The following is a 111526-nucleotide window of genomic DNA, read 5'->3' on the forward strand; positions in this document are numbered from 1 at the left end:
TACTTGCAAAAATAGGAGAGACTGATTCTAATTTTAAATTTGCTAATTTTCAGTGCATTATTCACCAAGAAGTATTCTGTGCACAGCAACTAAAGTTCCATCATGTCATAAGACCGGTGTCAGTCGCTGTCCATTTTATTCCTGCCTCTGGTTTAAATCCTCGCCAATTTTCAATGTTTCTGGGTGACATTGGAGACGAATTTCCCTACTACACAGAAGTCCGCTGGCTCTCATGTCCTAAATTATTGAAGGGATTTTTGCACTGCGTGAGGAAATTGTATTGTTTCTGAACATGAAAGGTAAACCTGTTAAACATGCCCAATCACGAATGGGTTCGGGATTGGGCATTTGCAGTTGATCTCACTAGTCACCTGCAAGACTTGAATTTGAAACTTAAAAGTATAGACAAAATTGTCACAACTGTGTGTAATCATGTGAAGTGCTACAACATATGGTAAATATTTCGTACACTTGGAATTGTTAGTAGATGCTTTCAATGACCATTTTCGTGACTTGGTTTCACACGATCAAGAAGTTTTGTTGTTTGTATCTCCACTTTCATTTGCTCTTGAAAATGCTGCTGATAATGTGTAATTAGAGCTGATGGAATTGTAGTCAGATACTGTGTTGAAAGCAACCTATGCGGTCACAGTGGGCCCCGCACTTTCATAGGCCCCGCGCGAATTCTAGGTGTATATTAATATTAAATTAAACCATTTTAACCTATTACTTAAAGGGTACTTAAAGGGTACCTAAATTTTCCTAAAATTGCAAAATGTACGAAAAAGTCATGAAAATCTTTTGAAATTATAAAATCTTCTGAAAACTCATGCAAATCTCCTTAAAAACAGACAACTATGTCATTTCGGGGTGATTTTGTACTTAGTAAAGAATAATAAAATGCAAAGACGAATTTATTTTCTATTATTTCACGTATTATCCTTATCCCTACCCAGACTGGGCCCGTTCAATCAGTTTCGCATAGGGCTTCGCATTCTGTATGACCGACCATGACCTAAGGGCAGGTAACAGTATAGGGAAAATACGAAGCAGGACGTTTTGGCGCCGCCGTTTTGGCGATACATTATGTACGTTTATTGTATTATTTCTTTTAAAAGAATTATTCATATCTATGTTTTGCATGAGTGTTTGTGTTAAGACATATTTTTCATGTACTAAATGTAAATGTGTGTTTGTGTTTCACATCATTTTCTTTAATAAACATTTTGGCTTGTGTATGTGTGTTTATTTAGAGGCACACTTTTATTTTCAAAAAGTTTTTTAAGATATTACTTTAAAATTTAAAAAAAAAAGAAATAAAAAACAAAATGAAACGATGATAAATAAATCAATCTATATATTTTACATTTAAAAATAGCTCATCACGATCTTTCCTTACAAAAGTACTGACCTACAAAGACAGCTTTTGAGAGAAATGTTGGTTCTCTGAGAAGTCGAAGCTGAGTTTCTGTGTGCTTCTCAACCTGCATATAACCCATACTTGTAGCATCCAAGGAGTTTCTACAGCTGATTGACAGAATTGATATCAAATTAAATTGATATAAATCATCAAATAACATTATAAATAAATTTAGACTAAACTGATTTCATCTATCTAAGCTCAGAAAAAAAAATAGAACAAAAATGCTTCCACTGTTTGAAGAAGTTCTTTCTCTAACATTAAGAAAATCTTTATTTAAAATTAGTTGAGTCCAAAGAGAAAAGTAAAAAACTTTTCAAACATAAAAATATTTCAAAGTGTTTTAGTTCTTCAGCCTTAAATTTTATCTAATTAAATATTCTTTAATACATTAAAATTCAACGAAATAGATCATGAAGTTTGTATAACTGCATACTTCAATATGTCCATGTCAGGTATAGATTTTTTTCCTTAATCTGATGCAATTATTTGTTTACATTAACATTGGATTATTTAATGACTGTATGGTATCTCCAGCTATACATACCAAACACTTGCTAATAATAAGTAAAAATATAATACATGTACCATGTTTCTCAAAATACTTTAAGTTAAGTATACATAGACACTATGGTTATTTGCCTAAGTCGCTGGAATTCAAGGGTTCATTAAAAAGTTGTGTGCAAGTCCCTTGAGGTATTCAATGATGTTCCTCTGTTGATAAGTTTGTACAATTACATTGATTCTCTTGTCTGTGTCAATATACTTTTTTTCGTTTAGAAGGCGGCTGGTCTCCCCGGATATATTGTTCATATATAAGGTCACGGCCTTTCTAGACAGCTCGTATTCCATCAATGAATTTCCATATGGATGGGTGGCTCATTCCAAACTCGGCTTGTAGTCGCCGATGTGCTGCTTCCGCAAAATTGTTTGTTCGATTATCCCCATTGAGTGTTCTCTGATAGACCACATAGGAGCACATCGTCGAGTTGTACTGCGGTTTAGACGTCCAATAGAAGTGTCCTCAAACCAGTTGATCATCGGAGTAAGATGTACTGGCAGCTCATTTGCCAGAGTTTCAACAGACATATCCAAGTCCTCGATGGGAACAATCATTCTAGCTGCCAAAGCAAATTCTGGATCATTGTTGTACATTGAAAACTTACCGAAAACGTAGAGATATCCTTCATGCGAAATTTTGTCTTTTCCTCGCTTCGACTGGACTTTTTCCATTGTTTATATAGACTGCCACAAGGTTTTCAGTTAGAAATATAATAGAATGAAATGGCGAAAGTTTTTCTAGTCTGTCTGCGTGCTGGATAAAATGATTAGTGAATGGTCCAAACTACGCGAGCTTATAAAGACGTAGGGGCGAAGAGATTGAGAGAGAGGGTAGACTTTGGGCCGCTCTCGGAATAAAAGATTAAGGATTATAAATTCGCACCTAGGGATGTCAAGTGGAGTGCTGGAAACAGATTATCGTCTTACGCGTGAGAGAGGGGAGGGGTGGAGGAAAGAGTATATACAAGGAGTGAAATGTGAGCAGAAGAGAGGGGGCGGGATAGGTGTCACATGTAATGACCATTCCCAAGGGTTAGGGTTAGGGTGCTGGTTTTGTCTTCATTTGTTTAACTCTACCTGCGTCAATGCGAGAGGTGTCACCCAAATCACACCTAACCAATTTCTCAAAATATATCTTTTCAAAGTTTCTTAGTGTCGTGAATTTGTTTCTATCTATTGTCGCCCCTAGTGTTTGTTTATATTTGTGGATTCACGTTAGAGTTTGTACTGACCACATTCCGAGTCTTGATCTTTACTATGTGTGGAGTTATTGTCGTCATTCAGCGTAATAGAGCTTAAGATGTTAACATGGTTTTTGTTATATTACAGTGTGACAATGTGACACTTAGCTAATTCGTATGTTACACTAATGTCAAATAAAAAACAAAATCTTTTGGAAAGAAATCCAAAAATATCATCCAGTGCGATTAGCAGAACTCACATATAGCATGTCAGTACCATTACCAATCTGACCTATTATAGGCATATATTCATGAAATAAGCAAAACCTTTATAATAAAAAAAAAAACAATTCCCTGAACGATGTTAGAATTCATATTATACATGCAATATTATGGTAGAGTGAAATAAACATTATTATAAAAGTTACGTGCTTATTAAATTATCGTCAAATGATATCTCACGCCAAAACGTCCCGTCGCCAAAACGGCGGCGCCAAAACGTCACGTACCGGGGAAAATAGGAGACAACACGTTGGGGGGGGGGGGACAGTACGCGAAGGGGAGGGGAACGATAAAAAATAGTTTCAGATACGCCCATGGGTTTAAATGTACACGCAAGCAATACGACATTTTCAAAGTCAAAGATTTTCCTGTGTCCATAAAGTGTCAAGTTCCAAACTGTATGCACGCACCAGTCATTTTATCTATCACAATATCAGGTGACCGAGCCTCGCTCGGATGAATAATTTGTTATGGAAGGATATATACCCGAAGTCATTTTGAGAATATTTTTGTACCAGGTGGCCGAACCTCGCTCGGTTAAATAATTTCGGAAGGTTATATACCCGAAGTCATTTTGGGAATATTCTTGTATTTACGAAAATGAACGATCGGATAAAGACTACTAATCTGAAGAGTTGTTTTAGTGTTCTGTTAGTTCTAATTGTAGGCCTAATTGAACATGTCGATTAAATTTAAAGTCTTTTAAGTCCTCCTACAGTCTAGACAAACTACAGCTCAAGTCCGTATTAAAGTTTTGCAATCCATCTTTTGCGTAAAACTATTGTAGGCTTACTATTATTGGCTTGGAAGAAGTCTTTGCAGTGTAACTTCTCTACGTTATAGGGTAAAACATGAACTTAGTGACAAAGTAAAATGGCTCATTTTTTCTTATTAGACTTAAATCATTGCATTAGTTTTTTAAAGAAACGTTTCCGTAGGGCATCTCTGTTACGCCGAATAATATGCTCGTTACCCATACGGGATACGTGCCCTGCACAGCCTGACTGTCGGACTATAAGAAGTTCATACCGGCTTTTGCCATCCATCCATCCCAGTGGTGCTATGACCTGCTTTTACACATCCCTCCATTCAGATCTCTCCTGGGCTTTCCGTCAACACGCCCTAACTCCAAGCTTTTTACCGAGGTTTATAGTTAAATCAAAAGAGGCTGCAGCGTAAGCAAACTCGTTGACCGCTCGCTAGATATCATGTTTAGTGTGAGCTAGTTAGGCGTAGAGAAGCTGTGTTATGACCATTTCCTTTGTTTTGGTACAGGACAGTAGACACCGAAGCATGAACACATGGTAATAATTCACCAGCAAAATAATAATAATAATAAGGCTTGTCTTAGAGTCCGAAAATTAATGAGGATTGCAGCTGTGACCTACATATCTTGCCACATCCAAGGCAAGCATAACCATTGTCCGCGGTGCTCGATTAAGATTTTCTTTTAGCGTCTGCGTCTGTCCACGGCAGCAAATTTTCTTTTGGTCTCAAATGTGTATCCGCGGCCTTTGTATAGAGGGAATTCTTTAAGTCCGAAAGTTACGCTGGACAGAGCAGTATCCTGTATGGGAGACGAATCTCAGACGAACGCATGCCAAAGGCAGTCTTTTTTGGTGAGCTAAAAAGTGGGCGACGTAACACCGAGACGCTTAAAACACCAGCTTATGGCGCAAACTTGACTTAGCTGACATAGAAGAGAGCACATGGTTGCATGCAACCTCAGAACGAGACAGCTGGAGGTCAGCAGCAAAATAAACAACAAAGTAAAAGGTATCTACACCGCTCTACACAATTAAAGTGTAAACAACTTATTAAGCACTTAAAACACAATAACTAATCATACATCGGCACATTTATTTCATTACTTTTCTTTCATAGTTCTATAATAAATCAATCTACAGTAACATGGTGCGCAAATGTTTAATAAGGTCTATTGATTCTTTAAAACTTGTTCTTGTTTGCAAAGAAATATTTTAGTGTACTGCGGTAAGCCTAGTGACGTAAGCAGCGTTTTTCCCGTTTACGTCATGGAAAATTTTCATTCATAAAACATTCTAGCCAAACTTAATTTTTCGATAATGAGGCATTTTCAAACCGATATAACGGTCGATCTCGAGTTTTCCCAATGTGGCCAATGAGTTGAGAATTTTTTTCTCCTTATTATGCACATACCGTGAAATTTTAAAGAAAATCGTTAGAGCCGTTTTCGAAATAAAATTTATATATATATATATATATATATATAAATATATATACATACATACAAGAATTGCTCGCTTAAGAGTATAGGATTAGTCTCTCTTTTGACATTGTATGACCTTGAAGTGTAAACCAACCCTCATAAAATATAAAAAAAGACCTACAGTACTATAAGGTTGCGTGTTTGGGATTTTAGCACTGATAGTTTGGCAGACAATTTTGAGTAGTTTTATACATAAAACATACTTGCTTTGGGTTAGTGTTATATATCAGCCTACAGCCGCAAAAGTAGACCACAGCTTATAACATTCTTGCTTCTAAGGAATGTTATGCAACTATTTACAGCACCAACAGAGTAATAGAGAAAAAAATGGTCACACAAAGAAAAAATTAAAAAATCGGAAAGAGGAATAATTTAGCAGAAGGAAAAAGAAGATTACAAAGAGAGTTTGTGTTATCACACAAACTCAGAGGCGGCCCCGTCGGATCCCTGTCGGATCTAACCATTCGCAAGGAATATTCGAGAAGTCATTTTATTTTGATTGTCAAAAATAATAATTTTTCAAAGATTCATTTGCCGTTGTTTAAAAAAAAATGTTTTTTTTTTCTGTTTTACATGTTTCGGATGTTCCTTCAAAGTTAAAGATAATTTATTTCCTTGTCCAAACCTCCCGCTGAACGACGGGGGATAGCGAGCAGAGCTAGAGCCCGGGACCGTCGAGATAATCCGTCCAGCACGCTAACCGCACGACCAGGCATTGCTGTTAACTTAATAACAAAGTGGTAACAAACTAATAGCTTTTTATTGATAAAGAGATACATTACACATTACGGCATGACATCTATCGGGTATGTACAATATGTCAGACGATCGATTATAAAATGGAACTAGAATGAGGTTGTAGATCTACCTAAATTAAACTTCTGATTTAGCACTCTTAAGATCTATATCTACTAGATCTAGATCTAAAATAAAAATTTGGATTAATTAAGATGTAATTAGATTTATGGAAATAAAAAGCCTAGATAATCTATCCATAGACTAAATGCAACATTGAATTTAAAAATAGTAGATTAATTTAGTATTTTATAACATTGCAATATTGATCTAGACCAGTGATGCCCAACTTTATTTGGTCTGCGGTCCATTTTAATTTTCGGCATTCGTGTCGCGGGCCAAATCAACAAAAAAAAATACAATAAGCTATTTTTAATAGTTTTATTTGTGGACCTACTTACATAAATTAATGTAATGCATGAAGTTTAACCAAAACCATCTTCTGAATATCTGGCTGCATAGACGAAACAACAAGAAAAAGTTTGGCAACACAAATAAGTGCTTGTAAACATTGTCATCATCCTTAGCGCTTTTTTTTTCGAAGATTTGGAAAAGTTTCTGCAGGTAACATGGAGTAAAAGTCAATAGTTTGCATCACTTGAAATATGTGAGCAGGGATGTCTGGCTTTGTAAGTCTATCAGTTCCAGTTGCAGATCTATCGGGGCAAAAAGATTTTCCAAAAAACGCATTTCATTTTTTAAATTATGAAAATCTACAAATCTTTCACTGCAAGTATCCATCAAGAGCCTCAGAAGTTGGATCATTCTTTCTTTTGGTAAAGACATATTTAGCTGCTTATCATTTCGTAGAGTGGCACAGGTTGGATAGTGGACAAGATGCAGCCGTTCCGCCTGTTAAATGTTGAATTTTGTTTGGACATCGCTTATGCCTGTATACACATGCGAAATCAATGTGTCTTTCCCTTGTACTTTGGTGTTGAATTCATTTAGATGTGATGTCGAATAAAAAAAAGCCAAATCTCAGAACCATGAAGGGTCGTCCAGTTGCGGCAATTGTTTTGACTTTTCCGTCATAAACATTTCAAGTACGTGTCTCAAATTAAAAAAAAAACGTTTTAAAACCTCGCCCCCCATCCCGGCACTTGACTGTGAAATAGAACGTCATTCATGTTCAGACTGTATTTCTGTCAGAAAATCTTTGAAAGTTCTGTGATTTAATGCTCTTGTGAGTTGATGAAATGTACAGCTCTGAGTACAATCATCATCACATGGTCCAGATTCAAAACCTTTCCACAGAGATTTTGTTGGTGAATGATGCAGTGAAGCCGCAAGTGTTCAGTTCCATTTGACTCAACCACTTTTAAATAACTCTTACTGTCAGTCCGCTGTGACATCCAACCATATTTCTAGCGCCATCAATAGTCACTCCGACTAATTTATTCCAAGGAAGAGCAAGGTCCTTTATAATGGTTGACACTTCTTTGAACAGGTCTTCTCCAAATGTAGTGCCATGTATGCTCCGCATAGCTGCTAACTCTTCTGTTATATCAAAATTGCAGTTTGTACCGGGAATAAATACTGTTATAACCCCATTGGCGGCGCGATAGGGATAACTGTAGGTTCAGCTTACAATTACTCAGGTCAACGGCTGTCGATGGACAGGGGACAGTACTGCTAGTACACGAAAGTATGACTCGTGTTAGGGTCATGTGATCGAAAGCCTTCACAGACGAGAGACTGTGTGTTAGAAAGGACAGTTCAGTCCAGGACAGCAGGGCAGTAAGAACGGTGCGGTACAAAGTGAGTCCTTGAAAATGTAGCTGTACGAGTCTAGAAGTAGACAGAGAGAGACTTGTAGTGTTTTGTAGGCAGTTCTGTTGTGTTAAAGAATTTGAAGTTAGTTTAGCCAATAGTGTATTATTGGCTGTTGATGTAGTTGTCATTAAACCGCCACATTGTTACTGGAAACTCGTGTTGTCAAGTTCTTGTGTTAGATGTGCTGTATGTTAGCAGTGTTTACAGAAGGCCTAATAGAGAAAAACGTAACAAAACCAAGAGTTGCGCGGTATCAGTAATGTCAGTGGACTCGTCAGCTACAATAGAAAACATTTCGAAATCTGCTGCTGTCTTTTAATTGTGAATGGAGATTTTCACCCATATCTTTCACTTGCCTTGTAATTGTCATGCGAGAAAGGCTGACAGCTTCTACTGCATTATTTTTTTCAGGACACATTTCTTCCATCACTGCTTGTAAGCACTTTTTTACACATTTGCCATCGGAAAAAAAAGGCTTCATTGCTCTACCTAAAACGTGAGCAACTCTGTAGCGAGCCCTTATCGCCGACTCATTTTCTGGTCTCTTTTTGTTAAATATTCTTGTCGATCCTCCAATCTCTAGTCATATCTTGGCAATCTGTCTTCGCGGCTCCAACCAAGAATGCCACCATATGTGTTTAGCTTCATAATGACTTTTAATGTTATGTTCTTTAAAAACAGCCACACTTTCTTTACAAATCAAACAGGCTTACTATCCTAATCCACAGAAAAGTAAAGATCTGTCCACTTTTCGTTTCTTAGGCTCTCCCATTTCATGAAATCACAAACGTTAAACACTACGGTACCAATCGCTTTGATATCAAAAGAACACGGCCCAAAATGATGCTCTAAAGATGCTATGTGTTGCACACACAAGGTGTCAAGGACACGGCTAGCTCAAGACAGTAGCGGAATTTTCCAAGAATTAAAAATAGCTGTCAAGTCTTATCGCTATTGAAAAAAAAAACGCACTTGTGTTCTTACAACAAAACAAATATTGACTATGAATGTTAGAATCGCTAATCTAGACCATAGACTTATATATTATATCTAGACTAGAAATCGGAAATACATTCTTATCCGCGATTGACAGATTGACAGACCTATACATATATAGATTTTTATGTACGTAATTTCTTTTTTCAGGCTCTAAGGGAAGTCGCCCCAATCAATCTTTCTGTCTTAGAAAAGTAATGATCTTTAGTTTTCAAAGTTTAGAAATAATGCAAAATCATTTCTCGGATAATCACGCAAATATATGAAACAAAGGCCATTTCCTGTTTGTTTCCATTGAGATAATGTTTCAAAAATTCTAGATGGAAATAATTCATGTTGATTTAAATCATCTTATGTACGTTTAATAGATTGATTACCCAGATCTTTCTAGATTATGTATCTAAAAATTGCAAAATAATAATTATGAGACGAGAGTACTCTTATCTTTGATGTTCAATTAATAGATCTAGATCTAAAAATTAAATTATATGTTACATAGATTATGGTTGAAAAGAAAACTACTTCTTTTAACTACTTTACAAAACAACGCCTTGATCCAACTTTCTTAAACATTTTCACGACATTTTTTGTAGTGTTAAAAAATCTCCATGTCCAGTCTAGATATAGTATATATAAGTCTATGATCTAGATTATTCTAGATTATGATTTGGAAAAAAAAATCTACACATCAAGTCAAGAAATTGAAATTATAGATCGTGATCTAGTATATATCTTTCTAAACCAGACCTAGAAATTCTAGTTCTAGAATCCACAATGATTTTTATTAGAATATAAATATAAATCTAGTTTAAAAACTCTAGGTATACTGTAAAAAAATCTAGATCTAGTTTTAAAAATCTAGATAAGATCTAAATCTAGCTATTATGCCTTTTATAAATACGAATCAGATAACGAGGTTTAATAAACATTACTATACCGAGTTTTTTAGCATTTCACTCAAAGATTTCATTTCATATGACTTCAAAGGAAAAAATATCCACTACTTCACACGGCCTAGTTAGACTAAAAAATATCTTCAGTACGAGCAAGTTGTCGATTGTTCATAGACATCAGTGCACCGAATGAGTTCGTTTAGCATTTCATTTAAAGAATTAATTCCATATGACGTTAAAGGAAAAAAAATCCACTACGTCAAATGGCCTACATAGACTAAAAATGTCTTCATCAATACGAGAAAGTTTTCGAGGGTTCATAGACATTGGTGCATCGAGTTTTTTTAAACATTACATTTAAAGAATTCATTCATATGACGTTAAAGGAAAAAAAATCATTACGACACAATGAGCTAGTACCAAAAAATGTCTTTATTAACACGAGAGATTTAACGAGGGTTCATATAATAATAATAATAATAATAATAATAATAATAATAATAATCTTTATTATCCGTAAGGAAATTTGTCTTACAATTTGTGCATTACACCAAACAAAAAACATTATAACTATAAGAAACCAGAGTGTACATTCACACCAGACTCACTCATAATTTACATGTGACAAAGTTTATACCAGGTTGTTCTTATTTAATGATTTGATTGCCAGGGGAACAAAAGAGTGTTTGTGTCTGTTTGTCTTTGCTATCGGTGTCTTGTATCTCTTTTGTGATGGTAAAATCACAAAATCCTGACACAAAGGGTGATTCTTTATTTCGAGGATCTTGTTAGCTTTTTTATAGATGTTTGTCTCAAACAACTGCCCAAATGGGGTTTGTTTTTTGCCAATGATTTTGCCAGCAGCATTTAGGATTCTATTAAGTTTATTTTTATTTTTAATGCTCAGATTGCCATACCAGGCAGTGATATTGAAACTTAAAATATTGCATATGTGAGCGTGATAAAACATAGCCAAGGCTTTTTCGCTAACATTAAACGAGGACAGTTTTCTTAGTAGTCGTAATCTTTGCTGCCCTTTTTTGCTGATATAATCAGTATATTCATAGACATTGCTGCACTTTCTAATAGAATTTATTTAAAGAGGATTAAGGCCGCGTTTTTTTTTTGTTCGTTTTGTCTGTCAGTCTATCTGTCCGTCATGTTAATATAAAAAAAAACAATTAAAAGCTGTCACCACCTCAAAGTTGGTGCCATAGAGTAGAAACCCTAATTCTGTATTGTGTATGTTAATTCCATATTGTGAATCTTATTCACAACCCATGTGGCACTAAGGTGAACACTTTTGACCTTAGGTGAACCAGAGAGTTAAAGGCAGGCAGTCCACATAGAGATCTGGTAGCAAGCACTTGTATTGAGTCACTTAAGATATAAGCAGTAGAGTTAGATGTTTAAAGTAGTTGGTTATAGAATAGTACTAAGTTGTGATATTCGTATATTACTGTTGGATTAATACTGACCATTCCTGGGTCGAATTGTATGGTGTATTCACTATGTGGTGTTATATTAAAATTATTGTGTCTGCTACACCCAGCGTCATTTCATTATTCAGTGATTTGTAACAAGAACCCAATGTCACCACCACGCCTACATTGATAACCACAGCCACATTCATAACATATAAAATAACACGGTGACAAAAGCTTTGAAAATTTGATTAACCTTTAATTTTCCTTCCGAAACACCGCAATAGCTATAAGTATGTATAATGGATTGTTCCGGATGTTTGTAATATATAGTGAGAGAAAAAAAGAATTCCAGATAAATCTAATACCGTTAATTAAATTTTTAGGATGGTCTCGTATGAAAATTAGATGTACTATAGCGCTGTGGAGAGATTTTCATACCATACTTTGTTGTTAATAAGTATTTTTCTTAAAAATCGGAACATAATATTAACGATAATTAGATTTTGTAACGTTTTAGCAAGAAAATTAAATGTAGTGTAAGAGAGAAGTAAGATTTCATATAAAATGAGTTAAAATATTTTATTAAAAAATCCGGAACAACCTATTTTCGTAAATGAGAAGTAGATTATTTGTTTTATTTATTAGAAGAGGGATTTCAAACAGTTATTTGGCGTTAGATATCTTTAAATAAACTATAGTGATGTATTGTCAAAGAATGTAAGTCTAATATTAGTTAATTATGCGATTTCAAACAATCATTTGACATAATTCACTTTTTATAAAACAATATCCTGAACAACTTTATAGTTAATGATATATAAGTCAGTATAGAGATTTTCATTTAGCATTTAAATTCTATTTACATTGAAAAACCTGAGCTGCATATTATTGGTTATGTGTTTTTGCAACGTTTAAGCATAGAAATAAAATGTAATATACATTAGAAGAGGAAACAAACATTCGTTGGCATTGATTTGTTTTTCACACAAACATCCGAAACTAAAATTTAACAAGATACAGAGATTCATTAATGTTATTATTATTACATTGTTAATATTGTTATAAACCTGGTGGTGGCACAGAGAGGGGTAGTGGTGTGAGTGTAGTCAGCCGACGCAAATCGCCCCAGGCCAGCGCTAGACGAGCGGTCAACCGTGACGAGTTACGACGATCGGCCGAGACGAGTTAACAACATGAAGGTTCGAGTAGGATCGGCGTCGTGAACAGAGCTCAGGAGCGTCCCAGAATGGTCGAGCGACGTTCTGTCCGGTTCTAGAAGGCCAGTAGGGACCCTATATAAAGAGCGGAGGTGTCGCAGTCAAGACGGTTCAGAAAGCGGGTTCACGACAGGAGTTCAGAACACGGTCGACTACAGCACAGTTCAACGGTGTGGTTCTGTACGGAGCATTACGACGGTTCAGTGCGGAGTACTGTCAAGTACAGTTGAGACGAACGGCGTCTTGATCTTGGTCTGTGATCGAGTCCGACACAACGAGCCCAAGTGTGTGAAGTCAGTCCCGAACTGTTGAACCCAGTGCAAGCCCGGAACGAGACGGAGAGGCCAGTGCAAGACTTGATACGGCGGAACGGTGTTATCGGAGAGATATTTGTTATCGCAGAGCTATTTGTACTGTTCTACGTGCTGCCAATTGTACAGTATTGGCTGTTATTTATGGACATTAAACCTTTACGTTATTTTGGAGCCCTGACTTGTCAAGTTCTTTAAGTTGGTGGTGTATGGTGCAGTTTGCAGAGAGCCTGGATAGTGAGATTCGTAACAATATTCATATGTATTAAATGAACTGATAGTTATGAAGATATAGTTAAATCCGAAGTGTCACTTACAAAGACCGCATCACGAATGATGAGAATAGAACTAGGATTAATACTGCAATGGGACCCCCATGATGACCTTTTAACCACTTTCAAAAAAAAGTAAACTCAAACTCTATGGACACATCACAAGGTGCTCAGAGCTCGCAAAGACATTGTTTCATGGAACAGTACCAGGAAGAAGATGAAGAGGAAGACAGAAAGCGATGTAAAGACAACATCAAATAATGGACAGGACAGTAAGTGAAAGAAACTCTACCAAACGCAAAGGACAGAGAGAAATGGAGAAAGACTGTTGACAGATCTTATTTGACGCCCCAACAGTCCAACGGACTAAGGGATAGGAGAAGGTGAGTTAAATATGAACCTGGTTTAATTGATGTTATTGAATTGAATGTTTTGTAAAGAGCAAATCTCTCATTGAAAGACTCAACAAATAAAACTTTACCCTTTAGATATTTGTTCTGCTTCAGCTAAACACAGCTGCAGTGCACATGTATATAAAACAATACTAATTGATTGTATTTTTTAAATATATTCCACTTATTTGAATACTAAATAGATTTTTTCTCTTTAAAGGTAATTTTTTTTTTTGCTAAATGTAGTTAAATATTATTACAGTAATTACTTATTTTAGTTATACAATTTTTTAATAAAAAAATCTAAAAACCGTTTCAATCAATGTGTTAAAATATGTTACATATCGTTGTTGAGTACTAAATATTTTCATGTACTCATGATTTACGTTTAACAATGCATTGTTGTAGAAATGGTGCATTTTTCATAAATAAAAATCTTCAATAGTTTTTTTTTTTTTTTATTAAATTTTAAGCTAACAATAAAAAATTTGCCGTTGCATCACAACTTTGCAAGGTCTTAAATATTATGATGTCGAATTTTCACTCTCTTATCTAGTTAACTAAATTTCAACAGGATGGACCAACGACAGACCACACAAAACTAATAGCAGCTATTTCCCTTTCGCAGGCTGCTAAAAAAAGACAGCTAATATTATTTCAAAAAAACTCTTAAAGGGATGACATAGTATTTATGCCAAAGCGAAAAATTATAGTAGCCTATTTAAAAACAAACATTGAAAACATAAATTACTGAAGAACTAATGTTATATTATGTTACTGCACTGTCTTGTATGGCGGGGTTATAACAATATATACACTATTTGTGACTAGATTAGGAAGGATGTTGACATTAGAGAAGAGAGAACGATTTCCGACCAAGTCTAGAGCCGAGATAAAGATGCTGTGCTCAAGGCAGATGTCATAATAAACACCTATATCTCGTTGAGTTGCCTCCCTTCAGTTAGTACATTGGTGTCGAAGTGGGATTATAGGCGACTCAACGAGAGGAGGTAGGATTCGATCACAATTGCATCTTTCAAACAACTAGACCAACTCTTAGTTAAAGAACCAAGGCAGGAACTTTGTAACAGACGCTTGAAGCTTGTGTGTAGCAAGGAGGTGCTTACAGCTCGTCTCCAGCAAGCCCTAATTGATGAAGAAGAATATCCGGAGACCTACCTATTTGAAATTGAGCCGGAGATTGTTGAACTCATTGGCAAGATACAGGAAGATATTGATGCAATGCGTGAACAAATTAACAGGATGGGAAACAAGGTAGTAGAAAGTGTATTGCAAGTGGAAAGACAAATAGATCAATTTGATAAAATGGTGTCTCAAGAACGAAATGACTCGTTGGTGAAGGAGCAGTTGCCTGTAGACTCGCTGGTGAAGAAGTTGCATGGTAAGGACTGTGTCTGCACAAACAGTGGTGACGGAGACGCTGGGGATTGGAGCGCCTCTGTGTCTGTGGGCAAGTCTTGTGGGCGTGACTTTCAAGACGTGAAGCCTGACAATGACTGCTGCGACGATCTCAACGGGATGTACCGAATCGAAAGGAAAGGGACAAATAAAGAAACTGAAATTTGTTATGTGCCTAAAGCGTTTTTTCTGTTGCACCTGTTACGAGCACCTCAGTGAGCCGGACAGATCAAGACAACGTTGGGTCTGCGTCTCTATGGCTATGGACCTTAAAGACCTCTACCTATCTGCCGGTGCTTACGAGGGAAATTCGAGGCTCGACAATTGCATACATAACTTTAGCATGAACTGTACGTGAGGCACTTCACACAGGGAATGTGGATGCCAAGAAAACTACAAACAAGGTATGTGTACTTCTGCCATCATCGTCGACATTGGCATAGATGAATGTCAGTCAACCGACTCTAAGTCTGAGCTGTCAAGAGGAAGACATCTTCCACTTGAACTTGAAGAGACCTATCTCCTGGACTTAAGACTGTTCGCTGAGGATGACTGCCGCGCATTGGACTTTGTTTAAACGTGGCTGCATGTGAACCTGATGCTCACATGAGAGGCGTCTGTGGGAGGGTCTGCTGAAACAGCATGCTCGAGCAACGGTTGGGTTGAAGAAAACAGCTCGAAACTATCTCTTTGTGTGTTGAACGGCTACGTCATCGTCTCAAAAACAGCCTGGCCAACAGGAAGAAGAGGAAGCGACGGCTGCATAGAACAGTGCAGATGACTTCGTAGGGAACACGCTCCCTGCCGCATGTGGATCTCAACGATCGACCTCCACCTGAACTGCTAAATCTCTACTGCAGTGTTTCTTTTCGGGACGAAAAGTGCTAAGAAGGGGGCTATGTTATAACCCCGCCATGAGCACCGCCATCCAAGATAGTTCAGAAGGTGCGCACTATTAGTGACGAGACTAGGAAGGATGTTGACATTAGAGAAGAGAGCTTGGGGGAGCTACCACCTTCTACCAAGCGCGTCCCCAAGTGGCGGATAGGGGAAAGACCCTTAGATATAAGGGTTAGCTTTGAATAGCAAAAAAAAACAGCCTCAGACCAACTGGTTTGCAGTCATGGATGAGGTGAAGTATTCCAGTGGTTAGAATATTTACTAAAAACATCTCAGAAATCCAGGGAAATGATTGCCCAAAAAAAGAATATAGGGCGCTCTAACTCTAAACCCGGGTAGATGAAACTCGTTAGCTCGTTCATCTAGAAGAGAAAACTCCGAAAATAAACACCTGCTGCCTTGCAGATGATCTTGGAGGATCAAAGGCTATGGGAGCACACGCAGAAAGAAAATCAGGCTGAAGTCGGAGTCAATGGGCCTCATTGACACGCAACCTCCTCTAATGAGAACGAAGAAGAAGAAGAAGAGAAGAGGGAATGATTTCCGCCCATGTCTAGAGCCGAGATGAAGATACTGTGCTCAAGGCAGATGTCCCTTTTGTTTGTCATGTCTCCGTGTAAATAAACATCTATGTCTCGTTGAGTTGTCTCCCTTCAGTTAGTACAAAATAGATATATAATCACTGAATAATCTAATACCGTTAATTACATTTTTGTGGAGAGATTTGTTTTCTACCATACTTTGGTGTTTGGATGTTGTTTTCCTAAAAAAAATCCGGAACAAATTATTAACGATATTTAGATTTTTGAACGTTTTCACTAGAAAATTAAATGTAGTGTAAGATAGAATTTCGATTTTAAACAATTATAAAAAGTTCAAATGTTTTTTTTTTTTTTTTTTTATTAAAATCTGGAACAACCGATTTTGGATTTCAAATAGTTAATAAAAATTCAGAACAATTAAATTTTGAGGACGATTAATAAAAAAATTAAAGTAATATTGGTCAATTTCTTTTTCAAAACAAAATTCGTAACATTCTTTACCTATAACTTTCAAGAATGATTTTAAAAAATCGTTTGTTGTAACTACTTTCTTATTTTAAATCATCAATAACATGTTGTCGATATATTTGTAAAAATACGTCATTTGACACAAATCTGAACTAAACTTATTGTAAGTTAAAGTTTGATATCTATAATTAAACAATTGTTATGTATTGTCTAACAATATTATGTGTAATACAAGACAATTATGCGATTTCAAACATTTAATGGTTACATCAGACTTTTAATAGCAATTAATCTTTTTTTAATCTAACCGTGACGGACAGACAGACGAACAGATAAAAACGCACAAAATTTACCAGCATTTATCCTGATGGGGCACTAAACAAAAAAATTATAAAATCGGATTATTTTAAACTTTTTTTAAGGGAACTAGTTTGATATCTTAGATCCACTCTGTCTGTCTGTTAAAAAGCTTAGATCCACTCTGTCTGTCTGAAACAAAGCTTAGATTCACTCTGTCTGTCTGACACAAAGCTTAGATCCACTCTGTCTGTCTGTCACAAAGCTTAGATCCACTCTGTCACAAAGCAAAGATCAACTCTGTCTGTCTGTCACAAAGCTTAGATCCACTCTGTCTGTCTGTCACAAAGCTTAGATCCACTCTGTCTGTTACAAAGCTTAGATCGACTCTGTCTGTCACAAAGATTAGATCCACTATGTCTTTAACAAAGCATAGATCCACTCTCTCTGTCTGTTACAAAGCTTAAATCAACTCTGTCTGTCTGTCAATAATCTGAGATTCACTCTGTCTGTATGTCACAAAGCTTAGATCCACTCTGTCTGTCTGTCGCAAAGCTTAGATCCATCCTGTCTGTTACAAAGCTTAGATTCACTTTGTCTGTCACAAAGCTTAGATCCACTTTGTCTGTCTGTCACAAAGCTTAGATCCACTCTGTTTGTATGTCACAAAGCTTAGATCCACTCTGTCTGTCTGTACAAAGCTTAGATCCAGTCTGTCTGTCTGTTACAAAGCTTAGATCCACTCTGTTTGTCACAAAGCTTAGATCCACTCTGTCTGTCACAAAGCTTAGATCCACTCTGTCTGTTACAAAGCTTAGATTCACTTTGTCTGTCTGTCACAAAGCTTAGATCCACTTTGTCTGTCTGTCACAATGCTTAGATCCACTCTGTTTGTGTGTCACAAAGCTTAGATCCACTCTGTCTGTCTGTTACAAAGGTTAGATCCAGTCTGTCTGTCTGTTACAAAGCTTAGATCCACTCTGTCTGTCACAAAGCTTAGTTCCACTCTGACTCTCACAAGCTTAGATCCACTCTGTCTGTCTGTCACAAAGCTTAGAACCACTCTGTCTGTCTGTCACAAAGTTTAGATCCACTCTGTCTGTCGAAAAGCTTAGACCCCCTCTGTCTGTCACAAAGCCCAGATCCACTCTGTCTGTCTGTCACAAAGCTTAGATCCACTCTGTCACAAAGCTTAGATCAACTTTGTCTGTCTGACACAAGACTTAGATCCACTCTGTCTGTATGTCACAAAGCTTAGATCCACTCTGTATGTCTGTTACAAAGCTTAGATCCAGTCTGTCTGTCTGTTACAAAGCTTAGATCCACTCTGTCTGTCACAAAGCTTAGATCCACTCTGTCTGTCACAAAGCTTAGATCCACTCTGTCTTTCTGTCACAAAGCTTAGATCCAATCTGTCTATCACAAAGCTTAGATCCACTCTGTCTGTCTGACACAAAGCTTATATCCACTGTCTGTCACAAAGCTTAGATCCACTCTGTCTGTCTGTCACAAAGCTTAGATCCACTCTGTCTGTATGATACAAAGCTTAGATCCACTCTGTCTGTCACAAAGCTTAGACCCCCTCTGTCTGTCTCAAAGCCCAGATCCACTCTTTCTGTCTGTCACAAAGCTTAGATCCACTCTGTCACAAAGCTTAGATCAACTTTGTCTGTCTGTCACAAGACTTAGATCCACTCTGTCTGTATGTCACAAAGCTTAGATCCACTCTGTCTGTCTGTTACAAAGCTTAGATCCAGTCTGTCTGTCTGTTACAAAGCTTAGATCCACTCTGTCTGTCACAAAGCTTAGATCCACTCTGTCTGTCACAAAGCTTAGATCCACTCTGTCTTTCTGTCACAAAGCTTAGATCCAATCTGTCTATCACAAAGCTTAGATCCACTCTGTCTGTCTGACACAAAGCTTATATCCACTGTCTGTCACAAAGCTAAGATCCACTCTGTCTGTCTGTCACAAAGCTTAGATCCACTCTGTCTGTATGTTACAAAGCTTAGATCCACTCTGTCTGACACAAAGCTTAGATCCACTCTGTCTGTCACAAAGCTTAGATCCACTCTGTCTGTATGTTACAAAGCTTAGATCCACTCTGTCTGTCACAAAGCATAGATCCACTCTGTCTGTCTGTCACAAAGCTTAGATCCACTCTGTCTGTCTGTCACAAAGCTTAGATCCACTCTGTCTGTCACAAAGCTTAGATCCACTCTGTCTGTATGTTACAAAGCTTAGATCCACTCTGTCTGTCACAAAGCTTAAATTCACTCTGTCTGTCTGTTACAAAGCTTAGATCCAGTCTGTCTGTTACAAAGCTTAGATCCACTCTGTCTGTCTACTACAAAGCTTAGATCCAGTCTGTCTGTCTGTTACATAGCTTAGATCCAGTCTGTCTGTCACAAAGCTTAGATCCACTCTGTCTGTCACAAAGCTTAAATCCACTCTGTCTGTCTGTCACAAAGCTTAGATCCACTCTGTCTTTCTGTCACAAAGCTTAGATCCACTCTGTCTGTCACAAAGCTTAGATCCACTCTGTCTGTATGTTACAAAGCTTAGATCCACTCTGTCTGTCACAAAGCTTAGATCCACTCTGTCTGTCTGTTACAAAGCTTAGATCCACTCTGTCTGTCACAAAGCTTTGATCCACTCTGTCTGTCACAAAGCTTAGATCCACTCTGTCTGTATGTTACAAAGCTTAGATCCACTCTGTCTGTCACAAAGCTTAAATCCACTCTGTCTGTCTGTTACAAAGCTTAGATCCAGTCCGTCTGTCTGTTAAAAAGCTTAGATCCACTCTGTCTGTCTGCTACAAAGCTTAGATCCAGTCTGTCTGTCTGTTACATAGCTTAGATCCAGTCTGTCTGTCACAAAGCTTAGATCCACTCTGTCTGTCACAAAGCTTAAATCCACTCTGTCTGTCTGTCACAAAGCTTAGATCCACTCTGTCTGTCACAAAGCTTAGATCCACTCTGTCTGTCACAAAGCTTAGAACCACTCTTTCCGTCACTAAGCTTAGAGCCACTCTGCTTGTCTTTTACAAAGCTTAGATCCTCTCTGTCTGTATGTCACAAAGCTTAGATCCACTCTGTCTGTCGGTTACAAAGCTTAGATCCAGTCTGTCTGTCTGTTACAAAGCTTAGATCCACTCTGTCTGTCACAAAGCTTAGATCCACTCTTTCTTTCTGTCACTAAGCTTAGAGCCACTCTGCTTGTCTTTTACAAAGCTTAGATCCTCTCTGTCTGTCTGTCACAAAGCTTAGATCCACTCTGTGTGTCTGTCACAAAGCTTAGATCCATTCTGTCTGTCTATCACAAAGCTTAGATCCACTCTGTCTGTCACAAAGCTTAGATTTACTCTGTCCGTCACAAAGCTTAGATCCACTCTGTCTGTCTGTCACAAAGCTTAGATCCATTCTGTCTGTCTATCACAAAGCTTAGATCCACTCTTCTGTCACAAAGCTTGGATCCACTCTGTCTGTCTGTCACAAAGTTTAAATCCACTCTGTCTGTCTGTTGCAAAGCTTAGATCCACTTTGTCTGTTACAAAGCTTAGATTCACTTTTTCTGTCTGTCACAAAGCTTAGATCCACTTTGTCTGTCTGTTACAAAGCTTAGATCCACTCTGTCTTTCCGTTACAAAGCTTAGATCCACTCTGTCTGTATGTCACAAAACTTAGATCCACTCTGTCTGTCACAAAGCATAGATCCACTCTGTCTTTCACAAAGCTTAGATCCACTCTGTCTGTCACAAAGCTTAGATCCACTCTGTCTCTCACAAAGCTTAGATCCACTCTGTCTGTCTGTCACAAAGCTTAGATTCACTCTGTCTGTCTGTCACAAAGTTTGAACACGTTATGTTCCCACACCTTTTCTCGGATAGAGTTGAAATTTTTATTTTAAAAACTATCCAATTGCGAAGATAATACGTGAATTAATAAAATAAAATATGCAGTTAGTTTATTAATTATTGGTAATTAATTAATTTGTTTGATACCAACTAGGGGAATTAATCTTTCTGTATTCACAGATATGGCTATGTATGTAGGGTTTGTTCAATTTGATAATGGTATAAGTTATTTCTCCTAGACTCATTCTCGGATAAAGTGGAAATCATAGACATATATACTATATCTAGGAGACTTTTTAACACTACAAAAAATGTTGTGAAAAAAAAAATGAGTACTCTCGTCTCATAATTATTATTTTGCAATTTTTAGATACATAATCTTCTTTATCAAAAGACTGAATGCAACACTAAATTGTGTATTTTTGTGTATTTTTGATAATCAATTACTAGATCTCGATCTAAAAAATAAAATTTTATGTTACATTGGTTAGGGTTGAAAAAAACAACAACTTTACTTCTTTTAACTACTTTACAAAACAACGCCTTGATCCAACTTTCTATAGTATAGTTATTTAATTTTTAAAAATATCAAACAAATTAATTAATTACTTATGAATAGTTGAATAAATGGTTAATTTTTTAAAATGGTTCATGTATTTTTAAATAACTTTAAAGTTTCAACCATAGACTTATATCAGAGACTTATATATACTACTAGACTGGCAACTGGAAATAAATTGGTATCCGCAACTGATCGATCGTGAATATTTTGTTACTATGGTATACTATAATATTATAGGATCATTTTTCACAGTTAAAATGTTTGCTACCCATATTGCTTATCCTTTTTATTTTTTTTTTTTGTGTATTCCAGTATTTTTAATTATTTTTAATAGTTGCTAACATTAACATTTTATGATGCAATAAACTATTAATTTCAACTAATAAATTGTTTATGTAATTATTTATTTCATTTTATGCTATTTCAGCTAGAACTCAGTGTCATTTCTTACTGGCCCCATGAGGCATGGCTTCAACTGGGCCCCCTAACTGAACCCAGACTCAGCCCTAAGGGTGCCCGTTTGGGCCAACATTCATCCCCCTAATGGGTCACATGTGGTTAGCCGTTTCAGGCCCCTCAATGTTTGCCCCATACTGGTCCCATGAGGGATCCATCTGGGCCCCTCAACTGAGCCCAGAATCAGCCCTAAGGGTGCTTGTTTGGGCCAACATTCATCCCCCAAATGGGGCCCATGTGTTTAGCCCTTTCTGGCCCCTCAATGTTTGAACCATAATGGCCCCATGAGGGTTCCATGAGGGCTTCATCTGGGCCCCCTAACTGAGCCCAGACTCAGCCCTAAGGGCCCCCGTTTGGGCCAACGTTCAACCCACAAATGGGGCCCATGTGTTTAGCCCTTTTTGGCCCCTCAATATTTGACCCATACCGGCCCCATGAGGGTTCCGTCAGGGTTTCATCTGGGCCCCCTAACTGAGCCCAGACTTGACCCTTAAAGGCCCTAATTGGGCTTTCATTAATTGTCCCCAAAGGGCCAAGTATCTCTTGCCCTGTTGGGGCCCACAAGTCCTTCCCCTTACTGGCCCCACAAGGGTTTAACACTGGGATTTTCTGAACCCCCTGACTGAGCCCAGACTCAGCCCCAAGGGCACCCGTTTGGGCCAATGTTCATCTCCCACTTGGGACCCATATGGTTAGCATGGGCTTGCCCAGCTAGGGCCCTTACTGGGTCCAAAATCTTTGCTATCAGGGACGTCAGTTCTTTCTTTTTCCGGTGTTGACCGTTGGTCTGTGTGAACATGTAGTGAGTTAGTAGTTAGTAATTGTAGTGTAAATTTCAGCTGGGACCGCCTGTAAGTTGGAAAATGTTTTTATTATTACTTCTTTAGTTTGTATTTGTATTAGTTATTCCTACATCTACTGTTATAGTCTAGATGTAGAGTGATTAGTGTAGTGGCATCACTGGCTAGTTAATTAGCCATGATTACCTCTGATAAAACCGGAAGTTCCGTAGACTTGGGTAGCGTCACCCCCTTGCGCCATCCTTAATGATCCCCTTATTGTTTTTCTATACTTATGTCCATTTGAAATAATTTATTATTTTATGGCCCAATGTATTTTTATTAATATTTTATTGCTAGGATAACCACTCTATTAAGTTGGCAGTTTGTCCTACTTTTGATGTAAAAATGGCTTTGTCCTAAGCATCGCTGTCATGGCGGCTTTGTTCAGTTTGTTGAGCCTAGATTTAGATTTATGTTATTGTTGTCTGGCCCAATGTGTGTTTTGGCTTAGACTTTGACTTGAGTATGTATGGCTTTTATTAGCTAAATGAAGGTGATTGTTTTTACCTACGTAGATTGTTTTGAGTGTGTCTTAGTCTAGATCTAGTCCATTAGAATGATTATTTTATATATTTCTGATTTATATGTCTTATGTTTGTTTATTTTGTATAATTGCAGTCTATAATTCCTGTCGTTATTACCACTGCATTAATGTCGTTATTACTACTGCCAACTGTTTGCTGTCGTTATTCCTTACTGTTGCTTACTGCCTGTCTGCTGTAGTTTTGCTTTACTGCCGCTAGTAGCTTACTGTTTAGAGTTGGGGTCATTTAGGCTATTTGATATTGAGTGGTTTGTTTTGTAGTGGGTATATTTGTTTTATTACTGTTTTTTGTGTCAATGTAAATAAAGTATATATAAGTTTCTTTTTATAAATTTCAGTTTGTTATTTTATTTTTAGTTAGCTAGTTTAGTTTAATTGTGCTGTCTGGTTGCTTAGTCGACTCTAGCCCCTTGGTTGCTGACCGAGGTGCACAGATTGGGCCCACCCAGTAGAGCTACCACCTGCCTAGTGTTATAAATATAGAATAAATGTTGAGCAGCAGATATTAATAAAAAGGGCCTCACTCAGTAGCGCCACACCCTGACCTGCTCACATATTAGTTTCAAAATATAACTAAAAATTGTCCCCGGTTATCTAAGTGATATTTATCAGGTGGAATAAAATCCCATGTAAAAAAAATCAGGAGGGCAAGGAGCAATGAACCCATGGCAAAATCTAACTGGTCAGTGAATACATAAGAATGTCCACACTCTTAAAAAACCTGATGCTGAAATCAGCACTTTGTTCATGAGCAACAATCACCTGGTCAAGAAGAAAAATGAAAAAAATAATTTTGTATGACAAGCCAACAAGGTAAATATAGTTATAAAAAAACAAACAAATAAAAGAACCTACCACAGCATAAAAAATCTTCTTGACTTTATTTCTACAGCAGTGCAGTTCGCCATTTAGCCAACTTTTAGCCGATACACAGAACTAAAAAAAAATGAAAATTAAATATTTGCCTGCACACCAACTTTTAATTAAGAGTTTAGTTCTACAATTCTATGTTTTGTTCCTTTCAGGCTCAGAAACTGAAATTTGCTTCTGAACATCTGGATCCTCTAAAAAGCCATTGTTGAGAATGACATTCGCGCTAAGAAAAATATAACATGAATCAAAACAATATTTAATGGGAAACATTTATTTCTAAATTCTATTGCAATTAAACAAGCTAACTAAAAATGTGTATCATACTTTTGTTTCAACTTGTAAATTTCAGATTCTCCAACGTCAGCGTTTATACACATGTTGAATTGGTTGTGTCTGCAGGCACAACAAAAACAGCACAGCTGGCGGGCTCTTAGGATATAGAGGCTGTGTGTTATCATTTAATTCGGACAAATTTGACTCATATTATTTGATTCCAGACACCATTATTTATTTCGGACAGTCTCTATATTTAGGCATAAATAAACTCAGATTTTAATTCTATAGACTATATTAACATTTACGTAATTTTAAGATCCCCATGTATAGCGAATGTCCAAATTCATGTAATGTCCGAATTAAATAAACTACTAGAAACTAATTATTTATGTACAAAATTATTTATAAAAGCCAAAGTCCCTAGTCTAGATTGGTAGATAGTGGATCTCATTTTATATAATATAATATATTTTAAAAAATTATAATAGATCTATATAGACCTATATCTATAAATTAAATTAATTCACCCTAGATTCTACTCTATTTAGATTCTAGATCTATAAAAATAGATCTACTCTAGTCAATCTAGGTCTAGTATCTAGAGACTAGATCTAGCAGTGGCGTAGCTAGAGTATATGATGCTTGGTGCGGAACCTAAAAAAAACAACTAACTAATTAATAACATTGCAAAACCTGTTCAAAATAATCTGTATTCATAAATCAAATATTGTTAATTCAAAAAAAATCACTTCAACATAAACATACTACAAATGAATTTTACGCGCTTTCTTGCTGGCAAAAGTATCAATAATTTTATATAAATCCATTTTTTTCCACCAGCTCTTGTTCAATGGACAAAATGGCCAAATTAGTGAGTCATCGTTGATCGCAAATAATTCTTGATCAGTTTAAGTTTGCAAAAAACTTCGCATGTAGCGACGCTTACCACAATAGTCAAAAATATGCGAATCATGATGACGATATTCGGAGCTGAATCATCTAGCTGATATTTATTTATAAAATTCAAGAGCTCAACAAGTTTTGGAAATTCGAAGGCTTCTGATGAAACTGTGACAAACCGTTAAGCCTCTTTCGCTCCAGCAGAAATTTGTTTTTATCAATGTCGCTAGGAGTGCTATCGAGATTGATTTCGACCTGACGATTTAATAGCTGGGAAGGCGACAAAAATTCATATCTATCTGCTAAATCTTGAAGTTGCTCGAATCGGGTGATTATTTCTTGAACAATCCTGTCCAAGGTAGAATAAATTTCCCTTCGTAGCTCTTCTTTGTGTGTAAGTACAGAGTAGTCACTTTTCTCACCAGGCATCTTTTTCTTATGGTCAATACGTTTTTGAGGTTTTGTACTGATTCTCATATCTGAACACAGCTTTCGGCAAAGGTAATGCTGGCTTCAGCGATGTCCTCTCGATTACTACTTAAAAATGTCTCTAATGTTTTTAGTTTGAGTGAGCAGTCTCGAATAGACAATCCTTGTTTTTGAAGGTAAAATTGAGCATCAGTTAATTTCAGTTAATACAGAAGCCCAAAATCCAAGATAGGTGAGAAAATTTAAAGATTGAACAGCAACCAATAATCCCCCTGCTTCAGATCTGGTCGATGAATTTTCATCTTTGCTAGTTAATGTCTCCAGAGTTTGAGCAGGCAATGAATAGTGACTTCTAGAGTACGTTTTTGGACACCGTAGTTTTGACCTTTCATGACCGCAGCATTATCACAGCCTTGACCCCTGCAGTCCATTATGTCTAAGCCATCCGAACGCAGTTTCTCTAGAATCATCTCTGCGATTTCAGCAGCATGCTTGTCCCTTGTGTCGATGAAGTCAATAAAAGACTCACGAACCTGCACCCCGTCATTCTCCATGACAACGTACCGTAAAATTTGAGAAATTTAATCCAGCTTTAAGATGTCAAGTGTACTGTCAAAAATAATAGAGAAATATTTGGCTTGTTTTACTTGCTGTCTAATTTTTTTTTAGCGTGATCCCACAATATTGTAATAAACTCATTTTGTATTTGTGGAGACATGTATGTATTCGGTCTGGAACAAAGGTTAGTTCGAAACACATGATCCCTCAAGAGTGGATCGTACTTTGATAGTAAATTTACTAACTCTCCAGGTTTTCGTCTCTTGTATAATCAAATCTTGGGCTTTGTTGTCCATATTGTTTCCTACACTCAGGCGAACTTCAAGTTCCTTCCAAGCAAGCGATGGCTGAATGTGAGCTCTGCTGGTCTCATGTTTTTCTATTTTCGGGGATAACCTTCACCACTCATTGAATCCATCTTTGGATTTAAATGAAGATGATGAAATATTAACAAAAGTGATAGAATTCCTATTAGAAGAATTAATACTTGCCCTCCGTGGAGGAGAATGCTAGCCCCACAAATAAACATGTCCCTTATAGGGCAAGAGGGAGCCACCAAGAGGCGATTAACATCTGCCATACTCCAAAACTTGGCATCAGCTACACTAAAGTCCTACCCATCAGATGCCATTTTCTGGTACACCGATGGGTCGGTAATGAGGGACCCCGATAGATCTGGGTATGGGGCCCTTATAGACTACACAGACTGGACAGAACCAGATATGCCGATTTCTCCGTCTGAACTTAAAAGGGTTTTGAGGCGCCAGCCAGACTAGTCAGTCTTGATCACTGTTCATCATTTTGTTTACGTTACAGTATTACAATTAACTAGTTAGTTAAAAAAACTCGTAGAAAACAAAAGTTAGCTTATTTTAAAAAATTGACATTAATAGAATTATTACAAAAATTAAACTATTAAGAATCATAAAGAAATGAATAAACTAAGACAATTGTTTAGAGCTAGAGTTTAGTAATATATTTGTAAACTCAATATCTAGATCAAACCAATGGACTAAACAATGAAGTAAAAAAAGGTTGGCCTATCTTCTTCTTCCTTATATTACAGAGCATCGATTAGTGTAGTAACAACATGTACCGTGTGTCCGAAATAAATCTAGTAAATTAGATACAAACTGTTCTATTGCTTACATTGTATGGAAGAAATAGTCAAGGAGATGAAACAAAATAGCGATATGACTAGTTTATTAATCGTTAGTTCATGTTTAAAATACAGTAGTTTATGTTTGTTCGTGTCCAAACAATTAGTCATTTTTACTGAAACGCTCAGGGAAATAGGAAATTAATACACATTGGGGGAATTTTGGTGCCCCTCTCCACTTGGTGCCCTGCGCGGCCCGCACCACCCGCACATTGGTAGCTACGCCACTGAGATCTAGTTAGATATCTATAGTATCATACTAATAGTATAGAGTTCGTTTTGTGTAAATGTAGTAGTTAGCAGGCTTATGACAGAACTTACATAACTTAGCAATACAAATATAAATAGAGTTCGTTTTGTGTAAATGTAGTAGTTAGCAGGCTTATGACAGAACTTACATAACTTAGCAATACAAATATAAATAGAGTTCGTTTTGTGTAAATGTAGTAGTTAGCAGGCTTATGACAGAACTTACATAATTTAGCAATACAAATATAAATATTAAAAAATATAAAAACCCGGGACCGTCGAGATAATCAGTCCAGCGCAATAACCGCACGACGAGGCATTGCTGTTTACGTAATAACAAACTAATATAGCCTATTATTGATAAAGAGATATTATAGAGATGGGAATCGAACCCAGCTTTCAAAGTTCGGGTTCGGTTCGTTAAGTTCGAAGTTCAGTTCAGTTCAATGACGAGTAGGCCCCTATGAGACGGGCTCAGTTCGGTTCGGTCAGGTCTAAAGTTCAGGTAAGGGCTCAGTTGTATGTTATGAAATTAGGTACATGTAATAATGTTTAATTCAATTATTAATAACATAAAACAGCAATGTGAAGCTTTTTCAGCTGGTAAGCTATTTTAATTTCCAATACTTTGTCGCGGGCCACATAACAAAAGTTAAAAAAAAAATTATATTTAAAAAAAAACAACACTTTTATTAAAAACACGTGAATTTAATAATAAAAAAAAATTCCCTTTTAAAACCTTACGATCTATAGGGCAGATGATGCAAAGGTCATTTATTTCTGTGGTCCACGGTTAACGGGGGTTTCATGTAACCACCACAATGACCAACCACCTTTACATTTCCCCGAACTAAATAAAGTCAATTAGCCATTAGAACGCATGATGGAGTCAGAGGTGAAAAATCTCAGTCTTCACCAAGACTCAAGCCTGGGAGCCCTCGGATCGTAAGCCAAACTCTTTTCCACTCAACTACTGCCGCCTCCCACGTGTAAATAATATTTACACTAATTCATGGGATGTAGGAAGTTTATCCAAAACCAACTTCTGAAGATCCAACTGCACCAAGTTGAAGCACTGAATATAGATGTTCATCTCTGGGGCGATTACGCCACAATGGTTTCGCCCCTTTCTGCCTGCTAAATAAAGAGTTACAATTTCGTTCAGAAAGCGCTTGTTTCAACCTGATTCAAACTTCTTGCCACCAATTCGTTATGTCATCCAGACATTCCTCTGACGGTGTCAGTAGTCACTCCCACTAATTTCTTCCAAAGGAAAGAAGCCTCCTCCTCTTTGATGTCTGAAACTTCTTGGAACACTTCTTTGCCAGTGGTGGTCCCAATGCATATTCCTTATAGAAGATATCTGTTCTGTGATATAAAAGGGCTTTTCGTACTGCGAATAAAAAGCAAGAGTTGAGGGCTATCAGATATGTTCGCGCTAATGGCAAACATTTCCAACTTTGCTACTCTATCTCTTAGTTTTTAAATAAGATTTCTTATTGTCATGCTTAAAAGTATGATAGCTTTAAGTGCATTTTTATTTTCATGACACATTTCTTCCATCACTGATAGTAACCTCCATTAAAACAATCCCCGCCGTTGAAAACAAAGCTTTATTTCACTACTTAAAATGTGATTAGCTCTCTGTACCATGCCTTTACCGCCGACTAATTTTCTTGTCTATTCTTGGTAAATATTTTCGTCAATCTACTAATTTTTAGGCGTTCGCTAGAAATATTTTCTTGCAGGCTCAAATTAAAAATGCCACATTATTTGTTTTTGTTTTAGATTTCATAATTAAGTGAAATGTACGTTCTTTAAAAAAAAAAGGCACAAACATTTCTATACCAATACGAAATATTGGCTTATTTTCGTGCTCCATAAAAGGCAAAGATATTTCCACTTTCCTGGTAGTTTCTACATTTAGACTTTTTAGAGTCTACTTTTTGTTTCTTCGACTCTCCCATTTCACAAAGACACAAATATTAAATGTTACGGTACCACTCGAGATTAATCAAAAAAAAAAAAAGATCCCAAAATGATCCAGCTGAGTTTTCCAAAAAGTAATAAATAACTGTCAAAGGATCTCACTGAAACTAAGTTTTTATTTTTTCTTAGTACAAAATATTTTAAAATCTTTGATTCGCTTCGATCAAGGTAAGGACAGTTCGTTCGGTTCGATTAGAACCGATCTGTTTTAAAGTAAAGGTTCGGTTCTGTTAAAGCCTGGTCGTGCGGTTTGCGCGCTGGACTGTCGTTCGGATTTATAGACGGTCCCTCGTCGTCCTGCGGGAGGTTTGGACTGGGAAGTAAATATCTTCAGCTCTGAAGGAACATTCGAAACATGTAATACATTTTTTACAAACCATAGGCCTAAGTGAGGTTCGAGTTCGGTTCGATTAAGCCATAAGTGAGTGTGAGCTTGTGCCCTCTGGGCTATTTTAAAATTATTTTAAATATTTAGTACTTGTATATGCCAGATTTATTCTTATGTATTTTTGTTTTTACTACTTTTATAGCTTAGAGGAATTTGTATACATTCTTTTATTTTTTATAAGCAAGTGTCAGAATTTATATTTGTACTTCCACCTATGGTTATATGGGTGAGTGCGGGATGGTATAAATAGTTATGTCCATGCTGCTTCCTGGACTGTTGACCAGTGTACGGTCAGAACGGCATCTCTGTCTGTGTAAAGAGAGAGCTTTGTGATCTTAAATGCTAGTAATTGTTTTCAATATTTTTATTCTGTACCTGAGATGGCCTGCTATTGTTACTGCCGTATTTATTATTGCTGCTGCAACTGTAGCATTTTGCAAATGCTGCTTTAGTTCATAATAAGACGAATGTAGTTTGTGTCAAAACATTTGAGTAATCTGAATGTATTGGCAAATGTACTAAAAGACCTTCCAATACAAGTAGTACGTAAATATTACATAAATGAAAAGCAGCACCAGGGACCAAGTTTATAAGTGAGAGAAAGTAGTGAATTAAATGCGACGAAAATAAAGGACTTCGCCGACCGGGACCCGAACCAGTGACCCAGGAAACGACAACCCCGCCTAGCCGAATGACACTGTAAAGCGAACATAACCTGTGGGTCGCGACCCCTTGGGGGTCGAATGACAAATTGTCAGGGGTAGCCTAAGACCCCAGAAAATGTTTATTTTTTGTTTATTCATAATTGATGTTTTTTTTTTGTTTTTTTTGTCCATTCTAACGTGCTATAACAAGCGTATTTGAACGCTACTTGGTATTCAAACTATTTCATATCCCCTTCTGTTTGAGATTGTGTTGCGCCTTCTTCTTCCATTTCCAAGATCAAATCTTTGTGAACCATGGTTTTCCAGCTATTAGTTATTAAGTCCAAATTCAGAAGCAGACTCGTTGCAGAAGGTGACATTCGTTGTGCTACTAGATTCCTGATCTGGTGAAACAGAGACAAGCTCCACTTTCGCAATAACATTAGTGTGTTTGTAAATACTGTTTCAGTAACAAGGTAGTTGACTGTATCAAAGATACTTATCCATATTTTACCATAGTTATCAAATTGTCACTTAAGTATGTATATAGTGAATATGCAAAAGAAAAATAAATAAATGCACGTCTAAATAATAACCTTTTTTAAAATTTAATCATGAGCCAAAAATTTTACGGTTGGGGGTTGCCACCTAGTTGACAATTATATTAGTGGGTCGTGAAGAAAAAAAGGTTTAGAACCGCTGGAATGTCCATAAAAACATTCTTTTGGTCCAGAGTCATTCGTCCGTATGCAAATTACTAACCCAGTGGTCAATGGTCACATGCCCCAGCTAGCCCTGTAGTGTACACGTAATCTTTTTTTTTATAAAATAAGTATGTCATTACGTTTGATTCAGTTAAGACTCCAACAAGTAGTGTCTTGAAAGTCATGTTTGTACAAGTTGTTCACAGAATTCAAAGATTTCAAGGTGTTTCAAATGACTACAGAAATGTTGTATGAGTTTTATTTCCCATATTTCCCATTCGACACATTTACATTCCGAAGTGTCAAACTATTAATCATTGATACAAACTATTATCTGATCTACGTCCATTATTTAACAGTAAATAGATCTAACATTTATTAACTATCATATTTTTCTGGCTTTCTAACTAAGAAAGTCAGTAACAAGTGCATCTGTTTCTAAATGTTTGTCTTTTTCTAAATGGATAAAACAACAAGTGAAGCCAACTTGCTCTGTATCATAGAAATTTTAAAATAATTTTTGATCAATCGAAATTTCGAAATTGACCACTATGAGGAACAAAATGATACAGAGAGAGTGAGAAATGACAAGTATGCTGTGAAAAGGTTTAGAAAATCTGATAAAATGTAGTTGTATATGGGAAAAAAATCCCACGTAGTTGTCTATAAAAAATAAACAGCCAAATTTCGTATTGAACACAGACTTGAAATGTCGTTATGAAAGTCTTCCTTTAAGGATTGCATCCTCTAAACAATATCCAATAGAAATATCATCTGGTTTAGGTGAAACTAACAAACTTTTTGTCGCTTGCATTTGAAATGATAATTACGAAACTAGGCTATAAATACTAAAACAATTTGACAATGTTTTTTTATGTCCATGAAATCTGTCATGTAATTGAGAAACAATGGCATCAATAGTTCGATAAAATACGTTGAGTTTAAAATTCTTCACTTGAATTTTCTCTTCATAGTAGGCTCATGGAATTGCCTTTTAACTTTCCGTAATCGTGTAGAGCGAAAACAAAACAAAACAAACTGTATCAATACCCAGCAGCCTTAATTTTTATACTCTTTAATTAAATGTCATTCTCCAATGATTTACTTCATTCTAGATCTTCAGTTGACTTTCTGCTTGATGTAGATCTTACTGCTCACTTTCCAACATTTTTGACACAGAGTAGATTGCGCTTACAATTTAGTACTGGACAATAAGCAGAACAATAGGACCGAATGTTTTTCATTGTTTCTGTAAGTGCAGCAGCTCGTTGGTTAATTACCTAACATAAAAGTCAGTTAAATTCTCAATTTGTTTTTTTTTTTAATTCTCCAGCAATGTGTACGGCATTTCATTTTTTTTTCAGTAGATTACATTGCCAACAAAAATTAAGGTTAACATTGTTCAGAAATTGTCTTTTTTTAATACCGGTAGTCTCTTTTTTTTCACATTATACTTTCACTTAACACGCAAGACGAACGGGTTAACGCATCCACGTTGAGCAGTCAAGATTATTGAGAAGTTGAGTTGTATTATAGTTCATGATCATTTACAATTTAATGTGCAATAAAAATGACTTTATTACAATTTTATTTTAAAGACAGAAAAAAAAGAGCTTTGAAAAAAAATGAATAATTAGCATTTATGTGAAAATTTTTATTCGTGACCATCAGGACTATCCCTATAGACCTAATTGTTATTGTCGCCCCCTACCCTTTCCTTTTTTTTCCTGTGAACCAAACTCTCTCCTTCTCTCCCATCCCTATTTCTGTAATGCTATTTAAAAAAAAATAGAATGGAGCAATCTGGCAACAATTCTAAACTTAAATGAACGATCGGGGCTAGACACCATTACAATAAACCTGTCGGAAAGAAGTTTCTTATATTAAAGTAATCCAAGCGGATGATACACTACTCTAGCTTAAAACAAGGATTCATGTTTTAAAACGAATATAAAGTTTAAAACTTTTTTTGGGAGTTTTTTACGTTCTATTTTTAGCGGCCCCCGTAAGGGGAAAAAGCCGCTATTAGGTTTGTGCAAAATGTCCGTCTGTCCGTCTGTCCGTCTGTCACACTCAGATCTCGAAAACTAGAAGAGATATAAAAAATATTATTTCATCATTAAATGCGGCTTGAAATGTTTAGGTGCAACGGCTACTTTTGGTTTTCTAAAAGCAAACCGTTTAATTTATAAATTAATTATGCAAGCGATTTTTTCATAAAAATACACCAATTCTAAAACAATTACGTAAATGTAATGGAGGCAATGTTACAATATGCTAACAAAGATAGACAATTTTTGTGTATTTTCAGTATCTCAAAGTCAAATATATTTTTAAAATGTACAGGAAATGTTTACAACAAATATAAATAATAGTTAAAGATGTTTTTTCTGGTCAACTAGCTGCTAAAATTAAAAGAAAACATTTCTGTTTGTTTATAAAGGCTAAGAATGCACTTTGTATGTAAATATTACGCACATTTTTTTAAATGGAATTTTTTATGCAGCGATTTTCGTGCAGTAGCGTAACTTCGCAACATGGTCAGGTGCTAAACCAATTCCTTAAACTTTTTTTAAAAATCAGACTTTATTTGTTTAGTGCCCCCATCCGAATAAAAGAAGATTATTTTTGTGCGTTTTGTCTGTTGGTCGGTCTGTCCGTCACGATTAGATTAAAAAAACTAGAACTCTAAAAGCTATTGAAAATCTGATTTACACTTTAATGTTCCTCCCGTAACATCTCAATAGTTTTAAGTATCTAAAAATTGAATGTTCCGGATTTTTTGTGGAAAAATTAATCAACCCCAACAAATGTTTGTTTGCTCTTCTAATTTATACTACATTCGATTTCCATGCTTAAACGTTGCAAAAACACATTATCAATAATATGTTGTTCCGTTTTTTATGTAAATAGCATATTAATGCTAAATCAAAATCTCTATACTGACTTATATTTCATTAAGTGTAAAAATGTTCCGGATATTGTTTTATAAAACATGAATTATGCCTAATGATTGTTTTAAATCGCATAATTTACTAATATTACACTTATATTATTTGACAATGCGTCACTATAGTTTGGTTATCAATATCAAATTGTTCCGTATTTTCATCTTTAAACAAATTTTAAAAATATCGACAATAGGTTGTTCAGGGCTTAAAAAAAAAGTAATTTACTAGAATTGATTACTGAAAATTACTTTTTAGACATTTAATTTTCTTGCTGAAACATAACATAGAAGTTTTGTAATCGATAAAGAATGTTCCGGATTTCGTTTCTTACAAATCGTCGCCAAAAATTTCCGAATTTATTTAAAAATCTACTAGCGCCAAATAATTGTTTGAACTCCCTCTTCTAGTCAATAAACAAATAATCTTCTCATTTACGAAATAGTGTTTTTACGGATTTTTATGAAAAATATTTTAACTCACTACTCTCTTACAGTACATTTAACTTTCTACCTAAAACATTAAAAAATCTAATTATCGTTAATATTATGTTCCTATTTTTAAGGAAAACAGAATCTAAACACCAAAGTAAGGTATGAAAATCTCTCCACTTGGCTGTAGTACATCTAATTTTTATACGAGACCATCCAAAAAATTTAATTAACGGTATTTCATTTATCTGAAATTCTCTTTTTCTTTTACTATTTATACAAACATCCGGAACAATCTATTATATAAACTTTTCACTTGTGTTCATACCTAGAAATTATTGCGATGTTTTGAAACGTAAAATAAAGGTTAATCAATTTTTAATAACTTTTAGTTGTTTTTTTTTATATATATCAAGATGACGGACAGACCGACTGACAGACAAAACGCAAAAACAATGCGGCTTTGATCCTCTTTAAATAAATTCTATTAGAACTCAGTGCACCAATTTATATGAACCCTCGTTAAATATCTCGTGTAAATAAAGACATTTTTTTTATGGTACCGGTACAAGCCTATTGTGAGGTAATGGAATTTTTTTTCTTTGACGTCATATGAATGAACTCTTTAAATTTAATGTTAAAAGAACGCACTCGGTGCACCAATGTCTATGAACACTCGATAAATAGCTCGTAATGATGAAGGCGATTTTTAGTCTAGCTAGGCCGTGTGACGTAGTGTTTTTTTTCCCTCTGACGTTATATGGAATTAATTCTTCAAATGAAATGAAAAAAGAACTCAGTATAGTAATGTTTATTAAGCCTCGTTATGTGACTCGCGTTTAAAAAAAGGAATGATATCTTGATTTAGATCTAATCTAAATTTTTAAAACTAGATCTAGATTTTTATTACAGTATATCTAGATCTGGATTTATATTCTAATTAAAATTATTTTAGAGTCTAGATCTAGAATTTCTAGATCTAGTTTAGACTAAAATAGACTAGATTAAGATGTAGAATTTCAATTTCTAAACTTAAAGTGTAAAAAAAAAGTGTAGATTTTCATTTCCAAACGTTTTGATCAATATTGCAATGTTTTAATATACTAAAACAAATCTACTATTTTTTATTTAATTTAAATTTAAATTCACGACAAATGAATCTTTGAAACATTATTACTTTTGACCATCAAAATTAAATCACCTCTTGAATATTATTTGCGAATATGCAGATCCGACAGGGATCCGATTTCGACGGGGGCCGCCTCTGAGTTTGTGTAACACAAACTCTCTTTGTAATCTTGTTTTTTAATTGGTTCTTACACTTTGGTGTCATATATCCCTCATGTGGGCCCCAATGGTCATGAGTAGCAAAATGAACCCCGTTGGGCAATTGTTCTACGCTACAGGCTGTGGGCCCCTAATGGTCGTGAGCCCGGGTTCATTTAACCCCTTTCGCGCCACAGATGCTATGCCACTGGTCAGACGAGAGATTTTAGATAGGTATTGATTTGGAGAAAAAAAAAAGAAATGAACAGGTATCGAGCTTGTGCTCCGGAAACGTCTGCTCTATGTCCCAGCACAGTTACCAACAGAGATATTGGCATTTTCATTTAAATGGAACTAGTAGCAGGATGTAGATCTACCTAAACTAAACTTCTGATTCTAGATCTAGATCAATAAATTTGGAATACTGTAGATGTAATTTAGATAAGATTTTTGCAAAAAAAAAAAGCCCTGATAATCTACCAATAGACTGAATGCATTTTTAAACTTTAAATAGTATATTAGTTTTAGTATTTTTTATAATATTGAAATATTGATCTAGACCTTTGCATCTTAATCAAGTCTATACAATTCTAAACTAGAACTAGAAATTCTAGATCTAGAAACTACAATGATTTTAATTAGAACATAAATCTAAATCTAGTTTTAAAAATCTAGATTTAGTGTAAAAATATAGCTCTAGTGTAAGAAAAATCTAGAATTAGTGTAAAAAATCTAGATTAGATCTAAATCAATCTAGTATACCTTCTTTTAATACGAGAATATGACGAGGTCTAATAAACATTAATGTACCGAGTTCTTTTAACATTTCATTTGAAGAATTCATTCCAAATGATGTCAAAGGAAGAAAATCCACTACGTCAAACTAAAAAATATCTTTATCAATACGAGCAAGTTGTCGAGGGTTCTTAGACATTTATGCACCAATTTATTTTCGCATTTCATTCAAGAATTAACTCCATATGACGTGAAATGAAAAAAAATTACGTCACAATTGGCTAGTTAGAATATATATATATATATATATATATATATATATATATATATATATATATATATATATATATATATATATATATATATATATATATATATTCATTAATGCCAAATTTTTTCCTGCGTCTTGTCTGATTTACATTTAATTTCCCTTCCGAAAGATTGCAATTGTTTTAAATTTCTATGATAGTTTGTTCCAGATGTTTATATATATAGTGTGAGAAAAAGAGAATTCCAGATAATTCTAATACCATTTAATTTAATTTTTTTGATGGTCTCGTATGAAAATTAGATGTACCAAAGCCTTGTGGAGAGATTTTCAAACCATACTTTAGTGTTAAGAAGTTGTTTTCATTCAAAAATGGAACATAATATTAACGATAATTATATTTTCTAACGTTTTAGCTAGAAAATTCAATGTACTGTAAAGAAAACTGCGATTTTACATAGAGTTAAAATGTTTTTTTTTTATAAAAAAATCAGGAGCTACGATATTTCGTAAATGAGAAGAAGATTATTTGTTTTAAGAAGTAGAAGAGGGTTTTTAACAAGTTATTTGATGTTAGTATATTTTTCATATAAAACTTGAAACAATTTTGGCGAGGATTCGTTAGAAAATTAAAGTAATGTAGGTCGATATCTTTTCAAAACAAAATCCGGAACATTCTTTACCGATTAAAAAAAACAAAACAACTTTTGTTATGTTTCAGCAAGAAAATTAAATGTAAAATAAGTCTAAAAAGTGATTTTCAATAATCGTTTCTAGTAAATTACTTTCTTATTTTAAAATCCTGAACAACCTTTTGTCGATTATTTTTTGAAAAAAAAGTCATTTGACATAAATTTCTCTTAAGTTGAAAATACGGAACAATTTGATATCGATAATAAAACTATTATGACGTTTTGTCCAGAATATGTGATTTTAAATAATCATTTGACATAATTTTTTTTTAATTACCGGAACAACTTTATAGTTAATGAAATATAAGTCAGTATAGAGATTTTCATTTAGCATTTATATGCTATTTACATTAAAAACCGGAACAGATTGTTTGTGTGTTTTTGCAACGTTTAAGCACGAAATTAAATGTGATATAAGTTAGAAAGGAATCAAGCATTCGTTGGCATATATTTCTTTTTACAAAAAAAAACATTCGGAATAATCTATTATAGATACGTAAAACTATTGCTATTTTTTGGAAGGAACATAAAAGATGAAATCAGATTTTAAATAGCTTTTAGTGGTTTTTTTTTAAATCTAAACCTGATGGACAGATCGACCAACAGAAAAAAATTCATAAAAAATAAGCGGCTTTTATTCTGATTGGGGCACTAAACAAAAAAAAAAATAAAATAAAATCTGATTATTTAAAAATTTTGAGGAAACTGATTTAGTTCCATGCTATGCTGCGAGCGTAAAGGTACCGCACGAAATTCTCTTTATAAAGAGTCCATTTAAAAAAATTTGCCTGATATTTACATACAAAGTGCATTCTTAGCCTTTATAAACAAACATACATGTTTTCTATTAATTTTATAATCTTTACGGTTTGATTTTAAAAAACCAAAAGTAGACTTAACACCTAAACTTTTCAAGCCGCATCCAATGGTGAAATAATATTTTTCATTTCTCTTCTAGTTTTTTTTAGATCTGAGTGTGACAGACGGACAGACGGACATTTTGCACAAACCTAATAGCGGTTTTCCCCTTACGGAGGCCGCTAATAAAAACACATATGATTAAATAAGTAGTTAAAAAATGTTTAATAGAACATAAAGAATAGGCTAACATTATTTTTAAAAAGTCCATGTTCTTCTAATTATTAATACACATAATCACTGAACAAGTTGTCCAAAAAAAAACAGGCTTTTTTTCAAATGAACTCAAGCATCAAGCTCTATTAAAGTATATTTCGAAGTTCTGTAATAAACATGAACATTGTTTTGAAGCCAGTAATGAGTTGCAGCTTTTCTGAGTGGCTCGCCAGCTGGGACGTTGATATGGAAACCTCTTTTAGACATTTCTTTGATGACATTTGCTAAGGCTTTGTTATTAACGTGAGATAATCCCCCTTGGCCTGAAATAAGTAGTCATGAACAAAAAATTTAATATTTATTTATTAATATATAACATGAACGTATCAATCAAAGCTAAAAAAAACTAAAAAGATATTGTCTGTAATTATGGACTGTGTTGTAACCTTAGCCTCCTATGTCTTCCAGGTTTTTAGACTAAGTCTGTGCAATATGTCTGGATTCTACGTCCGAAGTATACATTTAAATAATAAGTCTGACCAATATGTCTGAATGATTGCCATGCTTACCTGGCACAGCCCAGCTGAGAATGATTCCTTCACGTGCATGTCTGACTAGATTGTCCAGAAAAATCTCTTCAAACTTTGCCGGGATATGCTCTGCCACTTCAATACTTATGGCCCAGTCAAATATAGGAAGGCCATACTGTGGGGCAGTCAGGTCCAAGAATTTCACCTTGAAAAAAATAATATGGTTTATTTTTCTGTGTGACACTAGTGAGCATAGGCTCTTCATTTATGTGGGCTCCAGTGGTGAACGTCATTGTGAATTATTTCCATGGAGAGAGCTTCCCCCCCCCCCACCCCAAGTACAAAACGGCACAGGAGGGTCTAAGTACGTAATTGCATAAAGTGTTTTTCATAACTGCCATAAATAACCTACTCATATTGTTACACGCTGTTATCTAAAACTAATTGGGGAAGTCTCCTTTATGTAAGGTTATTTCAGGATAAAGTGTAGGTCTATTTTTTCTGCATTTCTTTTTCCGTTTTTACTATTAACTCAGGCTCCGTTGCTACGGAGATAACTTTTTATATAGGGATTTGATGTTTTATGATGTATTTCTTCAAAACATTAAATATTGTTGTAAATACAGTGGCGGACTGATAGGATTAATGTGTGTTTGACCTACTGACACACGAGTTTAAATCGAATCAAACAGGTCAACGACTGTTGAACAAGGGGCCTTATTGCTAGTACACGCAAATATGATCAGTGTTATATTCATGTGATCGAAAGCCTTTACTGTCGAGAGACAATCTTCTATATATTTAATTCTCTTCATGGCTTAACAGTTTGGACAAGAAATACTTAACGCTGTACAGTCTACATTTCTTTTTGTTAAAGTTATAACTAGACAAAACTGCACTATTTAAATATAATTATTAAATTAAATAAATAAAAAATTATTCAATCAGCAGGATAAAAATTTTAAGGATTTCCTATGGTACAAATCATAAATGTGTGTATAAAAAATTTCCAATTGTTAAAATTAAAGTCACGACATGCTGAATTGAGATTCTTTATCGGAGACCCCCGTGTACATCTCATAGAGGTTTGCGGGACATGTTCTCCGACAAAATGAATTACGCATAATAAGAAATATTATGACATCCTAGTACAACTTGGCACCACACATTCATGGAGGTCCTCAAAGCCGGTGGAAGAGGCTTTAGACATTACCAATAACAATTTTTTGTAGAAACAGCTTGATGGCAAATGCGCCGAACGGTGCGGGAGGGTCAAAGTCAGTAAGAATAGCAAACTAGGTTTGAAATAAGACTTTTTAATAGCAGGAAAATGCACTGTAGATACCTCAGAATATGCATTTTTTGGCATTCAATACCAGAAATAGTGCTCTTGGCGGCGGGGCTCCTAGCGCTCCCCCAGACCCCCTTGCAATGGCTGGGAGTCAACAATTTTCCCACTAAAAAAATCCCCTCCCCTAACCCCCCCCCCAGAAAACAAAATCCTGGCTACGCCCATTATATATATATATATATATATATATATATATATATATATATATATATATATATATATATATATATATATATATATATATATATATATATATATATATATATATATATATATATATATATATATATATATATTGTTACGAATCTCACTATCCAGGCTCTGCAAACTGCACCATACACCACCAACTTAAAGAACTTGACAACTCAGGGCTCCAAAGTAACGTAACACTTTAATAGTTGAATAAATAACAGCCAATACTGTACAATGGCAACATGTACACTGTACAAATATCTCTCCGATAACACCGTTCCGCCGTATCAACTCTTGCACTGGCCTCACCGTCTCGTTCAGGGCTTGCACTGGGTTCAACAGTTCAGCACTAACTACACACACTAGGCTCGTTGTGTCGGACTCGATCGCAGACCAAGATCAAGACGCCAGTCGTCTCAACTGTACTTGATAGTACTCCGCACTGAACCGTGGTAATGCTCCGTACAGAACCACACCGCTGAACTGTGCTGTAGTCGACCGGACTGTAGTGAACCGGGCTCTGAACCCCTGCCGTGAACCGCCTTGACTGCGACACCTCCGCTCTTATATAGGGTCCCTACTCGTCTCGGCTGACCGTCGTAACTCGTCACGGTTGACTGCTTGTCAAGCGCTGGCCTGGGACGATTTGCGTCGGCTGACTACACTCACACCACTTCCCCAATCTGTGCCACCACCAGGTTTATAACAATATATATATATATATATATATATATATATAGATAGATAGATAGATAGATAGATAGATAGATTATATCTCATGCTATTGAATTAGTTTTGGTTAGTTATTTAATGTTAATTATCTATAGAACTCAGTGGAACTAACCAAAATATAGAATTTGTCCTTATCGTTGAGCATCAGACTTATGATGCAAGTTCTTTTTAACTGTTGATGATTTCAATGCAACGACAAGTATACGTTGTAGCGTCTTCAATATATTTATTATACAAAAACTTGACACTCCAACTCCAACTCTATTCTCTGTACAACTCCAACTTCTACAAACTTTCTACTATTCGTTCTACAAGCTCTCACTTGTCACTTTAAGTTCTAGCTCTACTTTCACTCTCCAAATTCTAACTCTATCTAAGCTCCAAGTTCTAACTAACTAACATTAACAAAAATCCGGTCATAAATCATCTTTTGGTTCAATCGCATCTCTTCATATGTAGATCTACCTGTTTAAACATACCACGCATGGGCGTAGCCTGGATTAATTCGGGTGGAGGGGTTGGGGTATTATATAGTGGGGGGGGGAAGCATAATTAATCTTTATTATATTTCTTTTAAGTTTAATATAAGAGGGGGGGAGGGTTAATCGCCAACCCCCCTTGAAGGAGATTTTAAACCCAAAACCCCAAACCTCAAAATCAAGCAAAAGCAATCAAACAAAAGCAAAAAATCAGGTACAAAATTCCCACCCCTCTGCTGGGGGATTACATTTCAGGGGGGAATTGAACCCCAAGATCCCCCCTCTTGCTACGCCTATGTATTACCACGTAGACACCTTTATTGTCTCGCGTCTCACAGTCACCCATCCGTAATAAATCAACAAACATCTTTCTCTCATCCAGAACACATGCGCCCTCTGGTTTCTCCAGTCCCCACAATCAGTAATATCTTTTTTTGCATAGGGTACCCCCAAACACAGACACACACACACGCAATGTAAAATTCAAGATTAGTATATTATTTGAACATAAAGTATAAAGCAGGAATCGAAAAAATAAAAAAAAAACATAATTGGCCCTCCCATGGAAATCGGTCATTATCGACGTACACAACAAGATGCTACCGAACGAAAGAGACCTCTATAAGACTTTCAGCTACAACTAAGTAGATGTCAGTGTAGAAAACAAAAAAAATTAATCAGCCATTTCAACAAACTTGGACACCCTTCGATCCTCATTAGTCCTAGTTCTCATAACTCTAAACAGTACTCAACTACTTACTACTCCATCAGTCACTGCCTCACAGAAAGGGGCACCGTCATAGGCTGTATAATTTTTCACCTCACTGAATGAATCTAGTAGCTGTTTGTATTTGCCTGGCCCGTCTCCAAAGCTGACCACAGACTTTGAAGTCAGAAATCTACTTAATGCGATAGAGAAATTCTGCAAGAAATAATCATATCAGCATGACAGTGATTACAACTTCATTAAGCTATTGATATTGTTCACGGTTGCAGGTAGAGATAAAATAACTTAAGACAGTGATGCCCAACCTTATTTGGTCTGCAGGCCATTTTAATTTTTGGCATTCGTGTCGCTGGCCGTATCTCCAAAAAGAAAAAAAAATACAATAAGCTTCTTTAAATAGTTTTATTTGTGGAACTACTTACATAAATTAATGTGATGCATGAAGTTTATCCAAAATGATCTTCCGAATATCTGGCTGCATAGATGAAACATCAAGTCGGACCACTGAATCTAGATGTTCATCCGTGAGGCGATTACGTAACATGGTTTTCGCCCGTTTCATCATTGAAAAAGTTTGTTCACACAAATAAGTGCTTGAAAACATTGTAATCATCGTTAGCGCTTGTTTTTGAAGATTTGGAAACGCTTCTGCATGTAACATGGAGTAGAAGTCAATGGTTTACATCACTTGAAATTTGTCAAACAGGGATGTCTGGCTTTGTAAGTCAATCCGTTCCAGTTGCAGATCTGTCGGAGCATTTGACACATAGGCAGCAATCGGATTTTCAAAAAGACGGATTTCATTTTTTAAATTATGAAAATCTACAAATCTTTCACTGAAATTATTCATCAAGAGCCTCAGAAGTTGGATCATTCTGTCATTAGTGAAAGACATATTTAGCTGCTTATCATTTCGTAAAGTGGTACAGGTTGGAGAGTTGACAAGATGCACCCTTTCTTCCTGTTGAATGAAGAGTTGCAATTTTGTTTGGAAAGCGCTTATGTCTGCATACTCATGTGAAATCAATTTGTCTTTTCCTTGTAGTTTGGTGTTGAGTTCATTTAGATGTGATGTGATGTCGCATAAAAAAGCCAAATCCCACAACCATGAGGGGTCGTTCAGTTGTGACACTTTTTTTTTATTTTTCCGTCATAAATATTTCAATTTCGTGTCTTAAATAAAAAAAAAACGTTTTAACACCTTTCCTCGACTTAACCAGCCCCTCACTTCACTTTGAAATAGAACGTCTTCATGTTCGGACTCTATTTCTGTCAGAAAATCTTTTAAAGTTCTGTGATTCAACGTTCTTGTGATTTGATGAAATGTACAGTGTTAAACACAATCATCATCACATGGTCCAGATTCAAAACCTTTCCTCAGAGATTTTGTTGGTGAATGATTCAGTAAAGCCGCAGGGGTTCAGTTCCATTTGACTCAACCACTTTTTAAATAACTCTTACTGTCAGTCCGCTGTGACATCCAACCATATTTCTAGCGCCATCAGTAGTCACTCCAACTAATTTATTCCAAGGAAGAGCAAGGTCCTCTATGATGGTTGACACTTCTTTGAACAGATCTTCTCCAGTTCTAGTCCCATTCATGCTCCTCATAGCTGCTAACTCCTCTGTTATATAAAAAAATTGCTGTTTGTATTGCAAATAAATACCAAGAAATGCGCGGTATCAGTTATGTCAGTGGACTCGTCAGCGGCAAAAGAAAACATTGCGAATTCTGCTGCTCTGTCTTTTAATTGTGAATGGAGATTTTTATCCATATTTTAAACTCGCCTTGTAATTGTCATGCGAGAAATGTTGACAGCTTCTACTGCATTCTTCTTTTCAGTATACATTTCTTCCAACCCTGCTAACAAGCACTTTTTTAAAAATATTCACCATCGGAATAAAGCTTCATTGGTCTACTTAAGATGTGAGAAACTCTGTAGCTTTTTAATTTAAAAATAGCGTCTTATCGTCATTGAAAACAACCAAACCCTTGTGTTCTTAGAATAAAAAAAATGTATTAACTATAAATATTAGAATAGCAAACATAAAGATGGAATTCTTCAAGGAAAGAGTGAGAATATTTTTTCAACATTCTAATTTTATAACATTTCTTTTTTACATTTTGTTCCAATGTTTTGGCGGGCCGGATAGAAGCGCGTCGCGGGCCGAATTTGGCCCGCGGGCCGTAAATTGGGCATCACTGACTTAAGAGGTCATTAGATAAAGCTATATGCATCCTGTATTGTGATTTTTAATTCAAAGGACTCTTTGCCAACGAGTAGAAGACTAAATGGTGATATTTAAAAAAAAAAGATTTTATTTATTTTTTGAAAAAACACTTCTACAGCTTCAGTATTTTTTTTTTTATAAAGCAAGTTATTTTCAATCCGATATAATACAAAGGTAGATATTGGAAACCACTAAAAAAAACAACAGAAATAACTTGCAAAATACATATTTAATGTAAAAAATCTTAAGTTAAAAGTTAAAAAGTTAATCTTATCCTTTTTTTTTTCACTATATATTCTAAGGCAGATCTTGGAAATCACTGACGAAAGAGGACATTTCTTGAAAAAAAGTATTCTTAAAATGTAATAGAAGCGCTGGGATGAAGTAGAGATTGGAATCGAGCCCAACTTTTAAAGTTCGGTTTCGGTTCGGTCAGGTCTAACGCTGGGGTTCGGGCTCGGTTCGTTGTTATGAAGTTAGGTAGGCCTAATAGCAAAAACTATGTACATATAATAATGTTAATACAATTATTTATTAGATAAAACACCGATGTGAAACCTTATTTGGTCGGTGGGCTATTTTAATTTCCAACACGCGTGTCGCGGGCCACATAATAGAAAAAACAAATCAATAAAATATATAATGCATATTTGTTAGAAACACGTGAATATTATATAAAAAAAAGTTCCATTTCAAGCCATATGATCTATAGGGGAGATAATTTAAAGGTCATCTTTTTCTGTGGTCCACGGTTAACGAGGGTGTCATGTAACCATCACAACGACCAACCACCTTTATATTTCCCCTAACTAAAGTCAATTACCAATTAGAGCTTGGTTGACTCAGAAATGACTTTAAGATTACGAAATTAAAAATCTCAGGATTCAAACCTAGGATCACAAGCCAAGTACTTTACCATTCAGCCACCGCCGCCTCCCACGTGTAAATAATATTTACACTAATTCATGGGATTAGGACACAAAAACAGATGAACTTTACATCATCTGCCTTATAGACCACAAGGTCTGAAAGGGGAACCAGTTAGGCCAGGTTCACATCTAAATTTGCATTCACTTGCACCTATCCTTTGATCTGCTGTACCGTTGGGGCACTACACAAGATCTGTCAACCTTCTTTCTCCATTCTTATCCCTCATTTGTCTTTGATATAATTTCATTTGGATGTTCTTTCTGAAAGTATTGAAGCCTGCCTGGGTGGACCATTTCGGGAGCCGATTGTGAGTTTGTGTTTCAACACAAACTGTCTTTGTAACCTTCTTTAATTTTTGTATCTGTTGTATTTTAAGCCTTCACGTTGAAATTTCGGACACAATATCTGCTATTAGCTGTTGACTCTTCCACTTCGTAATTATTTTCCATGTTCCAATGGAATTATTCCTATTGCTCATATGTAGTTCTCTATCTTGTTTTAATTAAACTTCAATAACTTGTTTGTTTGTTATCAGAGAATATTTTATCTGGTAAAGAATTAAAGAGGATTGCATGCTCTTTTTACACATTGCAAATTAATGTCCATAAAACCAAATTTAATTAAATGTAATGAAGTCAAATCAAAGTTGGCATCGTCAATTTGGAGTAAGATTTTAACTCTTTTTCTCCTAACTGACGATACCAACGTTGATTTCACCAGAATGTGGTAAATAATTACGGAGAGAAAGAGTTTAAAAAAAAAAGTGATGTGTAGCAGGTGAATCCATATAATAATGTTTTTAACAACCTACCGACTAGCCGGTCGATTTCTTAATTCTTTTTAAATGATTAAAATACGATTTTTCAAACAATTGTGCAATTAAATCGTCTTCAGCGAACTTTCTTTAAAAAGGAAATAGTTGACTCTTATTCGCGTTTACTTTTCTTTAAGTTATTTCCCTTGTTTAAAAATTTAGTGTGCAGTACCAAAGGATGGGAACACTTTATGTTTCCTCAGTTTCTTACAAAGAATATAAAAGCACAGTGCACAATGCAACATAGAACAAACCCTGTCAGTGACATGAGATGTACTGTTAGGTCCACTTGTCTCAGAACACCATCCACCATTGGCTGAGACTTCGGAGAACTTCTGAAAGTAGACAATGAAACAAGCAAAATATAATTTTAAAAAAGGGCATATCAATTAGGACAAACTCTACACTTGCAATTATATCTTTCAATTATATAGAATGTAATGTATATAGAATGTATTTCACTTTTCATTATCATACAAAATACTTAATTACCAATAATTAATTAACGAATCGTTTTCTTTTTCTTGATTCAGGTTTTGTTGGTACCAAAAAAAATTTGTGGAAAGTTTCAACCATAGACATAAATAAATATAGACTGGAAGTAGGAAGTTATTTATATTTGGGGGGAGTCAATATGTTTTATGTACTATATCTATGTGAAAAAAAAATGGCGGCGATTGAGCTATAAATTCTAGGACTAACATTTCAGCCAATATATACCTTTGATCTTTAGTTTTGAAAAGTGCAAAACTGCCATATTCCCAATATTTTGTCTTTGTTTTATAATCATAGACATAGGCAAATATATATAGGTTTGTGATGTGGATCTACAAACTTTTCTTTTCCCAAATATTTCCGATAATAATTTGTTCTTTATCGTCCAGTCTATATATATATGTCTATGGTTTCAACTTAATCCGAGAATGGGTGTGGGAAAAAAACATGCGAAATTATCAAAGGAGACGATGCCTTATGTATTAAGCCAAATCACTTAATACTTAATACGTTAAGAAAACTATAAATGACAACAACAACACAAAAACTCAAAAAGCAAATATGTGAAACAAATTTTCTAGAAAATTGACAATTAAGTATATCTTTCCAAAAATAATTACTAGTTTATTTGTAGCACATGTAAAACCCTGGTTTGACCGTTATATTTTTCAATGTATGATTAAAAGATAATTTAAATTTGGCTTGAGATCTAGACAATGTATATGTTGAACACATATACGTTAGCTAGTATTCCTAAAACAGAATAATAAATACATTTTGCTTATTGTCTGAATCTATCGGCTTATCATTGACATTTTCTTAACTCCGATTAGATGTATACAGGCGCTTAAGCAGGATTTTCTTCTTCGAGGGGGGGAGCGCTAGGAAGGAATAAAAAATGTCCCATTTTGTTTTTAAATCTACCATTAATATTATTGATTCGTTATCAAGACAAACGTAACCGATCTTACATGGAATCACTAGTTGTATAAATGTGGAATGGTCTCCAAAACAAATAGAAGACTCTTGGACTCTTCTGTGTTGCTTGTTTTCTATATGATATCCGGGTTAATCGTAAAAACAAAAATAAATTATCCATCAAATTATCAAAAAATTCATTCATTTTTTTAAGTGTCAAAAGCGGAAGAACTCTGTCCTTAAAACATAATCTGCTAATAATGAACAAGTTATTTCCTTTATTTAATATCATTAAAAAAATAATTAATTAGCAAATCCGGACAACAAAATAAAAGGGGAGAAATCGCGTAAAAAATGAGTTTAGCTGACTAAAACCAATAGTTTTCCTTGTTGCGATTAAACGAAATAATGAACTACCAGTAATTGTCTAGTTGGTTACTATTCTTTTATTGATTCACGTCTTGTCTATGTTAATGAAGTTTCACCTTGATTCAAGAATTGTTGTGGTAGAAATAACGAATACACACCTTTTACCAAACAGACAGACAGACAGAATGAGTAGATATAAGGTTTGTAAAAATACTTTTTTTAAGAAGACAATACCTTCTTTGTGCAAAATATAAAGCGATAGCCATTCTCTAAAATATGAATGAATGTTAGATTAAAAAACAGTGAAACATTTTTACTCCCTCTCCTCTTCTTGTGAAGAAAACATCCTGGTGAAAGTGAATGTATAGATCATAGATTTATATTTATATGGAGATCTTGTAAAATAACAAAAAATGTCGTGAATTTTTTTTTTAAATTTTAAACAAAACGCTGTTTTGTAAATTAGTCAAAAGAAGTACCGTTTTGCTTTTTTCATACCCTAACCTATGTAATATATAATTTAATTTTTAGATCTAGATCTAGTAATTGAACATCAAAAATAAGAGTAGGCCTACTGTGGTCTCATAATTATTATTTTGCAATTTTTAGATACATGATCTAGAAAGATCTAGGTAATCAATCTATTTAAATGTACATAAGATGATTAAAATTAACAGACATGAATTATTTTGATCTAGGATTTTCGAAACATTATCTCAATGGAAACTAACAGGAAATGGCTTTGTTTCATATTTTAGCGTGAATATATAGTTCTTTGAATAATAGCCCATTCTCAAGAAAATCCGAGAAATGATTTTTAATTATTTCTAAACTTTGAAAACTAAAGATCATTACTTTTCTAAGACAGAAAAGATTGATTAGAGCTTGAAAAAGAGTTACGTACATATAAATATTATGTATATATACATATTGATATAAACCTTGTGGTGGCACAGATGGCGGTAGTGGTGTGTGTGTGTGTAGTCAGACGACGCAAATCGCCCCAGGCCAGCGCTAGACGAGCGGTCAACCGTGACGAGTTACGACGGTCAGCCGAGACGAGTGTCAACATGATGGTTCTAGAGGTATCGGCGTCGTGAACAGAGCTCAGGAGGGATGTAGTCGTCTGACCACCCAGAATGGTCGAGCGACGTTCTGTCCGGTTCTAGAAGGCCAGCAGGGACCCTATATAAAGAGCGAAGGTATCAGAGACCAGTCAGTCACAACTTCCCGATCTACAGTTCGTTACTACGGCTCAATACAAGTCCGAGACGAGACGGAGAGACCAGTGCAAGAGTTGATACGGCGGTACGGTGTTATCGGAGAGATATTTGTACAGTGTACGTGTTGCCAATTGTACAGTATTGGCTGTTATTCATTCAACCATTAAAGTGTTACGTTATTTTGGAGCCCTGAGTTGTTAAGTTCTTTGGGTTGGTGATGTATGGTGCAGTTTGCATAGAGCCTGGATAGTGAGATTCGTAACAATATATATTTATAAGTGACTGATTTTTGCTTTCATTTTGTTTATTTTAGGTCGACCCGAATTTATTACTTATGTTAAAAATATATACTAATTATTTATATTTCAACCTATTTTTAGATTATTTCGACCCCCCCCCCCCCTTCTAGTATTTTGGCCGATTTGGTAGGGTCGGGAGGGGGCGATAACATCAATCCGCCCCCCCTCAACCATAAACTTTTGAGTGGGGGGGGGGGGCGGTCTTTTTTATTTGTAGAAATTACAGCTTGCTAACAGAATCAATTAAATATCTATATGATTAAAACTTGTTATTGGTATTTTAACCGGTCTTTATATAATTTCGTTCACCTGTTGGCCGATTGGAAGGGGAAGATCGAATACTTCCACTGCCCTTCCCATCTAAACCCTTTGAGTGGTGGGGGGGGCGGTCCTACTTTTATGGAGAAATCATAGTATGTGAACAAAATTAGTCGAATATCTATATAATATAAACAGGTGGAAGTACGATACATGCAATCCCCTTCCCCCCATCGGACAAATCAATACATTTTTAGCGCCACCCGAAAGGTTATAAGACTCTATTAGTTTTGTGCGAAATATCTGTCCGTCTGTCCGTCTGTCCGTCCGTCCCGTTTAGATCTCGTAAACTAGAAAAGATATTGAAAATCCGACATCACAATATTTTAGACCAGTGGTTCCCAAACTTTTTTAGCTCGTAGACCCCTTGTCATGTTTTCCAGGATTCAGTAGACCCCCTAGTTAGCTAATATTGCTGAATTGATTTTTTTCTGATTTATGAACTTCCAATGTGTTTTTTTTTTAAACGATGTCTAATGGACATTAGGAATTAGGTGGCCACATGCATGGGCGTAGCTGGAGGGGATGTTGGGTTGCAAAAATCCCCCACCGAAAAAATCCTGGCTACGCCTATGACCACATGTTAGTTAATCAAATAAAATTTATGAAACAAGTCTGTTAAAAAAGCAATGTACAATCTCCAATCAATTAAATTTTGTTTTAAATAAGATCTTTGACATCCAAGAACATTGTCAAAAGGAAGAAAAAAAAATAAATAAAAAAAAGCTTTTCGACAAACATCACACTTCAGTGTGAAGGAAAAACTGATGAAAGTTTTGGTCCTTTTCTCAACACATTTGAGCAAGTTATTGGATGTGTTGCTTGGGTTAACTGCGTTAATAACAAATTGAAGAGATTCAAGCATCTACCACTTTTTCACTATCCACAATAAGACCCAACAATGAAAGGTGCTCCATTCATTGCTACTGGCATTATAGTTAAAGGGAGTGCTTTTTCTTTATAGTAGTCTTTCAAAAACATTCAATATTGATTATCAGTTTTTGCAAAAAGAAGCTTTTCGTTGTTTTCTTTATCTATAATAAAACAAACATTCGCCAATAAAATTATTTTATTACCAGGCAATATTGACTCGTTTCACTTGTATTAGGAACTCATTTCACCAATAGGCCTTTGCAATGTTTTGTTACTTAGAGGAATTCTGTAATACTATCAGATGTAGGTTTGTGGACATAAAGAAACAAAGGTTTGTGGACATAATAGGTTTAAAAACTTCTTCATCGCATGCCAAAATCATTTTTTCGCCTATTGTGTGATTTTTTTCCAAATTTCGCAATAAGTAAAAGATTATTTAAGAAAGACACTTGCAGACCATCATCTTCTCTTTTTAATGCCAAAGCAAAGATTTTGTCCACTATAGATCTTTTCTCAACTATATAATTGATTTTTCAAAAGCGTTTCAAATCTACATCTTTTTTATTAAGATGGCATCGTCTAAAAAAATCCTCCAACCTAGGTGGTTTCAAAGTGTCAGTAAATAACACTTTGTTGCATACATTACAGATAAGCAATATATAAGTTCGACATGGAAAGAAGCCAAACATAAATACCACAGTGAAATTTCATAATTAAATATGACTATGTTAAATATAAACTCCCTGTAGACTAAATTAAGCTATTTGAATAAGGTTCTAAAATAATTTTTCAAATAATTTATATTTGTATAAGATAATTGTTAATTCCATTATTTTAAGATTTTAATTAAAATGACCACCAACTGAAATCGAGATCCACTCTCGTAGACCCCCATTTACATCTCATAGACCCCCAATTCCTTTTTCACTTTCGTAGACCCCTTGGAAGTCGTCATAGACCCCTGGGGGTCTATATAGACCACTTTGGGAATCACTGTTTTAGACCATTCAAAGTTCTGATGTTCTGTTGTATTTATGTGTATTTTTCTGTTGTGTTGTTTTTATATGAGAAACGAGTCCTTGTAATCACAAAAAATTTCTGTAAGGATCAATATAGCAGTCTTAGTCTTAGTCTTAAAAATCTAATTTATAAAATCAGTTATGCAAGCAGTTTTTTAAAGAGAAAAAGCTCATTAGTATGCATTATAAGTTAGACCTAATTTAAAATGAATAGTAATCTTATAAACTTCATTTTTATGAACATATTTTTTTATTGCGGAATTTTTTCTTTTTTTTTCTTTTTAAATGTCTACACATTAGTGGATATTAAATGAATTGTAATTCCTTGACCACTCATGTTTAATTTTTTTTTTTTAAATGTCTACAAATTAGTGGATATTAAATGAATTGTAATTCCTTTAAAAAAAAAGAATAAGAGATTGAGCCTTTTCAAAACAATTGGATCAATTATAAGACATCAGTTAGGCCAAGGGAGGCGCGGTGGTTGAGCGGTAAAGCGCTTGGCTTCCGAACTGAGGTCCGGGTTCAAATCCTGGTGAAGACTGGGATTTTCAACTTTGGAATCTTTGGGCGCCTCTGAGTCCACTCAGCTCTAATGGGTACCTGACATTAGTTGGGGAAAAGTATAGGCGGTTGGTCGTTGTGCTGGCTACATGACACCCTCGCTAATCGTAGGCCACAAAAACAGATGTACTAAACATCATCTGCCCTATAGACCACAAGGTCTAAAAGGGGAACTAGTTAGGCCAGGCTCACATCTAACTTTACATTCACTTTCACCTATCCTTTGATCTGCGGGACCGTTGGGGCACTACACAAGATCTGTTAACCTTCTTTCTCCATTATTATCTCTCATTTGTCGTTGATATAATTTCATTTGGATGTTCTTTCTGAAAATATTGAAGCCTGGCTGGATGGACCTTTTCGGGGGCCGATTTTAAGTTTGTGTTTCCACACAAACTGTCTTTTGTAACCTTGTTCTTTTTGTATTATAGTAAGAAATTACAAAATTTAAAAAATCTGTCACTAATAATTTGTATATGCTATAAAGTAATTTCTTATATCGAGTCGCCCAACCGCTATTCTGTAATGCAAAATGCAATCAATAGCAGATATTATATAAAGGAGCGAGGACTAATCGTTTTCATTTTACCGCCCTTCCCCTTTCCAGACACAGTATAAAATCTATAAGCGTAGCCAAAGGGGTTTTGAGTTGATGGCTTTTTCTTTAAAGTTTAAAACCCCTCCAGATTGTTTTGAGTTTGAAATTCCCCTACAGAGCGTTTAGTGTTGAAAACCTATCTCTTCAATATTATTTTAAAGCAAACTAGTCACCAAATTCTATGATCGTAGCTAAATGGGGTTTTAAATTAAAAATTTAAAACCCCTCAACAGATGAGTTCCTTTTCGATATAAAATCTAAAGCGAAATACAGGCATGTAATTCCAAGAGCGTAGTCAAGAAAGATTACAAATTTCTACCAGTGGCTTGGGCTCCATAAATAAAGTGTGAATAGTCTTCTACCGTAATTGAAAAATATTAAATGTGTCTCAACAAAGATGGCTAAGACAGATTTTAGGAGTCAGTCATAGAGATCGGGTCTAAATCAAAGAAATCATATGCCGAACTGTGAGTCGAATCCTTAGTAAGGTTGTGACAGAGCGTCGCATGAGGTTTTGCGGGACATGTTCGGCTGCACACTGGGCAGGTTATTCCAGCTAGAGCTAGTGTTATTGGCTTTTTTTCTCTGACGTTTTTCTTCTGCCAGCGCTGTTCTCATGTCTACAATTAGTTTTGATATCGCGACGCAATGATGCTCTATCATGTGCCTTCGTCTCCCAGGTGGCTGGGTTAATGCTGAAGGCTTTCAGAAAAGCTTTGGTGGTGTCCTCTAAGTGTTTTCTTTGTCTTTGTGAGCGTTTTCATTTGTTTAAGTGACCATAAAAATCGTTTAGGGATGCGGGGGTCTTCCATTCTGCAGACGTGGTCATCCCATCGCAGCTATGACTGCATCAAGAGTGTGAGGATGCTTTGCAGGCCAGCTGTTGGAAGGACTCCATTTATATATATTTACACACTTTAATCCCAACATATTACACCCATTATTATTATTATTATTATTATTGTTATAAAAATAAAGCAAAATCCGCAATTAACATCGCAGTACCACTTTCTTACATTCTAAAATTAACTGAAAATAAGGCATATAACAAAATGTGATATAACATTGAAGACCAAGCAACCATAAGTTTTCTAAAATAACAATATACACTGTTATTATATTAACCTCGCAAACATGTTCGATGTCCTAAACATCACTAATAATATTCTCACTGACTGTCAGAGGCAGTACTATTGCTGACACATTGCCAGAAAATTCATCAGTCTTCACTTTTAAGGGGACTACAATTGATTCTGTTTCTTTTAAATTACTCTGGTTGTGCCAGAGAATTTATTTTTTTTAATAATAATAATCTCAAAAATACTTTTGATAATGACAATGAAAAGATTTTCTTTTATACTTTCTCTGCAAGCTAATGAAAGTACATTCCCTTCACAGATTTATAAACAAAAAAAGCGTGTTCTGTCTTGACTAGTCTCTTAATTATGTTCGGAACATAGATCTAGGTCACGAAAGTTAAAACAATAAAATTCAAATTTGATTACATTTTCTAATTTCAACATTTTACAGCTTTGTTGGCCGTACAGTTGTTTCATTTCATTTAAGAGGCTAGACAACTCATCTCGTTGTTTTTTCAACCTGTAATTTACTCTTGAATTTTCAGCATCCTTTGAGGTACTTTCCCTTAGCGAATTCCTAGGAATGAAATAGAAAAGGAAACATATTTTGAAAATACACAAATAATAGGTGTTTATACATGTAATACACTATTTTCGTGCATATAAACCGGCGTTAAACCGCTAACGCGTACACCCCGCTCAAATTACATAATATGTAAAAACAAAATCGCACCAAACTAGAATGATGGGATGATAAATCCATAAATTATAAACAGACTACAACACACTAGCGGATCCAGAACATTGGAGGGGGGGCAATTTTTTTCCCAAACCCTAACCCCAACGCCCAGTAAAACCCAAACCCTATGCATAAACGCTCGTATAGCATATATATATACATATATTTGAATTTAAAAAAGCAGTGTTTCTCAACTTCCGGCGAAAAAAACAACAACAACCATGCTGCTGAGGCCTTTCTCTTGACAGCTAGGGAGTCTGGGGGAGCGCTGAAAGCTCTCCAATTGGGGTTCAGCTAAAGCGTTTTCTTGCATTCTTCTCTGCAGTAACGCATTCTTATGACGTCTACAGCTCATTATTCATTCTATTAAAAAGGACCTTTTGAAAATGTTTTACCTGAAGAGGAAAGGTATTGGTCAACAGGTAGGGAGAAGGTGATTACATTTATCGCCCCTACCACCTTGATAAACTTTTTTTCATTTTATATTTACTAATGATTTCAGTGTGATGTGACGTAATATACAAATGGGTTGTAATATCAATAAATAAAGTATTCTCAACTAATTTTGCTCATACACTATAATTTCTGCTTTAAAATTGGACCGCCTCCCCCTCCCCACTCAAAAGTCTATAGTGGGAAGGGCATTAGCTGTAATTACCCCCTCACACACAGTGACACACACACACACACCTTACACTGAGCTATTGTTGGGGAGAAGCACGAGAAAATAGAATTCCACGGGAAATAAGGGACTTCACATTGATAATCACGGGGTACCATTTTTGTTGGTCACATGATAAGAAACCGCATGGTCAGTAAGAAGTCTTACACCATGTTCTACCGAGAGACAGGCGTGTCTCATGTTTGAGTTAAATGTATTGAGTATTGTGTAGATCTAAGTGATAATTTTCTATAGATGTAGAGTGTATTCAATTTGGAATATTTTGTGCTAGTGATTGATGGCTGAGATTACCTACTTGTAAACTATTATTTTATGCAATAAATTTTGAGTCTGCAAGAGTTGTGTTTTCTGATCATTCTACATGTGTTGTGATACTATTACTTAGTAATCGAAGAATAAAAAAGCAACAACAAAACTGATTCGAATAATATTTATTGATGATGCAAAGAACATTACATCAATACCAGAAGAGTCCCTAATACATCTCAAGAACACTCATACTATTGAGTAGTTACAATAATAATGAGATTAGTTAAAAAAATCAATAAATGTCTTTAACCTTACGACTATCTTACTAATATGTTAAAAAAATGTGATTTCTGCTAAAAAAAAATTAAATCGCCCCCCCCCCCTCTCGAAAGTTAAGGGGGAAGAAGGAATTGATGCAATTGTCCCACCTCAACCCACCAAATTGACCAACATAGGGAGCGATAAAATCCAAAAATTGTTTAAAAGATACATAATGTTTATATATTATTGACATAAGTATAGAAATCGTACATAAATTGTGTAATTTCTCTACTAAAATGTGTCCCCCCCCCCTTGGTGGTGGTGGGGTCGGTCGAGTGGGGGGGGGGGTGATTTAATTTCTTCTTTGCAGAAATCACATTTTTTTTAACATATTAGTAAAATAGGGTAGACTTGAGTACGACTTGGTTCAGCTTTGGGAGACCTGGAGCGACACTGGGAAGTGTTTCGTTGGTCTGTTCTGTGGAATACGGCTCGATGCAAGTTGAGAAGAGAGGAATTGCAACGAAGTGAAGAGATGCAGTGCAACGAAGTATAGCTAACTGTAAACTGACAGATATTGTACAGTCTTCTACGCTACATCTTACAGTAATGTTAAAGTTAATAGTCATTAAAGTTATGAAGCTGAAAGTTGAGTCGTCAAGTTCTTTGAAGTGTTTTTTGTTTGTCTACTAGTACATTTAGCCAGAAGATTCAGAAATACGTAACAATATCTACTAATTTGACAACGTTAATGTTGTCAATCGTAGTCAAACTGAATTTAAGTTATCTTATCTTGTAGACATTTTCAAAAAAAATGAACGAAGCAAAAAGAACTCTGTAGTGTCATTGTATCCAATAGTTTATGTTTCCTTTTAAGTATATAGCATTTGTCGTTGTCAATTAATGGCTAAAGGGGACATAATGTATTGAACTTAGTGGTAGTACGAAGAGGAAAAAGTGACTGATTTCATCCTAAGCCTCCATTCTTTCTCGTCAAATAGTATTTTAGACATATAATAATATTTAATTTTACACAACAGAACCACATCTTTTCTACGAAGTAATACAGAGAAAAAGGACTTCCTTGATAAGTAGACTCAGTATTATTGCTTTAACAGTAACAATCTTCAACATAAATGAGTTCATTAACAAAGCTGCACAGCAACATTAACAATCTCTCAGGAAATTGACTTTGAAGCAATGCTATGTTCCCAGGTAGTATCAAGAAATTAGGCAAGGCAAGCTAATATAGGGTTTTATACAACTGCCCTTTATGTCTTATGTATTTAAAAAAGACTGATCAGGGAACAGGTTAATCCCTCTCACGACAATTTTCTAAAGGTCTCCTTGAGATGTAAGAGGGCTACTCTGGCATCATCAAGGTGGCCCTTGGGTCTGTTGGAGTTATTCTGGGATAGTTAACCAAGCAAAAGTACTGCTGTATCACAATTGTTCAGGGTTCTGTTAGGGTCATGTGTAAATTATTTCAGGATAGGGGTGTCGATTAAGGATTCTTTTTTCTCTCATTACGAGGGTTTTTAAAAAAAATATATTTAATATATAAATAAAAAATAGTTAATTTGTCTTAAAATATTACATTATTCATAAAAGATGCTTGACTTTCAATTGTCTGCCCTTGTCTATATTCTTTAGGATTATTGGTTTTGGTTATTTTTGTTTCTAGTTTCTTCGCAGGCTCCATTCAGTTGCGTCTTGTTTTCTTGTTCCTTTGTTTCCCAGTATATCTAGGATGAGGCTGCCGCTAAGATATAGACATTGTCATAGTGTTCTTGTTACGTTTCCACGGGCTTGCCGTGTTCTGTGAGTGTAGTACAGACACACTTGTTGTTGACTTGTGACATGCTCTCCGATCATGTGATCAAAGAGGACGTAACCACGAGGAAGAAATAATTCTTCAAAAGTATTGACTTCCCTTTAAAAGACAGTTCTTGAGTAGTTTTCCATAGATAAATAAAGTTCAATTTGATTCCTATCACGCATCTCTCAGCCCAAACTCTTTTTAACCCAGGTACATACACACTCTCACACACTCGCATAACCTCTTAAACTAATTGATATAATACTAATAGAGTAACTTTACAGATTGATTACAGTATTTAGATTTTTATCTCTGAGGTCTGACAATTTGGTGAAGGACAATAAATTATACAATAATTACAATTTCTATCTAACCAGTATAGTTATCAATTCTATGTTAAATTATTTTTCTAAATATTAACTCTAGATTATAAGGATTTAAAGATACATTGTTATTAACAACTTTAATTCTACTGTGCCACACAAGACTTCTGTATTCACTCACTATTATTAGATTAAATTTATGAATCATCTTACTTTTGATTTTAGGCAATTTATTTAAAACAATAGCTAGGTTAAGATAAACATTGGTGTTACAGTTTGCCTTTAGTACGTCTTTCATAGTGCATCTAACATTATCATATATTTTACATTTTAAAAACATATGACTTTCATTGTTACCATTATCTGTGTGACATAAAACACATGTGTGTACAATTCTTTTCTTACTTTCTACAGGCGTCATCCCGAAGATTAGTCTGTATGTTATTTCTCTGGCTTTGGGTGTAATGTGTTTGCTGTGTAGATTCGTAAAAGTGTCTCTGAAATCTATTACAACTAACTCTCTACTCCATCTGATCCTATTGAATAATCTTTCTTGTAACTGTTTCTTAAGTGTTGTATATGTGTCTTTTAATTTACTGTGTATTAGATGTTCATTGCCAGGGAGTATTCTTGATATGGATCTGTAAAATGGATGTGTGTTTGTACCAAAGTGGTGTGGGGTGTCATTTTTTATTGGAATTATTTTATTTAACCTTAAGCCGTAGTAGTATATTGTTAATGGAAAATTGTTTGGGTTCTTGGCTACTTGTCCTATGTATTTTAATCTAAGTGCTTGTATTTTGGTTCTGATGTCCTTTAAGTTTATCCCCCCATCCTCTTTGTTTTGTATAAGTGTTGTGTGTTTAATGTTTCTGATAGTGCTTTTAAATATAAAATTCCTAATGATTGTGTTTAATTTAAATTTTATTTCTCTATTTTAAGGTTAAAGGGGATATTTGAGGGGATTTCTCACCTGCCCAATCCCATAATACAAGATTTAATTATGTTGATTTCTGACCCGCTTGCCCTCCCAAATTGAATAAACTTATCTATGATTGCGGCTATGTCTTTTTCTGAAGAAGGGAAAAAGGGTGGTGTCATCAGCGTATGCTTTAACGGGCGTGGGGCCTGGGATTCTTATCCCCGTGATTCCACTATCTAGTCTGATGATTTCTAAAAGGGGTTCTAGGCAAAGGGTGTATAAAAAGGGAGAAAGGGGAAACCCTTGTCTAACAGATCTTCTAATAGGGATACTGCCACTAAGGGTTTTGTTTATTATGAGTTTGCTTGTGGCATCAGTGTAAACTATCTATATATTTCTTCATTCTTCCATCTGTCTTCGTCTTGTCTGGTATTTTGAAAAGGTGGTCATGGTCTATTCTGTCAAAGGTTTTTTCCTGGTCAATAGAAAAGAGGGCTGCTTTCAAGTCTTTGTCTTTACAGTAATATATAATGTCTCTTTAAAAATGGTTAAGTTTGTCTGGGTTGCTACAGTATTGGTCCGTCCTATTAAGTGTGGTATGAGGGGTTTTAGACTTAGAAAAATCATTTTCGTCAGGAGTTTGTAATCGGTGTTTAGAAGTGAGATCGGTCGAAAGTCGCTAGGTGAGGTGTTGTTTGCTTGTTTTTTTGGTAGAAGTGTGATGTATGCTAAGTTGAAATCTCTAGGTAACTGTTCTGTCACTAACATGTCGCTGTATAGATTTAATAGTAAGGGTTCTATTTGGGGAAAAAAGGCTTTGTAAAATTCAAACGTCAGACCGTCTGGGCCAGGGAATTTGCTGTTTTGTGTTGTATCTAAAGCAGCCCTCAGTTCGTCTAGCGTAAAGGGAGCGTCTGTCTCTATATGTTCTGTCATTGGTATTTCTTTATTTTTTATTGGTATTTATTTATTTATTTATTATTTCTTGTGCGTTGTCGTCCGTCTGTTCCTTGCCATACAAATTAGTAAAGTGTTTCGTAAATGTGTCTGTTATTTTGTCTAGGTCGTGTATAGTTTCTCCTTTACAATCAATAATGTTGTCAATAGTTCTGTCAATTTGAATGTTTTGTTCTGCTGATAAAAAAAGTTTGTTAGGCCCTTCGGTTATTTTTTTACTTTTGCACCTTAATTCCGCTTCTTTTGTATTGATATTTAAATAGTTTTTCTAGTTGAGTTAGTATATGTGTTTTGGCTGCTTCGTCTTCTTCGTGTGTTAGTCGATTTTTAAGTCTTTCCTCTTCTTTTTTCCTTTTTGAGTTGACTAGTGTGGCCAGTATTTGGCTTTGCTGCTTAATGGAGCCTTTAACTAGCGTCCATATTTGTGTGACTTTGAAATGGGGTGTGTTTGAGTCATGTATTATATTTTTGAGGAGGTTTGCGATTGTTTTTAAATAGAGCGGGTCATTTAGGAGGTCGTTGTTAAGTTTCCAGAGCGGTGTTTTTTGTTTTTTCTTTTTTAGTTTTGGGTTCAGCAGTTCCACTAAGACTCCTTTGTGGTCTGTATATTGTAACGTCTCTACGAGATGTGTTACACTTTTTGTTTCGCACGCCCTTGGCACATACACTCTATCTATCCGTGTTTCTATTTGGTGTGCCTTGTCCCTGAACGTGGTGACCCGGCCCGTGACCTCTACTTCTCTATAGGCATCTACTAACCGGAAAGCCTTGATGACTCCCCCCAAATAGTCATGCGTTTTAATTGTTACATGAGGAGTAGGACCCTCTGTGTTTGTGTTTTGCTTGTCTAATTGGGAATCAATGTAATTTAAATCACCCCCTACTATCACATTTTCTCCTGCGTACTGAGTGTGTAGAATGTCACTTAGCATTCCAAAAAAACTGATGTTTCTCTTTTTTTTTTTGCGCAGATGCGTAAATGTTGGCTAATGTGTATGTGTGTTTTTGGAAGCTTGTCCTAATTATTACTATCCTCCCGCTATTGTCTTGATATGAGTGAGTGATTGAAAACCTATTGGATGTTTGTAAAATCGCTGTCTCTCGTGGTTTTCTACCTAAACTAAAATAACCCTCCGGGATGCCCATAAGAGAGACTGCTTTTTTGGCTTTGTACTCTGTGTGTTGGTCTCTTGCAGAAAGATAAAATCTGGCTTGTATTTCCTTGTGAGGTGTGCTATGTATGTGTGTTTATTATTAAGCCCTCTGATGTTGAGTGTCAAAATTTTGATGTCTGCCATGAGTGTGTGAGATTGGTTTGCGTGTTTGTTATTCTATTGTGTGTGTATGCATTTTATCTTTAAGAGTTGCTTTGTTGTTTATGTGTTCGGGTCCTCGCCCTCATCTATGACTAGCACTGACGGGGAGTCTGGAAAGTTCAGCTCGAGCTTAAACTGTTCTTCCTCTCTTTTCTCCTCCTCTACCAGGGGATACTCGTTTAGATCCCCGGATGTGGAAGAGAGAGAGAGAGAGAGAGAGAGGGCCTTCTTTCTTGTTATTTTGGTTAGGGTGGTGGGTGCTGAACTTGCCCCTCCGAATGTTTTAATTTTTTTACTTTGCTTAGATTTGTTTTCAGGGCTGTTAGGTGGGGGGAAACCACTTAGAGTAGTTCCCATAGCTTCTATTTGTTTTTCCCCCTCTTTTGCTGCTTTCAACCATTGTGAAGCCATCTTTTTTTAGCTGTTTATCAATCTCAGATTGCTTTTTCTCTCCCTCCCCTTTAAGGGCCATGGCATAGGAGATTTTCCCTCCTACCTCCTTTGCACCTTCTGTGGTGTTTTGGTACGGTCTGGGGTTCGCCCTATTAGGACACTGTTTGACCAGTGCTGATCATGTCAGCAATGCCAGCAATGTTGTCTACTTCCCGGGATGGTGACACTGCTAATAATGCATACTAATTAGCATTTTCTCTTTAAGAAACTGCTTGCATAACTGATTTTAAAAATTAGATTTTTCGCTCTCAAAAAAAAAAAGTAGCCTTTGCATTAGAAGTTTGAATGGTCTAAAATATTGTGATGTCGGATTTTTAATATCTTTTCTAGTTTACGAAATCTAAACGGGACGGACGGACCGACGGACAGACATTTCGCATAAAACTAATAGCGTCTTTTCCCCTATCGGGGGTCGTTAAAAATCAGTCACCAAATTCCACCCCACCCCTGCGTGGGGGGTTTCATTTCAGGGGGGGGGGTTCTTTCTACGCCCATGGTTTGAACCCTTTTGAATATAGAGAAAAGATAGTGCTACAGAGTATAGATGTCTTATCTACACAGATACATGCGCGTAAAAAAAAGAAACAGACACTAGATCTATCTTTTAATACTATTATATATACTATTATTTATCAATATTAATTATTCCGAATTTTTAACTTAAAACAAATTTGTCAAATGATTTTTTTTTCAAAAATAACGACAATATCTTTTAATACTATTAGGCTGAGTTGTGAATTTTAGTTGGGTATCTATGCCTAAAAGGAAGCGGAAATTAAAAATAAGTTGACATAGAGGAAAAGAAATAAAATATCCTTTAAAAAATACAGAAATAGTATATTTTTATATTTTAAACCAATTTTACGATTTTTAGCTATTAGGGTTGTGCCAAAATGTCCGTCTGTCCGTCTGTTCGACTCAGATCTAAAAAATTAGAAGAGAATCAAAACTATGATTTCACAATGCGATGCGGCTTAAAAAAGTTTAGATGCACCGGCTCCTTTTGGTTTTCCAAAAGCAAACCGTTTAATTTATAAAATTAATTATGCAAGCGTTTTTTTTTTATAAAAATACACCAATTCTAAAACAATTACGTTAATTTAAGGGAGGCAATGTTACAATATGTTAACAAGGATTGTTGACTCATGTGTATTTTCAGTATCACAAAGTCAAATATATTTATAAAATGTAAAGGAAATGTTTACAACAAATATAAATAATAGTTAAAGATGTTGTTTTTTTTGTGGTCAACTAGCTGCTAAAATTAAAAGAAAACATTTCTGTTTGTTTATAAAGGCTAATAACGCACTTTGTATGTTGTTAGATAGATAGTTTAGTTAGTTGGGTGGCGCACTTTAATGTACTGACAGTGAACAGATATTTTATAATGAAGACATAGACTTTGGGGTTAGAGGTTAATATTGACTTATAGTTATCAGTTTCTGCTACTTCTCTTTAGGGGATAACATCGTTCTATAGTGACATGCTAGATTGTGGCCCATTCTGTAATAAACGTTTGTTTGAAGTTCACCTTGAGTCAACTTGGTCGTTGAGTCTGTGTTCCTGTTCAATCTTGTAACGTGATGTTCATGTCCTGAACTCGCAGTCGTAATACACTCAACAAGGTACGCACGCACTTAGTCTAAATAATCATCTTTACAAATACTTCAGCTACATCTGACTACCCATGCATCCGTTACAATGTAAATATCACGCAAATTTTTTTTAATGGACTTTTTATGCAGCGACTTTCGTGCAGTAGCCTAACATCTCAACATGATATGGTGCTAAACCAATTCCTTTAAACTTTTTTTAAAAATCAGATTTTATTTATGTTTTGTTTAGTGCCACCATCCGAATAAAAGAATCTTATTTTTTCGCATTTTGTCTGTTGGTCGGTCTGTAAAATGTTGTTTTACATGTTTCGGATGTTCCTTCAGAGTTAAAGATAATTACTTCCTAGTCCAAACCTCCCGCAGGACGACGGGAGATGGGAGCGGGCAGGGTTTGAACCCGGGACCATCGATAAATCTGAACGACAGTCCAGCGTGCAAACCGCACGACCAGGCAGCCATCGATTAGATTAACAAATAACACGTAAAACAATTGTAAATCTGATTTAACCTTTAATTTTTCATTCAGAAATATTGCAATAGTTTAAAGTATCTATAATAGATTGTTCCGGATGTTTTGTGAAAAACAAATCAATGCCAATGAATATTTGTTTGCTCTTCTAACTTATAGTAGATTTTATTTCCATGCTTAAACGTTGCGAGAAACACATGATCTTTAATATAATTTTTCGGATTTTTAATGTAAATAGCATATAAATGCTGAACAAAAATATCTATACTGATTTATATTTCATTAACTATAAAGTTGTTCCGGATATTGTTTTATAAAAAATAAATAATGTAAAATGATTGTTTGAAATCATAATTGACTAATATTACACTTATATTCTTTAACACTACTTCACTATAGTTTATTTATCAATATTAATTATTCCGAATTTTTAACTTAAAACAAATTTATGTCAAATAATTTTATTTTTTTTCAAAAATATCCACAATAGGTTGTTCAGGATTTTAAAATAAGAAAGTAATTTACTAGAAAAGATTATTAAAAATAACATTTTTAGACTTATTTTACAGTTAATTTTCTTGCCGAAACATAATAAAAGTTGTTTAATCGGTAAAGAATGTTCCGGATTTTGTTTCGAAAAAGAAATCGACCTACATTACCTTAATTTCTTACAAATCGTCGCCGAAAATGATCCTATTTTTTATGAAAAATCAAATAACGCTAATAAATGTTTGAAATCCCTCTTCTTATAAATAAAACAAATAATTTTCTGATTTACGAAAATTGGTTGTTCCGGATTTTTTATGAAAAATATTTTAACTCTATTTATGTAAAATCGCACATCTCTCTTACACTACATTTAACTTTCTAGCTAAAACGTTAGAAAATCTAATTATTGTTAATATTATGCTTCCCAACACCAAAGTATGGTTTGAAAATCTCTCCATAAGGCTATGGTATATTTAACTTTCATAACAGACCATCCCACAAATTTAATTAACGGTTTTTGATTAATATGGAATTTTTATTTCCTCTCACTATGAATATATAAACATCCGGAACAATCTATTATAGAAACTTAAAACTATGCGATGTTTCGGAAGGGAAATTAAACTTTGATCAGATTTTAATAGCTTTTACTCTTTTATTTTTCCTCGCTATCAACAGGACTGACAGACAAAACAAAACAAAAAAGGTCTTTAATCCTTATATATATATATATATATATATATATATATATATATATATATATATATGTATATAAAATATTGTTATAAACCTGGTGGTGGCACAGATGGGGGTAGTGTGTGTGTGTAGTCAGCCAACGCAAATCGCCCCAGGCCAGCGCTAGACGAGCGGTCAACCGTGACGAGGTACGACTGTCAGCCGAGTCGTGTCAACAGGACGGTACGGGAAGGATCGCAGCGTCACGAGAGTTGTAGTCACCTGACCACCTAGAAACGTCGAGCGGCGTTCTGTCCGGTTCGAGAAGGCCAGTAGGGACCATATATAAGAGCGGAGGCGACGCAGTCAAGACGGTTGAAAAAAGGGGCTCAATACAGCAAGGTTCACGACAGAAGGTTCAGAAAGCGGGTTCACGACAGGAGTTCAGAGCACGGTCGACTACAGCACAGTTTAACGGTGTGGTTCTGTACAGAGCATTACGACGGTTCAGTGCGGAGTACTGTCAAGTACAGTTGAGACGAACGGCGTCTTGATCTTGGTCTGTGATCGAGTCCGACACAACGAGCCCAAGTGTGTGAAGTCAGTCCCGAACTGTTGAACCCAGTGCAAGCCCGGAACGAGACGGAGAGGCCAGTGCAAGACTTGATACGGCGGAGAGATATTTGTTATCGCAGAGCTATTTGTACTGTTCTACGTGCTGCCAATTGTACAGTATTGGCTGTTATTTATGGACATTAAACCTTTACGTTATCTTGGAGCCCTGACTTGTCAAGTTCTTTAAGTTGGTGGTGTATGGTGCAGTTTGCAGAGAGCCTGGATAGTGAGATTCGTAACAATATACATATTTAGTCTAACTAGCCCATCAAATGAAATGCTAAAAGAACAAACTCTGTGCACCAATGTCTATGATCCCTCTAGAAGCTGCTCGTATAGAAGACATTTTTAAGTCTAACTAGGACGTGTGGCGTAATGGATTTTTTTTCCTTTGACATCATATGAAGTTAATTTTTTAAATGAAATGCTAAAAGATCTCGCTCGGTGCACCAATGTCTAAGAACACTCGACAAGCTGCTCGTATAGATGACATTTTTAGTCTAACTAGGCCGTGTGTCGTAGTGGATGATTTTTTCTTTGACGTCATATGGAGTTAATTCTTTAAATGAAATGCTAAAAGAAATCACTCGGTGCACCAATGTCTACGAACCCTCAACAAGCTGCTCGTATAGATGAAATTTTTAAAGTCTAACTAGGCCGTGTGACTTGGTGGATTTTTTTTTTCATTGACGTCATATGGAATAAATTCTTTAAATGCTAAAACAACTCGGTATAGTAATGTTTATTGAATCTTATAATGTGACTTGCATTTAAAAACGACATAATAGTTAGATTTAGATCTAATCTAGATTTTTTACACTAGATCTAGATTTTTTCTTACACTAGAGCTAGATTTTTTTACAATAGATCTAGTTGTTTTTTTTACACTAGAGCTAGATTTTAAAACTAGATTTAGATATAAGTTCTAATTAAAATCATTATAGAATCTAGATCTAGAATTTCTTGGTCTAATTTAGAATGTTTGTTGTTTTACATGTTTCGGATGTTCCTTCAGAGTTGTAGTTCAAACCTCCCGCAGGACGACAAGGGATGGGAGCGGGCAGGATTTGAACCTGGGACCATCGATGAATCCAAACGACAGTCCAGCGCGCAAACCTGACTACCAGACAGCCATGATTTAGACTATACCAAGATCTATAATTTTAATTTCTAGACTTAAAGTGTAGATTTTTACTTCTAAAGTCTAGATTGTCAATATGTCAATATTATATGGCCTCCTTCAGTCGCAAAGCGACTATGGATCATCTTGGTGAGATGAATGCCTGGGCATTAGCTGTGGTCGGAACGATGTCGCCCACACATCAGTTCCCCCTCTCCACGCAGCTGATGTATCCAAAAGGAAGGGCAGTGCCGATACAGTTTGGGGTCAGCGGCATTGCAGGTTCTGTCAGAGTGTAGCACTTGGTGCTGCAAACTGCTTTAGGGTCGCCAGCTCCTGATTTTTCATCAAAGTTGACTCCCGAAGCCTTTTCACATGATTGGGTATAGCTGCAAAGCAACAGAGGTTTGAATTCAGAGTTTTCCTTCTCCTAGGTGGGTAGCCAGCCATGGCAAACGAGACCCTCCTACCCAAAGCTTACTGGTTAAGGCGCCAGTTACTCGCCTTTCCCCCTTATCCTGTTAGTGAGAACAGCTACGCCTGACTCAATATCTGAGCCACACGTGAAGGCCAGGAGTTGGACTGGTTGTCAGAGGCTATGTCAATATTGCAATGTTATAAAATACTAAAACTAATGAACTATTTTAATATTTCATATTGCAATTTGTCTGTTAATTGATTAATATCAGGTGACCGAGCCTCGCTTGGATGAATAATTTGTTAAGGAAGGATATATACCCGATATCATTTGGGAATGTTGTTGTAATTACGAAAATGAACGATCGGGTAGAGACTATCAATCCGAAGAGTTGCTTTTTCGTTCTGTCAGTTCTCAATGTAATTGTACATGGTTATTAGAATAGAAAGTCCCCCAAACAGTAGTTCTATAGAAAACCAAATGTTGATATGATGCGCAAAGGTGCACGCGTTCAATATAATAAGGTATCATTCTCCGCCATGACACTAATGGTTCTTGTTTGTTTATTGCTGACTGTGAACCTAGATCTTAATTAACATGGTGGCAGCGGTATATTAATGATCAGAGGTAATCATTAATCAGTATATAAAGGTTTATTGTTTGCAATAATAAATAGGCAACAATTCAAGGCTAAGCCGTGCAATGGCAGCTAGAAATTTCCTTCCTGTACCCGAGCCGCTCGAAGTAGAATGAAACATGGCCGCTAATTGGCAAAAGTTTCACCGGAGCTGGCGAAACTATGAGTTAGCCATTAAATTGTCGGAAGAATCAGAGGAGGTCAGAGTGGCCACCTTTCTAACAATTATAGAAACAAAAGCGATGGACATATATGAAGGTCTTAAAATTGAGAAGGGAAAAGAAAGAAAGATGGAAGAAATAGTGAACAAATTTGAAAGTTTTTGCATTGGAAAAACGAATAAAACTTATGAGCGCTATGTTTTCAATACTCGTGAACAGCAAGAAGGCGAGGACATTGAAAAGTACATAACAAATCTGAGAAGACTAGCAAAAACGTGTTGTTTTGAACGCCTGGAAGATAGCTTGATCAGACACAGAGTAGTTCTTGATATTAGACATGAATGCCTCAAAATGAAATTGTTACAATAGTCTCACATTGGAAAGGTGAAGAGATATTTGCAGAGCATACGAGACCGCCAACAAACAGTTGAGAAGAATGCAAAGCCGACCCTCAAATCATTGAGAAAGTATCAACACCCTCAAGAACAAACATTCAGAAAGGTCAATGCAGGTATTGTGGAAGGATTCACGAATACATTAAAGAAAAGTGCCCTGCATGGGGTAAAATGTGCCTAGCGTGCAAGGGGAGACATCATTTTGCTGTGATGTGCAAAAAGAAAATTCAGCAGGTGTCAGATGATATGTCTAACGATGAAAGACATCTGCAGTCGGACACAAGAGATGATGTCATGATGGTAAAAAATTAATGGGTGAAGTCTTTGGAGAACCACAAAACGAAAAGGATGACAGCAGTGATGACAGTGAATGGTCACCGTGTAAGGTTTTAAATGTATAGTGGAGCTGATGTAAAAAACATACAGGAAAAATACGTAAATAAGAATCAGATAGAAAAGGCAACGCAAAGATTACTAATGTGGAATAAAACTGAAATGAGACCCATAGGGAAAGCCATTCTAACGACGAGAAATGAGAAAACTAACGAAACATTTGAGGTGGAATATATAGTTGTACCAAATAATCTAGCATGCCTTCTAGGTCATGAAACTTTAACAAGAATGAAGTCAATCAAAGTCAATAAAGATAGGTTCATAGCATCAGTAGTGAATAACCAAGAAGAAGTTTACTGGTGATTTGGGTGACTTAGGATAAGTGTCTTTAAAGATTTATAGCAGCATTAAGCCCAAGGTTCTGCCATGTAGAAAGATCCCTGTTGCTTTACAAGAAGGAGTTAAGGAGGAGATAAAGACCCTAGTGCAGAGAGGACTCATAGAACCAATGATAGAGCCTACAGAAAGGGTGAGTCAGATGGCAATTGTGGAAAAAGCTAATGGTAAAATTAGGATCATCTGCATAGATCCACAAGCCCTGAATAAAGTTTCACTTAGGGAATTCTATAATCTTGCTACTTTAGATGACATATTGGCAGATTTGAACGATGCCAAAATATTCAGCAAATTGGATGTGCAAGAAGCTTTCTGGTATGTCAGACTAGACACAGCGCCATCTAATTTGACAGCAATGATAACCCCTTTTGGTATATACAAATAGAAACGATTACCATTTGGTCTAAAAGTGAGTTCAGAAATTTTTCAGAGAAGATTAAATCTAGCACTAGAATGACTTAAAGGCTGTTTCAATTACGTTGATGATATTATAGTGGTAGGAAGAGGAAGAACGAAAGAAGAGGCACTCATAAATCATGATATTGTAATAACTTAAGTGAGGCAACTCAACGAGGACATAGACGTTTATTCACATAGAGACATGACAAACACAAATGGGCATCTGCCTTGAGTACAGCATCTCCATATTGGCTCTCTACTTGGGCGGAAATCGTTTGTCTACTAATGTCAACATCCGACTTCTTTGGTCACAGATAGTGCGCACCTTCTTTCTGCCCTATCTTGAATGGCGGTGCGCATGGCAAAGTCATAACATTGCCCCAGTCTTAGCACTTTTCGTCCCGAAAAGAAACACTGCAGCTGAGGTTTGACAGTTCAGGTGGAGGTCGATCAGTGGGAGCCACAGGCGGCAGGGAGCCTGTTGTCCACGAAGCCATCTGCACAGTTTTCCGAGGCCGTTGCTTCCTCTTCTTCCAGTTGGCCAGTCTACCTTTGACCTCATGACGATAGTCTCTGATGCCAGCCACTTAACACAAATGGAGGTTGTGGCGATTACTTTAGTTTCCAGGGCCGTTGTTTTAAGACGCCAAGTCAGCGGACCTTTTCCATGGACGTCTCGTGACACAGTTGTAGGCCCACAGGTAGCCATGTTTTTAAACACATAGTCTTTCTCAGCTTCATCTGTAATGTATGTCCATGAAGCACTCTTGTAATGTTCGATAAGCGAATGTTCATCCACCACTGCATCAGGTTCTGCTGGAATTGATTCACCATCATTCAAGTCACTCTCACTGATGTAGGCAGAAGTACAAATGTCTGTTAAGTTCAGATCTTGTTGCTGGGTTTCTTGGCATGAGCACTGTCCTCGCAGGACGCCGCATACACAGTTCATGTCAATCGCCTGGATGCAGTTGCCAAGAATCGAGTTCTCTCTTATGCCGCTGCCAAAGTCAAATTCGTTGTTTCTGTCTAGGCCATTGTTGGGGCCCGTATTCGCAATTTCCCTCGACGACATCAAAGGCAAGGAATCAGAAACGGTCTTGAGGCTTTCATGGCTTGAGTTCTTATGAAAGGTACTGACAGATAAACAGAGGTCTTTAAGGTTCACAGCAGAAAGCTTGGACGCAGACCCAACGTTGTCTTGATCTGTCCAGCTCATTGAGGTACAGGCACAACAGGAACAAATACTTCAGGCACATAACAGACTTCTCTTGTTTCTTCATTTGTTTCTTTCCTTTCGATTTGAAACATACTGTTCAGATCGTCGCAGCAATCGTCGTCACGTTTCTCGCCTTGAAAGTCACCCCCGACAGACTTGTCCACAACACAGTCATAGACGGCGCTCCAATCCCCAGCGCCTCCATCACCACTGTTTGTGCAGCCACAGTCCTGACCAGGCAACTGCTCCTTCACTAACGATTTTATTCCTCCTTTTGCTTGCGACACAATTTTATCACTTTGGTCTATTTGGCCTTCTACTTGTAATACACTTTTATTTGTTTGTTCAACATTATGTTCCTGCTCATGTTTCCCATCTTGTTTCCAATCATGTTCAGTTGTTCATCAAATGCATCCACAAAGTCCTGGATCTTGCCCATTACATCAACAATTCCAGGCTCAATTTCAAATTGATAGGTCTCCGGATCTTCTTCTTCATCGATAAGAGATTGCCGCAGACGAGCTGTGAGCGTTTCCCTGCTACCGACAGATTTTAAACCTCGAAGCTCTTGTCTTAGCTCTTTAATTAAGAGCTGATGTAATAGCTTCATCGATGCCATAGAGATCTAATCCTACCTCGTCTCGTTGAGTTGCCTATAAATCCCACTTCTGATACCAATTGTAATAACTTAACTGAGGCAACTCAACGAGGACATAGACGTTCATTCACATAGAGACATGACAAACACAAAGGGGCATCTGCCTTGAGTACAGCATCTCCATATTGGCTCTCTACTTGGGCGGAAATCGTTTGTCTACTAATGTCAGCATCCGACTTCTTTGGTCACAGATAGTGCGCACCTTCTTTCTGCACTATCTTGGATGGCGGTGCGCATGGCAAAGTCATAACATTATTAACCTAAAAGAGATGATGAAGAGATGTCAAGAAAAGAAGATTAAACTGAACCACGAAAAGTCTGTTTTTAGAACAGCTGAGATTAATTTTTTGGGTCATATTATTACAGAAGCAGGAATAAAACCAGACCCGAACAAAGTATCTGCGATTTTGAGTTTGAATGCTCCAAAAGATATTTCATCAGTCCGAAGATTCTGTGGCATGGTTCAATATCTTGCAAGATTTCTTCCAGACTTGTCGACAGATTTACAGCCCATAACAGAGTTGATCAGAAAGAACACACCATTTGTTTGGTCTGATCAATGCACACGAGCTTTCAACAAGATAAAACAGAAAATATCGACTTATGGAAAATTGATATATTTTGACCCCAACAACGAGCTTACATTACAAGCAGACAGTAGCCAAAATGGGTTGGGAGCAGCGTTATTACAAGATGGCAGTCCAATGGCATATGCTTCTAGATTATTAACTGATACTCAGAAAAGATGGGCACAGATTGAAAAAGAATTATTGGCAGTGGTTGTTGGTTTGGAACGTTTTGACCAGTATACGTATGGCAGGACAGTTATAGTTCAGAATGACCATAAACTACTGGAAAACATCCTTCAAAAACCACTCAGTTCTGCTCCAAGAAGGCTACAAAGTCTAATGATGCGTCTTTATCGTTACGATATCCAGTTTCAATATGTCAAAGGCGAAAATTTGTTCATAGCTGATACTTTGAGTAGAGACTCATTAGGGGAAAAGAGTGATATTCCTGATGTTTGTGTCAATACAGTGGGACTGGCAATACCAGATGCAGTGCTGGAGAAAGTCAGAATCGATTAGGGTTTCCACCGGATAGTCCCTCCGGCTCCGGCTTCTGCCAAATATTCGGCACGTTTTCACTATCCGGCACTATCCGGCTCCGGTCGGATATCACTACCGGATAGTAAACCGGATTGTAAAAGCTACACATGTGTTTCTATTACTATTGTTATGCGCCTCCGCGCTAGGTCTTTTCCAGATACGCCAAACGGAGGTAACACTTAAATATCGAAACAACACAGGCGAAAGGGAAACAATATAAAGGTAGTCGACGCTAATAAATGTCCAACAAGAAGTTTAAACTAAATCTCCATGTTAATGGAGATTAACCAATACTCATAAAGTGGACATGAATAAAAAATGTCAGTTTTGAAATACATTAACGTTTTTGTTTCAAATAAAAGGATTTGTTTTTAAAACTATAAACTATGACCATGCACCAAATATTTTTTAGTACAAAGACAAGGAGTGTTAATCTTAATAGAAATAAGACAGTACATTATAAATTCACACGACATACGTAGCAGCGATGTCTTGCACATTTTAAAAGCTTGTCTTGACCTTTGAGTGGTCTAGTAAACATGTAATATTCCTTAACTATGTCAGGCTGATAATCTGTCTAGATGTGCGGGTATATCTCCAGAGGTAGAGATGAGCAACCCCCACCTCCTTTTGTTTGTTTAGTCCATAACATTGAGTTCACAGATAGACAGCTGACCACATTAAGCCAGATGTCAATGTGTTGACACTTTCTAGAGGTCACATCTTATGAGGGAACTGAGTTGGTTTACTTGGAGAAAAATTTTTATTAGGGGCGGGACTACAAGCCAAATCTCTATACGGTTAATCTGGTATGAGTTTGTTTATTATGAGATAGGTTGTCAATCAAGGGTCTGGAAACAAGCCACACCTTTTATACTATTGGCCGGGACAATAAGTTTGTTTACCTTAAGTCTCAATTAGAAGGCTGGACTACAAGCCAAACAGACACTGACCAGGGGTATCTTTAAAGGGAGGGCTCAACACCCCCAACTTCTTATTTGTTTTATCCATGACAATGTATTGATAGACATTGACCATTCTTAAGCCAGAATGGATTAACGCAGATTGTTGAGAAATATTGACACTGTCTAGAGGTGACTAGATGATGAGACTAAGTTTGTTTACTTATAGAGAAATGTCATTTAGGGCGCTGAACACACGTTCAAATATGCGCATGTATGCGAGTATGTATTTTCCTCCTTGTATTAAAACTTTTAGAAAGAAAACTAATTTCATTGTTCAATTCTATTGACTTAATATATAAAGGAAAATTTTACAGTTAAATTTAACATCGCAGAAAATAAATTGATCTAAAGCACCACAATTAGATCTAGCAAACAAAGAAAAAATATGCTGGAATGTTAAGAAACACTTGACCTCTGTAACTAAGGTACAGATATAATTTATCTATATGCTTGACTGACCATGCCAATGTGTTATCTTTTTTTGCCTACACTAAACACTATTGCTTATGCACAAGGAACAAAACGCGTGAAGGTCAACACCATCAACTATACACACTACACTAGGACTACATGTGTAGGCTCACTACGTCTATCTGACCAGGCTGTTACAATCAGTGAACACAAAGTCTATTTATGTTTTTTTTTTGGTAGGGAGGGTGTGGGTGATTTTGTTTCTTCTATAGTTGGTTTTCCTAATTCTTTTAGATCTATATAACAGTAGATCTAAACATAGATATCAATAATAGGCCTACAGACTACAATTAAATCTATGCTTCGCAACATTTAAAGCTCAGACTATGAGTAGGTATAATAGGTGTTTCTGCTGTTAGTAAAATATCGTTTGCCGCAAATAGATTAATAAATATATGACCTACTACGCTTCAGATTCCAACTATTAACAGATATCAGTATTAAGCCCTTGAAGCCAGAACCAGAAGCAGTCTTTGGACTTCAAATTACAAGTCTGATGACCAGTTGTTGGTCAGAAATTATTGAACAAATACATCCAACCACCATACAAGCCAGATGAGAGATTTACATTAGTAACTAGTTAAATATATACTAACATATTTTATATTGACCCTCCAACACACAGCCTTTATAGTTGGTGGCCTCGTACTTACACACAGACACGCTCATGCTACACAGATTAATTTATGTTTGTAAATACGGTTAATCTTTAATAAATCAATCAGTAAAAGAGTTTAAAACAATAAGGTATATAAAAGGGAAAAAAAATAATACCAACAAATATAGGTATGTTATTTAACAGTTTCGTAAAATGCTCAGCAATACAAGCTTTTTACAAGACACTTAGGTATTCGGCTCCGGCTCCGACCCCGGCCGAATATCAAATTTTACTATCCGGTCATATCCGGCTCCGGCCGAATATCAAAAAGTACTATCCGGTGCACCCCTAGAATCGAGACAGAGAAAGATAGAACAATGCAAACACTTATTCAGTATATCCTAAATGGATGGCCAGACAAACATCATAGTCTACCTGAACTCAAACACTGATTCAATATATCTTAAAGGGATGGCCAGACAAACATCATATTCTACCTGAACTCAAACACTGATTCAATATATCTTAAAGGGATGGCCAGACAAACATCATAGTCTACCTGAACTCAAACAATATTTTTCACTAAGAGACATGTTAACATAAGAAGACGGACTCTTGTTGAAAGGAGAACAAATAATCATACCGAGGCAATAGAAGAAAAACTCCATGCAGCACATCTGGGAGTAGATTCAATGAAAAGATGAGCAAATGAAACAGTTTTCTGGCCTGGATTATCAGCTCGAATACAGGAAATAGCCAACTCATGTTACATTTGTCAGAAAAATAAATCAGCAAATCAGAGAGAAGAATTAATACAGCACGAAATAGGTTCTAATCCGTGGGACAAGATTGGAATTGATTTATTCCAAATGTGTGACCAACAATATCTAGCTATAGTGGACTATTATTCAAAATTCATAGAGGTAGAAAACATGCAGTTGACAACAACACACGCAATTATAAAGAAACGGAAAGTTTTATTTGCAAGAAATGGGCTGCTCAAAGTCTGTATATCTGATAGCGAACCTCAGTTCATATCGGAATATTTTTCCAAGTTTATGATGGAATGGGGAGTGACTCATTTGAAATCTTCTCCAGGACACCATCAATCCAATGGAAAGGCTGAGTCAGCAGTTAAAATTTTGAAGAACATAATGAAGAAATCTAGAAAATCGAAGCTCTTCTGGAATTTAGAAATACTCCAAGACAAGACACAAATCTAAGCCCAGTTCAGATGTTTTTTGGTCGGATGACTCGAACACTGATACCAAACAAAAAGAATTAACATTAAGATTTCTACATGTCAAGAGAACATTAGGAGAAGGAAAAAAAAGGTCAGATGAGTGTAAAAACATCTTATGATAAGAGGTCAAGAAATTTAAGTCAGCTGAGAACTGGACAGATGGTCTATTTCCAATCTCCTAATGGCCCTACATGGAGACGTGGAAGAATCCAGTCTCAAGTCAATCAGAGAGCTTACATTATTCGAGGTGACAATGGTGCAGTGTACCAAAGAAACATAGTACATATTAACCCGAACAGAGAAACAGAAGAAGATATATTTCCCGATACTGATAACAACATACAGGACAATAGAACAATAGATCAACACATTCGCCACTCATCAACTCATCATTCCCTGCGACCAGGGGATCAGTTGAAGAAACCGACAAGATTCAATGACTATGTGTCTTAATGAACTATTGAATGTTGATTTTTAAATGTGATATATTTCATATTCATTGAAGCGTATATATGTATGTTATGTTTAGTTGTTTATGTTGTGGTTTTGTTTTATTTTTTTTATATGATACTCCCGGAAATGTTTTATTTTTTTATTTTTTTTAAAGAAAAGGGGATGTTGATATGAAGCGCAAAGGTGCACGCGTTGCACTGGGTAGGGCACGTATCCCGTTTGAGAGACGAACGTATGCCAAAGGCAGTCTTTTGTTGGTGAGCTAAAATGTGGTCGACGTAACAGAGGCGCTCCACGGAAATTCTTCAAAGACCAGCTTGGGCGTCAACTTTCCTTGGCTGACATAGAAGAGAGCACCTGGTTGTATGCGGCCTCAGAACGAGACAGCTGGATGTCACTCAAAAAGGCCGCGGGATACACATTTGAGACCAAAAGAAAATCTTCTGCCGAGGACAGACGCAGACGGTGAAAAGAAAATCTAACTCGACCACCTGCGGACAATGGTTACGCTTGCCCTGGTTGTGGTAAAATATGTAGGTCAGAGCTGGGAAATACTGCATTCCTCACTAATCTTCGGACAGGAAGACAAGCTTTATTATTATGGCTTTGGTAAGAATCATCAAGTCATGCAAAATCTCAAAGTAAAATCGCGCATTTTTTTCTAAAAGACTTAAAAACATCGCGTTCGTTTTTTAAAGAAGCGTTATTGTGAGGCATATCTGTTACTCCAACAACCTTTCGGCTTACTAAAAAAAAAGATTTCCAAAAATATGTTCGTCCCCCATATGGAATAAGTGCCCTGCAAAGCGTGACTGTCGGATTATAAAAAGTTCATACCATTTTGCAAGAATATTGCTGTTTTGTATTGCGATCTTTGGTGAAGTCGTTTGAGAAGTCTCAGTTGCTTTCTATAAATTACTAATGTCTCAGATCCACATAGAGAGGTTGAGAGAATCACTGGTTGACAGTGATTTTTGTAGACAGGCGGAGCAATTTTTTTCACTACACTCTCGCTTGGAGGCGTCCAAAAGCACGACTATTACTGATCACATGTCAACTTCCTTTTAAAGCAATGCGTCATTTGATACTATGCTTCCCAGATAATGTGAAGTTATTTACCACTTTAATGAATGTCTTTGCGCGGTGATCTTTGGGCTGAGTAGGTTTATTGGGTGACTTCTGCAACATGACTTCTGTTTTACCGAAGTTTATAGGTTAACCAAAAAAAAGCAGCGTGATGAAAATTCGTTGATTGGAGGTGGATATCATCGGGGCCAGCCCAAGGCCTATGCTGCCACAGTGGACCCCGAAGGTTCAAATGCCCGCGCTAATTCTAGGTGTAAATTATTTAATTAAACCATTATAATTTATAATAGGGTTCCCGTGGTCTCCTTTTTTTAAAGGAGCTTCTGGAAATCTCCTGAAACTCATAAAAATGTCCTTAAAAAGACAAAAATGTCACTTTGGGGTGTCAATCAATATGGTAAACGCCATTTATACGCGTGATATAAAAAACGGCATAGTCAGCTTTCATTTAATAAAAATGTAATGCAAATACGAATTTATTTTCTAATACAAAATCTTTATTTTCACTTATTATCCTTATCCCTACCCTTACTGGTCCTCGCACAATCCTCACATTTCACATAAGGCCCCGCAAATGTTAGGGCCGGCCCTCGTTGTGCAAGTAAGGCATAGATAAGCTGTGTTATGACCATTTCCTATGTTTTGGTATGGGAAGTAGACTTCGAAGCTTAATCACATTGCAATAATTCAGCAGCAAAATAATAAGAAAGTAAAAGCTACCTACGGGTCTACGCAATTAAAGTGTAAACAATTTATAAAGCCTACATACATACATAAAGATATTTAATTTCATTATTTTTCTCCATAGTTTCATAATGGATCAATGTAAAATAAGATGGTGCGCAAATATTTAATTACGACAATTGAATCATTAAAACTGTTTCTTGTTTGCGAAGAAAAGTATCAGTGTACTGCTGTGAGCCTAAGGACGTAAGCGGTGTCAAGTTTTTTCCCCATTGGCGTTATATAGAAAATTTTATTCATAAAACATTCTAGCCAAAATTAATTTTTCGATAATGAGCCATTTTCAAACCGATATAACGGTCTACTCTAAATTTTCTACATGATACTACGGAAATGAGAAAAGCACTTTTTTTTATTAATTTTTAAAAACCTTCACATCTGCTAACCAGACACCATTAGCAGCAGACTTCTTGCAATGAACCAAACCTATTCAAGCATACAGGCCTACATTACACTATGTTTTTAATGGATTTGAATATTGTTTAATGTTCTATTGTGTCACAGTCTCATTATGGTAGTGACAGGTGGTCACTTTAACTGTGTCCAGTAAGCGCACGGGAAATCTCCGAGTATAGAGAAAGGAAGTGAAATGTAATTAAGTCAGTTACCTTTGGACATCAGTTGAAAGAGGACTAAGTGAGATAAGGTCAGTTACCTTTGGACATCAGTTAAGAGAGGACTGAGTGAGATCAAGTGAGTTACCTTTGGACATCAGTTGAGAGAGGACTAAATGAGATAAACTCAGTTACCTTTGGACATCAGTTGAGAGAGGACTGAGTGAGATAGAGTCAGTTACCTTTGGACATCAGTTGAGATAGGACTAAGTGAGATAAAGTCAGTTACGTTTGGACCTCAGTTGAGAGATGACTGAGTGAGATAAGGTCAGTTACTTTTGGACATTAGTTGAGAGAGGACTAAGTGAGATAAGGTCAGTTACTTTTGGACATCAGTTGAGAGAGGACTAAGTGAGATAAGGTCAGTTACTTTTGGACATCAGTTGAGAGAGGACTAAGTGAGATAAGGTCAGTTACCTTTGGACATCAGTTGAGAGAGGACTAAGTGAGATAAACTCAGTTACCTTTGGACATCAGTTGAGAGAGGACTGTGTGAGATAAGGTCAGTTACCTTTCGACATCAGTTGAGATAGGACTAAGTGAGATAAAGTCAGTTACGTTTGGACCTCAGTTGAGAGATGACTGAGTGAGATAAGGTCAGTTACTTTTGGACATCAGTTGAGAGAGGACTAAGTGAGATAAGGTCAGTTACTTTTGGACATCAGTTGAGAGAGGACTAAGTGAGATAAGGTCAGTTACCTTTGGACATCAGTTGAGAGAGGACTAAGTGAGATAAACTCAGTTACCTTTGGACATCAGTTGAGAGAGGACTGAGTGAGATAAGGTCAGTTAACTTTGGACATCAGTTGAGATAGGACTAAGTGAGATAAAGTCAGTTACGTTTGGACCTCAGTTGAGAGATGACTGAGTGAGATAAGGTCAGTTACTTTTGGACATCAGTTGAGAGAGGACTAAGTGAGATAAGGTCAGTTACTTTTGGACATCAATTGAGAAAGGACTAAGTGAGATAAGGTCAGTTACCTTTGGACATCAGTTAAGAGAGGATTGAGTGAGATCAAGTGAGTTACCTTTGGACATCAGTTGAGAGAGGACTAAATGAGATAAACTCAGTTACCTTTGGACATCAGTTGAGATAGGACTAAGTGAGATAAAGTCAGTTACGTTTGGACCTCAGTTGAGAGATGACTGAGTGAGATAAGGTCAGTTACTTTTGGACATTAGTTGAGAGAGGACTAAGTGAGATAAGGTCAGTTACTTTTGGACATCAGTTGAGAGAGGACTAAGTGAGATAAGGTCAGTTACTTTTGGACATCAGTTGAGAGAGGACTAAGTGAGATAAGGTCAGTTACCTTTGGACATCAGTTAAGAGAGGACTGAGTGAGATCAAGTGAGTTACCTTTGGACATCAGTTGAGAGAGGACTAAATGAGATAAACTCAGTTACCTTTGGACATCAGTTGAGAGAGGACTGAGTGAGATAGAGTCAGTTACCTTTGGACATCAGTTGAGATAGGACTAAGTGAGATAAAGTCAGTTACGTTTGGACCTCAGTTGAGAGATGACTGAGTGAGATAAGGTCAGTTACTTTTGGACATCAGTTGAGAGAGGACTAAGTGAGATAAGGTCAGTTACTTTTGGACATCAGTTGAGAGAGGACTAAGTGAGATAAGGTCAGTTACTTTTGGACATCAGTTGAGAGAGGACTAAGTGAGATAAGGTCAGTTACCTTTGGACATCAGTTGAGAGAGGACTAAGTGAGATAAACTCAGTTACCTTTGGACATCAGTTGAGAGAGGACTGAGTGAGATAAGGTCAGTTACTTTTGGACATCAGTTGAGATAGGACTAAGTGAGATAAATTCAGTTACGTTTAAACCTCAGTTGAGAGATGACTGAGTGAGATAAAGTCAGTTACCTTTGGACTCAGTAGAGATAGGAATAAGTGAGATAAAGTCAGTTACCTTTGGACATCAGTTGAGAGAGGACTGAGTGAGATAAAATCAGTTACCTTTGGACATCAGTTAAGAGAGGACTAAGTAAGATAAAGTCAGTTACCTTTGGACATCAGTTGAGATAGGACTAAGTGAGATAAAGTCAGTTACCTTTGGACATCATTTGAGAGAGGACTGAGTGAGATAAAGTCAGTTACCTTTGGACATCAGTTAAGAGAGGACTAAGTGAGATAAAGTCAGTTACCTTTGGACATTATTTGAGATAGGGCTGACTGAGATGGTCAGTAACCTTTGGAGATCAGTTGAGAGAGAACTAAGTGAGATAAAGTCAGTTACCTTTGGACATCAGTTGAGAGATGAATGAGTGAGATCATCTGTTGAGATTGGACTGACTTAGATAAAGTCAGTTACCTTTGGACATCAGTTGAGAGAAGACTAAGTGAAATAAAGTCAGTTACCTTTGGACATCAGTTGAGATAGGACTGAGTGAGATAAAGTCAGTTACCTTTGGACATCAGTTGAGAGAGGACTAAGTGAGATAAAGTCAGTTACCTTTGGACATCAGTTGAGAGATGAATGAGTGAGATCATCAGTTGAGATTGGACTGAGTTAGATAAAGTCAGTTACCTTTGGACATCATTTGAGAGAGGACTGAGTGAGATAAAGTCAGTTACCTTTGGACATCAGTTAAGAGAGGACTAAGTGAGATAAAGTCAGTTACCTTTGGACATTATTTGAGATAGGGCTGACTGAGATGGTCAGTAACCTTTGGAGATCAGTTGAGAGAGAACTAAGTGAGATAAAGTCAGTTACCTTTGGACATCAGTTGAGAGATGAATGAGTGAGATCATCTGTTGAGATTGGACTGACTTAGATAAAGTCAGTTACCTTTGGACATCAGTTGAGAGAAGACTAAGTGAAATAAAGTCAGTTACCTTTGGACATCAGTTGAGATAGGACTGAGTGAGATAAAGTCAGTTACCTTTGGACATCAGTTGAGAGAGGACTAAGTGAGATAAAGTCAGTTACCTTTGGACATCAGTTGAGAGATGAATGAGTGAGATCATCAGTTGAGATTGGACTGAGTTAGATAAAGTCAGTTACCTTTTGACATCAGTTGAGAGAGGACTAAGTGAGATAAAGTCAGTTACCTTTGGACATCAGTTAAGATAGGACTGATTGAGATAAAGTCAGTTACCTTTGGACATCAGTTGAGAGATGAATGAGTGAGATCATCAGTTGAGATTGGACAGATTTAGATAAAGTCAGTTACCTTTGGACATCAGTTGAGAGAGGACTAAGTGAGATAAAGTCAGTTACCTTTGGACATCAGTTGAGAGAGGACTAAGTGAGATAAAGTCAGTTACCTTTGGACATCAGTTGAGAGAGGACTAAGTGAGATAAAGTCAGTTACCTTTGGACATCAGTTGAGAGAGGACTAAGTGAGATAAAGTCAGTTACCTTTGGACATCAGTTGAGAGATGAATGAGTGAGATCATCAGTTGAGATTGGACTGATTTAGATAAAGTCAGTTACCTTTGGACATCAGTTGAGAGAGGAATAAGTGAGATAAAGTCAGTTACCTTTGGACATCAGTTGAGAGAGGACTAAGTGAGATAAAGTCAGTTACCTTTGGACATCAGTTGAGAGATGAATGAGTGAGATCATCAGTTGAGATTGGACTGATTTAGATAAAGTCAGTTACCTTTGGACATCAGTTGAGATAGGACTGATTGAGATAAAGTCAGTTACTTTTGGACATCAGTTGAGATAGGACTAAGTGAGATAAAGTCAGTTACCTTTGGACATCAGTTGAGAGATGAATGAGTGAGATCATCAGTTGAGATTGGACTGATTTAGATAAAGTCAGTTACCTTTGGACATCAGTTGAGATAGGACTGAGTGAGATAAAGTCAGTTACCTTTGGACATCAGTTGAGAGAGGACTGATTGAGATAAAGTCAGTTACCTTTGGACATCAGTTGAGAGATGAATGAGTGAGATCATCAGTTGAGATTGGACTGATTTAGATAAAGTCAGTTACCTTTGGACATCAGTTGAGATAGGACTGAGTGAGATAAAGTCAGTTACCTTTGGACATCAGTTGAGAGAGGACTAAGTGAGATAAAGTCAGTTACCTTTGGACATCAGTTGAGATAGGACTGATTGAGATAAAGTCAGTTATCTTTGAACATCAGTTGAGAGATGAATGAGTGAGATAAAGTCACTTACCTTTTGACATCAGTTCAGAGACAAGTAAGTGAGATATTGTATTCAATTGGGACTTAACATATTTTGATAATTGCGTTTATACATTGATAGGTTCTATGATATTGCCAGTGGCATATGGCTGGATATTATTACTATGTTTGATTCTTTATGTCATTAAACTACATGTCTACTCATAAAATAATATTGTTTGTTTCTTAAACGACTTTTCGTGTACGTAAGTTAATCATAATCTAAACTCCACTCTACTCACCCACAGGTGAATAATTACCTAAACATAGACGAAACTACGCTAACGTCAACCAGTAAGAATGTTACATAGTGATTTGCAGAATCTCAAGTTTTATCTTAAAATTTTTTAGTGCAAAAGAGCTAGCTAGCTATGTAGATAAGAGCATAAGGATAACCTTAAAAAAAAAAAATAATCCACACTTTCCCTGCCCAAAAAGTAAATATACCGTGTGTCCGACTGATTTGAACATCCTGGTCAGATAGACGTATCATGTAGGCCTAGTGTACTAAAGTGTAAATAGTCCATGATGTCAAGACCAGCCTGTGTGTTTTTTTTTTGTTTTTTTTTTGCTTGCGCGTTTCGCAATAGTGTATAATAAGTGGTCAGACAAGAAAATAACACATTGGCATGTACCTTTACACTAAAATAGTTACACTGGTCAAATGGTTCTTGAACCTCAAGAAATTTCGTTTTTATTTCTTTGGTTAAGATCTATAAATGTGGCATCCTAGAATGACCTAGCACTATTTCTTTTATGATATTTTAAACTTTACCTGTACTGTAAGATTTTCCGTTATATAATAAGTCTAATAATATAAGTATAATATTTTTCTTTTAAAGTACCTTTCTTTTCTAAAGGTTTTAATTCAAGTCAAAAATACAAACACATGACTTATATTTATTTCGACATCTTTTTTTCGAATTTTATTGTGCGTTTATAAAAAAAAAACATCTTTCTTAACTGACTTTATTATAGAGCAAGAGTACTACTATGTCGGATGTTTAGCTAGGTATAGATCACCACCACCCCCCTTAAAAAAAGGGTGTGGAATGTTGTAAAGCTTTATATTTATTTTTTTTAGTTAACTTTAACTATCTTTTAACATTTGTGATAAACGTTTAGTTTAACTACTTTATCTTAGGGGGGAAATTAGTTTTAGTTTAACTTTTAAAATTTAGTTTAGTTCCCATCACTAAACACATACACAGCTTGACCATTAACTCGACCATGCTATACACATTCAGTAGCCATTATGTGCATTCAATCGTGACAAAACATTAAGCATTTAGAAATAACATTGTTCTCACAAAATAATCAAGATATACCGACTTATTTAAGTATTAAAGCACGGGTATCAGATTGTTTATCTATCAATATATATTTTATTTTTACTTGTAATAGGAAAAAAAAACACTCTTAAGAATAACACACATCTTCCACTGTTATTTCTTGTACTGACCGTGTAATGGTAGGACGTGTCTCTCGTGCAATAGTCCAAAGTGTTACAGCCAACATCATTAGAGCGAACAGAGTGGCAATCTTGTTTCAGAGGAAAGGCAACATGAAAAATAAAGTGACGAAATAGGCTTATTAGATAACCGTATATTACAAGAAATGTAGTTTCAATGAGGAATTATATATTTTCACCAAATACAATTGTTTTTCATAATAATCAGTTTTTATTTAAGTTGTATTATTTCCTGCGACCTACATATTTTATCGTTATCCAGAGCAGACATTTTCATTGTCCGCCGGCGGCCGATCTAGATTCTCTTTACGCCGTCTGCGCCTGTCCTCTGCAGTGGATGTTCGTTAAATCTCAAATGTGTAGCCCACGGACTTTTAAAATAATTTCCAGCTGTCTCGTTCTGAAGTCACCTGTAACCAGGTGCTCTTTTTATGTTAGTTAAGGCAAGTTAATGCCTACGATGATCTTCAAATCGTTTTCGTGGGACACCACTGTTATGTTGACCACTATACAGCAAAAAAGACTGCTATGGGCCTATGTTAGTCCCCCATACTGGATACATGTCCTGCCCAGCTTAACTGTCGGACTATACAAAATACTTTTTAAAACAAGAAAAATAGCCTCATCAAGCCGACACACTAACCACTCTACCAGGGAAGAGCATATGATGAAAATAGAAGGTTTGTAGTTATCTATTGTTAGTTTCAAGCTTTAAAGTTTAAAGCAAGGTAATTAGGGGACTTATTCAACTTATGCCGCCTAATCAGTCAAGTACAATTTCTTTGTTCGAGATACTAGACAAAATCATTATTTTCCAATAGTTATTTAACTAATTGGTTATTTTTAGCAGCCCCAGAAAGTGGAATAGACGATATTAGTTTTGTGCGAAATGTCTGTGAGTCTGTCCGTCCGTCCCGTTTAGATCTCGTAAACTAGTAAAGATAGTAAACATCTGACATCATAATATTTTAGACAATTCTAAGTTCTGATGTAAAGACTACTTTTTTCTTTTCTGAAAGCGAAAAATCTAATTTTTAAAATCCCTTATACAAGCAGTTTTTCTTTTATAAAACTACACCACTTTTACAACTATTAACTATTAAACACTCTAACACTGTTAGGGAAGGCTGCTGTTCTCCATATTTTGAACACATTTATGCAAACGGTTTTAGATTTTTTGCTTTGCTTCTGTACCGGAGGTCCCGAGTTCGAATCCTGGTGAAGAGTGGGATTTTTAACTTCGGAATCCTTGGGCGCCTCTGAGTCCACCCAGCTCTGGGTACCTAACATTAGTTGGGGAAAAGTAAAGGCGGTTGGTCGTTGTGCTGGCTACATGACACCCTCGTTAACCGTAGGCCATAAAAACAGATGAAAGCTGAACTAGTTAGGCCAGGTTCACATCTAACTTTACTATCACTTTCACCTATCCTTTGATCTGCTGGGCCGTTGGGGCACTACACAAGATCTGCCAACCTTCTTTTTATATTCTTATCTGTCATTTGTCTTTGATATAATTTCATTCGAATGTTCTTTTTGAAAATATTGAAGCCTACGTGGGTGGATTTTGAGTTTTTTGTGTTTCCACATAAACTGTCTTTGTAACCTTGTTTAAAATTAATTTTGATTTTTGTCTGGTAAAAGAAATAATTTAGCAATAATTTTACCTTGATCCGACATTGGATGTGACAGAAATAACATATGCAAATGTTTTACCAGACAAACTAACAGACAAAGAGAGTAAGCTTATGTAAGCTTTCAAAGAACTATTCCTCCTCCATACATCTTATTGACTGATTATCTTAATAACTAATGAATGTTAGATTTAAAAAAAAATGGAACATTTTTTTTAACCCGCCCCAATCCCCTTCCTCCTCAAACCCCCCCCCCCTCGAGAAAAAAAAGTCCTAGTTAGGCGAATGTATAGAATTTTGAACCCATGGATTTACAGCTGAATACAGTAGATTTTTGCATACGCTTAAGCAGCATCTTTTTCGGGAAGGGGGGGGGGGTGTAAAGTTCCAATTAAAAAAAAACTACAAAGAAAAAAACATTAATCAATTATTAAGAGCAAAATAATCGTTCTTTAAGTTGTAAAAAGTGGCCAAGGTCTATTTTTAACAAGTTCTTTTGTATTTTTCTTGTTTAAATTTTGTTTTCCTTGCTTATACTTTGCATGTATTTTCTCTCTTACTTTATTTTATTGTTTCAAGAAAGTAAACGGTGTCATGAAAATGGAGGTGTAAACATAGAGCAGATTACTGTCATTAATTTTTGTGTAAACATGCCAAAAAAGAACTGTCTCGAGAGTTGTCTACAAAGACCTAAATATTTTATATCTAGACTGGACATGGAGATCTTTTAACACTACGAAAAATGTGAAAATTTTTAAAAAGTTGAAACAAGGCGTTGTTTTGTAAAGTTGTTATCAGAAGTAAAGTTGTTGTTTTTTTTTCAACCCTAACCTATGTAACATATAATTTATTTTTTAGATCTAGATCAAGTAAATGAAATGATTGATTTTATTTTTAATTGATCAGCCTTCTAGACTAGATCTAGCATCTCTAGCTAGACTCTAACTTGTAGTTTGTAGATCTTGGAATTGGATCGAAATTCACCTTCCTAAATAAGTAAATTGTCTCTAAAGTCTGTAGCTGATGTGAGAGGCCCAAAGAGGCAAGAGTCTATTACTATTAGTACTCTGTCTCTTGATCTATCTAGTAGGCCTACTTAGATAGTGCATTAGCCTTAGCCATAGTGTAGTCAAATCTTGACGACTAGTCTTCTAGATCTAAGCTTCTAGAATAATTAGATCTAGATCCAGTTTAGATTTAGAATATAAAAGTATTTTACTAGCTAAAATACTAAATCTACTTATCTAAATTCTAGATAGATATACAATATATAGATCCAGTTTAGATTTGGAATATAAAAATATTTACTAGCTAAAATTCTAAATCTACTGATCTATACTTAATATTTTAGATATTATATGACATCTACAAAAATTATTATTAAGATATAATTATAGATTCTAGACTAGTTATTTATGTACATAAAATATATAAATAAAAGATAAAATTTATGCAGGCCTAGATCCCATAAATTTATAATTGATCCAGATCTATCAGTAAAAGTTACCTTCGATGGGAAGTTTTACCCAATCTAATCTATACAAGACAATTTATAATCCATGCCTCGCCTACACCCCATACATTAAATAATAGTTCCCATTCAATGCCATGCCCAGACCCATGCGTTTATGAAATAACAAGGTTACAAAAGACAGTTTGTGTGGAAACACAAACTCAAAATCGGCCCCCGAAGTAAAATGTTTTACATAATTCGGATAATCCTTCAGAGTTGAAGATAGTTTACTTCCTAGTCCAAACCTCCCGCAGGACGACGGGGGATGGGAGCAGGCAGGGTTTGAACCTTCGATCGTCAATAAATCCAAACGACAGTCCAGCGCGCAAACCGCACGACCAGTGGTTCACCCAGGTAGGCTTCAATATTTTCAGAAAGAACATCCGAATGAAATTATATCAAAGACAAATGAGAGAAAAGAATGGAGAAAGGTTGACAGATCTTGTGTAGTGCCCCAACCGTCCCTCAGATCAAAGGATACGTGAAAGTGAATGTAAAGTTAGATGTGAACCTGGCCTAACTAGTTTGTGGTCTATATGGCAGATGATGTTAAGTTCATCTGTTTTTGTGGCCTACGGTTAACGAGGGTGCCAGCACGACGACAAACCGCCTTTGCTTTTTCCCAACTATTGTCAGGTACCCATTAGAGCTGGGTAGACTCAGAAGTTGAAAATCCGAGTCTTCACCAGGATTCGAACCCGGGACCCTCGGTTCGAACTAAATAAGTTAATTGTTTTGAAAAGGCTCAATCTCATATTCGAATCCTCATAAAATTAAGAAAATATATGCTATATAGAAAAAAAGTTCACGAAAATGATGTTTATAAGATTACTATTCGTCTTATATTAGGTCTAACATATAATGCATACTAATTAGCTTTTTCTTATAAAAAAACTGCTTGCATAATTGATTTTTAAAATTAGAATTTTCGCTTTCAGGAAAAAAAAAGTATCCGTTGCATCAGAACTTTGAATGGTCTAAAATATTGTGAAGTCGGATTTTCAATATCTCTTCTAGTTTACGAGATCTAAACGGGACGGACGGACAGGCGGACAGACATTTCGCACAAAACTAATAGCGTCTTTTCCCCTTTCGGGGACCGCTAATAAATGATGTGGTGTCAAGTTGGATCTATCCCCAGAAATTCAGCACTTTAATATAAAACTCACATATCTAGTTAATTATTTGCTATAAACTCTGATCAACTTGGACTTGTGCGATACATATAGGTTTCTTTCCAGATTTAATGAATGAAGTTTTGGTGCATTTTAAGGCTAGAAAAGTATCATTAGGTGCATTTTAAACATTGGTATTTTTCCTGGCAACATTTCTATTTCTAGTCTGTGATAAATTATAAATTTATAAAAATGTTTGTAATGTTTCAGTTATTAACAAGTAGAACCATGCCAACCAGTTCTGATGATGTACCAGAATGGCTCAAGGATCATACTTATACTATTTCTACTCTCTGGGCAGACATTAATAATATTGGCATCCATTCAATATTTATTGTAAGTACTACTATACAATTTTTATTTTAGTTATCTAAAAGATGATTTATGAAGTCTGATTTTCATGGTCAAGCAACATCCAATAATCGGGGATGGAATTTAACATTTTTCTCTATTTTTTTTTATAACACTCTTAAGCATATTCATCTTTCATAAATGCCTAATATACTTTGTTGTTGTGCAGGCCATTCCTTTACAATACACTGTTAGGATGAAATTAGGCAAAATTATGTCTGATAATGTGTATGTTTGATACAACAATGTATTCAATTTAATAATATTATTCTTTAATTTTAATGTTTTCAAAAGAAATTAGCCATTATGCCTAATTGTATAATTACAGTTATGATTATAAATGCAAGAAAATGGCATGCATTCCTGACAAGTCAATGATTGGTTGCACCTCTTAAAGGTAAGGTACTGCAATTTTTCCCTATGCACTTTTCTCATAAGCTGAAGTACTTGTATTTTTGAAAAACTAGTTTTCCATGAAAATGTAAATCATAATATATGTTTTAGTTGCTTTTAGATGAGTGCAATGTCCATCAAATGAACTGAATATCTGCCTTCACCTTTAGTAATAATTCATAACTATTAAGGTCAGGGCCATGTCTACACATTAACACAGTAGCTTCTTTTAGGTACAGACTATTTTTAGAATAGCAAAATTATATAATTATACTTAATAACATATATACGTTTAGCATGGTCAACACATATGTCCCACATATTTATTTTTTTTAAAATCATTTTATTTATTTTTATAACTAGATAACTTTCTGTTATGAGAAAAGATGAGATTCTTGGACTCCTGCATAGCACCACCAGAAAGGAAAAGACTAAGACTAAGACTGCTTTATTGATCCTTACGGAAATTTGTTGTGATTACAAGGACTCGTTTCTCATATAAAGACAACACAACAGAAAAATACACATAAATACAACAGACAACATAAAGAGTTCATTCAGCGACTACACACAGGTATCTTGGTGCATTTCATGTTCCCTGATCAATGAGTGGCGGTGATAGAGTCTGACCGAGTGAGGTACGAACGAGTTTTTGTACCGCTCCGTTCTTGTTTTGATTGACAGCAGTCGCCCACTTCGCGACGACCTGGCGTAGTTCTGATGGAGCGGGTGGCCGTTGTCTTCCAAGATTTTTTCGATTTTTCTTAGGCACGTTTGTTCAAAAAGTTCCTTTAAATGTGGTAATGTTGTGAGTGTAATTTTTGATGCTTTTTTAATGATGTTTTCTAGACGTTGCAACAGTTTAGATGAGACGTTGCCTTGCCAACAACTTATTCCGTATGTTAGCAGATTTTGTACAGTCGCGCCGTAAAATGTCTCAAGGATCTTCTTATTTAATTTAAAACTGTTGAGTTTGTATAGAAAAAAAGAGTCGCTGGGCTGTTTTCTTTGTCAGAGTTCCAAGGTGGTCTTCCCATGAAAGCTTGTTGTTGATGATAATGCCTAGATATTTATATGCCTTTACTTGTTCTATAGATGTAGTGTTTATTTGCAGTTCACGTATAGTTTGTTTTTTCTTTCTAAAATCTATTATAAGCTCTTTAGTTTTTGTTACATTTAGTTCTAGAAAGTTGTCGGTGCACCAGTTTGTAAACTCTTCTATCGAAAGTCGAAAGGGAAGAAATTTGCTCCGCACATAGCTTGATCAGCTTGCCACTAATTTTGTCCGGTCCACAAGCTTTTGTTACGTCTACTCTCTTAAATAACAATGTCACTTCATCCTCCGTTACAAAATTGACGTAGGGCTCTTGTTTTCCTTTGGACAGAGTGTTGAAAAGTTCTTTGTGTAGATCAACAAAATCTTCTTTGTCAAAACGAGAAAAAAATAATTTAGTTCGTTGGCGAATTTCTCATCATCAGCCACTAAAATTGTTCTCGTTTTGAGGCGCATCCTGTTATTTTCTTTAATCCCTCCCAGCATTGTTTTGAGTTGTTCTTGGCAAAGAAATTCTAAATTTTTTCTTTGTATGGTTTTTTCCCTTCAATTATTGCTTTTCTCAGTTTATTTTTTAGCATTTATAAACTCTTCGTTGCTAGCCTTATACTTTGTTTTCTTTTCAGTAATAAGGTGTTTCATTTTTTTGGTCATCCAGGGCTTATTGTTTCCATAGACTTGTATTGTTTTTGTTGGAATTGTTAACTCCTCGCAGAATGATAGATATGAGGTAACAGTTTCTGTTAGTTCGTTTATGTCTGGACAGTTCTCAATAAAGATTTCCCAGTTAGTTTTCTCAACGCATCCTCGTATTTTTTCTACAGCCTCTTCAGACCACATCTTGACCGTTTTTATAACTCTCTTTGTAGTTTTAAGAGTAGGTTTGTAATTTGGTATAAGATGGAGTAATACATGGTCAGATTCTCCAAGTGGGAACAAACTTTTACATTTGTAAGCCTGCTTAATGTTTACGTAGCATTTGTCGAGCGTTCTGCCCTGCCTTGTGGGGAGGGAGACATACTGGCAATAGTTTGACAGTGTGTTGTTAATATTTAGGTTGTTGAAATCTCCAGTTACGATACAGAGTCCGGGTGTTTTGATTGTACATTGTGTAACACATCAAAAATTATTTCCGACGCAGTCGCTGTGTCAGCCGTCGGTGTTGCAAAATAATGTAAATAAAATAAAAGTCTTGGACCAATTTTAATTTAAGATATATATATATTATGCTGTAAGCTCTATACATATTTATGTATATCCTGTCATTCAGCCAACAGGTTTGGATTTAGTATTTCTTTAAAACTGTTTGATATTGTACTTGAAAACTATTAATCTGAGCCCCATTAAAACAATAGGGAGTGCAGTGAATGAGTGGTAAAGCAATTGGCTTCTGAACTGAGGAATCCTGGGTTCCATTAAGACTGGGATTTTCAATTTCAGAATTCAAAAGGCTAGGGATACATTGCAATAGTAAGGAATAAGTAAAGGCAGTTTGGGGATCCATGGCTGAATGGTTAAGCCATGGGTTTGAATCTCTGTGAAGACTCAGATTTAAATTTTTTAGATTTTTGTGTGCCCCTGAGTCCATCTAACTCTAATGGGTAGCTGACTTTTGTTTTGGAAAGTAAAGATGGTTGGTTGTTGTGCTGGCCACATGATGCATTGGCCAAAGAATCAAATGATTGTGAGGTCTGAAATGGGATTTTTTTTCAAAAGGTGGTTGGTTGTTGTGCTGGGTACACGACACCCTCGCTTACCATGGGGCACAGAAACTGATAAACTTTATATCATCTGCCCCATAGATTGCAAGATATGTAAGGGAAATTTTACTTTTTTAAAATTAAAATAAGAATCTAACAAAAGTAAACATATAAAATATAGTGCATTCTCCTTAAAACTAAAACCTGGTGCGAAGGTTTAAAATGTTGGCAAAAAAAGGCAATATCATATATTCTTAATTCCCTTTGCAAAACTTACTGAGAAGAACATGCATGTTGTTCCCTCATAAGTTTCTTGACAGAGGAAATCTTGTTTATATTAGATTTGAATTAAGCAAATTAAGAAAAAAATTATAATCATTATTTCAAATGGTTGTATCTAAACCTTATGAATAATTTGTCAGTTATAAGTATATTGAGATTAATGGATAATCATGAAATTGTTAAATAATTGCTGCTATCATTCCATTGACTAAAAAAGCATACCATATTAATTTAAAAAAAAAAAATAATTTCAAAATGATTTTTTTCAAGCATAGAGTTCACATAGATCTTGAGTGAATTTTTTTTGTATTTGACTAATACTTCAATTTTATTGTATCATATTAGTTGTTAATTTTTATTACCCAGAATATTTAAAAAATGAGTACACTATTTTCATGTAATAATGTAACAATGCTCAAAATACACTATAATCTTTAGGCCATACAGATTTGTATAAATTAACTTGTTTAAATACATTGTAAATGTATATTGTTTGGATAAGAATAAAGTTTTTTCTGTAGACATTTATTGTTCAAGATTTGTTGATGCTCCTGCTTAATCAATTATATATACAGGTCATTAGTTTTAACACGTCTGATAATAAATGACAGTACAAGTTAGTGAATGAAAATGTGTCATTATTTCAGCTGCTTTAGGCCTACATCAATGTGAGGTACCAGTACTTTGATTGTGTCATATAACAATTTAAAGCAACATTTTGAAATGAATAGTCTGTAGAATTGACAGTAAATACATTTAAGTGATGGGCTGTGATCTGCATGAATTGAGAGCTGATTATGTATTGAATTTGTGTTTCTGATCTTTACTTCAAGTAAATGTTAATGAACAATTAATTTTTAATGAATAAATAATTTCAAAATAAATAAAAAAGAACCATAAACATCTACTTTAGTTTAATAATTTTTTTTTCATCAGAACAGAATTTCCAACTTTGCATTCTTAAAATAAAATATAATTTATTTAGAGTAGAGTCAGAACACAAAATCATAGTTTTAAAATATTAAGTAAATTAAGCTAAGCTGTGATTTCTTATATACATTTGTATATAGACTATTCACAATTTAATTATTATTTTTCATCAAATTGCAGGAACTAGTACATGTACTTATGCCTATTTGACAATAAAAAACCTTAGTCAATGAAATAGTAATACTAGTAAATGAGATAAAAGTAAACTAAATATCATCAATGCTATTGAAGCCACATTTTTTTATCTTGTTTGGTGGACTGCAATTAAAGTTGATATTAATTTTACTGATCGTCTTAGCTGAAATGCCAGTGTCGTCTCTTTGAAACCTAAGCTTATTTTCTTGGTAACTGGAAGTCCAGATATTTGGAGTTTCATTTTAAGCACCTATACTTTCCGGTATGGCATTCCGATAGGTAAAACCTTTTGCCTAACATGTCATATGCATGTAAAGAGGTACCACAGAAATGCTTTAGAGACAAGCTTAGGCGCCAACTTATTTTAACTGACATAGAATAAGAGAGCACCTGGTTGCATACAGCTTTAGAACGAGACAGCTGGAGGTCACTTACAAAGGTGTGGTATACATTAATGAAAATTAATTGCCGAGGGTAGACGACAAAAAAAAAAACAACTGATTCTACCACAGGTGAACAATGGTTATGCCTGTGCTCAGTGTGGCATAATATGTAGGTCACAGCTGGGTCTGAGTAGCCTCTGGAAACATAGCATTCCTCATAAGTCTTAGGAATCAAAGACAGGCCTATCATTTTTGTAGCATAGTTTGTAGCTTCTGTAAATGCATGAAATGCCGTCACAAATGACACAAGTCCTCTGTGAGTTTGATGGATTATAAACATCTTACTTTTTTGCCTTATATTAAATGGTCCTTCTCTTTGTTCCACTAGGTACTTGCGTTTATCTAAATGTTTGTAAAATGTTTTACATGTTTCGGATGTTCCTTCAGAGTTGAAGATAGCTTACTTCCTAGTCCAAACCTCCCGCAGGACGACGGGGGATGGGAGCGGGCAGGATTTGAACCCTCGAACATCGATAAATCCGAACGACAGTCCAGCGCGCAAACCTCACGACCAGGCAGCCATCCAAATATCTAAATATCATTGATATATCGTAACATGTCATCAAAATAAAAGCTAGAATCTCTGCAACTCGTGTACTAGTCAGAAGTCATCAATAACACTTGCCATTTAAAAAATAACAATTTAGATTAGTCAAATTAGTGACTGATTATTCGATTCATTTAGGCCTATACATTTTTTATTTGAATATATAATGATCCTTTACACTTTGTGACTTTACTAGTATACTTTGGAGTAGACTTGTTGAGCTGAAGTCGGAAGTAGGCTACACATTGAGTTTTACTGTGATCTACTAGTACTAGATTACTAGATCTATATATATATATTATATAGAAGTAGAGAGAGTATCTCATCAATACTATCTGTCATATCGTGATCAGTAGACGGCTGCAGGTTTATAGATCTATCCCTGGCTGGATTTAGATCTACTGGTCTAGACATCTAGATCTAACTAGAATTAAACTAGAAAACTGAATTAGAGAAGTAGCTTTCTGGATCTAGAACTAGAATCTATAATATTAATATTAGATCTAGTTGCGTCGAACGCTTAATTTTTGGTTGTTGTTTTTAATAAATGCACATAAAATACATTGTATTTCGGCAATAAAAATACCCAGTTGGTAGTCAAGTAATTCTAATAATTAATTAATGAATGACTATCAGTATTTGTTTTAGATCTATCAGATTCATATGACTTATTATTTATACTTATTTTATATCATTCGTCCAAGAAAATCTAGCTCTAGATATATTTCATTTTAGATTAGGCTATAGTTTGTTTGTCATTTTATTTAGGCTACAATATTACCGAGATGAACTTTTTCTTTGTTTCCCACGAGACGTACATGCCTATAACCTAGTCCTTTCAATAATAATAAGAAAAAAACGATTAGAAATGCGTAGCTTGGAGTGTCAAAACTGTATTAGGCCTCCTATTTTTACTTTTATTTCGTGCAATTTAGTATATCGTAACAAATACGCATTTAGCGGAACGGTAGACAGTTCTTCATCCAGATTTAGTGTAAATAAACCAAACACAGAAACACTGAAAAATTTTATTTTCGGAATTTAGATTCTATTTTTTTTGAAAAAATGTGGCATTTTATAGGGTGGTCGAAAAAAATAACTTTTGTGACGATCTCTTATTCGGGAAAATTTTATCTATTATATCAGATAGTTAGAAAATGGATGAAGTTTTTACACATCTAATCAAATAGAGCGTACGAAAGTTTTACACCCATTGCAAGGGACTGTTGGAGTAAATCTCTTCTTTGGCATCATCATGGATTTCTCCACATTGCACCTTGCGCGAAAATGATGCGCGACGGCACTTCGACTCTCTTTGGCTTTGTAAAAAACTCGAATCTGGTGTTCCATTAGTATAGTTCCATGGTTTAAGCGAATATATAGGTCTGTGATTAATAGCCCATTCTAAAAAACAAAAATCCAAGAAATGAGTTTGTATTATTTCTACATTTTGAAAACTAAATATCATTACTTTTCTAAAAAATGAACGAGCTAGACGAAACACCCACCCTTTCAGAGCTCAACAAAGCCAAAAGAACAACATGGCTGCCCGCAATGCACCCGGATGCGATTGTATCCCCCCAGATCTTCTAAAAACAATGCAAACTACTCTAATCCAACCTCTACACGAACTGCTTTGCAAATGTTGGCAAGAAGGTGCTGTGCCACAAGACTTTTGGGATGAAAAACCGTTGCACTGTATAAGAACAAAGGTGACAGAAGCGACTGCAACAATTAAAGGGGAATTTCCCTCCTTAGTATTGTAGGCAAAGTCTTTGCTGGAGTGATACTTCTCAGGCTACAAAAACTCGCTGATCGAGTCTATCCAGAATCAAAATGCGGCTTTCGCTCAAGGAGATTGATATGATTTTCTCCATCCGCCAACTCCAGGGAAAAGTACAGAGAACAAAGGATGCCTTTGTATATTGCGTTCATTGACCTGAACAGGGCTACGATCTAGTCAGCAGAGATGGCCTCTTTAAATTTTTACAGATAGTAGGCTGTCCACCCAAGCTATTAAATGTAATCGTATCTTTCCACCAAAATATGATTGGTACAGTGCAATTCAACGGTGCCAGTCCGAAGGTTTCAGTATAAACATCCGAGTTAAACAAGGATGTGTCCTGACCTCAACCCTCTATGGAATACTATTTTCACTGCTAATCCACAACGCGTTTGACAAGTCCACCGAAGGCATCTATATCCATTCCATATTTGATGGCAAACTCCTAAATATTGCCAGACTGAGGGCCAACACTAAAATCAGAACCACCTTCGTAAGATTCACAAATGACACAGCGGTAGTGGCGCACACACAATAGGAACTGCAGTCACTAATGTCCCTCTTCTGTAAAGAATATGGCTTGACTATTAGCACGAAGAAAACAAAAGTTATGGGACCATCTGCTACAGCTCCACCCTCCATCCTCATAGACATTAACAAGCTGGACGCCGTAAACTAATTCTGCTATCTGGGATCCACAATTAAAGATGACCTGTCGGAGAGGAGATAAAAATGCATAGGGAAGGCTGCCTCGACCTTTGTAGACTCAGGCCAAGAGTTTGGGAAAACCGGAAGCTAACTACGGTGACCAAAATGGAAGTCTACAAGGCATGCGTTATAAGTACATTGCTGTATAGCAGTGACTCATGGACTACATACGCAAAGCAAGACAGAAAACTGAACTCATTCCATTTGTGATGCCTCCGTAGGATCTTGAAAGTCACATGGAAAAAAAATTGTGCAATACTGAGATCCTTGCGCGATTAGGTATTCCCAGCATCTTTACACCCCTCAGACAACGCTGTTTGCGCTGGCTTGGACATGTTCGCCGGATGGAGGACAAGCGCATCCCGAAATTCATCCTCTATGGACAACTCGCGATTGGCACAAGAAAAACTGGTCGCCCCCAACTCCGTTACATAGATGTAATAAAACGGGACCTCATATAAGTGAACATTAATACTGACAATTAGGAAGACATAGCTCTAGACCGCACCAGATGGAGAGAGACAGTAAACAAGAAAGCTATGGACAGTGAAAGAACATGGGTCTCAGCTCAGGAAGAAAAACGTACAATCCAAAAAATGGCCAGCTCCTCTACCACCGAAGCAAAAGCCACCTTTACCTGCGCTATTTGTGGACGGGAGTGTCTCTCCAAAATAGGGCTCCACAGCCATACGAGAAAGTGTGCTCTGAGATGAACCATAGTCGTTCTACGACAGAAGGAGGCCAATATATATATATATAATCTTCAAATTACTAGACATAGGCCAATGCTATGATCATCAATAGTAGGCCTTTTGTTACCAGGTAATGGTTAACTATGCTGTTTGTATCCGTATTTGTATTTGTTAATGTGATACTATTGTTTATATAATAAATAAGTCTGCACCACTAAGCTGTCAGAAGATAAGTTATTGTCCTAATAATTAAAATTAAAGTAGAAAGTAGAGCGTATGTATGTATGTATGTATGCTAGGAATAGAAATAAAAACCGTTTGACCAATCTTGATAAACTTGGCAGCAATGTTACCTGGGTACTAACTTAGACCGTAGTGTATGTATTGTAGCCCTAAAACAAACTTAAGACCCTCAAAACAAATAAAGTTGACCGACTCTATTAAAGCTATAGTATTTTATGGATCAAGTCTTTGTTTAAAATGTTGACATGAGAAAGATCGAAAGGATTTAGATCTAGACCTAATTTTAAGAACTACACTTTGCACTTATAGTTTTTTACTTTGACACATGAAAATACAATATATATTCTATTGATTTCATTATTTAATAAAATTAACCTTCAAATTTGTGTTTCAAAGGCATTTTTACATAAATTGGTTCCATATATCTGCGAATTCAGAACGTCCAGACTTACTTATAATTACTTACTTACTTCGGCGCATTGGGCGGCAAGCGGTCTCGATAATGATCTGTCACTGGCAATGTCTGAAGCCTCCTCCCACCTGGTGTCCACTGTTCTGAGGTCCTCCATGAAGGTGTGTCGCCAGGTAATACGAGGACGTCCCTGTTTGCGCTTCCTCGTTTTGGCTTCCATGTTATCGCAACTCTTGGTGTGCGTAATTCATTTTGCGTAGAACATGTCCCGCAAACCTCATGCGACGCTCAGTCACAACCTCACTAAGTCTTCGACTTCCAGTTCGGCATAGGATTCCTTGTTTGAGATCCGGTCTGTGTAACTGACTCCCAAAATCCGTCTCAGCCATCTCTGTTGAGCCACATTTAGTCTTTTCTCAATTTCGAAAGATGTCTTCCATGTCTCACATGCATATGCAGCAGTTGGAATGACGATTGTGTTGAGAAGGTGTATTTTTGTCTCGAGTCCAATGGCTTGGCTAGTCCAAATAGGCTGCAGCCTTTGGAAAATGCTCCCTGCCTTTCCTATTCGGCTCGATACATCATGGTAAGCATCTCCATCATTTGTTATGATGCTGTCAAGGTACGTGAACTTGTCCAGCTCTTCAAGCTTTGACTCGCCAAGTCTGACGGGGACACCCTTTGCCTTATATCCCACTCGCATAATTTTAGTGTTATCCAAGTTTATGCGGAGGCCAATTTTTGGTGCCTCTCTGTCTAGGCTCTCCGTCATTTCTTGAATGCATTTATTTGTAGCCCGAGTAGAGCAACATCATCAGCAAAGTCCAAGTCCGTCAATCGGAGTTCTTCATGCCATGGAATACCAAAGGCAGTCTGGTTCATTGCTCTCCTCATTATGTAGTCGATGGCTAGGAGGAAAAGGAAGGGAGATAAGATGTCCCCATGTCTCACACCTGTCTCGATTGTAAAAAATCTGCTGTTCCCTCTTCTGTTTTAATGCAGCAACTAGACTGACTGTAAAGGTGTCGTAGGATCTGGACGAATTTTTCTGGAATACCGTATTCTCTAACTATTTTCCATAGTGATTCTCGGTGGACACTATCAAACGCTTTTTTGAAGTCCACAAAACTGATCGTTAGCCGTTGTTGGTACTCAAGACTTTGTTCTATGATATTTCGTAAAACGAAAATCTGATTGTACATGATCTGCCTCTTCGGAAACCTGCTTGTTCTTCTCTGAGCCTTTCATCTACAGACTGTTGAAGCCGTCTCAACAAAATAGTGCTGAAAACTTTGCCTGGGATAGAGAGGAGAGTAATGCCCCTCCAGTTATTGCAGTCTGCCAAGTTGCCCTTTTTTGGAAGCTTTACAATCACTCCCTTTTGCCAGTCCTCTGGGACTTTTGAAGTTCGCCAACAGAGATTTAAGAGATAGGCCATTCTGTTAACAATGCATTGTCCCCCACATTTTAGCATTTCTGCTGATATCATGTCTAGTCCTGGTGCTTTGTTATTCTTTAGCACTGCAATGGCCACGGTAACCTCCTTAGCAGTTATTGGGTCTGTCTTGACCTTGAGATCATTGTCTGGAGAGGGGTCCTTGAATATGTAAGTTAGGTCTGGCGACAGTTGGTTAAGGGTCTCTTTAAAGTGCACTACCCATCTTGCATTCTGTTCTTCTTTGGTTAACAAAGTTTTGCCTTGCTTTCTTTTATTGGTGCCCCATGTCCACTCTTTGCTCCAGTGAGATCTCGGACAATACGATGGAGGGTTTTTGTGTCATTTCTGCTTGCAGCTGCTTGTGCTTCATGTCCCTTCTACTCAATCCAGTCCCGTTTATCTCGTCGACAGCTTCTCTTTACTTTCAGATCTGCTTCCCTATTGGTTTCTTCGTCTAAGTTTGGCCTCTTTCCTCTCATCTATCAATTTCCATGTTCTGTCTTGTATCCACCGTTCCTTGAATGAACCTCGCCTCCTTCCGATAACTTCTTCCGCGCACCCAATAGTGGTATCTTTGAAGTTGGCCGGCCCACTCTTCTTTAAGGGTCAATATATCTGCAAGAGCCTCAAAGCGGTTCGTTAGTTTCAATTGGAACTGTGCTGCAATATTGCCGTCTTTAAGCTTTTCTACATTAAATGGCCGGGGTCGTGTGGCTCGTTTTAGTTGGCGTTTCAATTGGAGCTTACATTTGCCACTGACAAGGTAGTGGTCTGATATAATATCATTCATTTAACAAATCTGGTAAACCCGTTTTAATAGTACTTTATATCCTATTCAACTATCGCTCCTTTCATTTTTAATAGATATGAATGTATCGACTTCGGGTAAACCCATTTTTGCAAAAACTAATTTTATTTTCGTAGCGAAAGAAAAAAAACTTGAAAGGATCATTAGCTAAGTTTAACATACATCTAATTCCAAACCTCTAGATTAATAAACTAAACCTAGGATCAGGCTAGTATATATAGTTATAAAATTGGTTGTGGCACAGAGAGGGGTAGTGGTGTGTGTGTAGTCAGCCGACGCAAATCGCCCTTGGCCAGCGCTAGAGGAGCGGTCAACCGTGACGAGTTACGACGGTCAGCCGAGACAAGTGTCAACACGGCGGTTCGGGAAGGATCGACGGCGGTCCGGGAAGGTTCGACGTCGTGAACAGAGCTCAGGAGCGTCACGAGAGTTGTAGTCATCTGACCACCTAGAAACGTCGAGCGGCGTTCTGTCCGGTTCGAGAAGACCAGTAGGGACCCTATATAAGAGCGGAGGCGACGCAGTCAAGACGGTTGAAAAAAGGGGCTCAATACAGCAAGGTTCACGACAGAAGGTTCAGAAAGCGGGTTTACGACAGGAGTTCAGAACACGGTCGACTACAGCACAGTTCAACGGTGTGGTCCTGTACGGAGCATTACGACGGTTCAGTGCGGAGTACTGTCAAGTACAGTTGAGACGAACGGCGTCTTGATCTTGGTCTGTGATCGAGTCCGACACAACGAGCCCAAGTGTGTGAAGTCAGTCCCGAACTGTTGAACCCAGTGCAAGCCCGGAACGAGACGGAGAGACCAGTGCAAGACTTGATACGGCGGAGAGATATTTGTTATCGCAGAGCTATTTGTACTGTTCTACGTGCTGCCAATTGTACAGTATTGGCTGTTATTTATGAACATTAAACCTTTACGTTATTTTGGAGCCCTGACTTGTCAAGTTCTTTAAGTTGGTGGTGTATGGTGCAGTTTGCAGAGAGCCTGGATAGTGAGATTCGTAACAATATATATATACTTATCTTATATAATTCAGATTCAGACGTTACTTCAAAAAAGAAGATGATTACGTCCTACGCGTCATGCATTTAGTCATGCATATCAACCAATGACTTAAATTCAGCCAAGTCACTGGTTTTCCTGGCTAGCTCAGGCAACCCATTCCATGCTCTAATAGCACTAGGGAAGAAGGAGTGTTTGTACAAATTTGTCCTAGCATATGGGACGAGGAATGTGCCTTATAAATATATCAAGATCTGTTAAGTCAATTAAGTCTTATTTAGACTGTCAAGTGTAGACCCCTATAATGAACATATGTCAAACTGCACGCTATAAAAGTATTTTGTTATTTTTTAAACTTATAATTAAAACGAAGTTCATATCAAAATAATTTTTTAAAAACAACATTTGAATCAGGATTCTATTTAATGAGTTAGTTAATAAATGGAAAATATATTTTGAAATGATCCATCGACACTTTTACCAATGTGACCTTAGATGCAAATGTTTGTATCAATGCCCGAATCTATGAAAGAGGCTTGAGTTATTACTGAAGAAGTCAATAACTTTTTAAAAAAAAGTTACCTCCTCTGAAGTTTTTCATTGAAAACTGGTGTATTTTTTTTAATCTGTTTGTTTATATAATTTTAAAAATTAGTTTGTTCACTTTCGGAAAAGAAAAAAGTGTTCGTTGCATCAGAACTTTGAATGCTCTAAAATATCATGATGTCAGATTTTTATTTTCTCTTCTAGTTTCTGACAGCTAAATGGGACGGACAAACTGAACACAAAACTAATAGCGCCTAAACCTAAAAAAGATTTAAAAAAAAAAACTAACACGAAAAAAAAGCGTATTTGTTTCAAAGTATAAAATTTTATACTTACAGGTATATTATATCTCATCTTTGTATTCATCACAACTGATATTTTAAAATATAATTACACCAAGAACATTGAAATGTTTCGCAAATAAAATAAAAAAGAAATGGACTGCTATTAACAAAAATGGAAGTCATTTATATAAAAAAATCGACCTTTTTTTTTGAGGGATCTCAAGTTTTATTTTGCGACCCAACCAACAAATTAGCAAAAAATATTTAACTTACAGGTATATTATATTTCATTTTTTCATGAGTTGTGTTCATCACAAGTGAATTTAAAATATAATTACACCAAGATTATTTAAATGTTTCATTAATAAAATTAAAAAAAAAAAGAAAGTGACTGCTATTAACAAAGTCATTCATAAAACAATCGGTCTTTTTTATGGAGGGATCTTAACTTTTATTTTGTGACCTAACCAACAAAATAGCAAAAAAATTGTAAAGTGATTTTAATTTTGCTTATTTTAACATTTGAAAATCCACAATGTTTCTTTTACTTTACACATGGCGTACCGAGAGTAGCAGACACGTGGGGCAAAAGTGTTTGTGGGCGCTACCCCCCCCCTTCCAATAGTATACTTCAGTTTTTATTTAGCTTTTGTCATGCGTCCCGATACACAAACAAAACAAAATTCACACACTACTACAGAGGTCCAATGACTGGTTTTAAGATAAAAGAAAAATTAACAATTTCCGGTTATTCTTTGTATATTTTTTTAGTTTTTATTAAATTTAAATTTATATAATGTGTGCGCAATAAAGCTAATGAATTAAAGCTAGTTCGCCCTGACGATCAGTGTTTTCCCAGCTTAAGAAATTCATTCTCCTGGCGTCTACACCGCACTTTTTCTTTTGTAAAAAGAGAGCATGCTGTACCAAACATTTTTATTGCAATCAAATCTAAGAATTTTTATCCTGAGGTGTAGAGCGCACTAAGTCACCCCCCCCCCCCCAAAAAAAAAAAAAAAAACATTAAAAAATAAATTAATAAAAGAGAATAACTCTTTTATGCAACTTACAGAACAATCTTTTAACTAAAGATTTTAAGAATTAAAAAAAAAAAATTTTCCCGCCCCAATCGTTAGAGCCGCTTTTCAGATTCGTGTCCATCCACCTTTCCATGAATTTATGGTAACATGTACCAAGTTTATAACGATGTATCTAATACAGATCGAACTAAACTCGTATATTTTTAAAAGTTATTATTAACCTAATAAAGTTAGAGCATTTTTGGTTCCATGTGAGATTTTTATAATTATATTCCTTGAATTCTACAATAATTTTTAGTTTATAATTTATAGTTCTAGAAATATGTTCTTCTTCAATGGTTATGTGAACCAAGCATTGCTGCCGTTTTAAAACGAATTCGTTGTCAGAGGCGTAAGAGATGAGAACATTTCTAAAATAAAAAAAAAACAAGATTACAAATACAATTTGTGTGAATACACAAACTCAAAATCGGCCCCCGAAGTGGTCCACCCAGGCTGGTAAAAATGCAGGTTTCAATATTTTCAGAAAAAAAACATCAGAATGAAATTATAAGAAATGATGACGGATCTTTTGTGGTGCCCCAGCGGCCCACAGACCAAAGAATAGGTGAAAGTGAATGTGAAGTTAATTGTAAACCTGGTCTAACTAATGTCTTATAATGAATATATAATTGCTCTAAGTAAAAGGGACAAACATTTTCTTTAGTTCGATGTTCTACAACAGTACAACTGCTCTGCAGTTCACGCTATAATATAAAAACTACATATTAATTGTTGATTTAAATTATGTCCAACCTATATGCATACGAAACAGATTTTTTCTCTTAAAAAAGGAAACATTTTTGTGTAAATGTAGTAGTTAGTATGACAGAACTTACATAATGTTAAAAAAATAATAATTTTTTGACATAAATTCTAAAACCGTTTGCATAAATGTATTGAAAATATGGTAAATTGTCCTCTTCCCTAATAAGGAGGCGCCCGAATTTGTTACTATTAATAGTAAATAGTTGTAAAAGTGGTGTATTTTTATGAAAAAAAAAAACTGCTTCCCTAATTGATTTAAAGAATTAGATTTTTTGCTTTTAGAAAAGCAAAAAGTAGTCGTTGCAACAGAACTTTGAATGGTCTAAAATATTATGATTTGGGATTTTCATTACCTTTTCTAGTTTAGGAGATCTAAACGGGATGGACAGACGGACAAACGAACCGACAAACATTCTACACAAAACTAATAGCGTCTTTTCCCATTTCAGAGGCGCTAGAAAAAAACATTTAGCGTCTTTAACATTTTTAGTTGAACTTAAAACTTTCCAAGAGCTTCTCCAAACTTAAACTTCCTCTTTGATAGTAACTATTCTCTTGGTTTCGAGATTATCAGTGAATACATTTGTTAATAAGAGAGGTTGAGCTTGTATAAAACTACGTAGCCGACTTTGCTGTAGTATCTTACATCGCTCCCCGCAGACCCGGTAGCTAGTTTCCATTGGGACATCCCAGCTAACGCCACTGAACTGTTTATGTCTCCTACGCTCTGCCGTTAAGGCTATCATTTTATCAGAATTGGTCCTCATACTTGCTGATTGGTATCTTTATTTCCCTCAATCGACTGGTGGTAATGTCAATTAATTTTTAGCGGCCCCCGAAAGGGGAAAAGACGCTATTAGTTTTATGCGAAATGTCTGTCCGTCTGTCCCGTTTAGATCTCGTAAACTAGGAAAGATATTGAAAATCCGACATCACAATATTTTAGACCATTCAAATTTCTGATGCAACGGCTACTTTTTTTTCTGAAAGCGAAAAATCTAATTTAAAAAATCAGTTATGCAAGCAGTTTTTTAAAGAGAAAAAGCTAATTAGTATGCATTATAAGTTAGACCTAATTTAAAACGAATAATAATCTTGTAAACAACACTTTCATGAGCTTTATTATCTACTACGGAAATCCGTATTTATTTTTAAATTTTTGGAGGATTCGAATAAGAGATTGATTAAGTAGCTAACACTTAAGGATTTATTCTGTGGATTACTTGTGTTTTGTGGTTTTTGGGGATTCTGTGGATTTTTGTGTGTTACTGTTTAGAGTGGACGGCGCGAGGGTTGTGAAGTAAAGTACTGTGTAGTATGTAGTGTAGTTATCGTCTCTTTTCTGTCTCTATGTCGCAGTTGTCTATGTTACTGTATAGTAGAATTATTTCTCTAATTGACAGTGCGGCTTTGATAACTATATTGATGACGTCATTACACTATTAATATTTTTCTTTGTAGACTAGAGGACTGAGCTTTTGTTGCTTGTCACAACTTCTAGTGACGTAAATTTAGTGTAAGTGTGATTTGCGTCATTTATCGTCTAGTACAGTCTCTCCATTGTTTGTACGTTGGTACAGATAGACGTGTGTTGAGAGCTCTTGAATTTCTCCTTGGGTTTTGTTACTGGATAGCCTTAACATTTGCCTTGGAATTTTCTTGTTGGATTATCTTGACCCGTGTTTAGGGGTTTTAGCGTCAAGTCTAAGTTTTAGTCGTAGTCTCAGTTCAAGACTCTATTTCAAGTCTAAGTAGTGATCTTACCTTGGAGTCAAGTCTATGTGTTAGACTCTGTGTCAAGTCTCAGTGTCAGGACTTGTTTTTTTTTCCAGTCTCAGTTCTATATTGAGAGTACAACTTTAGGTCTACAGTCTACAGGACTGAGGTCTTTCTCTCAGTTCTATATTGAGAGTACAACTTTAGGTCTACAGTCTACAGGACTGAGGTCTTTCTCTCAGTTCTATATTGAGAGTACAACTTTAGGTCTACAGTCTACAGGATTGAGGTCTTTCTCTCAGTTCTATATTGAGAGTACAACTTTAGGTCTACAGTCTACAGGACTGAGGTCTTTCTCTCAGTTCTATATTGAGAGTACAACTTTAGGTCTACAGTCTACAGGACTGAGGTCTTTCTCTCAGTTCTATATTGAGAGTACAACTTTAGGTCTACAGTCTACAGGATTGAGGTCTTTCTCTCAGTTCTATATTGAGAGTACAACTTTAGGTCTACAGTCTACAGGACTGAGGTCTTTCTCTCAGTTCTATATTGAGAGTACAACTTTAGGTCTACAGTCTACAGGATTGAGGTCTTTCTCTCAGTTCTATATTGAGAGTACAACTTTAGGTCTACAGTCTACAGGATTGAGGTCTTTCTCTCAGTTCTATATTGAGAGTACAACTTTAGGTCTACAGTCTACAGGACTGAGGTCTTTCTCTCAGTTGGTCGTCTGGTGTGCAAGTTGGTTTTTACATGAGTCTGAGGTTCAAGATTCCAGACTGTGGGTTGCATTGGTCAGACCTGATGTTATAGTATCAACTATGAACTTCTACTTTTGGAATTGTCGTCAGTGGACATTACCTGATCTAGAGGCTAGCTCTACATATATTACCAGTTGTTGTTTTGAGATTGAAGGTCTATGTGAAAATTAATAAACCACCAGTTAAGGTGAAGTTGATTGTTTAATTTAAACTATTGCTCAATATATTACGCGTTTCGAATATTCCTTTAGATTGGAAGATAATGACATAATAGCCCAAGTATAATAGAGAGGCGTGGTGGCTGAGAGATAAAGTTCTTGGCTTTTGAACCGGTGGTCCCGAGTTCGAATTCTGGAGAAGACAGGGATTTTTATTTTGGGATCTTCGGGGGCCCATTAGTTGGTGAAAAGGCGATTGGTCGTTGTGCTGGCCACATGGCACCCTCCTTGAACTTTATATCATCTGCCCTATAATCAAAGGTAGGACGACTGAAGATGGCAACGGGAAAGGATCGAGCCCGGAACCATCAAGACCGTCTAGTGACAGTTCAGAGCACGAACCACACTTTTGGGTAGCTAGATACTAATGCAATAATTTATTCACAGGAAATATTTTCAATCAATTGGTAACAATGATAATGCAAGGTTCGAATAGAACCATATCATAGCATCAGTGATTACGTTGAATGTGTTTAAATATTAACAATGTAATAATAATTTCAACATTAATATTGTTCCCAGTCATTAACATACACCTATACCCTATGGTATCATACAGTATTAGTCCTAACAATACAATTATATTGGCAACACTTTTTTTATGAGAACGTTGGTGAACTTTCTTAAACGTATATTTTGATACTATACACAGTGCTAGATAAATATAAAATAAAACAAAAATAGAAACATTGACTAAGTTTCTTTTCTTTTTTTTTATTACATTCTTTAAAAACAAAGGTTACAAAGACAGAAAAACTAACTCAAAATCGGCCCTCGAAGTGGTCCACCCAGGCTGGTAAAAAGGCAGGTTTCATTATTTTCAGAAAGAATATCAGAATGAAATTATATCAAAGGATAATGACAGAGAAGAAAGGAGAAAGAAGATTGACGGATCTTATGTGGTGCCCCAACGGGACAGCAGATCAAGGAATATGTGAAAGTGAAGTTAGATATAAACCTGGCCTAACTGATGATTATCTAATTGATCTAATTGTTTTGTAAATAGTCGATCTCTTAAAGTCTCAGTAAAAAAAAAACATTTCCGCAAAAAATTCCTTTAGTTAATCCTTTAGTTAAGTGTTTCATGTATAGACATATATTAATAAAGACTGTAAGTATGAAGTTATATTTATTTGGGGAGAGACAATTTTTTTTAATGTACTATATCTGTTATATATAAAAAATTTAAACAATTGAGCTATACATTCTAGGACGTCCATTCCAGCCTATATATACCTTTGATAATGGGCGCCTAGAGGGGGGTGCAAGGTGGTGCCCACGCACCACCATGGATTCTGAGTAGCTGAATTCAAGCCTATTTTTTACTATCAAAGCAATTAAAATCTAAGTAGAAAGTGAACAAGTCTTGCTTCAACTGGTGACTGATGTACAGTTGTAAAATAAGTTCATGTTGTAGTAGACTAGCTTAGGCTTATTGGGAATTGATCACCGACCATCTATATGCATCCCTCTGAATTCTGACTAGCCAGCTTTTGGACCATTTTTTTTTTAATTTTCATATCCATTAACTTCCACTAACTAGCAACTTATCGAGTAGGGTTTCCACTGAAGTTCAGTTATAAAGATATTATGCTATTATTATAAGAAACTAGAATAGGTTATTCATTGGTTAATGTTCGACCATGTGTGCTTTATTATAGGTTTGCAATTCAATATACTATAGCACATTAGTTGTGGCGATATGTTTTTATTTGCATATAATTATTGTTCATATAGTTTTTCTTTTCTATATTTAGATAAGGCTTAGAATATTGTAATAACTCACGGGAGGCAAATCAACGAGTCAACGATGTTTATTCACAGGACATCACAAATAAATAAAACAACATCTGTCTTTAGCACAGTCTTTTCATATCAGCTGAACTTGTTCTCTTCTTTCTGATGTCAACATCAATTTCAGTCTGGTTTCTGGCAGTGCGCACCTTCTGCACTATCTTGAATGGCGCTGTGCATGCAGTGGCGTAGCAAGGTACCCTTGGGCCCGGGTTCAAGAACATCTTGGTGGGCCCCCCTGCCAATAAGACAAATTTAGTGTGTGACAAAAATGAGTAATCTAAATGTAAAGTGTTATGTTGCTTGTTCAGGCTGTCTTGAGGTCAACTATGGATGACTGTTGAATTTCAACCAATTACTCTGCAAGCGTTTGGGTGTAATTGTTCGGGTGTATTCCGTGTAGTTGATCAACAATCCAGACAAAACAAACACATCGGTTTTAACTAGTAAAGAGATGTAGTCAACGCTGATGAACAACTTCACATATATTTATTCTAATAAAAGGCCACAGTAGAAGTGTCTGTCACTAAACACGTCGTTACCCTCAAGGATTATATCGCTAACTGATTTTCCGGTCTCTAACCCAACATATCCCAAACGTCACTAGTCCCGTTCAATATGCGTCTTCTTTGGTGCGTCGCTAAATACCTAAACTATAAATAAGGTGTCTAGCAAAAGGCAAACCAATGTAAAGTTCGTACCTTTTTAAAAAAAAAGTAATTCGAATGGATGGTTTTAAGGTCATACGATATGAATGTGTCGGCATTGCATCGTATTGGTTTCAAAAGCAACCACTGCTTGAATCCGCTATCATAATAATTTAAACCGGCACTCGCTGAACCTCCAAGAAAACATTTAACATTTATATTTCATTTGTTCCTGGCAAAAATTGTCTAGTATGGGGATCGAACCCAGGACTTGCGTATAAAAAAACGGTGACCGGTCACTTCATCCCCGGTCACTTCATCCCCGGTCATTTCATCCCCGGTCATTTCATCCCCTGGTCATTTCATCCCCTGGTCACTTCATCCCCCGGTCACTTCATCCCCCGGTCATTTCATCCCCTGGTCACTTCATCCCCCGGTCACTTCATCCCCTGATATTTTCATCATCTGATAATTTTATCTAACAAATTGTAATTTTAAAAAGCATTAAATGAGCAATATTTAATGTATTCCTTTTTTATTTAAATGACAGAGAGAGAGAAAGAGATAGAGAGAGAGAGAGAGAGAGAATCACAACCTAAATATACATGCAAGATTATTTCCAATAAGCACTCAATTAATTTTAAGGCTATAGGAACCTCATCATGACGGGTATGTTCTCAGAACTAGAGGCCCCCCACCAGTTTCGCTATCTAAAGTGAATATCAATAAACAAAATACATACTTACATATACATGCAGAAATGAAATATCGATAGAAATAAAGTCTTATAACACAATTTGTAACTTTAATGTTTATAAGGAAGTCCGCCTATATTAGAAAAAAATAAAACCTTATTACAAGGCTAAAAATGACTCGCCCATTTTCAAGAAAGAGCGATTGAAAAATTAAATAAAGTGAAACATGGTCGTACTTTCACCACAGCTTGGCCTTTGATGATAAGTTATCAGCGGCACGGTCATAATTATTGTAATCGCACTTCTATCTCTCAAAAGATTTCCACTACTTGCACCACACCTTGGCCTTTGATGGTTAGTTATCAGCGGCACGGTCATAATTATTCTAATCGCACTTCTATCTCTCAAAAGATTCCCACTACTTGCACTACACCTTGGCCTATGATGATAAGTTATCAGCGGCACGGTCATAATTATTCTAATCGCACTTCTATCTCTCAATA

General features: G+C 36.0%; 1 protein-coding gene across 1 annotated transcript; it reads right to left on the reverse strand.

The window, feature by feature from the left end:
* Window positions 1-39322: 39322 nt before the first annotated feature.
* LOC129924516 (uncharacterized) lies at window positions 39323-103488 on the reverse strand. The gene is made up of 7 exons (XM_056019565.1): window positions 103398-103488; window positions 85199-85278; window positions 55409-55559; window positions 47482-47562; window positions 43285-43446; window positions 39810-39975; window positions 39323-39563 (listed from the first exon to the last, which is right to left on the reverse strand). Exons 1-7 carry the CDS (start codon window positions 103425-103427, stop codon window positions 39370-39372), a joined length of 864 nt encoding a protein of 287 aa, XP_055875540.1. The 5' UTR covers window positions 103428-103488; the 3' UTR covers window positions 39323-39369.
* Window positions 103489-111526: the final 8038 nt, after the last annotated feature.

This window comes from Biomphalaria glabrata, chromosome 2 (genome assembly GCF_947242115.1).
Source record: "Biomphalaria glabrata chromosome 2, xgBioGlab47.1, whole genome shotgun sequence".
Taxonomy (NCBI): domain Eukaryota; kingdom Metazoa; phylum Mollusca; class Gastropoda; family Planorbidae; genus Biomphalaria; species Biomphalaria glabrata.

What these genes read in the sequence shown, in the direction of transcription:
- LOC129924516 (XM_056019565.1), bottom strand. Translation starts at nt 103,427, where the DNA reads ATGAATACAAAGATGAGATATAATATACCT. An exon ending in AGATGAGATATAATATACCT is followed by an intron (nt 85,279 to 103,397) that starts GTAAGTATAAAA and finishes CTCTGAAACAAG; the next exon opens with ATTGCCACTCTGTTCGCTCT. An exon ending in TCTCAGCTGGGCTGTGCCAG is followed by an intron (nt 39,564 to 39,809) that starts GTAAGCATGGCA and finishes TACTTATTTCAG; the next exon opens with GCCAAGGGGGATTATCTCAC.